This window comes from Salvia splendens, chromosome 2, assembly GCF_004379255.2.
Source record: "Salvia splendens isolate huo1 chromosome 2, SspV2, whole genome shotgun sequence".
Classification (NCBI taxonomy): Eukaryota; Viridiplantae; Streptophyta; class Magnoliopsida; order Lamiales; family Lamiaceae; genus Salvia; species Salvia splendens.
In genome coordinates, this window is record NC_056033.1 from 30,722,903 (window position 1) to 30,862,426 (window position 139,524).

At 37.8% G+C, this 139,524-nt stretch overlaps 15 protein-coding genes, 2 long non-coding RNA genes and 1 pseudogene across 21 annotated transcripts; 11 read left to right on the forward strand and 7 right to left on the reverse strand.

The window, feature by feature from the left end:
• Positions 1-866: 866 nt before the first annotated feature.
• LOC121770199 lies at positions 867-2,548 on the reverse strand. The gene is made up of 5 exons (XR_006043752.1): positions 2,427-2,548; positions 2,131-2,256; positions 1,594-2,002; positions 1,412-1,510; positions 867-1,322 (listed from the first exon to the last, which is right to left on the reverse strand). It is a non-coding gene; the product is annotated as an uncharacterized LOC121770199 (long non-coding RNA).
• A 17,513-nt stretch (positions 2,549-20,061) lies between these two features.
• Positions 20,062-20,789, reverse strand: LOC121771893 (auxin-responsive protein SAUR50-like). Its single transcript, XM_042168793.1, has one exon. It carries the CDS (start codon positions 20,760-20,762, stop codon positions 20,292-20,294), a length of 471 nt encoding a protein of 156 aa, XP_042024727.1. The 5' UTR covers positions 20,763-20,789; the 3' UTR covers positions 20,062-20,291.
• Positions 20,790-25,304: 4,515 nt separating this feature from the next.
• LOC121764395 (probable small nuclear ribonucleoprotein G) lies at positions 25,305-27,889 on the forward strand. Its single transcript, XM_042160427.1, has 4 exons — positions 25,305-25,426; positions 25,520-25,542; positions 27,333-27,454; positions 27,558-27,889. The coding sequence occupies exons 1-4, from the start codon at positions 25,392-25,394 to the stop codon at positions 27,618-27,620; spliced, it is 243 nt and encodes an 80-aa protein (XP_042016361.1). The 5' UTR covers positions 25,305-25,391; the 3' UTR covers positions 27,621-27,889.
• Positions 27,890-29,570: 1,681 nt separating this feature from the next.
• On the forward strand, positions 29,571-33,063 carry LOC121764405. The gene is made up of 6 exons (XR_006042561.1): positions 29,571-30,076; positions 30,523-30,574; positions 30,662-30,704; positions 31,646-31,965; positions 32,600-32,636; positions 32,722-33,063. It is a non-coding gene; the product is annotated as an uncharacterized LOC121764405 (long non-coding RNA).
• Positions 33,064-33,943: 880 nt separating this feature from the next.
• LOC121792165 (rho GTPase-activating protein 5-like) lies at positions 33,944-36,092 on the forward strand. The gene is made up of 4 exons (XM_042189999.1): positions 33,944-34,478; positions 34,851-35,091; positions 35,176-35,406; positions 35,482-36,092. Exons 1-4 carry the CDS (start codon positions 34,150-34,152, stop codon positions 35,902-35,904), a joined length of 1,224 nt encoding a protein of 407 aa, XP_042045933.1. The 5' UTR covers positions 33,944-34,149; the 3' UTR covers positions 35,905-36,092.
• Positions 36,093-36,106: 14 nt separating this feature from the next.
• On the reverse strand, positions 36,107-38,018 carry LOC121792164 (putative pentatricopeptide repeat-containing protein At3g11460, mitochondrial). Of its 2 annotated transcripts, XM_042189997.1 has the most exons (2): positions 37,670-38,014; positions 36,107-37,565 (listed from the first exon to the last, which is right to left on the reverse strand). In XM_042189997.1, exons 1-2 carry the CDS (start codon positions 37,871-37,873, stop codon positions 36,126-36,128), a joined length of 1,644 nt encoding a protein of 547 aa, XP_042045931.1. In that variant the 5' UTR covers positions 37,874-38,014; the 3' UTR covers positions 36,107-36,125. The 2 variants fall into 2 exon arrangements, with proteins under 2 accessions (XP_042045931.1, XP_042045930.1); XM_042189996.1 differs by having other exon boundaries at positions 36,107-38,018.
• Positions 38,019-40,272: 2,254 nt separating this feature from the next.
• Positions 40,273-44,343, forward strand: LOC121792166 (annotated as a pseudogene).
• A 1,019-nt stretch (positions 44,344-45,362) lies between these two features.
• LOC121770290 (replication protein A 14 kDa subunit B-like) lies at positions 45,363-46,534 on the forward strand. 2 transcript variants are annotated; one of them, XM_042167049.1, is made up of 3 exons: positions 45,363-45,398; positions 45,499-45,760; positions 46,254-46,534. In XM_042167049.1, the coding sequence occupies exons 2-3, from the start codon at positions 45,505-45,507 to the stop codon at positions 46,316-46,318; spliced, it is 321 nt and encodes a 106-aa protein (XP_042022983.1). In that variant the 5' UTR covers positions 45,363-45,398; positions 45,499-45,504; the 3' UTR covers positions 46,319-46,534. The 2 variants fall into 2 exon arrangements, with proteins under 2 accessions (XP_042022983.1, XP_042022977.1); XM_042167043.1 differs by lacking the exon at positions 45,363-45,398 and having other exon boundaries at positions 45,405-45,760.
• Positions 46,535-47,223: 689 nt separating this feature from the next.
• Positions 47,224-50,103, reverse strand: LOC121776282 (F-box/kelch-repeat protein At1g57790-like). The gene is made up of 2 exons (XM_042173453.1): positions 50,014-50,103; positions 47,224-48,250 (listed from the first exon to the last, which is right to left on the reverse strand). Exons 1-2 carry the CDS (start codon positions 50,043-50,045, stop codon positions 47,224-47,226), a joined length of 1,059 nt encoding a protein of 352 aa, XP_042029387.1. The 5' UTR covers positions 50,046-50,103.
• Positions 50,104-60,953: 10,850 nt separating this feature from the next.
• LOC121768748 lies at positions 60,954-62,200 on the forward strand. The gene has a single exon (XM_042165293.1). The coding sequence runs from the start codon at positions 61,128-61,130 to the stop codon at positions 61,872-61,874; it is 747 nt and encodes a 248-aa protein (XP_042021227.1). The 5' UTR covers positions 60,954-61,127; the 3' UTR covers positions 61,875-62,200.
• A 3,372-nt stretch (positions 62,201-65,572) lies between these two features.
• On the reverse strand, positions 65,573-67,354 carry LOC121792168 (alpha carbonic anhydrase 1, chloroplastic-like). 3 transcript variants are annotated; one of them, XM_042190003.1, is made up of 6 exons: positions 66,991-67,354; positions 66,693-66,910; positions 66,508-66,614; positions 66,172-66,274; positions 65,896-66,087; positions 65,573-65,819 (listed from the first exon to the last, which is right to left on the reverse strand). In XM_042190003.1, exons 1-6 carry the CDS (start codon positions 67,070-67,072, stop codon positions 65,697-65,699), a joined length of 825 nt encoding a protein of 274 aa, XP_042045937.1. In that variant the 5' UTR covers positions 67,073-67,354; the 3' UTR covers positions 65,573-65,696. The 3 variants fall into 3 exon arrangements, with proteins under 3 accessions (XP_042045937.1, XP_042045936.1, XP_042045935.1); XM_042190002.1 differs by having other exon boundaries at positions 66,988-67,354; XM_042190001.1 differs by having other exon boundaries at positions 66,985-67,354.
• A 143-nt stretch (positions 67,355-67,497) lies between these two features.
• On the reverse strand, positions 67,498-70,426 carry LOC121792167. The gene is made up of 12 exons (XM_042190000.1): positions 70,025-70,426; positions 69,852-69,916; positions 69,710-69,782; positions 69,595-69,613; positions 69,385-69,504; positions 68,908-68,977; positions 68,668-68,711; positions 68,532-68,573; positions 68,192-68,251; positions 67,941-68,008; positions 67,776-67,833; positions 67,498-67,699 (listed from the first exon to the last, which is right to left on the reverse strand). Exons 1-12 carry the CDS (start codon positions 70,267-70,269, stop codon positions 67,610-67,612), a joined length of 954 nt encoding a protein of 317 aa, XP_042045934.1. The 5' UTR covers positions 70,270-70,426; the 3' UTR covers positions 67,498-67,609.
• Positions 70,427-78,177: 7,751 nt separating this feature from the next.
• LOC121778199 (metacaspase-4-like) lies at positions 78,178-81,824 on the forward strand. The gene is made up of 3 exons (XM_042175513.1): positions 78,178-78,299; positions 81,115-81,574; positions 81,813-81,824. Exons 1-3 carry the CDS (start codon positions 78,178-78,180, stop codon positions 81,822-81,824), a joined length of 594 nt encoding a protein of 197 aa, XP_042031447.1.
• Positions 81,825-97,101: 15,277 nt separating this feature from the next.
• On the forward strand, positions 97,102-103,258 carry LOC121792169 (uncharacterized protein At5g03900, chloroplastic-like). The gene is made up of 13 exons (XM_042190004.1): positions 97,102-97,652; positions 97,729-97,836; positions 97,905-98,005; positions 98,128-98,208; positions 100,500-100,572; positions 100,664-100,729; positions 101,153-101,239; positions 101,600-101,665; positions 101,997-102,139; positions 102,238-102,324; positions 102,419-102,482; positions 102,630-102,773; positions 102,858-103,258. Exons 1-13 carry the CDS (start codon positions 97,251-97,253, stop codon positions 102,999-103,001), a joined length of 1,566 nt encoding a protein of 521 aa, XP_042045938.1. The 5' UTR covers positions 97,102-97,250; the 3' UTR covers positions 103,002-103,258.
• Positions 103,259-110,052: 6,794 nt separating this feature from the next.
• On the forward strand, positions 110,053-110,550 carry LOC121780805 (2S albumin-like). Its single transcript, XM_042178440.1, has one exon. It carries the CDS (start codon positions 110,053-110,055, stop codon positions 110,548-110,550), a length of 498 nt encoding a protein of 165 aa, XP_042034374.1.
• Positions 110,551-113,313: 2,763 nt separating this feature from the next.
• On the forward strand, positions 113,314-114,010 carry LOC121778217 (2S albumin seed storage protein-like). Its single transcript, XM_042175531.1, has 2 exons — positions 113,314-113,441; positions 113,581-114,010. The coding sequence occupies exons 1-2, from the start codon at positions 113,314-113,316 to the stop codon at positions 114,008-114,010; spliced, it is 558 nt and encodes a 185-aa protein (XP_042031465.1).
• On the reverse strand, positions 113,997-115,115 carry LOC121768853 (glucosamine 6-phosphate N-acetyltransferase-like). Its single transcript, XM_042165439.1, has 2 exons — positions 114,975-115,115; positions 113,997-114,607 (listed from the first exon to the last, which is right to left on the reverse strand). Exon 2 carries the CDS (start codon positions 114,585-114,587, stop codon positions 114,117-114,119), a length of 471 nt encoding a protein of 156 aa, XP_042021373.1. The 5' UTR covers positions 114,588-114,607; positions 114,975-115,115; the 3' UTR covers positions 113,997-114,116.
• Positions 115,116-117,903: 2,788 nt separating this feature from the next.
• LOC121780796 (2S seed storage protein-like) lies at positions 117,904-118,414 on the forward strand. Its single transcript, XM_042178428.1, has one exon. The coding sequence runs from the start codon at positions 117,929-117,931 to the stop codon at positions 118,364-118,366; it is 438 nt and encodes a 145-aa protein (XP_042034362.1). The 5' UTR covers positions 117,904-117,928; the 3' UTR covers positions 118,367-118,414.
• The last annotated feature ends 21,110 nt before the right edge of the window (positions 118,415-139,524 follow it).

The window sequence follows — 139,524 nt, forward strand, 5'->3', positions numbered from 1 at the left end:
GCAAAAATGTGGTTGGAAAAGAACTTTTTCTAGCAAAAATGCTATCAAATTTGCTACAAGCGCTATAGCTAGCAGAGTTAGTGCTCGAAATCTGCTAGCAAAACTGACTGTTGCGAGCACTTTAATACAGTTTTGCTAGCACCATTGTGCTCGCAAACGGCCGCTTTTTTTTGTAGTGAGCTATACCACATGACAATTTGATTTGGTATATCTCATCAATATTATTTTGGTAAGTAAAAATATACTCCCTTCGTCTTATAATAGATGTCACACTTTTCCTTTTTAGTTTTCACACAAAAAATGTCACATTTCTTTTTTTTTCGAAAAAACTCTCTCTAACATTAATACTAATATACTATTTTTCTTTCTACCTAATATACAAAACAACATCTCTTAAAATCACGTGTCATTTCTCAAGTATGTCATCCATTTTGGTTCCTAACAAAATCAAAATTGAAAGGTCGACTAACAATAACTAACATTATAAGTAAATCAATTATACGAAAAAAATACTAATTATTCGATATATTTATTTGTAATATATCGAAATTAAAAAATAGAATAATGATAAATATTATAAATAAAAAATAATTAATCAGTAATGTGTAAATGTGATTTTTTTTTGCATGACATGAGGTATTATTTTTAAAGGTAGCAATATTTGAAAACACATATATTTTTAGTTTGGTATATTGTACTAGTAGTTGTTTTTATGCGCCTCTAGGTAGCAATATTTCAATTTATTAACGTTGCGGTCCATTGACATAAATAGTGACTTCAAACATCGCATGTCAATAATTTATTTTGTTCCTATCCATATTTTATTTATATAGTTGTGGTCGCCTAGTCACGAGCGCTATATCAACCAAAAATCTTGAAAAATGAATAAATATTTACAAAGTTGCTAATACATTCAATAAATTGACGACATTAGAATGGAGGAAATGATGGTCTATCTTTACAGAATAGTAGTAGTATTTAATAACTTAGGTTGAAAAAAAAAATATATATAAAAAATTAAAGTATGATAAAAAAAAACATAAGAGGCTTCCATGAAATATTATCTTTATTTAGCAGATTCCGATGGGATTGCATTTTGATCATTTGAGTTGCTCTTCCAATCTGACGCTCAATGTTTGGTCAACCCAGTTGACGATGTCAAGATTTTCCGGCAGCTCGCCGTACGACAACGAGTGCCACATTCCCGGATACAGCTTGATCGTCTTGTCCGTTGCGCGTGCAGTTTCATGTAGTGTTTTGCTCACTGATGGATCCGTCACCTTATCCTCTTCCCCGTGCAGAACAATAAACGACAACGAAACCTACCATTTTATTTTATCAGAATTCATTAATTCTGAATTATACTAATGGCTGAAAAAGACAAATTAAATAGTTAGAGACAAGGCCAAACCTCTTGAAGCCTTTGTTCCAAATCCATGCTGGCTGCGTAGAGTTGGTAGCCTGTTTGTAGTCGCGGTCGGCCTCTATATGTGTAAGGGTTGGACCTAACCTGTGAGCATTAATACAAGGTTGGTTTTAATTAATCGGCAATTTAATTTAAAACAAAATGTCAATTAGTATAATTAATACTACCTCGTCTAACTTGTGGATCCCTTTTTATCTGGAGTAGGAGTAAGTCGCCACGTAGGGATGATGCGAGCCAAAGCGATCAAAATAGTGATAACTATCGGGCTTGGTTTCATCTCGTCAACAATTTGCGGTTGTTCGATTTGCAAGATTATATATCAGAATTAAATATGTATAATGTTTGGAAACAATCTCACAATTCAATTATGATTATATCTCATGATAACAAATCGAACAGCAACTAAGTATATGATGACTTGATGGATTTTGTTATGATAGAAGAGAATAAATTTGACCTTACACATAGGAGCAACGAGGATGGCACCATCCCAAAAGGCATGCATTTTTCTATGCAAGTGTAGGACCATCGCCCCTCCCATTGATATCCTCAGCTTATTCCTATTCTCTTTCCTCTCTGCATAATCATCACATTCAAATCAGATCAACCGGTACTTCTCTGTTTTCACTTTTCACAAATGGTTTGAATAAATAAAACTAATTCGACGACAGTTGATGCTATAATAACAAGTCAGAAAATCTGACCGGAAATATTGGTGAAGTGATCGTCAAAGCTGGTGACAAGTCCGAGCTGGCCGGAGGATTTCCCATGGCCTTCGCAGTCGATCCCGTGCACTTCATAGCCCGCCTTCACTAGTCGAGCGGCGCAGCCTGTTCCAATCAATCAATTAAACAAAACCAATACAAATCCATAGGTTTCCATCCCAAAACCAATTGATCATAAGAGCGTGAACATTAGACTTATATAATGGTATCCTGCAAAAAAAAGAGGTTTTAGTAATGATATGTGATTTGATAAATGTGTGGAAATGTATAGGTACCATTTGAAGGCAAGCAAAAAAGCAGCAGAAAATTGATAGAATTAGCGGTGTGGGGATATTGTATTTGGATGAATATTTATGGAGCGGAAACGATGCGTCTCAACTCTAAATCGACTGCTAAGTCTTCTCTATCCTGTTAGTTTGACTATAAGTTACATATCCTTTTCAATTATAATAATCCCACTGTTTTTATTTATATTTAATGTGATGTGTTATAATTAAATTTTGAAAAATATGTATCATAACAGAATTTTAGGTTCCATAATTTGGATATATACAGTATTTATTAAATATAGGAATTCATTGATGGTTTTCGCTATTTACTCACTTTCTTTTCTGGAAAAATAATTCAAGATTTCTCAGTGCGTCGTTACCTTCTTTTTTTATTGGCATTTTTAGAAAGAAAGAACAATTAGAATGTTTGCATTTTAAAAAATTCAATCATAAGCTACACAAAGTATCTTATAATATCAGAAGCGTGAATTGTATTTTGCATAAATTATTATACGTGTTCTTTCTCGAGGTTGGGTGATGACGACGTATAAATATTAGTATTTATTTTTTATTAAAAAAAATTCATGAAAGATTTAGGATTTTTTTAAGTTGATGAGCGACGACGACGACGTATAAATATAGTACTACTAGCTAGAATTTAATTAAATTACATTCCATTTTATGAGAGGAGAATGAATAAACGGAAATATAACATTTTAATTGATAAATACAAAGAAACTAAACAAAAAATATGTAATAATAGTCGAGTTGATGACGTCTCTTTTCGTAAGATGAGATATGCCCTGACAGTGCTTTTGGTTAGGAGAATTGTGTCCAAAGATAAATCAGGTTCGTCTCGTTTATTGCATCATTGAGACGGTACGAGCTCCGATGAACTAGAAGTGACATGGACAAAGCTTTAACAATGGCAATATAGTGAACGCAGATAAATTTTCGTATACTTTATGTTATGCAAAAATATGAATATATATGAAATAAATATTCTATTTATAGATGTAGTCTAGTGCAGAAGGACTATAGAAATCAATTTTGCATGATTGTTGTCAGTAACGCCCCACTTTTTGAACCCTAATTTTCGAACCCTAAAGTACATGTATTTAATGCTTTTGATATTGCGAGGTCCCCGAATTAATTATCGAGTAAAATTGTTGGATACCTTTCGTGACCTAATTTTGAGTTGGAATTTTGACTGGGTCAACAATGTTGAATATGTGACGTGGCTGCTCGAATAATTGAATATGGGGATAAATTAAAGGTTTTTGGATAATCGATTAATTGTTATGAGAGCTAGAAATTATGAAATAAATTACATCGCGAATTTAAATAATTTCCTTTCCGTGAGGAATATTTATTGGACTCAATTCCATGTTGGATCCGATAAATTAAATAAATAATATGAAAGTCCAGTCCGTAATAAATAAATTGTGTACTGCACAATTTAAAATAAAATACAATGGGCTATGAATTAAACTAAACTAATTAAAATAAAACATCTTTGATTCCAATTTTAATTAAAGATTCTGCGCAGATTTTCCTACTCCGTGAAAAGATATTCCTCTCCGTAATCTGCAAATAAAATACCAAAAACAAATATAATTTCAGCTAAATCGCGTTTAACAAAAAAAAGGGAGAATTTGAAATTAAATTCCCTAATCCCACGTTGAAACCGCTCCCATCTATCCCACAAATCTCTCCCGTATCTCAACCTCCTTTCCCCTATATTAAATCTTCAACCATTACTTCTTTTCCTCACCTATCGTCTCCGTAAGCAAGAATCATCCTTCAACTTCTACTCAAGGTAAACTAATTCCTATCAATTTGTATCTAAATTGCTCCTACTTTGGAATCTAACACCAGATCACTATCAACAGAAATTGAAATCCTTTCGGCATCAAGACCCTGTCTTTTTAGCTTTGTGAACTTCACAACCCAAACTCATTCACAGAGGTAATCTCCTACCCAGATTGGAAACATGAATTATTGCATTCTGCATTCATATATCACATACTCCGCATCAATCTCCCAAACAAAGAACTAATCAACGATCAAATCACACAATCAAAACCAATCGAACCTTTTTGAGAATCAAAATCAAACTAAGAACGAAAAGAAACATACTTTGAATGAGAACTTATCTTTCGGAGTTAGTCGGGGCTGCGCAGTTTTTGTTCGGGTCGTTTCGGGGCTGTTCGGAGTTGTTTGGGGTTGGTTAGGTGATGGACGATGGATGAATTGGACGACGGCAGCAGCGGCTTGGCTGAATTGGACGACGGCAGCGGCGGCAGAGTACCTCCACTCCGACGGTGACGACGGTGTGCGAATCATCGCTGGGACCGACCGGTGGCGGCACCCTTCGCGGCGGAGGTTGAACCGCACAGCAGCGATGGCGTGCGTCGGTTCAGCGAGCGACGGCGCGGTCGGTGCAGCGGCTGACAGCGGAGGTGGAAGGCGACGCCAGATCGGAGAAGAACGACGGGAAATTTGGGGAGTTCCTTTTTCAAACGAGAGAGAGAGAAAGAGAAATAGGGGGAGAGAATGCGAGAATGAGAGAAGGCATGGAGATAGTAGGAGGGAAATTGGGCTTTGACCTCTTTTGTTTCATTTAAGAAAGATTTGGGCTACTAATTGGGCCTCCCCTTTGTTTTAGAAAGTGGGCTTTCCTTTAAATAAGGACAACGTCCTAAATATTTTATCGATGGAAATGAAACTGTATTTATCATGCCATGGTTTGATTTTTAGGTGCCTATCTGATGGGGCTTTATGCCATTATTATATAAATCGAATTCGGGTCCTTGTATGGCCGCAAACCCTACTTGGGCTAGTGTACACCTATGGTAGAACGTGTGCTAGCGTACAGGCTGGCCGGTCTAGTGGCTTGGTTTGTGGCCACATTCCAAGTCATGTATTGGCAGATATGGTAAATGTCTATGGGAAAATGACTGATCAGTCGATGTTTGAAATGGAAATGATTTTGAGTGCCTCGGACATTTCTAAAGCTAAGCCCCGATGGTTACTTGTGAATGGCATGATAAATTACTCTTTATTAAAAAATGTTTTCGGCATGAGCCACTGAGTATTCTTATAATACTCAGCCCTGCATGTGTTTTCCTTATGTGCAGGTTGAGCGGCGACGAGGATGTGGTGGTGTTGAGCAAGTGAATTTAAAATATTATGGTTGTTTTTGAACCTTGGGTGTCGTTGTGTCTTCACACATGACGTCACTCTTTCTCTTGGTCGTTTCCGCTGTGACTTTTCGTTTATTCATGTTTTATTTGGGTCGACAACTTTAATTGTTAGGATAATGGATATTCCGAACTTCTTGTTGGATAATATTAAACTCTTGGTTATTTAATTGGATATTAATAGTTGGTCCAACTTGTGTTGAAACCCTAATCTTTTTCGTCTGTTTATTAAATTCTTTTAATCACGATCGCCCGTATTTATTAACCCTAAAGGGCAGTCGTGACAGTTTGGTATCAGAGCCAGGTTTCTTTCCGCTCTGGACCCAAGATTCTTTTTGAGTCAAAAATCTATTCTTGTATTAATTGACTAAGGTATAAACATTGAAGGCTCAACACCACGACTCGTCACGCCCAACCGCGAAGAAAGAGGTAAAAGTATTTTGGTGACTATGGGATTGGATTATTGAATATTGAGAGTTTCAATGGAAAATTTTGATTTTGGTTATGGAAGTCAATACGTTAGTTTTGGAAAAAAATTATGCATATATAAAAAATATAGGATGACATATATGAGGATGTTATTTGACTGTGAAGCATGATTTTGCTAAGTACCATGAATACCGTCAAGCATGAGAAATTGTATATATCTAAATGAGGAAAATATGTGATTAAATGTTGAACTTTCACGAGTGTTGGAAGAATTTAACTCGTATCTTACCTATATGTGGTGGAATTCTATGTGGTTTTGAGAGTCATTAAACGCCAAGTACGAAATATTGATTTTGATAGATACTAAGATAGAGATACGAACTACAATGCCTATGACAATTAACTTCTTGCGTGTAACCATACGTACCTATAGAATACGTAATATATAATTTCGCGACAAAAATAAATGTGGAAGTACGAAATACGAGGCAAGTAGCCTATGTGAAATAAAAGTCGACATACTGTGACATGATGAAATGCGAAATCAAACAGAATGAGTGCACCATCCACTTTGAGCACCCAAGTTTATTCTTGTTATGATGCAATCATCATACCCTTATCTTGTATACACATCTATATGTACCCATTCCATACTCTCAACATCATTCAGAGCCATATATCTTCTTTGTTCTTTCCCATTTTGAGCTGATGTTGAGATTTTCCTTCTATGTAGATGGCTGGATCATATTTTGCCCAGATGCATAATAGATACGCCAAAAATAGAAATTTCCCCGTGGAGAGATATATGGATTATGAATGGGATGGAAGGACTGACCTCATGAGTTACGTCACTGAATTTTGGAATCTTTGGATGGACGCCTATGCGTTCGGGGGATCCACCCACCATGCTGGAATCACAAAGCTTATTCACACTCTACCGCTCCTCTGGAGTCAGTGGGTAGCTCAAGCGGCAGAATCGTTTACGTGGTATAGCCTGCCCGAATACACACCTCGTGGGGACTTGCCCGGTCTTGTGGAAGTACTACTTCCGGCCTTAATAAGGGCAGCTGACGGACCACCACGTTATCCACCACCACAGATTTATCCACCGGAGCAAGCACATGCAAGGAAGTTTTGATCTGATAGTGAGCCACATGTCTCACGTGTGCCCCGAAGAACAAGGCTCGGGATGCGCACTTCGGCCCCTTTAAGAATAGAGAGGGAGGTCGAGAAAATAATCACGACAGTTCCTTCCCCAGTTCGCATTGAAGTAGAAGACGAGGAGAAAGAGGAGGAACCCCTCGAGGAAGAAGAGGAACCTCTCGAGGAGGAAGAAAACTCGCATATGGAGACTGATGGTGAGGCCGAGGAGGAGGAGGAGTGGGAGGAAGGAGAAATTCGGGATTGATAGTCATGGTTTAGTTTGCTTCATTTTAGTTTCCCTTTTGTTTTGATACCGTTTTTTTTGCTAAGACTATTTATTGTTTTATCTCCACATTCTATTTTCCTACTTCGTTTGCTGTGATTGATACTAAGACCTCTTGGAGGCAACATTTTGACGGCTATGGAAACTTATATTTTTGCTACCTTGTTGGGCCATTGTCTTTTGACATCCTATTGTGCAATTGAGCTTGCTATTTGATTTTGAAATCGTCCTTTATTATTCTGTTGTGCAAACACCTATTACTAACCATGGAACAATTGACTTTCTCTATCCAATTGTGCGACTACCTTGTGCCAACTTATTATGCAAATGTCTTTTGTTAATCCATGGTACAATGGTCTTACTCTATCCATGATACAATTATATTTTGTCTTGTTGTACAATTGTCCATTGATCCCCACTTGTGACATATTACATGACCTTTTCAACTATACAACATGACTATTGATCGATTTGAATAAGTGCGATAATAACCCGTTTGATTAGTAATAAAGCAGAATGCCGCCAAGACGTAATGTAAGGAATGCGAACCGGGCGCCTACACCTCAGGCGACGGAAGTCGAGAGTGTGGCACAACCAACCCCACAACCTCCACCACCACCACCTTCACCTCAAGTGGACCGAGAAATTGTGAAGTTGTTTTTGAAACAGAAACCACCTGTCTTCGATGGAATGGCAGAGCCGGAAAAGGTTGAGAGTTGGATACGCGCATTTGAGCGCATTTTTACAAATCTGATGTGCAACGATGCCGAGCGAATGGCTTGTGTGACCTTTCAGTTGACTGGGTCAGCTGACTTCTGGTGGGATACCAAGATGAAGACCACGCCACGAGATCAAGTGAATAGAATGATCTGGGAGAACTTCAAGGAGGTGATATATAACAAGTACGTGCCAAAGAGCTATCGAAAGGCGAAGGCGGCTGAGTTTTACAACTTAACTCAAGGGCGCATGTCAGTGACTGAATATGATCGCGCACTCTGTGATATGACCCAGTATGCACCCGAACAAGTTGACACGGATGAGAAACTGGCAAAAAAATTCCGTGAGGGTTTAAGGCATGGGATAAAGATGGCTTTGGCTAGTCGTGGAAGACTTACATATGCGGAGGCATTGGCCCTCGCGCTAGATGTTGAGGCAGCTATGCCTAAGGAGAGGGTGACGGAGAACACTACACTGGCTTTAACTCCATCACATCATTCCTGGGAGAAGAGGAAGTGGGATGGGAACAGGACCCACTATGACAACAAGAGGTACCAACCTACTCAAAACCGACCACAGTATGGAGGCAGACAGAATTTCGCTAGCCAAAGGGGTGACTTCCGACCCAGACCACCCCAATGCAATGTGTGCTCCAAGTACCATTTCGGAGAGTGTAGGATGCAGAACACCACCAAGTGCTTCAACTGTGGTGGAAATGGTCACTTCTCTAGAGAGTGCCCGAGCAAGAACGTGGGGATGGGTTCAAGGCCGAACAACCAAGGATTTCATCCGCAAACGAGGGCACCACCGGCGGGACCAAGGATGAATCGTGATCAACCTCCACGACAACAACAACCTCACCGTCCGAGACTACCCTCCCAGGCTAGAGCATATGCGCTGAGTTATAGACAACCCAAGACTGAACAAGGGAATCACGAGAGTGGAAATTTGGCAGGTATGGGCGAACTCCTCGATACACCTATTGTTGTGTTGTTTGATACGGGTGCATCGCATTCTTTCATATCAGAACTATGTGTGGACACATTAAGTTTGCCTGCTTATAAATCTGAACATAAGATGATGGTGACCTCACCAGTGGGAGGGGTAATAGAGATTTCACGGACATGCTCGAACCTAGAAATTTCCATGGGAGAACTTAGGCTAGTCGCGCACAACTTACGAGTTATGGCCATGAAGGATGTCGACGTAATCTTAGGAATGGATTGGTTGACTGTGAATTTTGCTACAATCCGATGTAAGGAGAGGCAAATAACATTACAAGCCCCTGGAAAAGAACCAATCGTGTACCATGGGATCACGATGAACAGAAACACATCTATCATCTCCGCACTTAAAGCCGTTACGATGTTGAGGAAAGGGCGTCCTGCCTATCTGGTCTATCTACAAGGAGATGGGAAGGAAGAAAGAAAAGTGGAGGATGTCGCGGTGGTACGAGAATTTTCAGACGTCTTTTCTGAAGCTTTGCCTGGCCCACCGCCAGATCGACAATTGGAGTTCACGATCGACCTAGAGCCAGGGTCGGCACCAGTGTCTAAGGCTCCATATCGATTGGCACCTAAAGAGTTAGAGGAACTCAAGATACAACTGCAAGAGCTAATGGATTTAGGTTTCATTAGACCCAGTGTGTCACCGTGGGGCGCGTCTATGCTTTTTGTGAAGAAGAAAGATGGATCGATGAGAATGTGCATCGATTATAGAGAATTGAACAAGATGACTCTCAAGAACAAATATCCACTGCCGAGAATAGATGACTTATTCGATCAACTTCGGGGAGCTGGTGTGTTCTCAAAGATGGACTTAAGGTCCAGTTACCATCAATTGAGGGTCCAAAGAGAGGACATACCGAAGAGTGCTTTTCGCACAAGATATGGTCACTATGAGTTCGTGGTAATGCCATTTGGATTGACGAATGCACCTGTCGTATTCATGGATTTGATGAACCGAGTATTTCACCCATACTTGGATAAATTCGTTTTGGTATTCATAGATGATGTACTCGTTTACTCGAGGAATGAGAAGGAACACGAAGAGCACCTGCGAATTACCTTGGAGACATTGAGGAGTGAGAAATTGTACGCTAAATTCAGCAAGTGCGAATTTTGGCTTAAGGAAGTAAATTTCCTTGGTCACATCGTGACGGCAGAAGGAATTCGAGTGGATCCTGCTAAGGTTGAGGCGGTACAACGGTGGAAAGCACCTACAACACCAAACGCGATTCGGAGTTTCCTAGGCTTGGCAGGATACTACCGAAGGTTTATTGAGGGGTTCTCCAAGATAGCGAGACCCATGACTCAACAACTCAAGAAGAGGGTAAAAGTCAATTAGACCCCCGAGTGTGAGGCAAGTTTTCAACTATTGAAGGAGAAGCTAACTAGTGCACCGATTCTAGCTGTGCCAGAGCCTGGAGTGAACTACGTAGTGTACACGGATGCTTCAAAGGTGGGACTTGGATGTGTATTGATGCAAAACAACAAGGTGATTGCTTATGCATCCCGACAATTGAAGCCACACGAGTTGAACTATCCAACCCACGACTTGGAGTTAGCAGCGGTAGTTCACGCCTTAAAGATTTGGAGACATCATCTCTACGGAGTTCGATGTGAGATCTTTACAGACAACAAAAGCCTGAAGTATTTCTTCGAGCAGAAAGATTTGAATATGCGGCAAAGAAGATGGCTCGAGTTGGTGAAAGACTACGATTGTGGCATCAATTATCACCCCGGCAAAGCAAATGTAGTGGCGGATGCTTTGAGCCGGAAAGATCATTCCCAGCTGGCTACTTTTATCACCAAGGAAGAAAGCCTGATTCGCGAGTTCAGCAAGATGTGTTTGGAAGTGGTAAGAGCACCTGAAACAGTGGAAGCACGAATCGCCACTTTAGCCGTTGAACCGGATCTGAGGTCGAGAATTATTACAGCACAATGGACGGATGCAAAGTTGGAGGAGATTCGTGTAGAAGTGCGAACCGGTGAATCTGGGAATTTTAGTGAAGAAGGCGACAATGCCCTTACTTTTGAAGGAAGATTATGCATGTCGGATAGCGATGAGCTCAAAAACGAGGTTATGAGTGAAGCGCATGAAACTCCTTACACCGCCCACCCAGGAAGTACGAAAATGTATCAAGATTTGAAGAAATCCTTTTGGTGGAATGGTATGAAGAGGGACATAGCATCATTTGTCGAAAGATGCCTAGTCTGCCAGCAAGTGAAGATTCTACATCAACGACCGTATGGGAAGTTGCAACCACTAGAGATTCCTGAATGGAAATGGGAGCACATCGCCATGGATTTTGTGACGGGATTGCCAAGGACTCTGAGAGTGAACACCGCCATTTGGGTAATTATAGACCGACTCACTAAGAGCGCGCACTTCATTCCGATTCTTGTAAGCTATGGGTCCAACAAACTAGCCCAAGTCTACATAAGGGAGATAGTTCGATTGCATGGAGTCCCAGTGACTATCACATCCGACCGTGACCCAAAATTCACCTCAAGATTTTGGATGAGTCTACAGAAAGAGCTTGGAACCAAATTGAATTTCAGTACAGCGTTTCACCCGCAAACCGATGGACAATCCGAAAGAACGATCCAAACTCTCGAGGATATGTTGAGAGCCGTGGTACTCGACCGAGGAGGAAGTTGGGAGGCAGCACTACCACTGATCGAGTTCGCCTACAACAACAGTTTTCAGGCAACGATAAACATGGCACCGTACGAGGCATTGTATGGAAGAAAGTGTAGATCGTCGCTCTACTGGGATGAAGTTGGCGAGAGAAGAATACTCGGACCTGATGCAGTTGAAGAGATGGTGGGGATCGTTCGACAAATTCGTGAGAGGATAAAAGAAGCTCAAGACAGACAGAAATCATACGCGGATGTCTGACGAACCGACTTACAATTTCAAGCTGGCGATAAAGTTTTCTTGAAGGTATCTCCGTCAAAAGGGATAACACGATTTGGCGTCAAGGGAAAATTGAAGCCGCGATTTATCGGACCTTACGAAATTCTCGAAGGAGTGGGCCCCGTTGCATATCGATTGGCGCTACCACCAAACCTTGGAAATGTGCACAACGTTTTCCATGTGTCCCAGTTACGGAAATACATGTTCGACCCAAAGCACGTGATCCGTTTTGAGGAAGTCGCGTTGAATCCAGACTTGAGCTATGAGGAGTGACCCCAATCCATTTTAGACCGAAAGATCCAGAATGTGAGGAATAAACCTGTTGCTTGTGTGAAAGTGCTATGGGAAAATCATGGGCATAAAGAAGCCACGTGGGGGAATGAGGATAAAATGATGGAATTGTACCCACAACTCTTTACTTGAGGGTAGCAAATTTCGGGACGAAATTACTGTTAAGGGTGGTAGGATGTAACGCCCCACTTTTTGAACCCTAATTTTCGAACCCTAAAGTACATGTATTTAATGCTTTTGATATTGCGAGGTTCGCGAATTAATTATCGAGTAAAATTGTTGGATACCTTTCGTGACCTAATTTTGAGTTGAAATTTTGATTGGGTCAACAGTGTTGAATATGTGACGTGGCTGCTCGAATAATTGAATACGGGGATAAATTAAAGGTTTTTGGATAATCGATTAATTGTTATGAGAGCTAGAAATTATGAAATAAATTACATCGCGAATTTAAATAATTTCCTTTCCGTGAGGAATATTTATTGGACTCAATTCCATGTTGGATCCGATAAATTAAATAAATAATATGAAAGTCCAGTCCGTAATAAATAAATTGTGTACTGCACAATTTAAAATAAAATACAATGGGCTATGAATTAAACTAAACTAATTAAAATAAAACATCTTTGATTCCAATTTTAATTAAAGATTCTGCGCAGATTTTCCTACTCCGTGAAAAGATATTCCTCTCCGTAATCTGCAAATAAAATACCAAAAACAAATATAATTTCAGCTAAATCGCGTTTAACAAAAAAAAGGGAGAATTTGAAATTAAATTCCCTAATCCCACGTTGAAACCGCTCCCATCTATCCCACAAATCTCTCCCGTATCTCAACCTCCTTTCCCCTATATTAAATCTTCAACCATTACTTCTTTTCCTCACCTATCGTCTCCGTAAGCAAGAATCATCCTTCAACTTCTACTCAAGGTAAACTAATTCCTATCAATTTGTATCTAAATTGCTCCTACTTTGGAATCTAACACCAAATCACTATCAACAGAAATTGAAATCCTTTCGGCATCAAGACCCTGCCTTTTTTAGCTTTGTGAACTTCACAACCCAAACTCATTCACAGAGGTAATCTCCTACCCAGATTGGAAACATGAATTATTGCATTCTGCATTCATATATCACATACTCCGCATCAATCTCCCAAACAAAGAACTAATCAACGATCAAATCGCACAATCAAAACCAATCGAACCTTTTTGAGAATCAAAATCAAACTAAGAACGAAAAGAAACATACTTTGAATGAGAACTTATCTTTCAGAGTTAGTCGGGACTGCGCGGTTTTTGTTCGGGTCGTTTCGGGGCTGTTCGGAGTTGTTCGGGGTTAGTTCGGTGATGGACGATGGATGAATTGGACGACGGCAGCAGCGGCTCGGCTGAATTGGACGACGGCAGCGGCGGCAGAGTCCCTCCACTCCGACGGCGACGACGGTGTGCGAATCGTCGCTGGGACCGACCGGTGGCGGCACCCTTCGCGGCGGAGGTTGAACCGCACAGCAGCGACGGCGTGCGTCGGTTCAGCGGGCGACGGCGCGATCGGTGCAGCGACGGAGCAGCGGCTGACGGCGGAGGTGGAAGGCGACGCCAGATCGGAGAAGAACAGCGGGAAATTTGGGGAGTTCCTTTTTCAGACAAGAGAGAGAGAGAGAAAGAGAAATAGGGAGAGAGAATGAGAGAATGAGAGAAGGCGTGGAGATAGTAGGAGGGAAATTGGGCTTGGACCTCTTTTGTTTCATTTAAGAAAGATTTGGGCTACTAATTGGGCCTCCCCTTTGTTTTAGAAAGTGGGCTTTCTTTTAAATAAGGACCACGTCCTAAATATTTTATCGATGGAAATGATATTGTATTTATCATACCATGGTTTGATTTTTACGTGCCTATTTGATGGGGCTTTATGCCATTATTATATAAATCGAATTCGGGTCCTTGTAGGGCCGCAAACCCTACTTGGGCTAGTGTAAACCTATGGTAGATCGTGTGCTAGCGTACGGGCTGGCCGGTCTAATGGCTTGGTTTGTGGCCACATTCCAAGTCATGTATTGGCAGATATGGTAAACGTCTATGGGAAAATGACTAATCAGTCGATGTTTGAAATGGAAATGATTTTGGTGCCTTGGACATTTCTAAAGCTAAACCCCGATGGTTACTTGTGAATGGCATGATAAATTACTCTTTATTAAAAAATATTTTCGGCATGAGCCACTGAGTATTCTTATAATACTCAACCCTGCATGTGTTTTCCTTATGTGCAGGTTGAGCGGCGACGAGGATGTGATGGTGTTGAGCAAGTGAAATTAAGATATTATGGTTGTTTTTGAACCTTGGGTGTCGTTGTGTCTTCACACATGACGTCACTCTTTCTCTTGGTCGTTTCCGCTGTGACTTTTTGTTTATTCATGTTTTATTTGGGCCGACAACTTTAATTGTTAGGATAATGGATATTCCGAACTTCTTGTTGGATAATATTTGGGCCGACAACTTCTATTTGGGCCGACAACTTTAATTGTTAGGATAATGGATATTCCGAACTTCTTGTTGGATAATATTCAAGTAAATTACTCTTTCTCTTGTTTTATTTGGGCCGACAACTTCTATTTGGGCCGACAACTTTAATAGTTGGTCCAACTTGTGTTGAAACCCTAATCTTTTTCGTCTGTTTATTAAATTCTTTTAATCATGATCGTCCGTATTAACCCTAAAGGGCGGTCGTGACAGTTTGCTACCCTACGAGGACCCAAATTCGATTTAAATAATATTGTCCACAGCCACATCAGATAGGCACGTTAAAGCAAAACACGGCATGATAAACACATTTTCATTCTCATAAATAAAACATTTAGGACTTTTGTCCTTATTTAAAAAGGAAGCCCACCTCAATTGCTTAATTCTCTACACTTCCTTCCCTTTGGTATCTCGATTCCCTTGCGAAGTCTCACCTTTAGAATTTAAATAATACATATATCAACATACTTTCCAATTAGATAAAATAAAAAAAACATGCACCCTAGTTGAAGTCTTTTATCTTGTTCCCTCGATTTTTCACATATTTTCGATTATTCGGCGGCCGCTTGTGCCCATAATTCCTTCGTTTTTTTTTAAAATTAACTTCATATATTTATATCATATATATGAATAGGGATGTCAATTTAGCCCGCAACCCGTGGGCTGGCCCGAATAGCCCGCCAAATTTATAGGGTTAGGGCTGAAAATTTCTAGCCCGATAAAATTACAGCCCGATTAGCCCGCACCCGATTAACCCGCAACCCGTTAGGGCCAGACCCGAAAACCCGATGGGCTGGCCCGGAAACCCGATAAAATTTATATTGTTCTATTTGTTTGACTCTAATTCGACACTTCATTGATTATTTTATAATATAGATTACTGAAAAATAACTTTCCATTTTATATATTAAATATATAAATTATATGTTAAGTTTTTATTAATATAATAATAGATAAATGAATTAGAAACTTCAAATTCACTAAAAATATATTTAAATTTCTAAACATGCGTTAAAATTTCTTGTTTATGCTTTATTTTGCATAAATCTCAAATATTAGTATTTGATCATGTTTATGTTTGAGTTTAAGCATATATCTCAAATTTATAATAATTAAATATTTTACATTTTATAAATATAACTAATTTTCACCATTATTTATTGGATTGGTCGCATGTTAATTTTATCGATAGCAACCCGATTAACCCGATGGGCTAGCCCGAAACCCGAGCTTTTAGGGTTAGGGTTGAACTTTTATAACCCGGAAAAACAACAGCCCGATTAGCCCGCACCCGATTGACCCGCAACCCGAATAGGGTTGGCCCGAAACCCGGTGGGCTGGCCCGATTGACATCCCTATATATGAAGGAGGAAATTACAAATCAACTCCTATAACAAGGAGGAAAGACAAATTACGCCACCTAGGGTTCAAACTCGAGACCTCCAGGATGAATGCGGTATCCAGCACCCTTTACCGCTAGGCCAAGGGGCTTGGATGCCCATAATTCATCCGTTGGCTCCTCGTACTTTCCTCCAAAATATAGAAATTAATTCCCAATATTATTTAAGCTCGGAATTAAATCCCCGCAATTATTTCTCTTTGAATTAATTATTTCCGACATAAGATAAAGTTATTCACTATTTGAATTATTGTGGAAATTAATTAAATATTCTTCACCATTAAAGTTATTCATTGGTCCAAGTATTTAAATTAATTCACAGCCCCACTATTAGTCTTCAATTTAATTTGTGAGCCCAAGACAATTTAAATGGAACCCAACTTAAGTAAATCTTCCCTTTTAATTTAAAGGCCCACTTTCTAAAACAAAGGGGAGGCCCAATTAGTAGCCCAAATCTTTCTTAAATGAAACAAAAGAGGTCCAAGCCCAATTTCCCTCCTACTATCTCCACGCCTTCTCTCATTCTCTCATTCTCTCTCTCTCTCTCTCTCTCTCTCTCTCTCTCTCTCTCTCTCGTCTGAAAAAGGAACTCCCAAATTTCCCGACGTTCTTCTCCGATCTGGCGTCGCCTTCCACCTCCGCCGTCAGCTGCTGCTACGTCGCTGCACCGACCGCGCCGTCGCCCGCTGAACCGACGCACGCCGTCGCTGCTGTGCGGTTCAGCCTCCGCCGCGAAGGGTGCAGCCACCGGTCGGTCCCAACGACGATTCGCACACCGTCGTCGCCGTCGGAGTGGAGGGACTCTGCCGCCGCTGCCGTCGTCCAATTCAGCCGAGCCGCTGCTGCCGTCGTCCAATTCATCCATCGTCCATCACCGAACCAACCCCGAACAACTCCGAACAGCCCCGAAACGACCCGAACAAATACCGCGCAGCCCCGACTAACTCCGAAAGATAAGTTCGAAATCACATCAATGAATTCACAAGTTTGTTAAATGCAACCAACGTGAATTGAACTTTTTAGGAAAATCAGCTAGATCAAAAACGTTAAGGGAAAAGAGAACATGACAGCCTTAACTTGGTGTTACAGAAAGAAAAATCATTGCATGAAACATTATATGTCGTGAAACTGAGCTAAAAAGAATTTCACTTCTGCAAGAAAGAACTTGCCACATGCATAGTTACGAAATAAAAAGGTGTACAAAAGTTCCAAGAAGAATATTCCATCATTTGAAGAAACATGTATGGGAGATGTGATCATACTGAAGGTCATAACTGCAAACAACTTTAGGAATGAAGTTCAATGGAACTTAGACCCTGCTTTATTTTTCTTCAAACCAATTTTTGCAAGTTGGTGATGAGATCTAAAAGACTCGAGCTAGAAATGTTGTTCTTGTTTTCTTGATTAATTCTGCAGCCTTTCTGATTAAGATACTTTCAGCAGTGCTGCTACAATTTTGAAATCAGTTCTTATCCAAGTAAGACTGCTTGATCAATTTTCGAGCTCTGATACCACTCTGTCACGCCCGCATTTTCTAAGGATAGAAAACACGGTTGATCGCGACTAGGGGGGGATTAAAGAAGCGGGGGAGAAAGGGGAAAATCAACACAACTCGTCCATAGCTCGAAACAAACGGGAATAGCTCAAATAAAATCAGAGTATCATTTCAACAATCAACAACTCCAAATGAAAATATCTCAACAATACACGAACTCAAAAGAAACAATATTTAGCGGAAGCATTCGAGAGAAGAATAATATTATGTATGAAGACACAATATATTCAGAACATTTAAAAGCAAACACAATTCTTCACCAGCCCTACTCAACACCCATCGTGCTTGTCACAGCTCAACCTGCACATTTTTTAAAAAAAATGCAGGGCTGAGTACTTGATGCACTCAGTGGACTCATCCCGAAAACATTTTCATAAAAATATTTATCATGCCATTAACGAGTGACCTCGGGGTTTTAACTTTAAAAGGGCCCGAGTCACTAAAACATCTCACCAACATCATCATCATCATTAACCTCAATATCCTCACATCACCATACCATATCTGAACATACATGACAATGAATGTGGCAACATTCCAAGCTACTAGACCGGCCAACTCAATGAGATAGCGCACGATCTACGGGGTGTACACCAGCCTGAGTAGGGACTCACTCCCTAGTAAGACCCGAATTCGATTAACCATACATGGCAAAAGCCACTTCAGATAGGTCCCATAGCAACACAAAAAATATGGCATGACAAACATATTTCGCAAAAATAAATATACTTAGGACATAGTTCTTATTTAAAAGAAAGCCCACCTCGTTCTCTTAAATCCTTCACTTGTCAATCCTTTCCGTTCTCAAATAGCATGCAAAAATCACCCTTTTTTTTACTCATGGATATTCAAATATTGTACCGTGAGTTAATGGTTTGAAGTTTGAATGGTTTGCTTTTTCATATCTCCACATCATAATTGATGTAATAGTCAGAATTACGAACAGTGTAAACTGCAGACGCACTTAAAACATGTATTCACGTGATCACGTCGTTGGTCGTTTGAGGGTCATTAATGGACGACCCCATGTGCACCTATGAGCCCAACGGAGATGTAGGTCATATATAACTTGGTCCATTATTATAGTCCAAAAGAATTAAGTTGGCTTGAACTAAACCCAAACTGATCAGCCCCAATGGGTTAGGTCGAATTTGTGGTTAAGCTTAGAATACAACTCACTCATAATCACAACATGTAATGATAATATTTATGTTTCTGTGATTGTGAGATGCATAAAATTTCATATTTATGTCACTTTGTAATTCCCTGATTTAGGGGTGGTTTCGGTATCGTAGTATATTTGTCGGATTTTGAACAAGATTGGGGCTATCAAGTATTGGGCTTCATTTCGCAAGACTGGCTTATATATAAATATAATGATGGGCTTCATCTTGATCATCTAAAATATATTTAGAATTACTTTTACGATCGTAATCGAAGATCAATGTAATAATCACATCAATCAATTCGTTGGTTGTTCGTTGCCCTTTGGTACTAATTACAAGTGTGAGCGTGAATGCTATGAAAAGGCCCACATGTTGAAATAGAAGTGATTTTGATGGTATTTGCCAACTTGATTTAGTTGACATTTCAATAGAAGCTACAGCCATACATGAGAGGCTACATTCTCATATGTGAAAGCCAGAATCAAGTGATTTTATTTTGTCTTCAACTAGATTTCTACCATTGTTGGTAGCGATTAGGGTTTCCCGCTCCGTTTTATATATTAATATAATTGATTGTGTCTTGATGTAATACTCAGAGGGCATTTTAGATTAATTGATTCAAATTTAATTTTATTATTGAAACGGAAAAAGATTAAGTTACTTTTTCACGTAACTTATATTTTATAATAATCGTGTCTATTTGGACTTTGGAGGCTGGCCATCTAAGAAAGGGAAATCAGGTAGTATTATTTATTTTATCTTGCAAAGTGGTGTGGTTTTAAAGGTTTCGATATCTTGAGGCTGATGTTGAAGTTGAACCAAAGCAAGAAATCTTAAACTGAATACTTTTTTTACTCCCGCTTCCATATAAATAAATAAGAAAAGAAAAGGGGAAAATACTAAACCAAATTCTAAAGTTGTGAAGATTATATACTCCATTAATGTATACACAACACAAGGAACATCCTAATTCCTAACCCATATATATATATATATATGCATCTGTCTCAAATAAAGCTTTCAAACAAAAATAACACCAAATTAATCAAACATTCACTTTACACTTTTTTGAGTTGATGTTTTTGGTATATAACCTTTCTGCCAATTAATCAATTAGGTCTGATTAATCTGACTTGTTTGTACTTGTTCGATCTTGAAAAGGTTGATTGTATTTGCCATAAAATGACTGAATTAACTTTCTTATGAATATACTATATGTGACTAATGTACAACTAATCAAGGCCTTAGGCTAAATAAACTCCTGCACCAACTCACCAAAATCGAATTTGGGATTGCACCATTGAATTGCACTGATCACTTCTTCAAATGCGGCAACACTGCACGGTACAACCAGCACATCTCTTTGGTCGAATCCGAACTCATTATACGCCTTCTCCAACATGATCTTGAACAAAGGGTGCGAGAGATAGCCAGTTGGCACCACAAATCTCTGCCGGCACTTGCCCACGTACAGCGGGAAGGTTCCAACGGGAGTCGTGGCTTCGGAGAGGTCGTCCCCAAGCAAGTTGTCATCATATGATGCCTCGTTGCTTCCAATGGACTTAACCTTCTTGGCTAGTATCTTCATTTGTCCGAGTTTCTTAATTGAGCCGAGTTTCTTCATTGATCCGAGTTTCTTCCCCAACATTTTTGTGTAATGGATTGGATATATGTAGCAATTTTGTGGAAGAGGTAGTTTGTGGTTTATTGACTGTTGCATAGAGGGAAAGGGTGGATGGGAGATGGCTTTTTGTAGTGTTTTTTGGGGGAAATTGTCACTTCATTTGACTTTTTGAATCAAGAGACTTTGGATGATTGTGGTAGTTAATTGACGTGGAATTCTTTTCAATTTTTCGTTTAGTTTGTTCCAGTAACATTATATTAGGGTTAGTAAGTACTTTAATATGTATAGGTATATTCGAAGAAACATTTGGATGATCTTATTATTACTCCTACAATTTTTTTCCAATAAAATAAGGAAGGTTGTTTGTGGAAACTAGACTCGCACCACCAAGGCACCAATCATAATCTAAGGCGGTAAGAATTAATAAGAAATTTCATTTATTTCTCGTCTACCAAAATAAGTTTAGAAATGCAAAAAATCTATAATGTTAGTAAATTATACGAGTAGTAGCTTATAGTTATGTATAGGTAAATAAAATATGAGATATTACTGTCGAAATAAATTTTGGAAATACATTTATATGTGGAGCTAATATACTATTACTATATATACACCTTAAAGTTGGTAAAAAGGTAGTATTAGTATAAAAAAATTTATAGGTAAAAAGGTATAATTAATTACCAAGATACCAGTAAGGTGCGCCAGCAAGTTGTTAGACTAATTAGCTGAGTGATTAGTGGGGCTGTATCATTATTGATGGACGATGGTCCATGACCAAAAATGGACGTCTCTTGACTCATCACCAAGCTTTTGAAATGAGACTCTTTGATTAGGTTTCACTAGTATGATTAGATGCCAACTGTTATTGAGCTTTCAATTAGTATTAGTAGAGTTTATTAGTCCGTTGTATTTAATTAATTGATAATATTTAGATATTTTTCGATAGTTATTCTAGTTATACCCTCATAGGTAGCAGATGAACTATACCAATGTTTCACAACTAGAGACAATTACTTAGGGATAAATTAATAACATCCAACTATTATATGTTTAACATGATTTGTATATGCATATAGAGGAATAATATGCTACACACCTTATGTGAGCATCGCTCTCGTTTGAAATACATGTAGCGTTGTTCATTTCGATTTATATATTTAGTTTGATTCTAATACATTAAAAATGTTATTGAATTTTTTTTTTCACATATTTATAAAAATCAAAGCTTAATTTGTTCGTTTTCTCAATAATTTCAAAAAAATTAATAAAATAACAAATCATGCTTTGAGTTTTATGAATTTTGTGAAATTAAAATTTTCAATAACATTTTTTAATGTATTAGAACTAAATATATAAATCGAAACAAGCCATGCTACATGTGTTTCAAACGAGAGCGGTACTCATATAAGGAACTCACCTAAGATGCATAGCATATTATTCCTATATCTATATATAATGTTGTAGGCAAACAGATGATCATTTTTAAAGATAAAAAGTGATGTAGGCTGTATGTATACCAGTATATGGGCAATAAATTTTGTCAACTAGCAAATTTTAAATTTAATTAGCCAATCATGATCCGGAAAATAAGTAAACAAAGACGGCACTAAATATATGATTTTATATTTTTGCGTTTTGCCTTTTGTAGTTGATAAAGGAATGCTTGCCAACTTGGTACTCCTTGGTAGCAAAGAAATTGGAGTAAAATTCACACAAAAAATTAAAAGAAATATAGTACAATTATTTCTTTCTTTTTTTTACAAAAATAAGCATATTTCTTATCTCTTATCTTGCCCTCTTTTTTTCTATTTTTTTTATTTAACTTATTAAAAATAATTTTTCTTAAATTTTGTGAAAAAAAGCCTCTCTACTCTAGAGAGACAGGACTGAGGAGAGAGTATGAAATAAGTAATTGAAAAATGAAACACGATATCCAACTATATAGGATACAGTTGAAGTGGTGAGCTTACTTTCGAGGTCAACTCAACCTTCATCACTTTCTATGGTCCAAACTCCAAATTGCCTCCCATTTCCCACTGTATCTCCCCACCCCAAAAATTTATATTATCTACTATATAAGAGTATCTCCAATAGAAATAACCCAGTCATAGCCTTGTCACAAACTTCTTCTGCCACATCAGTAGCACTAAAAACTCCTCTTGTCATATCATCAGGACAAGCAATTGGACAAGCAATAGGTCAGTCATAGCCTAACCACAATAAACAAAATTATAAAAACAAATAATTCACAATCACACAAAATACGGAATTAAATTTACGACACAGATACGAGAAAACTCAATAATAATATTGAAATTTAAAAAAGTACATTAATTAAAAAAAGTACATTAATTATAAAAAATTACATTAATCTAAAAAAAACTCCTCCGCCACACACGAGCCCCCCGCCTCCGCCTCACTCCTCGCCGTCGTCGCTAGCCAGGACCCCCAAATCTGCGGAATCTGAGCCCGCGTCTGAGCCCCCCACCTGTGCCGCGGCGGGATACAAATCGGCCCGCATACTCACGAGCATTGCGTGAAGAAAACTCTTCTCCTCGGGGTCAGTTGTCGCCCTCCATTCAGCTAAGATCTTGTACATCTGAGCTCGCGTTTGTTGATGCGCGAAGAAGAGGAGCTCGACTGTCGACCCGCCAACAGGGGGGGATGCCAACTGGACCTCCTAGGAGGCCTGGCGAGCCCGTTGCGCCAGCCTTTGACCAACCGGGCGAGTGCGGCGAGCAAACGCGGGAGGAGACGGGAACTCCTGTACATCCTCGGGGAGGTCGTGGGAACCGCCGCTGCTGCCGCCGCTGTAATCACCGGTATAGTTCAGGCGCTGCTTCTTCAGCCAGGCAGCATCGACACCTGCCCGAAACTTCTCGGAGTCCATCAGCACCTCATAACAGTTCCAGTAGGTGAACTCCTTATAAAGCTCGGGCACGGGGAAGGCTTTCTCCGCTATCCTCCTGCAGTCGTCCTCAGCCCTTATAAAGCTCGGAGGGTGTTGGTGTACAAGCCCGAAAATCGGGAGACCCCAGCCCTGATTCGGTCCCACCCCTTACGGCACTCCTCCCCGCTGCGTGGCCTCCCCTCCGGGCAAAATGCCTTGTAGGCTGTTGCTATTTTAGCCCACAAGTTGACGATCCTATGATTGTTCGAGGCGAGGGGATCATCGCAAACACTCACCCACGCCTTGGACAACACGACGTTCTCTGCGTCCGTCCACTTCCTCCGTGCCGGGCTGTCGTCATCAGTCGGCTGCGACGACTCGCCGACCACCCTCTTGCCCTTCCCATTCTTTTTCTTTGGCACGCCCCGACCCCGCCCTACTCCCCCCCGTTTGAACGGGGGTGTCCGCATCCCCGAGATCTGTCCCCAACTCCTCTAAGGAGAAAATATCACACCCAGTGAACTGCGTCTCCGATGTGGTCGACGTTTGCGAAGAAGCTGTCACAAAATTAAAACTGGGGCGATAGACGTTGTCCCCCCTCCCGGCGTCCCCTGGCATCATCTGCATCCCCGGTACCCCCTGCCCGCCCGGCATCGCCGGTCCCCCCGGGATCCCCTGCCATCCCGGCATACCACCCCCGGATGCCATCCCGGGCATCATCTGCTGCCAAGGGTACATGTTGTAGTACCCGGCCATCGGACCCCATCCACCTCCCACGGGTACCGTGGGAGTTTGAGACCCGCTCGTCCCTGGAGTAGGCTCGTTGTTGTGATCCATTTCACGTTGTTGCTCTTGTACAGAAATTAAGATAGAAAGAATACTCGTTAAAACAAGTGGTGCAAATAAAATGACGTGCAAATCGCGTATATATAGTGTTTCGGAAATTAAATAAAAAAAATCCGCTGGCCGGTCGCTCGCCGATCGGGAGCCTACAATGGCGGTCAGTCGATCGGCGAGCGCATCAGCCAGCGCTCGGGAATCGACATGCGCTCGCCGTTTTTCTCGCCGATTTGGCGCTCGTCTGCTGCAATGGTTCGGCGAGCTGACCGGCGAACGCTAGGGATCGGCTAGCCGGTCCGCTCGCCGCCATTGTGGATGCTCTAATTCGATATAAATACGAATCTCTGGATTCTTATAATAGTCGAATATGTATTATAGTCATCGGTATATATATTTGATAAGATTACAGTGAAAACAAATTTTATGTTAAAATCAAGTTAAATATGGTAAATTAAATAAAAAAAAGTAGATGGTGGAGATTTAAGTTTCCACAAAATAAATCCGGCTGACAATTGTATTTTTCAGTTTCTTCTCGAGATCTGTAGCTATCCATAGTTGGTTATAATTGTTTTTAAGAAGGAAATCTTTGTGCATATGAAAATAAAACAAATCAAATCAAACCAAATAACTATAAAAATAAATCAAATGCTAAAAGCTATAAAAAATAAATCATATCTAAGTAATAATATGATGATTATCGGTTCAAGTAATTTTTTCGAAGAATATAATTGATAAGAAATGAATTGGGAGATGAAAACCCATCTAACGCAGAAGAAACAACCCTCAAATAGTACTCAAAACGTTATAAAAAAATTGTTACTCAAATGTCCATCACGAAATGACTTATTCAGGCCCACTTTTATTTACTAAGGCTATTGGGCCTAATATTTGCAATAGCCCATTTTTTCTGGCTTGTGAATGATTGCTCCTAAATTCTAGGGTTTTTGACGGAAGTTAAACCCTGACTGGAAATCCTCTCTCTCTAGGAATCAGCCATGAGCAGATCGGGACAGCCACCGGATCTCAAGAAGTAAGCCTTTCATTGCTTTATCAGTAAATCGTCGTTTATTGCAAGAATTAAACCAAATGATCTTAACCTTTTTTTTTGTTCTCATATCGGCAGGTACATGGACAAGAAGCTTCAGAGTGAGTTATCATTTTTCCTGTGAAAATAATGATGGTTTAGTTGCTCAATTCTATTGCGTTTATTTTGTTCTTTCACATGTGTAGGTATATTTCTGCTGAGGTGCTTGGTTATCAGTAATATATGTTCTATTTATATTGTCATTTAGTTCTACGATCAAGCTTGAATCTAAGTCAGCCTAGCTATATTTTTGTTTCTTCAAAAAAGTAAAATGGAAATAAGATGCAGTTAATTAAAATCTATGCTTCTTAAGCAAGAATGGCAATCTTTGTAGTTCTTTTAGCCTATAAAATTAGAGTTATAAACCTTAGCAACCTGTAGAATATTGGTGTATGAATTTGAATATTTCCATCAGCATTCTTTAAAAGTTGTTGACACTATCCATGCCTTCTAATCAAAATTTACACACAGACAATATCATGGAAGCATATTTGCATTAGATTTTAATTTGGTATTAACAGTTTTGTTAAGCTAGCCATTTAAGCATATAATGCATCTGAAACTGTTATATATGTTTGTTTAATATGGTATTGACTGCATATCTAAGCAGTATTTCTTTGTTTATGAATACAATGATTCTTAAGTCTTTAATAATAAATCAGTTGCTTTATTCTGACTGGGGAAAACTATTGCACCACTGCTGCTTTAAGCAAACTCGATCTAGAATCCTCCCTTCATGTTAATTGCTTAATAAAAATCCTCCCCTCATTTTCTCCCTTGTCCCTATCCGAAAATAATGATGCTTTAGTTATTCAGTTCTTTTGCGTCTATTTTGTTTTTTCACATGTATATGTATATTCCTGCTGAGGTCCTTGGTTATAGTAATTTATTTTCTGTTTATATTGTCATTTAGTTCTATGATCAAGCTTGAATCTAAGTCAGACGAGCATTTTTTTTTATTTCTTATAAAAGTAAAATGGAAATAAAAATGCAGTTAATTACTAATTGGTTCTACGTTGTTTGATGCTGTGAGCGTTGTTATAACCTGCCTATGTTAGATGTTCAAACATGGTGGTTACAAGTTCAAGCCACGACCTATAGTTCTGTTGTACTGATCTTTTTATTTTCTCCTATTTAGGGACATGTATTACCCTATCTGATATTCTCTATTCTAATTACATAATTTGGTATTCTATGTACTAACAGCTATGACATGGGAATCATTTGTTCTCTTAACTACATGATATGCTTTGAGTGCAATTATTAGGCAAGGATAGGCTGTACTGCAACCATAAGTATATATACCATGGGTTACAAAAACCTTTATCTTTAAAATCTGTGCTTCCTAAGCAAGAATGGCGGTCTTTCTTTGTAGTTCTTGTAGCCTATTAATTAGAGCTATCAACCTTAGCACCCTGTAGAGTATTGGTGTACAGCATGTGTTAAAGCTATTGCACTATCCATGCCTTCTAATTGAAATATACACACAGAAAATACCATGGAAACACATTTGCACTAGATTAACAATTTTGTTATGCTAGCCATATAACGCATCTAAAACTATTATATATAGTATGTAACATGGTATTGATTAGATATGTAAGCATTATTTCTGGGTTTATGAATCTTAAGTCTTTAATAATATTAATAAATCAGTCGCTTTATGCTGACTGATGAAAACTATTGCACCACTCAGATGCTTTAGGCAACTTGATGTAGAATCATCCCCTCATGTTAATTGCTTAATGGAATTTGCCTTGATATCATTGGATGTTCTCTGTAGTTTCTTTTCTCCTCTCTATATATAGATGCATATATCCACACTAAAATTGTCTGATACTGTACTTTCCAGTAAAGCTTAATGCCAACCGCATGGTGGTTGGAACACTGCGTGGTTTCGATCAGTTCATGAACCTGGTGGTGGACAATACTGTGGAGGTGAATGGAAATGAGAAAACTGACATAGGCATGGTGGTGAGTCGTTTTCGAACCTGTGGTGGTTGAGAATTTTTGTATGCTTCACAACATCATGATGGTCAATCAACCTTACAAATGTTGTTGCTTGCTTATTTGGCAGGTAATTAGGGGTAACAGCGTGGTTACTGTGGAAGCTCTTGAGCCGGTTAGTAGAGCACAATAATTGTACATTGTTTGTGTATGCATCCAATCTAATATGTAGTGGCAGCTCATATTGGATACTGCAGCTGTAGTGATTTTAACATTATACGACTTATGTCTGACGTCCAAACTAAATAGCTTACCTATTGTTCCTCATTTCTATGCCTGTAAATGTTGGAGCCTTTCTGTTCATCAGTAGTATAAAAATGCTGTGACTTGTAAAGAATGATTATCTGTATTCGCGGTTGGAATTCTCCTTTTTGAATGATACGCGATTATTGTAATTCGAAAGTAGGGAGCGAGCGTCCAAGAATATGGAAGTATTTTTCTTAGCTTCACAAAGTGGTAACTTTATTTATTTTTTTTTTTGTATAAAAAATAAGGAGCGTCACTTATCTTGGAGCTTTTGTGCCATAAAGTTTAAAATAAAATTGTGGCTTTTGCCTTCGTGTTTTCTTGCTTTATTAGTGCAGACCGTTGCGGATAGAACAATGAGTGAAAGAATCTCATTCTTCGTCTCGTATGATATGATATCTTTGTTCGGGGGAGTTTTATATTACTAACTCAATACTTAATTGTTAATTATAATTTAATAATAGCCCTTAGATATACAAATTAAGGGCCTAGATCATCAATCTCGAAATGTCAATACAATTAATAAAAAACGTCAATAAGGATATTAAGGTCAATTTACAACAAATTAGTTGTAACTAACTTTTCTAAAATATCACATAACTTTAAAACCATATAACTTTCTAGATTTAAATTATTTTTTCGCATAACATATATCAAATTAAAGATAATTTCATAAGGATTCTAACGAGGTCTCACTTGCATATGTTCCGATGTCAAAATTTGAAATTTTTTTGAAAAATTCCAATTTTTTCGTACATCAACAAATGTCAACATAGTATATAAAATATGTCAATATAATACATGTAGAATGTCATTCTCAAAGACATTCTGAAAGCATTGTGTTGATATTTTCAAAACACTATATTAACATTTTCATCCAAAACTCTAATTAAGTAGTTTTTTTTATATATTTCAATTTAATTAATAAAAATAAAAATTATACGTGACAGATTTTAGACCACTAGATTTCTAAAATCTTATAGTCTTAAATTAGTTGTAGTTAGCAATTAGAGATTGAGTTAGCAATTGATCACTCTCCTCCTTGTTAGTATTTATATTTTATTTTCATACAGAGATAGTTGAAATAATTTTGGTCCATTATAAGCTACCCCAATCATGTTCATCAACTGTCTCATTTAACTACGTACGGAGTAGTATCGTTTTTTGATGAAATGTGTCCACCACAGGTATGCACAAATCAAATTTCATCTTCTATCCTAGGGCTAAAGCTTGTAGAATTTTGAATTTTCATGATGACAAAACATTTATTTCTCGCATTGATAACATCATCAAGACAAAAACACACTATTTACCTATATGTCTCCGTTTATGAGTTGTACGGTAAATGCAGTTGAATCACTATTACATAGGAGTACAATTATTTTTATTGCACTCCACCAAATTTCTAAAGAATAAAGTCTAAAATTGGTTCTTTTTATATGGTTAAAAAAAATTCGATCCTTCATATCAAATGATAATTATGGTGTTAGACATTATGTTTTGATTTATAGGAGTATTTAACAATTCTATAACTTAACCTCATTAAGTTAATATTTAGAAAAACACATTTTAACAGAAAAATATAATAAACAATATCATTTTGCCGCTTCTCACTATATTAGCTTAATTAGGTTAAAATGATTTTTAAAATGCTACTCCGTATTTAGTTAATTAATCCGGTCAAAACGTGGTTGATCTTTAATTTTTGTTGGAACTTAATGTGTAGATTCTAAATATTTTTAGATAAATGTACGAGACCAATTTAGGATATTAGTCATTTCTTAATAAAAATAGTTAGAAGGCTTTCAAATTTGGTGAAATGTGATAATTAACTTTTTTTATGCTCCCTCGGCCCCAAAGTGGTTTGTCAGTTTTGTGAAACCCTTTATCATATCAAAATACGCCAGGAATCAAATGCTATACCGAGGGATTACCGACGGACAGGAATCCCTTGGTGATTAACGACAGCATACCGAGGGATTCTCCGTCGGTATTATTTCCCCCCTTTTGTTCCATACGGTGTTTTTATTTAAGCTTTTAATCTTAAATTCTTTACCGACGGAATTAGATCCGTCGGTAGTAATCAGTAGCATAATATCGTTTCCCCCCGCCCCAAAAAACTAATCTCGAAAAACATTCGTCCTTGAACAACCACCATCGTCCGCCGAGCTACATACAGCCTCCATCGTCCGCCGAGCTACAGCCACTGCCGTCGCCGAGCTACAGCCACTACCGTCACCGAGCTACTTCCACATCTGTCGCCGATTGTGTCGCCTTCACCGTTGCCCCTTCGCCGAAGAATTTTTGAATATTGAATTCAAGCTCCAATATTTGAGAATTAAGGTGAGAATCTTGTTTCTACCCTCCTATTACACATTTAGGCATGGATTGAAGTATATTGCTTAGGTTTGAATTGGATTCAGTTAAATTTGGGGCAATCTCTCGTCGCAGCCGTGCCCTAGCACGAAAACAGTTGGATAAAACAAAAACAGGCGAATATTTGAGCCTTAATTTTTGTTTAAAAACCTTTTAATGCCTTAATTAATAATGTAAATATTACTATTATGTTTAGGCCTAATATACTGAAACAGGCTGTTTTATTGATGCAAATGCACTGATTCAGTGATGAAATTGAGGTAATTTGGCGGATGATATGGTGAGTAGGGGGATTTGTAATGTGTGGAATTGAATTCTGATAGATTTTAAATCTAATGAGCATTTTGCAATCTTAGCTACATTAAGCTACCTGCACCAAAACCATAAACGACATTAAACTTTCAAACTTGCAGAAATCATTAATGTTGACACGAAGAAGCCTTGAAGATTGCTCAAGGAGTAGAGGTATTGATCATATTCTTCAATCTTTTCATTTGATTTTTTTAACATTTAGGCCTCTTTTAATGTTGAATTTCACTTCTTGAGCTGTAGATTTTAGAGAACGTGTATATGGTAGCTCAAGAGAAGATCAAAGGTACTTATAAATAAATTTTGCATTAGAATGTTATTTCTGATATCAACAAAATATTCCAAAACTTGATCCCAACTTTTTCTTGCCTTTTTTTCAATCAATTAGCAGCAAGAGGGTTTAGTTTGATATGGATCCATCAATTCATCTAGTTCAGGTAAAAACTACTCAGCATTCTTGCAAAAGAATCCAACTCTCTATATTCTTCCCCACCCTCAATCGGTCAACTCACTAGGGAGAAAGAAAATTTGCCTTCTCTCTTTCTCCGTTCACACCCTACCTTCTCACCATCTTCCTCCTTATCTTAAATGGAAACAGCCTAAGGCGTAAGCTCCTTCCTCATATGAATTGCATGTTAGAATCCATCTCTTCAGATAAAGATAATGTGACGAGGAATTATGCTCATAGTAATACTAAACCTTTGTGTGACTTAAGAATTGGACTTTATTGGGGATTAATTGGTCGAGGCTTTTTTTTTAATTTAACAGGAGTTAGTTTAAGATGTTAGTTTAACAGGATTAATTGGTTGAGCCTTTTAAAAAAATAAAAATTAGTTTGCCTTGAAATTTTAACAGGAGTTAGTTTAAGATGTTAGGTAACTTGTGTAAAAGTTTCAGATTTAACGAAGTATGTATGATTTATAGTGATATTTTCAAAATGACTTTTTTTTCTTATGCCTCTGTTCTGATTGTCTGTACTAAAGAGCATGTATCTCTTTAATGGCTGCGAATTAGACACTGAATTTTTAACCCTGTAGAATAGGCTTGTGTATCATTTAGTGTTCACTGGTTTCACTGAATTCTGACTCCGTAGGAGCTTGCAACAAGTTTTCAAAGTAGTACCAAAATTCTGAAAATCTTGACAAGTTTAAGCTGAGCACTTTAGTTTAACTACAATTATTTTCACTTTTGCTTGTAATACAATTAGTAACACATTTTTTGATGCAGATTTGGAATAAGATGAAGAAGGGTCTAAGATAGCATTTGTGGCATCTGCAACTGCCTTTGAGAAGTGGACCACACGATCTGGATACGCCGGACAACCCAAACGCCTTTGAACTTCAACACATTCCCATTCTTCAATGCTTCTAATTTTATTATTTTAATTGTATCTCACTCAATTTATTTTTTATGCAACATAAATGTTGTGTTTAACTAATACTCCACTAATAGCCGAGATCTCTTATTTTATGCATGTACAGTGATGAATCTATTGCTGCATATGAACCGAGCTCTCGAAGTGTTTGTCGCTTAGTAATATTATCCAGGTAAGGTTTGTTTAGTTAACTACACCCAAAACTCATACTGTTTATGAAATGTATAGAACAACTTTGGATATCAAAATTATCATGCTAAGAATATGATGTCAATGCATTGAAAAACTTTATATTGTCTTTATATTTGATTATTACAGGGGCTATATGTAATTTATATACCTGCGTACAGTTTGTTCCTTAGCTAGCAACCTAATATTTGCCAAAACTTCATCACTTTGGCCAAGAAGTATGCTAAAACATTTTTTCATTGAAAAACAAGTCTTATGGTCTCTGCATTTGCTTCTCTCTCACCATCTACCTGCTGCAATTTTATTCCTATTGTAACTTGTGAGCTACAAGTTAGATATTAGTAGAGTTTGATTACAGAATGATGCTACTAGCTAATTCAATTCATCTGCCAACTATGATTCTTTGTTAATGAAATCTAAATAAATTTATGTCGTCCAAGAACCTTTCGCAAAGTTGATGACAATTTCCATAGGCTTGTACCCTTATAAGATAAATGTTCTTGGTGAATTTCAATCGATATATTGTTGTTGTGAACTATATATGGTTTCAAACTAAGTATAAAAGGGCCATGCTTAATGATTAATCACCATTAGTTTTATTTTTATTTTTTTTCCAGATGTCTCTTATTCATGGAGCAAAGCTAAGCTACAAGGGTAAGCCGCTTTCGTTTTATTTTTTCTCTTATTCATGGTCATGAGTACACTCATTTATTTAGGAGCATGCTTTGGGGTGTGTTAGAAATTGTTGTTGAGGACTGAGGCGAGCAGCGTTGTTAAAATCACGCTAGGGGCGTGCCTGTGGCCTTATATATAATTCCATTCGTATTTGATTATAGAACCAGGCAGGCAGAATGCCTTCCAAGACCAGTTCTGTGATGAGAGCGAGTCGTTCAGAGATGTTTTCGACGGGAGGAAACATTGAATTGGGCTTGAAATAGAAGAATAATAGCATTTGATTTTGTTTTAAATGGGCAGATCACCTTATTTTAAAATTGTTGTAAATTGTAGCTTTGTTTTCTGCGACTTGCAACCAAAACTTAAGATTCACTTTAAATAAATCGGTTACCTTTCATTTGCGTGATTTACTTGTATGGAAGAGTTGCATACATAAAAATATTGGCTATTGTTATGGATTTTATGGTATAATGGAAAATATGATATTGTGTTGTATGGCTGTAAAACCAGAAAATGAATCTACAAGAAATACATTAGAATTACCGACGGATTTCTTAATTAAAGATTTCCGTCGGTACAGATTTCCTCATTTATCTTACCGACGGCATATTCTGTCGGTGATGTCGTCGGAAATATTTACCGACGGAATGGAGTCTATCGATAAATATTACCGACAAGCATATTACAAACGGAAACGTTTCGTCGGTAATCCCGTCGGTTTCGTGTTTACCGACGGAAAAGTAGGAATTACCGACGGAATTGTCCGTCAGTAAAATAGTTATTTTTTGTAGTTCAATAATTCACGTGAACGAAGTGTGTCCAACTAAGATATTATTTGATATTCTACACATTAGAATTTAGAATTGTAGTACGTTCTAATTTTAAACAATTAATAATATCTCTTTTAATTTAGGAGTACATTTTAAAAAATGAGAGCGAATGCCAATTGTAATTAATGACTTTAACTTCAAAAAAGGAGAGCTCATTAATTACACTCATTTGATATACTGGAGTGCCAATACCTACTGGGGTTTAGATCGATTTCAAATTTCATTTTTATATCTATTTCCCTTTTCTTTCTTTTTGGTGCTTGTTGATGATATAGAGCCATCAACAAGCACCAAAAATATAACCCAAAGCATCATCACCTTTAATATCACAAAAATATACTACTACTACTACGTTATTGCAGATAAAATAAAGTCTAAATAAAGCATGAGGAAATGATATAAATGATGATGAACAAGTCCCACCATTCCACATAAACTTTACTTCTACTCAACAAAACAGTAGAATTTCTGTGTCTCAAAATTCTTGTCTTGTTCTAACACCATCAACCACCAACCCCATAATCATTAACCTGCAGTTTTTACACAAAAACAGGAGAATAATCCACCAAACAATTCCCCATTGAATATTTTTCCCTCCATCAAAACCCCACTCAAAATCTTGAAACACACACAAGCTTCTCAACTGTTTTAAAGGAGGAAATATGACAGAGATAGTACGTTCCCCATCTCAACAGCTGCCCTCCACCTCACAACAGAATGTTGTCGACGCTGATTTCTACAGCAGGGGTTGTGAAATAGGAGAAGAAGGGGATGATGAGCTGCCTGTTTTAGCTGTTTTCTTGAGTGTTTTTAGGAAATCATTGGCTGGTTGCAGAAGCAGGAGTGGAATTCAAGACCATGCCATAATGGAGATTGGTGGCCCTACCAATGTTAGACATGTTGCTCATGTCACCTTTGATAGGTTTAATGGCTTTCTTGGCCTCCCTGTTGAGTTTGAACCTCAGCTTCCTAGAAGGCCTCCTAGTGCCAGGTCAGCTCTCTGTGTTTCTTCAATTCTTTTTTTGCTTCTTGGAGGAATTCTTGTTTAAATTTTATCTCAATTTTGGGTGTAGGCATATTTAGTAGCATAACGGCTAAATTCTTTTGAATGTAAACTTATACTACCAAAAAGTCTTGAACTTTTGTGCAAAATGTTTTTGCATATCATTTCTTTTTCATGATATATTGCTTTCTTTGAAAAAGCTAGTCACATGGTCTTGATTGCATATGAAAGTTGATATCCAAAATAGATTAGTCAGTGAAGTTGTTCTTTATTCCTGACTATCATCTTAAACTTGCACAATCACCTCATGTCTTTATCCTGCACCTTGATGTTGAAAGTTTGATTGAGGATTTTCTGTAGTACTCGAGTGTTTGGAGTTTCAACAGAGTCGATGCAGCTATCTTTTGATGGAAAAGGCAACTGTGTGCCTACCATCCTGCTCATGATGCAACGACGCCTCTACTCGCAGAGAGGCCTAGAGTCTGAAGGAATCTTCCGAATCAATCCAGAAAATGGACAGGAAGAGTATGTGAGGGAACAGCTAAACAATGGATTGATCCCAGATGACATCGACGTTCACTGTTTAGCAGGTCTCATCAAGGTAGTTTTGTTTAGAATGGTAAAGAGTGAAGATAAGATGTGAAGTGATGAAAGTTGATTGATTGTATTTGTATTGTATGTATAGGCTTGGTTCAGAGAGCTTCCAAAAGGGGTGCTGGATTGTGTGGAGGCGGAGCAGGTGATGCAGGCGCAGTCGGAAGAAGAGTGTGCTCACCTTGTGAGCCTCCTTCCGCCCACAGAAGCAGCGCTGCTGGATTGGGTGATCAATCTGATGAGCGATGTTGCTGAGTTAGAGCATCTCAACAAGATGAATGCACGAAACATCGCCATGGTTTTTGCTCCAAATATGACTCAGGTAACTTAATACTGAAAAATCAAAACAAACAATAAGAATTACTCTCTACTAATGAGGCTGCTTTAACTGTTGCAGATGTCTGATCCTATGACAGCGTTGATGTTCGCTGTCCAAGTCATCAACTTCCTCAAGACTCTGATTGTCAAAACCCTGAGACAGAGGAGGGAGGACTCTGTGGTGGAATGTAGTTCAGTGATGCATCACAAGAACAAAGGCGAAAGCGAAATACAGGAAGAGGAAAATGAAAAGCCTCAAAATGAAGATGGAAAAGGAAAAGGCCATTGTGGTGATATGCTAAGCAGCAGCAGCAGCGGCGTTGAAGGTGAAGGCGGAAGAAATCAATCGAGGTTGCAGCCAAGAAGTTTGAAGAAAGGAGCAAAGAGAAACACTAGTCAATCAAAGATTTACCATGCTGCATGTGCAGGTGACAGAAACAAACAAGCGAACGTGATTAGGCGTGCAAATTCGTGCACAGGGCCGAGGGAAGCATGGCGATGAACCCTACTTCCATTCATCTTATTCTACTAATATCCTTCACTGCTTGCCTTTTTCACACTCTTCCTGATGGATTTCAAATTGTTGATGTAATTTATTTTCTCTTCCTCATTTGCATACCCTTTTCACATCACAGTTTCTTCTTTCTATCCATTGAATACTATTCAGTTAAATGACATTTTATAACCAAATCAAAGTGTATCCATGTTGTGAATAGCAGAACTTCACCAATAGTCTTTACAAGAGCAAGAGCCACCATGAAAATGGTGGAACCGCGTTGCATCTCTAATTATAAATCGGCAATCTACAAATTTGCTAACTGCTTTTACAAACCTGTGACAATCTCCACATATCCTCAAGTTCTTAATAACAAGAATTTCCTTTGTTGAACTCATGTTCAAAAGTGCAAACGCTATCGCTAGCCTCTCGCTATGCACACCCGAATTCTCCCCTTCATCGCCTTGCTTTGCTAGATTCTCCAACCTCTTCAACATATTGTAGATCTCTTTCGATTGTGGGTGACGTTTGTCACCCGCCACAAACAGATGATTCTCCCCTTTGTACTCAACATAGCTATAACCAGGATCCTTCTTCAGCCCTCTTTCTCTCATCATCACTCGAACCCTCGCCACGCCTTCCATGTCACCCGCTTCCGAGTAAATATTCGATTGCAAAACATAGTAACCGATATTCGTAGGCTCAAGCTCAACAACCTTGTTGAAGGCCAACTCCGCCAACTCAACATTCTTATGAATCTTGCAAGCACCAAGTAGGGCTCCCCATACCGGACCATCTGGCTGCAGTGGCATCGACTCAATGAGGTTTAGCGCTTCTCCCAACCGACCCGCTCGACCCAAAAGATCCACCACGCATGAGTAGTGCACTGAAAGAGGACTCAATCTGTAAACCTCCTGCATCGAGTAGAAATAACCCAACCCCTTCTCTGTCAGCCCAGCATGACTGCACGCGGTCAGAACGCAGACAAAGACGGTCTTATCTGGCCGATTGCCTTCCTTGATCATCTGATCAAAGAGCTCCACAGCAACCTCTCCTTGTCCATGCATTCCATACCCACCTATGATAGCCGTCCACGACACCAGAGTCTTATCAGCCATGGCGTCAAAATTCGTACGCGCCCTCACCAGATTACCGCACCTAGCATACATGCTGATCAACGAATTCCTCAGAAATGGATTAGATTCAAATCCACGAACTTTTATCATCTCTTCCACCTCAAGGCCAATTCTCTGCTCGCCAAGGTTGGCACAGGACGATAGTACGCCAACAAGAGTCACCTCATCGGGGGGGACCCCAGAGCACTGCATATCACGGAAAAGATCCAACACCTCGGCACAAAGTCCATTCTGCGAGTAACCGGATATCATGGCGTTCCAAGTGATCAAACTCCTCTCAGGAATTTCATCAAACAGCCTCCTTGAAGACTCGATCGACTCACAACGCGAGTACATAGACAAGAAGCAATTTGCAACATCGTGATGTGAGGTGAAACCTAATTTCATAACCAAGCAATGCAATGAGCTCCCGAGATTCAAGTGCGGAGGAATCGTGCAACCGGGGACAAGCCCCAAGATGGTGACAGTGTTCAACGGCACGCATTCAGCCCTCATCTCGAGGAGGAGAAGCAAAGCATGTGAGAGACTTTTCTGAATGAATCCAGACATTAAAGCATTGTAGCAAACAGTTAGTCTGGCTGAGTCAGGAATTTCGTCGAACACCTTGCGCGCATTATGAAGCAAGCGGAACTTACTGTACATGGAAATGAGAGCCGTTTGGACGAAGGGTTCAAGAAGGCAGCCGGATTTGACGACGTGGCAGTGGAGCTGTTTTCCGGTGAGATGGAAGGAGAGGGAAGCAGAGGACTTGAGGATGAAGGGGAAGGTGAAGGCGTTGGGGGTGGCACCGGAGCAGAGCATTTGGCGGTAGAGAAGCAGAGCATGTTTGTATTGCCCATTCTTAGAGAGTTGTCGCAGCTGCGTGTTCCATTTGGCCCCGCTCGCGGCGGCGGAGGAGGTTTCAGTGGGTTGCGGAAGACGCGCTGTCCTAAAACATAGCTGCAAGCTCTGCCTACTCATTGAATGGGGGAGGCATCCTCTGCTTTTTTGTTTAAAATAATTTTTTTTTCTATAACATTTGTAATTTTGTATCTTTAAATACTCAAAAGCTAATTATTTAGTCTAAGAATAATCTCTAATATCATAATTAGAATCTATAAAGTGTTTTAGTTTATTGATTTAATTGAAAATTATAATATTATTGATTTAACTGAAAATTATAATGTATTTTTGAGTATTTTCTAATAAAAATAATAATATTGTAAAAAATAAGAGAAAGTGATATAGCAAATTTGTGTATTACTTCAGTTTTAAAATCCATCTCAAATTTCGGCAGAGTTCCAAAGAGTGGAAAACAAGTTCATGCGATCAAATTTTGAGTTAGTGAAAAATACCAAATTTGGTCTATATTTAGAACAATAAGCCAGTATAAAAATGGGGTACATTATTAGAGTAGAATGACATGATAGAAAGCTACACAGAAGCTATTTTGTAGGGAAGTTGAACGGCAAAAAAAGAATGGAAAACAGTGTGCGATCCACATTTGGTGGGGTGGATTTGGTTACATTTGTTAATTGAAAAGAAGCCATACATGATCTGTTTTGAACTGAAAGCAAGAAATTAATAAGAATGACAAATTCGAGCGAACCTTTTCCGGCGGCCGACTTAGAGAAAGAGTTGCATCCGGGCAGCAACAAGGAATTTGAGGTTTCCTCCGCCGTCCACAAAAACAAGGTAGGTCACCATTATTATATTTATTCGTATTTTTGTTATTAATTACTCAAAGTTATTGTAAGGTAAGAATATGAATGAATGATGTGCAGCAAGAGCAAGAGCAAAAACCATTGGCTGAAAGGAAAGAGCAGGAGACTGAGGATGCGCTGCACAACTTTAAGAAGACGATCACCATTTCTGTGATCGTCCTTGCCTTCGCCGGTGCAGTCTTTGCCGTAACCAAGAAAATCAGAGAGAAATAGTATATACTTTTAACACTTTTTTCATCGTCATAAGGATTTAATGTAGTTTTCCAATTTTGCTACAAAACCGCTGATAATCACAAGTTTTAGCATATTTGAGTCTCTTTTTCTGAGTTTTTCGATGCAGATTTAGTTCTACCATAGTCCCATATACTAGTACTATAGATTTATGAATGATTGCATCACAACTTCTATAGTAGTATTAGGTTTAATTTGTACCACAAAATTGAGAGTGTGGGATTGAATCCTTTAATTCTAAATTTAATGATAGGTATCATAGAAAGTCTTGAAATGTATTTAACTTTAAAATAACATTAAGATCCAAAATTTTCATTTCTACAATTTAAATTTCATATGTGAAGTAAATATTTGAAATTCTAAATAGTTTTAAAATTAGATACTTTCACATATTGCATAACCACACATTTACACACATGGTGCCCTTACATTCAGACAACACATACATTTAAATGCACACATAACTCGGAGCGGATCTCCTACTTCACTCCTCCTACTCTACTCCTACTCCACACTCACAATAAAATAAAATAATCCACCATCACTTATTAAAATTGACCATGATTATAATATTATTTTATTTTGTTGTGAGTAGGTGGAGTAGAAGTGGAATAGAAGATCCTCTCCGCACATAACAGCACCCACTTCACAAACACATGACAACACACTACACACACCCGCTGACATGCACAAACACTATACACACACAACACACGTGCTAAACACATGTACATTGCACTCAAGCATAACATGCAAATAGTAGACACACGCATAACCACACACACATGACAAAATCCAATACGCATTTAATACAGATACACATACAAACTACAATCTCCCACTTTGATACTCAAAAACTTTCTTTGGTATTATAAATTTTTGATACTGTATCGCTATTGCATACTTGCAGTATACCGTACCGTATTTCGTTTATTTCGATATAACGAAATACGTTATACATATATTATAAAAAAACATGTTTTGTACCCAAAATATTTTAAATAGCAATTTAACTATTTAAATTGCGTCCAAAACAATAAAATTTCATCACAATCAAATCTTTTCATAACATTCGAATTAATAAAACTTCAATATTCAAACCTTTTTATGAAAATATTTCAATTTATGCATTAAACCGCATATATAGGTATACCGTGGTATATGAAAATTGATATCGTTACCGCACCAAAAGTTACGGTAAACAGAAAAATCGATATTTTCAGTATGATAAGTGTGGTAGTATTTTGGAATTTTTCTTCGCCCCTAATTTACATCATAACTTAGGTATTAGCACGAAGATGACAACATCGTGCAATGTAAGAAAAAGGAAAAGCAAAATATAAATTCAGTTATGACAGTTGATATTGATGTTCTTCTCGCTGCCTCAACAGACCTCAATTGCCCAAATTCTCCAATTTCCGCCGTCATACTACCCGTCGTCTTCCCCTTCCCTCTTCCACCGCAACCTCAATATCCTCGGTCGACATCGCAAAATAGCCATCCTAAATCATGGCCGAATCCGCTCCGCAATTGCGACGATGGCCGCTGCCTGCAGCTACCGCCCTCCGTCGATCAAATTCCCTTCCCTCGCTGACCTGTCTCCCTACCTCCAATCGGAATGGCGGCCGATCCTCACTGGCTGGCTATGCAGCGCCGTTTCGGTTTACTCGCTCTCCAAACTCGTTCCTCTGGCGGGGCAACTCTCTTCCTCGATCGCCGTCTCAAATTTGGCGAGCTTAAGAAACGGGGCTTTGGCGTTGGGGGCTCTCCTTTTGATCCGAATTGTGGCGAATTACTTGCAGCAGGCCTGTTTGTGGGATGCCGCGTTGAATTGTGCGTATAATATAAGGGTTCATGTTTTCGATAGGGTTTTGCAGAGGGATTTGGGGTTCTTCGAGGGCGGAAACGGGATTTTGCCTGGGGATGTGGCGTACCGGATCACAGCAGAGGCAGAGGATGTGGCTGACACAGGGCACTCTCTTTTGAATGTGAGCATTGCTATTTTGAACATTATACCTCCTTGAGTTAGGTTAAATGAACTTAAGACTTAAGCTATATCGAAGAAAAGGAACAAAAAGGAGAGATTTAGGTGTAAACTTTTGGAGTTGGGGATAACTTATGTGTCTAACTAGTAACATTTTCTGGTTTTGTAATGGTAAATCTTTGTGGTTAATTTTGATCTCTTCTGGTCTTGAGACTCATGTGTCGTATTTGATCTTTTAGGATTGACAATGGAGTATATTATTCTGATTCTGATGATTCTCATTTTTGCTCAACAGACGATAGTACCAAGCGTTTTGCAGTTATCAGCTATGGCTACTCAGATGTTGACCATAAGTCCTCAACTTTCTCTAATTTTCTGCATTTGTAAGGAAGTGGTGTATAAATATATATTTATATAGCTTGAATAGATTTGTTTATTAGAATTGATGAATCATTTTTCTTTCTTCTTCCTTTTAAGGTGATTCCAGCAATGGCTCTAACGGTTGGATGCCTAGGTGAAAAGCTTCGCATAATATCTAACGAGGCTAATCTTTGTACAGCCTCTCTAGCAGCCTACCTAAATGAGGTGTCATAGACTAACTCATTTAGAACATTTTACGAAACTATTCAGACTTTTTTCTTTGTTATGGTTACCCACATGCATATCACAAATTTTGATCTATTAATTTCTCGTCTGCACTTAATTTAAAGGACATGGACATGTACTCTCTTTGGATAGATAAGTTCCACGTTGCTCTTCTTTCTCTAGTTTCTGCTGAGGCTTGACAGCATATGCATTTTTTTTGTTCCAGGTCTTCCCTTCAATTCTTTTTGTGAAGGCAAACAATGTAGAATCCAATGAACGTATTAGATTCCTGTTGTTTGCATCTGCTGATCTATCTGCACGTTTGAAGAAGAAGCAAACGAAGGTTTTAATCCCTCACATAGTGCAGATAATGTTTTTTTGGGCTTTTATTCATTCTGGGTTCCACCTCAATCATAGTTTCAAGAGGTTCATTAAATTGCTCCGTCCTAGTTTCCTTCATAACATCGCTGGCTCTTTTGATTGATCCTATTCAGGTACTGAATTTCCCCTTTTGTAAATAGTTTCTTGATTTTATTTGTGTGATGATATTCTGCTGACTCAAAATGGATCATGTGGGGTTTTCAGTTTTCATGGTCAAGTATTTTGGGGTTTTGTAGTATTTTCTTGTTTACTTTCTTAAAAATTAATTTGAATCCATAATCTATGGCACGTGGAGACATTAACCCCAAAACTAAATTTAAGAGAGCGGTCTATGGTAATGGCATATATCAATATTGTTTTGTTAGCTTTTTGCTAAACGTTCAATCACTTCATAAAAAATCTAATAAAAAAATGCAAGTTTATTGGTTTTTCTTGTGTGCAACTGTCTTAAGAGCATAGCATCAATTTGAAAGTACAGGATTTTTCAGGATATCGGAAAAGCATACAATGAGTTAAAGCAAGGAGAACCAGCAATTGAGAGGTTGTTTAACTTAACCTTGTTCAAATCCCAGGTAGATTCATATGGACCAGTAGACTTTCTTATTGTTAGGTCTGTCATTACTAATCTAATACGGCTGATAAGACAATTTTCTATTTTTCCTGTAGGGGCTTTGGCTCTAACTCAAATAATTAGTATAACTGCTTCCAGGATTTATTTAATTCATTATTTCATATGTTTCTGAGAATTCGTTGATGCTTCAAAGTAAGATTCCTAGCATTTCCTGTTAAGTTGTGTCAGTTTTTACATAGCAATAGTGAACCTTTTAGATATGTGATTTCTACTTGCTAGAATTTTCATGTATAATTAAAAATAAAAAAGTAAACTCTTTGAAATAGATGAGCTATTCTTAGAATATATGGGTTATATGCTGCTAATGATGGCATCCGCAGCTAATAGAGAAATCAGATGCAGTTGACTTGGCCTCTGTTACGGGAGAAGTGAAGGTGTGCGGCCTCTATTTTTCTTACAGAGATGGTATGGCTCCTGTACTGAATGGGCTGGATCTTCATATTAAAGCTGGAGAGACAATTGCTCTTGTCGGGCCATCTGGAGGTGGCAAGACAACTCTTGTAAAACTTCTGCTTCGCCTATAAGAACCTCTCTCAGGTAAGTATTCGGAATCTTCGTAGAATAGAAGCTCATCACTGTCAGTTGTACGAATCTTTTACTTTGATGTAACTGTATTTTATAATTCTGCACCGGCAGGTTCAATATTGATAGATGGCTGCGACATTCAAAATATTCGGTTACAGAGCTTAAGAAGACATGTTGGTCTGGTGACTCAAGATGCGGTAAGTGGCTAAAGCAACCCATGTGCTCTTAAATTTGTGCTCTAAATTCAGGAGGGTCTAAACCGAATTCAGTGAAATTCAAGAGGACCAGAGATGATTCATTAGTTTTGCTTTGTACCACTTGTTATCATCAGATAGGTATTATAAGCAGCATGTGTCATGAAAGTGCAAAATAGGTTTGCTTATATGGTCATGTTTGCTATCTTGAAAGCTTTTGTGAACTCTCTCGATTTCAGGTACTCTTTGCTGGGACTATTGCTGAGAATATTGGGTACAAGGATCTGCTGAGTGGTGTTGACATGGAGAGAGTTAGATTTGCAGCTGAAACTGCAAATGCAGACGGATTCATTAAATGCCTACCCGATCAGTATCAAACCACTGTCGGTCCAAGGGGCTCAAATTTTAGTGGAGGGCAGAGGCAAAGGCAAGGGAATTTATTTGCTCATTAAGCTGATTTACTTCTTCGATGCTTGGTTTTTGACCATCCTCGTAATAATTCAAGCTTATAGTTTTCTCGGCAGTCTTAGTTTGCTGATGTTGTCCCTGAGGTGACCTGTTTGTTTCTGCCAGGTTAGCTATCGCGAGAGCACTCTATCAGAACCCCTCTATTCTTATTCTAGACGAAGCAACTTCCGCATTAGATAGTAGATCCGAGCTACTGGTAAGACAAGCTCTTCAACGTCTAATGCAAGATCGCACGGTAAGCTTATTAACTGCAGCTTTGTTATCGTAAGGACTATCTGAATGGATTCTAGGTAGTGGTTTTGTTATAGTAAGGACTATCTGAATGAAATGTTTGCAGGTGGAGGTGATTGCTCATCGTGTAGAAACAGTTTTGATGGCTGAAAGAATATTCCTATTAAGGGATGGAAAGCTGCAGCAGTTGAGTCATTCTGATCTTGGATCACTGGCATCAGGACTTGTAATTTAGAATTAGAAAACATGGGGAATTTTGGTGTTTTCTTCAAATTATCATTCCATAAGCTTCACGAGTAGTATTTTAGAGTGTAAATATTCGGATTTGTTTTTATATGAAAGCCTAATTTATATATATACAGCAACTTTGTATTCATTTGTATTAGTAGGTGGTTTACTAACTCGTTTCATTTGGTTTAACTCAAGATTTCAATTGGTTTAACTCAGAGAGGTTCATTTTTTATATTTAAAAATAAATTAATATCTTTTTGTTATAATATACAATCATTTTTTTTACTGTACTTTATCACACAAAAAATTTTGTGGCATACAAAAATGTGGTCATCTTGAATAGGGCAAAAGGTTTACGAATGATCTCATGCGATTTGAAAATACTCTTTGTCCCACTCTAAGTCCTACTCTAAGTGAACTATTTTTCTTTTTGGAATGTGTCACTCTAAACGACACATTTCTAAAAGTAGAAACATCACTCTATCTATTTTCTCCCTCTCTCTTATTTTATAATATCCACTTAACTCGCAAAACAACGCTATATAAAATCTCGTGCCATAATAGAAATGGTCCACTTAGAGTGGGACGGATCAAGTATATACCAAATGTTATGATATATCTCTTCTGCATTTCAAGTTAGTTTTTAAATTATTTTAGAAATGATGACTTAAAAATTACCTTCGTATTTTTTAGAATCAGATATTATAACATTCATGTTATCTAACATTGATTAGTTTTGGAGCATCTACAACAATTACGGACCAAATAATGGAAGCAATTTAAATAAAGCAAAAAATGTACTCTCTGAGTCTCGGTCCCTGAAAATTTGTTACTTATTTCATTTTTGTCCATTCGCAAAAATTTATCATAATTCACTTTTACCATTTTTTAGTAGACCTTATATTTCACTAACTCATTTTCATTAATATTTTATTATAAACTAATACATAAAAATAGAACTTGCATTCCACTAACTTTGTAAAACCAATTTCAATAACATTTTTTAAAACCCGTGTCGGTCAAATGATGAAAAATTATAAGGAACAAGCGGGGGAGTAACTAAGAAACAAGATGGATATAGAAAAATAGAAAATAGAAGGCGGGAATATTTGGCGCCATTTAAACCCTTCCAGTTTAATAAATGAATCCTTATTTCAATTCCTCGTCTTCCCAAAACACCTTTCCCCTTGAAATCGAAAGGTTAGACCTAAATCAGCCGCCCTAGCAATCCCATTCATAATTTCCGATAGCGTATTTTGTTTCTACTGATATCTACTTTGAATTTATTTATTTCTTCTAGAAGAAAATGGATACATCGAATCCGGCGGCTTTTGTCAACGCGGAGTTGCTGCGGATGTATGTAGGCCGTAGGGTTCGCGCAGTGATTCAGGTGCTCAGAAACGACGGCGGCTCAATTTTTGGAAAATCGACCAATGAGCAGGAATTGGTTATCAAGGGGCACCCCCCTAACCCCCCCACGACTTTTGTTGAGGTTATCGGCATCGCTGACAGCAATCGATCTATTCAGGCTGAGATTTGGACTAACTTTGGTGACAATTTCGGTATGTTCAGAGTTTGATTCTCATATTCGTTGCCGTTGAATTGCGTCTTTTGCTCTTTCAGTTTTCTATTCTGTTCCATTTCTAGTTTATTTAGCAACTAAACTCAGTACACAATTCGTTGTTTTGCCTCGCTTTCTCTTTGTTTTAAAGTTAATTAGAGTAAATTGCTGATTTTGAATTGGAAACGCGATATCTACAGTTCATTGTTGCTTCGTCCTTTATCTTGAAAATTGTAGTAGGTCTTAATCTGCAAAATCGTAGTTGCCCTGTGTTGGAATTCAATTTAGGTAATTTTGCCCTCATTTGGGAATCTTGTATCTCTAATTAGAAATGGCTATATGCTCTTTCAGTTGTTTATTGTGATTGGTATTTTGTTACCTTTACCTCTTTGTGATCGATCGACAAGTTGCTGCCTCTGCAACTAAGGGAATGAAACCACACTTGCATAACTGATCTCATCCTTAATCTTACCAACTCTGTTTTGTTTGTGCAGATGTCTCAAGCTACAATACTGTTTGTCAACTTGCAAATGGGGATTTCAAACACCTGTTCATCTAAGCTGTTATCTTGTCTGCAGCCGTAAAGATTGAATCTGCATTTACATCTCACAAGTAGGGCAGTTCTTGACTTCGTGACTGAATGTTGTGGTCTGTTTTTTTGATATCTACATAGAAGAATTCGAATCTTTTAAGCCTTCTTGTGTTGTTAGCTACTTTCTAACGCATGTTCTGTTTGAATGTTGCTTGATATATCAACCCAGAAATCTCATTAATATGAATTGTGAGGATGCTAATTATATCAAATTAAATTTCAATAACTACGCATACATTTTTCTAATGCTCATCTAGCTGATTTGGAATCTCACTACTTTCTTTAGAAGCATTGATAAAATTATACTAACAATTAGAATTTGAATAAAACTAATCTAAGGATTACAGCATATGAAATACAGAAAGTGGCGACTCTGCTAACTTCCATTCATATTGATGAAAATACTTGTTCCATCATATCAGAATATGGCAATATGACGCAGAGTGAATGGATATGCTTTGCTTCAGTATCTACAAGTTAGCAAGATTAATTTGTACAAAACTTAGTCAGAAAAACTCCAACTTCTGTTCTTGTCGAAAGCACATCAAAACCTAAAGCATAATAAAATAAAACAATTACCACATAGCATACAACACATTAACAATATCTCGATAATGGTGCAACAGAAAAAGCGGAACAATCTTTTAATGAAGAAAATATGGAGTAAGTCTCTAATGCCACAACTCACAATCATGTATTACAGCAATATTTCTAAGTCTAGCTATAGTCTACATACTAATTACATTATGGAATGAAATGAGAAAAATGAGGAGTATTAAGATAGGCAAGCTACATGAGCGATAACTATCGAGCATGGTCAATTTTTAACTAGCAAAGAAGTGAACTTACTTTGAACACTATAACTGAAACCATTAAAGAAATGTTGAGAGGTCTTCAGGTAGTTCGATCCAAACACTCTCAAAAGGATCTTGTTCCCCCCAATCATAACGTTGCTTCCGTGGATAGTACCTCCCATTGTTGAGTGAATATGAAACACACCGTTTTCCATAAAATCGAACCTTTGAAAAGTAGACATTGTTTGTCATTGTTCCAAGAAGATCTCTCCTAGCATGGGAAGACAAAAAGTTAGCAAATAGTGCCATGCCTCCCAAAGTTTGCATCTCAACCCATACTTTATTTGTCTGGTCCAACTTATATATCATTGGGTTTATTGCAGCGGAAGTGTATATGACAAAAACATCTCCATTATGCTCTGCCATAAATTTGCCTTTCCACCAATTCTTGACAGATAAATTCTCTAGGAATTTAGGAGGTGGCACAGTATGAACGGCCCAAGTGCTTTTTTCAGGGTCATAAACCCCAAGCCAGCCAGTTAGACTCAAACAGTAGAAAAGACCCTGGCAGTAAACTATCTTATTCCAAATGCTGCTAATAAATGGTAGACGGTTTTGGCAGTTCACAGTGGTCCATTCAGTTTTCCCAGGACGACAAGTGCTAACCGCGACAATGGTGGGGCTGACATGCTTAATTGTGAAAAGGATACAGCTAGGAGATGTTGGAGCGGCAGAGAAAGTAACTATCTGATGGATTAATTCTAGCTTAGGCAAATTGATAAATTCCCGCGTGTAAGGGCAACAGAAAAATATGGACTGCGTTCTAGGTTTGTATAGCAACAACCAACCATCCTTGGCACAGCAAATCCTAGAACCATCTAGCTCTGGCAACTCAAGCCAATATGTTTTGCGCTTATTGGCCATTCTGACAGAAACAGCAATAGTTAGCCATTCTCTGCAAACAGCAGAAGCACGAATATTGTCCCTCAAGCTTAACTTAGAAAAAATAACTTCCAAAATCTTCGTTGGGAGCTGCGATTGTGTTAGTTGCACATCTCTCTGCCCCTTTGAAACTTGTCTGTTGCCTCTTATTGTTTCAGACAGCCTACACCGAAGAAATTTTGTAACGTAAACACAAACCACTGTAAGTATTGTTAACTCACTACTAAGCTAGATAACAATGCAAAATTAGAAGATTGCGTCTGCAGTGTATGGTTCAAAAAGAAACTAGATAATTCTGAGTAGTGCAATGCGTTTGGAATGCTAAAATGACTGACGTAACAGTTCACATAAGTCTTAGAATTCTAAGATAATGAACGATGAGTTTGTTATGCTATAAAGTAAATCTTAACGGATGCGTATGGCGATTGAATGGTCAAGAATTTACAGTCACATACAAATTATCACAGCAGCAAATTCGAGAGTTAATACCCTGATTCCAACATGGCTATCACTTTCACCATTAGGATAGGCCAAGCTAATACCCTGATCATCAACAGCTAAGGATCCATCATCTTTTGACTGACTACTTATTTCTTAGTAGTAACAAAAACCTTGACTTTTTTTGGATACGCCTTCAAACGATGAGTAGATGGAAGAGATGACGAACCCTCATACGTAGAATTTCAGCAGTGATATACATTATGGCCATATCAACAAAGACCTATGACCATGGACATAATTTCCCTTGCATATTCAACGAAGCTCAAACTGGATGTGAAAAAACTAATCCATCCATCCAAGAAAATTAATTTTGTTTTTTCCTTTTGATCCGATAAGTCCCTAATTATCCACTAACAATATTTCAACCATGTTTTCTCTCTACCAAGATTAATTCTACCAAGATTAATATAGAAACATGGTTTTAGATATGGTTTTGGATTTAACACACAATACCATAAAAATGTGATAATATAAAGATGAAAACAGTATGATGGATCAGAGACAAAAAAATGGTCAATTAACAAATTACTCAATCTCATTCTTGATTCTCCTCAAACACTCAAATGTGATGGCACAATTATAGAAAATTCAATTATAGACACTCAAATGTGATGGCACAATCTCATTCAATGATGCATCCTTTTTCTGGTATCTGAGACGACACCACACGAAGAGCTCCAATCGATCACTACCTCCATGATTTGATGCAACTTAAACCAAAATCAAATACACAAATCAATAGAACGGATGAATAGGAACTGCATTGATGATGAGTATTATACAATGGAACTTCAAATGTAAATGGAAATAAAAGATACAATGATAAGATGAACACGATACATTCAACGGAGAATCACCGGATTCTCACGATGACCACAGCTCGCAAGCTCACACACTATTTTCATGAATATGTTGAAGAAGAGAGTCTCTGCATTTATACCCAATTTGTTTCCCTTCTACTTTCCTTCTCTCTCATTTTTTGTTTAGGCTGATGTGGCCCTCCAACCGGCATATCAATTAAGTCAATTGAGCTGAGCTTCTTTTCCCCTCTTTAATTTGTGACCGTAACAATCCATCCCCTTAAGATTCCTTGTCCGCAAGGAATCACGGAGACAAGCCTCTTGACCTTCTTTACCATTGGCCTAGTGAACCAAGCGAACAACCACTCCCCTGAAAGGTAATGACCTTGCACAACCAACAACCTCTTCAAGCACAAGACTCGTTCCCTCTCACCAGCTGCCTCGCTCGCTGATCTGATCTGTCCATTGCTCCTAACCGAAGCCTCCAGCAAACGAGCCACTGATCTCTCTCGTATCCACCTTAACACTATCATCAATACATCAAATGCTATTATCAGCAAGTATTTGTGTGTCAGTCTCAATGTAGATTCACCCGTCTCCAGCTCTTTAGCCAAGCTCTGCCAACTTCATCTTTCTTCTTCTTCTTCTTCCAGCCATAATTGGCGAAAACCAAATAGAATTTCACGGGAAAGTAATGTTCTCTTTGTTTTGGGTTTCAGTGTTGTGCGGGAAAAAGGTAAGGAGAAGAGGATTATGGAAGGGGGGATGACTGATTTCCATCCAAAATATTTAACAATACCGTTTAGTAACTAATTTACATGTACTTATATTGTTTTTGGAATTGATTTCAAAATATGTTAAAAGTAATCACTTTTATTTATTAATTGTAGTTTATACCTTTTCATTTATTTGATTATATCGATAAGGGCATTGGCAATGGGAGAGCGATCGGCTCCCCCATCGGCACCCAGCGGTCGCCATTGCGGAGGGAGGGCCGATTCTCCCTCCCCATCGCTTCCACCCCATGACTGATACATCGGCTGGGCAATCTTCTCCTTTTTATTTTTTTTATTCATTTTTTTATCCATATATATGCCCTATTCCCTACCAATTATTCACATTTATCCCACTTCATTTTATCTCACTCTACATTTTACTTCTCTTTAGTCACAATGTTTACAATATTTTTATCAATATTTTAGTTTGTTTTTTTCAATATTTTTTAAATATAGAATGTTTTCTTTTTAATGAATTTATTTTTTATTAATTTATCTTTATTTCTTGTTATTTTATCATTTTATTTAACGCAAACAATTAAAAGTGGAAATATAAAATAGTGATGACGTGGAAATGAGATAGACTCTGAAATAGGCTCTGAGATGGGCTCTCATTGCAGGGAGATAGGCTCTGGGATGAGCCTGCTGACGTGACATGAAAAAATGGAGACAGACTCTGATATGGGCTCCGGAGATATGCTCTTATTGTGAATGCCCTAATTAATCAAAATGATTTTAGTCCCATATGCTATTAACTGAAGTATGAGATTTGTCTATAAAATGATACGGTAATTTTTAATCACTTATAATAGTAATATACTTTCCGTCCTACTGCCAATGTTAATTTCCCTCTTTTAAGTAATGACAATAACTAGAGAATATATATGATCATTGTTGTTAAAAATAGCATCGACATTGTCATGAATAATTATGATATCAACTACTACTATGAATATATGATTTATTTATCAAAATAATCAAAATTTTGAAAATGATTTATTATGAATAATAATATTATTATTCTTAACTATTAGGAGATTTTTTTAATTGTAAAGTGTGTGAAAATAAAATAAAGTGTGTACACTTTAAAACTGATAGCTTATGCATTTGAAAAATGATAAGAATTGACAAAATTAAAAGTTGAAAAAATGGTAAGAATTGACAAAATTAAAAGTTGTGTCTATGAAAACAGAAAACTACATGAATTACCGCCATCAAGGGATTCGAACATGCATATCATAATAGGAAAGCAAAAAAAAACAACGGCCGCTTGCACTAACATGTATATAGTCAACATTTCGAATGCTGGGGTTCCATGAGACCACCAAAACCCCATGCAGGTCCGCCAATGCTTCTACTTTACTTTCTCTATTTAACTCAAGAATTATCATTTTCACTCACTACCCATATTTCTAACATTTTTCTACTGTCAATGTTGTAACTGCTCTCACTAACATTGACACCAAAAAATATCCCACAAATGGTAACACTAGTTTGAGCCATCATCATCAAAATCATGACCTCGCCACTATGTGCGTGCATTTTGCGTGTTGTATGTGATATTGTTTCTTACATATGGTGTGTATTGTTGGAATTGTGCTCGGTGGTTTTGACCAAGAATAAATATGACAAACCATTTAATATTATGAAATTAAATATGGAATTTGAATTAAATCCTTTAATTCCAAATCCAATGTTACGCACAAATTCTTTGAATTCAATTTTATATCAAGTATTTCATTTTATTAAACACAGAATTCCGATTAAATTATAATCTAATTCCATAAAATTCTTATTCCAATTTCATTTCAATTTCGTACACCAAACGGTCCTTTAAAGAATTTTGACTCTTAAATACTTTTGCTTCTTAAAATATTTTAGCTTGATTTTCTAGGAACAACAACTTATAGTAGATGAATCCACTTTCCAACCAAATCAATAAAACGGTACTCGTTGTACCTACTTATTTTTAGTCATAAACCAACGTCTCCTATGTTTCATCCTTTTTGTTGAGCTCCTTGTATATCACACCCCAACCAACCCTTTTGTAGTAGATTCTTATAGTTATATAGATATGAAATTTTTAATCAAATAACTGTAAAATTCATAAAACACCCATATAAGATAAACTCAACATTTATCTATTTTATATTTCAAAACATTTTGAACTGTATTGAGACTCTCTCACCACTCTATATGTTATACATTGGTCTATATGCAAAATGACGAGGAGTAGAAGGTTGCTATAATGCGTCAGCCCTCCAACCATGATAACACATGAAGTTTTTATAGCTCATACCAACCAAAACATCAACGATATCTTTGCCTGAAAATATTAGTTGTTTATATGAGCCACAACTCAGTTTATATAAACCTTACCTTTAATTCCACAGCCCAGAAATCCAACATTTTCTATAACCAATATATATACCAATGATCAACAAATATTAAAAATAATTCCACCTATATATGCATATGACACTCTATTCAGTTTATTATTCTGTGACAGTTCAAGCCTGGTATCTGCCCGTGATTTCCAATATACCAATATGATTTGACCCGTAGGTCCCACTATGATTTGACCCGTAAGTCCCAATATGATTGACCCGAAGGTCCCAATACGTCCATTGTGATTTCAGATCCAGGACAATACTATCATAGATCCTCTTTAATCAAATGATTCAGTTAATTCCAATACTATATGCAAAACACATCTATTGCACCAATCACATATCCATATCATATTCTACTAAATAATTCCAATATAATATATATTTATTGCACCAAGCATATATCTCCATCATCACCACTAAACGCATATCATATCAATATCACGTCATATAATCCAATTATTCACTTCAACTTAACACATAGCAATTAACCACATAACGCATGTAAAATTAAAAGTGTGATTTATACACATGAATACGATAGATTATCTAACTTGAGGTCTTGATTCCATCTACTAATTTACCCCATGGATCCTAAAAAATACTCCATCATATGGAAAAATTCAATTCAGAAAACTATATACATATATACTCGTGACTTGTGTGTGTGCATATTTGATAGATTAGAAAAATAAACTTAGAAAAATTACTTCAATCTATTTCCATTTGCTATAGCTCTCGTTCTCCTTTTTCTTTCAAAGAACTTTTGTTTCTGCCGCCATTCTAATACATCATTTATAAATATACAGCAATTTGCTCTTCTAACCGACTTAGTTCATGACTAAGCCAAAAGAAAAGAGTTTTACCTATACTCATCACATGTGTCTTCATGAGAATTTTACCGGTATTTCTTTACAAACTATTTGGATATATATGAGTAAATAATTTCACACTAATCCATGCACACACATAACAACAATTATATAGGGAAATAGTCTATGTATATTCATCGGTTATAATACAAATATATGTTACACGTACATAGTAACAAATAATTTAAAATAATACTAACTTTGCATTTATAAAGAAACAATTGTACATAACATCACAATAATATCAAGTTATTAAAATATATGACATATATGCATGTATCTAATGAATGCTAATTGACTGTACATATTTTTCGTACATATGTATACTACACATAACTATTTTTACTTATCATAAACAATTAAGTATTATATTATATGATATCCATTTAATATAATATCATGCAAATGAAAATAAAAATACGTAAATATGTAAAAATGTATATGTTGGGTCATGGATGTCACATTATACGAGATCACACGCACGAACTCTATTGTACTCAACTATATTCTTAGATTCATACATTATTAATGAATTATAATGTAAATATTATTAACTATATAAAATGTTCCAAAACTTGATACATGCCATTTAGCATGTTGAAATTCTACTTCTTTCTTTCATTTTATTAGTAGGACAGCAATTGACAATATTATTGATTGATCAATTATCATTGATTCGGAGCTTCTTTGTTTTTACCCAGAAAAATAGTACCGCTAGTAGAGTACCATATATTATTGTGTATATAGATAATGTGCGCAGAGATTTTGGACAACCATCACATGTTGTGATTGGATGTCAAGAGACAATAACACCTATGAATAATTTGCAACAAGTTTTCAGTAGAATCATTCATCTACGATATAAATTGATTAATGCTTACTAATTATTTGCATGGTTAATTATGCGTAGTAACAACAGTACTAGTACTACTTTTACAATTTGAAATTTAAGCTAAGAAATCTCTATTGATTCAACTTCTCCTCTTTCCGATCCCTAACTAAATATAGCGAATTAGAAAAGTGTAATTAAATACTAGTAAATTTTATCACATTAATTCAAATTCTATATTGTGGAGTATTTACTCCATAGTACAAGTCCAGTTAGGCCACCCGCAACGCGTCACGCGGGTGGCCCGTATTCTGTCACTAAGGGACGGGACGGCGGCGTGACGCGTTGCAGCGCCCTGTCTCGTCCCCAGCCCGTTCCGCGTTCCATCCCGCCGTGACGAATGACGAGACGTCTTGCCACGCGCCAAGGCGACGTGGCGCGCTCCGGCGCCATGCGTGACGCCCACTCGCCGGCCCGCGAGTGGGCACCGTCAAGCTGACGCAATAAATCATTTTTTTTAAAATTTGAATTAAATAAAAATAAAAAAAGAAAAACGGTAATATTACCGTTATATTACTGTTTTACTCTATAAATACTCCTAATTCATCCTCATTTCACACACAACTACACATCTATTCTTCCCAAATCATCTCCATTTCCTCTCCAATTTTCATCTAACCTCTCATCACAAAATGTCCGGCGACGGGAACTCTGGCGGTGGCGGCTCCGGCGGGTTCGACATCAACGCGTTCGGCGACTGGGGGGCATGTACAATGTCCTCGGTGGTGGTTCCAGTTCATCGACGCCGGGTACCCAGGGTTCGTCAACGCCGGGGGGTACCAACCAGCCCATTTTGATGTGGATGCATACGCCCGTCCCTTCGCCCCGAGGTATTCGCAAGGATTATCCCAGATTCAGGAGGATTATTCCGTTGAACCCACTCCGGAAGGAGGCCGAGGCGGTGGAAGCTCTTGGGCGGAGGCGGAGGCGGAGGCGGACGAGGAGGAGGATCTAGGCCGGCATCCGTACGGCCCCAAAGAAACGCTGGCGGTGCACAACGCCTGGATCAGCGTCTCGTACTATCCCATCGTCGGGAATACCACGAGATTAAGCCGAAGGGCTCCTGCCGCCGCACATGTAAGATGCTCCGCGCTCACTTTGACCGAGTCGACAGAGAGGTCAAAAAATTATTCGCCATCTACAAGAACGAAGCGGCTCATTACCAAAGCGGAGCCACGGGAGCCGACATTCTGAGGTCGGCTTTGCGAGTCTACTTCGACGACACCGGCAAACAATTCAAATATGTCGATGTTTGGGAGGTCATCAAAGACGAGGAAAGGTGGGCCGGCAGTGTGAGATCCAGCTCGGGCTAGACCTAGAAGTGCATGAAGCACACGACGGGTGGCCAATACTCATCTAGTGAGGGCGGTTCGGGTAGCGCCGCTGGCGAGTTTGCCTCGCAGGTGGTTGAGGGCACGTCAGACGATGTCGGGGGTCCTCCCGTGGGCGCCGTCGGCCGCAAGGGAGAAATGCGGCGAAGGCGGCTAGAGGGAGGAGGGGCTGAGCCGAATCAAGCCAGGCGGGCTCGGGCTCGGGGGGACCCTCGAACTCCCTTATGTCCATGTACATGACCACCACAATGGCGGACACTTCCCGCATGACATCTCCCCAATACCAAGCCTATCTTAACGAAATTGCGTTTATGGCAGCACAACTTGGCATTCCGCCTCCTCACGGCTTCAGTGCACCTCCACTGCCTTCGGGGGATGATTCGCCGGCGGAGTAGTTTTTTTTATTTTCTATAAAATTATATTTTAAATTATGTCATTTTTATTTTTTTAGGATTTTAATTATGTGTTTTTTTATTTTTTTGAATTTTAAGTAGTATTTTTATTTTACGTTGTAATTTTATTTTATTTTTAATGAAGTGTGTTTTTTTAATTGAATTTGGTTGTAAATAAAAATAAAAAATGAAATTGAATGAATAGTAATTTAAGGGACGGTTAAGGGACATAGGGTTGCAGGTTCCGTCTCTTAGTTAAGAGATGGAGTAAAAAAGTACAGTGGGGCCCATGAATAGTAATTTAAGGGACAGATAAGTGACAGCGTTGCAGATGACATTAGTGGTTAGTTAGTAAAAATGGAAAGTTATGTCATTTATCATTAGTTTATTCATGTTTTAGCCCCTTTTAGGACTTCCAGCCTAGGAAGAGGATCGGAGTCAGATTATAACTCCATTAGAGGTCCCCAAATCGAACCGAATCGGACGAACCGGCACAGAACCGTCACCGGCGGTTCTGAACTGGAATCGGAACCGTCGGCGGCGGTTCAAACCGTGACCAAAACCGCCGGTTCCGCCGGGCCGATTCAGGTTTCATTTTTGGACGAACCGTAACCGGCGGTTCAAAATCGCCGGTTTCACCGGAACCGCCGGTTCGGCGGTTCCCGACAGCTTTTCAGGCTACTTCCGACCTACCCCTAGCCTTTTCAGAAATCGGTTCAGAAACCGCCGGTTTTCGTCAGAAAAAAGTTGACGAAACCGGCGGTTTCCACCGAAAAACCGGCGTTTTCAACATAAAACCGGCGGTTCCGGCGGATTTTCAAAATTTTGAAATTTTGAATTTCTTTTAAAAATTTAATCACAATTTTCCCTATAAATACCCCCCTTCTCTTCATTTCTACTCACCTCATTCTTGTGTTAATAAGAATTTTTCTTCTCAATCTCAATTTCTCTATTCTCTATCCCCATTCTCTCAAGTTGTTTACTTTATTTGCACTCATAATTTACTCATGTTGTTCACGTTATCATATTCACACAATCACACTACTCTTTATTCTCCACTTTCAATTTCCATAAATATCATGTCTTCATCTCGTCGTGGTGGTGATCGGGGCAAGGGAATTTTCCAAAATCAAAGTGATACTCGTCGTCGACGTGCCCCTACTAGAGCACAAGTTGCGGAGGAGGTGGGAAGGCGAGCCGCTCTTCGAGCGCAAGTAAGTTCTAATATGTTTTTGGTTTTTGTTAATTCATTTTTATTAAATTCATAATTTCATTTTTTAAATCTATGTGTCTATGTATTTTATTTTTGTGTTAGTATTTTTACTTAGTTGTATAATTTTCGTAGGAGGAAAAAGATCGAAATGCGGCCTTGTTACTTGCCCTCGCCGACGACGACCAACAAGGGGGGCATTCACATTCGGCTTCGCGTTTCGAATACGATGTGAATCTATCGTCGGACGAAGGCGATGATGGATCGCATCAATTCCCCTTCTAGCGCCGGCCAAGTTGGCGAAAATGATGAGGAGGCCGATGCTCCTCCTGCTTCAGGACGACAAAAAAAGAAGATGCCACCAAAGTTGAAATCCGATATTTTCACCAAACATTACAAGAAGGTCCCGGTGGTAATTTCAAATCCTAATGATCCGACCACTACCGTGGAGACAAATGAGTTCAAAGCATATTGCAACTATTGCGATAAAGTATATCCATTTGGAACCAGTGGGGGATATGGTACTCTCCATCGCCATTTGAAGACAAAACACCCAGTGAAATATGGGCATACTAAGTCCCAAAGCCAAATAAACTTCCCTGCCGGCTCATCGTCTCAAACAGGTACGCCTCTATTTAAATATGATCCCAAAAATGTTACCGATGCTATGGTAAGATGGGCGGCAATGAAGCATTTGCCGTTTAATTTTTTTAATGACAAAAAATATGAAGTTACTATGCAAACCGCTTTTAATGTTGCTACAAAAAGAATTCCCCCTCAACTGCTCAAAGATCTAACAACCGGCAGTTTTTTGATAAAAAAAAAGAAGTTGGAAAATTTCTATCCAACTTGGGGCACAAAGTTAATATTTGCTCCGATGTGTGGACGGATTCTTTCCAAAGAAATTCTTACATGGGAATTTCATGTCATTTTATAGACAATAGTTGGTCTTTGAATAAACGTTTAATTGGTTTTAGACAATTTCCTTCCCCACACACCGCACAATCAATTGCATCTTTAATTATTCGAGTTTTGAATGATTATGAGTTATGCAATAAAATATTTTTGGTTGGTTTTGATAACGCAACCGCCAACACTGGAAGTATACCCGATTTAATTGCGGCTTGCTCCCCGGTGATAAGTGGTAAGTATTTTCATCAACGATGTATTTGTCATATTTTAAACATATGTGTACAAGATGCTTTGTCTTTATGGCAAAGACATATTCAACCTATTACAACAGTTGTATCATTGATCCACTGGAAGCCTCAAATTGGCAAGGCGTGGAAGAAGTATTGCCACTCGAAGAAAATAAGGTACACAACTTTTACTTTAGACGTGTGTACTAGATGGAACTCTACATATGATATGCTGCATTCTACATTAGAGCATATAGAATATTTGGTTGATTTTTGTAGAACTTTCCATGTTGATGATTTATATCTAATCTCTTCTTGTTGGGATCAAAGCATGAGTTTATTTAAATTATTCAAAGGTTTTAGAAATGCCACCGTTGAGTTATCGGGTGTGTATTATTGCACATCCGTTCGTGTTTTAGAACATTGCATGTACATATCACTTGGTTTTAAAACTGCAATGAAAAATTCTGCAAATAATCTTGAATTAATGTGTGTTTTATATTACATGGTTGAAAAATGGCTCAAGTATTTCAATGAGATCTCAATAGTTTTTTTGCTTGCAAAAGTTTTGGATCCAAAATGAAAACTAGTTGGTACTTTAAAAATTTTAGAATTTTATTACAACAATTTGGCTTCTATTGATCTTGAACCACTCCGAGCTTTGCAATCGAATGATGAGGACGACGACAACTACATAAACCTAGCCCAAACATTCCAAATAAACCTCTCCCACCTCCCAACCCTGCAAAGAAGTTTTGAGTTCGACTTGTGGGCTCTCTTTCACGATTACGAAGCCAAGTACAACAGTACCCACCAAGTGAGACCTAGACCCCCCCCGTCAAACACATAACTTTGGCTTCTTCCAAGTTGATGACCCCGACGCACAATCCCAATTGGCAGACCTATACAACTTCAGCAGCGGAGGAAGGATGGCAAATTCGGTAAGTGAGTTAGATTTATATTTTGACTCACACTTTTCATTCAATGAGGAAGAAGGAGGTCTCGTTCCCAACAAATTGACGTCCTAGATTGGTGGGGATCACACGAGAAAGATTTTCTCATTCTTGCATCAATGGCCAAGGAGATCTTTTCAGTTCCGGCTTCCACTGTCGCCGTCGAGTCCGCCTTTAGTGTTGGAGGCAACGTCTTGGACGACAGAAGAAGTAGACTCACCGGGCAAAACATGGAAGCCACCATGTTACTTGATGATTGGTGCTCCGCCGAAATTAGAGACCAAGAACCGGATTGGGACAATCAAGTAGTACAACCCGACCAAGACTACTTCCCCGACGAAGAAGAATAGGCCAATTCCTCCGATCAAGCCAAATAGGTAAGCAAGGTAAGAGAACTTCAGAGACTTTGATTCCAAAATGTAATTGAGCATTAAGGATACGTAGGCATCTCAACTTAATTTTTAAATTTAAGTTGAGCTCAAGTCCTTTTCCTTTATTTCTTTTTTCAACCCTCTGTTTCGAATATGTAATTTGTAAATTGTAATCAAGACTTTAAGTCTTTTGTAATTTATAATTTTTAAGTTGTAATTTGTAATTTTAAAGTTGTAATTTGTATTAATAAAATTGCATTTGTACATCGCTTTATTCTAATTTTATTTATGCAAGTATATTTACATTTTTTTACTTGAATTACAATGAAAAAAAAATAACGTGAACCGCCGAACCGGACGAACCGGCCCGGAACCGGATAGGAGCCGGCGGTTCCGGCGGTTTACGTGAACCGCCGGTTCACGGTTCAGGAACTGGTACCGCCGAACCTAGGACGGGCCAGTTCAGGTTCATGCTTTTCTTGAACCGGAACCGACGGTTCCCGAACCGTGGTGACGTCTAAACTCCATTACTAAATCCAAGTTTATCGATGCTTTGAGACAGTGAAATTTCGGCTTATTTTATCTAATATGAAAAATATCATAAAATAGTGTCTCTTTTTCTATTTTAAGATCAGAAAAAAAACTTTTTATAAATAGATGTGGATTAATTTTATGAGATGAACGAAAATGAAAAATACAATACCTCATCTGTCCCGTAAGAGTATGCACTTTTGGTTGGGCATGCGTTTTAATACGCATAAGAGAGATGATTGAAAAAAAGTAATTAAAATATTATTAGTGGAAAATGAGTGTGAGACAGACTTAAATGAAAAGAGTGCATACTAGACTGGTAAAGTATTTCAAAATTATCCAAGCCCCTTGGCCTAGCGGTAAAGGGAGCTGGATACCGCACCATCCTGGAGGTCACGAGTTCGACTCCTGGGAGGTACATCTTGGGATTAATTTCCCTTGGGGGTGACAGTTGACTAGCCGTGTACCAGTTCTGGGGTAGTCAAGTTGACTCGTTTGTACCCAAGGGGACCACGAAGCGCAGCTCGGTGGTAAGACGCTTCACCTCTAACCGTTAGGTCGGGGGTCCGAGTCATCTCGGGGGTAGATGAGGAACCATCGTTAATCCTCCTAAAAAACAAAGAAGTATTTCAAAATTTATCATAATTTTATTTTTGTAGGAACAAACGGGCCTTAGAAAAAAGATACTCTGCCTTAACTAAAATGAAACGCCATCGATGAAATGAGCGGTCAAGCCCAACCACCCAAAATGTCAATTAGTAAAACCGGTAATCACTAAATTCAATCTTATTTTTATTGCCCCTATAATTCTCTTATGCTTCCCGGTAATCATTATTCTTCCAATTCAACCATTTCCAAAACATCTTCCGTTAAAATATTCTTATAATGCCTCAAGTTGATCTCGAAACCCTAGTCGCGGCCTGCTCCGGCGGAGGAAACGACCGGAAAATAACCTGTGAAACCCTCGCCGACGACGACGCCGTCTTAGATCACGGCAAAGCCACGCCGCCGGAGTCGTTCTGGCTATCGAAAGACGCAGAATACGACTGGTTCGACCGGAACGCGTTTTACGAGCGAAAGGATTCAACCAGAGCCAATTCAATTCAATTTCAACCCACCACCTCCAATCCCCAGCGCAGCAGCGTCAAGTCCAAGGCCTCCATAATCGGCCTTCCCAAAACCCAAAAATCCGCCTTCGTCGACTCCAAACGCCGCGCCTGCAAACCGCCCAACATAAGGCTGTTCCCCAAGCGGTCCGGTTCGTCCGCAGGGAAGCCGACCGCTGAACCGGGTTCACCCAAGGTCTCCTGCATGGGGAGGGTCAGATCTAAGCGAGGCCGCCGCCCACGGTCCAATTCCCTCAGAAAAACAAATGATAAACCGGCCGAGAAGAAGAAAACCGGGCTCTACTCGAAGGTGATGAACTTGTTCCGGTCGAAGAAGAAGGCGTCCAGGTCAGGGAGCCGGAGATCGATGGAGAATATCGACGAACCGCCGCGGATAAGCGTGAGCGTGAAAGCACCGGTTTGTAGCGAACCGCCCGGTTTGGGTGGGATAACCCGGTTTGCATCGGGAAGGCGGTCTGGTTCGTTTTTGGCTGAGGAGTTAAATCCAGCTGTGAGGTTCGGGTAGTTGTTGGGTGACGTGGCACCTTGCATAACTGTTTCCAGATATGCCATTTTCTTAACGTCTTTCGTTTTCTTTTCTTTTCTTTTAAAAAAACAATGCTTGTTTATGGTTATGAGATTTTTGAGTTGGTAAACATAGGTAACGGTTATCAAATTATGACGGTGTATATAAATATAAGTCTTATTTCTCCTGCTTAATACTTTAATCTCTGCGTGATTAGAGTTGGTAAATATAGGTAAGGGTTATCAAATTATGACGGTGTAAATATACCTTTTTTTTGTGTTGAGTGTTATTTCTTCTGCTTAATACTTTAATCTCTGCGTGAATCATCATTCATGTGCAGTGCTTCAAATTACATAATTGCTGACACTTCATTTAAATAATAACCATTATATAAAAAGGGATCTTGCATGTTATATTATTTATTACTACTCTTAAAATTATATTTACAGTTTGTTAAAGGGGTAGTAGATTTTAGATAAAATGTTTTGACTGGCTAGAACGATCCAGGGTTTTTTCGCCCTATCAAACTATTTTGATTAGATATTGATTGATTACAATAAATTAGTCTCTCTTGATGTTAACTGCCTAAATTCAAACATATTTACAGACCATATGTGACTAATCAATACTCCCCCGAATTAAATGTTACACTTTGACTCAATATAGTTTTAAGAATATAGTACGAGTATATAAAAGAAAATAAGTGAAAATACGTGTATCATGATTTAATATAATAAAATAGTGACGTGTGGTTTTAATTTGTGTGTTAAGTAGAAAGAAAAAATAATATTTTTACTCTATATTAATTTGAGAGAAATTTTTCAAAAAAAAAATGAAATGTAATATTTTTTTTGGGAAAAACTAAAAAGAAGAGAGTGACATCTACCTTGGGACAACATGAGTATCGATTTAGTGAGCTAGTGGAATATACCGTCTATTTACCAAAAATAACACTCCCTTCATCCATCTGTAATTGAATCGCATTGCTTTATTATTTCTTCTACGTTATTTTCTCTTCATCTCTCTACTATATTCTACTTTCTACTTAACTCTTTTAACATAATTTTTTTAAATCATGTTATCACAAGAAATTTCTATATTACATAGAGATAAATGGAGTCGGAGTAACAAATTACTCCCTCCGTTGCATAGTAATAGAGTCATTTTGTCATTTTGGTACGTTCCATAGTAATAAAGTCATTTCTCTTTTTAGTAAAAATCAACACATTTTTCCACACCTACTTTACTCTCTCCTACTTTTTTCTCTCTACCTTTTTCATTTTCCACTTTATTCTCTATTTACTTAACTCGCCTAACACAATTTTTCTTAATCTACGTGCTGAAAAGAAACGTCTCATTTACTATGGAACGAAGGGAGTAATTAGTAGAGTATAGCGACCACGACGAAAGGAAAGAATAAAATAAAGCGGAGCTAAAATGAAATTAAATTAATTTAAAAATTGCGATGATCCAATTTTTAGCTGAAACTAGTAAAACTAGAAATGAATCAAAAACAAAAAAAAATACTACAGTAACTTTGATGGCACGCAGGAAAAAAAAAAGAAACTAATTATGAAATTGAGAAATAAATAATGGCATTAATAAAAGATTTCCTATAATAGAGATCGATAGGACGGCACACAGGAAATAAAATAAGGGCAAGGATACACAGATTTCTCCCACGTTATAATAACAAAAAAATAATCTTCAACTTGGACTATCTTTTTCTTGTTTTACATTTATAATGAAATTAAAAAAATTAGGAAAAGTTGTTGACTAGTTAACTTAGTTGATTAATCATATTTCATTTTCCTCTAAACTGTAGTAGTCTTCACGGTAGGTATAAGATTAATGCAGTAAACATGAGCTTATCTTCAAAATCAATATCGTAAATAAAGGGTAAATTGAATCGAGATTGAGTAAAGTTTCATGATCATCCGATTCAAGATTGACTGACGCTAGTGTGTATTTAAATTCGAGTGAACTTATTGATACTACAAATTTTAACTAAATTACATCTCAACAAATTAAAACAGAATCACCAAATAAAGTCTAAATACTAGGACTGAAACTCCTAAACTCGACTCATTAAATATAATTGGATAATCTTCAATTGCCAATTCTTTAGAGATTATATTATGAGAAAAATCAGCAGTCCTGCATACCAAATGGCAGTATTTCATTATTACCTTAAAAATCTTTCAGGTGAATACTATATTTATTGATGTTATTGAAGGTGTATAGTGTGGCGCTTTCAATCAATCAATACATTTTTCACAAAAATAATAAAACTAGACTAAGGAAAAATAACCAAAACATTATTGTTCTTGACTTTTGTCATGGAACGAGATAACGCATGATAGATTTGAATGAAAATACATTATACATTAAGGGCATGTTTATTTATTAGGATTTTATTTGGGAAAATAATTTGATTTTTTAAATTTTCAATTGATTTTTTATTAAATTAGAAAAATAATTAGAATTCTGAAACCAAAAAATATAGTAGTACAAGTTTTCAGATTCTGATTCCCTAGATTTTTTAGGTAATCTTTTTGCCATGTTTTTTTATTCTTGCATCTGGGAGATGGATGATGAAAGAATTTTTCTTAAAGTCAGAACAACAAAATTATATCAATTCGCAAATATAATGATATTAATTGTCAAATAAAACATACTCCCTTAGTCCACAAAAAATAGTTTCATTTGTGGACGACACGAGTTTTAATGAGAAATTAATAAAGTAAGAGTGAATGAGAAAAAATAGTTAAAGTAAGAGAGTATGGAGAAAAAGTAAATAATCCAAGCCCCTAGCTCAAGTGGTTGAGGAGCGAGGCAAGGATATCGCGCCATCCTAGAGGTCACGAGTTCGACCCCTGGGAGGCCCAACTTGGGGATTAATTTCCTCTGGGGAGTTCTTGAGTCCTGGCCTGGACCCAGGCGCTGAGGGAGATAGGTTAACTTGATACCCTTGATTGGGTTGATACAGTTAACTAGTGTGGACCCGTGCTTGGGGAAAGGTTGGCTGACTTGTTCCTTCCCATCCCGACAACGAAGCGCAGCTCAGTGGTAAGACGCTTCACCTCCGACCGTTAGGCCGGGGGTCCGAGTCACTTTGGGGGTAAATGGGGAACCATCGTCGATCCGTAAAGTATAAGAGGTAAACTTTCAATTTTTAAAAATGAGATATTTTTTATGGACATCTCAAAATAGCAAAAGAAGACTATTTTTATTCTGTGATTAAATTAAATATAAAATTCAAATTTTGATATTTTTAAAAGTACTAGTTAAACCTCATTCGTGAATAAATTATCAAATACTATATCGATAATTCGAGACTGGAATTTTAGCTTTTATTTGTACTACAACACTGGATATTGCCTTATTTATATTGTGACAATATTTTTATTATACTTTAATTGGTTATAGTCTTGAAAAGTTAAAACTGAATTCAGCCAATTTGGTTTCGCCCGTGAGGCCGTGGCAAGCCCAATTAAAACGAATTACATCCAATCAAGCACAAAGAATTCGTTTCTTTTTTGGGCTGCGGAACATTAACGATTACCTCCTCACTTGTATATACAGATTTAAATGAAATGTGAATCCGTGAGTGGAATGTGAGACTCTATTACCATTTATGGTAAAAGGAATCGAGACTCCTACTCACAGACGGACAAAAATGGAAAACGAAACTCGTATTCGCGGAAGGAGGGAGTATAACTCAATGAGTGCTTTTCTAAATACAGAGAAACAGAAATACTAGTAAAATTATTATTAGTAGCGACATGTTTGATTTAAGTAGAAAAAAAAGTTGAAGATGTATTAATCCTGGTAAAGGTGGACGTGTCGCGCATTGAGTGGCTGACAAGGCCTGGCGTTGTTCTTGCATCTGATGTCGAGTGGAGCCTTGAGAGCTTCTACTTGTTGTTTAGATATACATCTCGGCTATATATACACCAAACAAATGAAGATAATTAAAGGTATAATACATGAAAGAGTGAAGTTGAATGCATGATTTTACCTTAGCGATAACAAGATAGATGAGATGCTCGGTGCAAGGAGGAACACTCGAAGACCCGGTGTACTTGTAGTATTTCCTCAGACTTGTCCTTAATTCTGCCGGATGGAACACTCCTACTTGTATCGCCTCGCTGCTTCTGCTTCTGCTTCTGCTTCTGTACTCACTCCCCAGTTCATACAGTTTCTTGTCTATCTGCACCTCATTCATTATTCACTCTACTACAGATACAGGGACGAAGGGAGTACTATTGTGTAATGAGTTTCAAGTGTGACTGACCGTTTGAAGAACTGGATCAGGCCGTCCAACCTGGAAAAGGGTGCCTACTACTAACACTTTGCCATCGTCAGATACGTGCACCATGTGAAGCTCTGCCGCAAACCTATATATGCATGTACCAAAGGAAATTCATTCATTGCCTAAAACAAAAGAGCCAGAGAGAGAGAGAGGGAACTCATGATATAGGTTGACGTTTGTTCACATCAAATCTTGAAATCTAACGGTCCAGATCATAGTTTAGAGTTTGTACAATATATATATAGGGATGGGATTCATATCTTAACTCTAAATATATGCAAAACACAAAACGCTTGTCAGTCCATTGGATCAAGCTACCTGTTTCCGTTGATTCTGTGCTCAGATGGCGAATGCCAGTGCATTTGTTTCAGCCTATACAGCTTCTCATCTAGACTTATCTCTCCTGTGTCCTCAGGGTATTCAATCTGCATCACCACAAATCAATTTATATTACTCCCAATTAAGTGCAACTGATCTTTATCAAGCTCAACTTGAAATCATACCGCAACGGTGAACTTATTATCGACCAAAGTGACATTCACGGCTCGATAATTTCTAACTAGAGGCTTCCACTTGCTGTTTCGAACAGCTCTGGCAGAGACGATGTTAATGGGAGATTGAAGTTTCCCGGTTGCGCAGAGGGAGAAGTTGGGATTCAAACTCGCCCACTTGTCCGGCCCCGTTGCTCCTGAGTATGTGAATTGCAGCGTTTCCTCCACCTCTGATCAATCCAAACATCAAATTTTATATCTATAAACACGGATGTAAGTAAATAATAAGAAGAAGCAATCATACTACTACTTGTGCTTGTAGTAAAAGCATCTGAGCCAATAATAATCAGCAGACTAACTGTCAGAGTGAAGAATCCGAACCGAGTAGCCATGGAAATATCCAGAGATTTTGAAGTAGAAATGGTTTGTTATTGATCTAGTACATATCATATATATTGCAGAATTATTAGATGTCACCATTGAATAAAGATGTGTTTGTGACAAGCGACAACTTGCATATGTAGACCCACTTCCACTTGCTGAATCTTCTTCGCGCCCTCAACTTTTTTCGCGTGTCACCCTTTATGTCAACGACATCTGTTCCGAGACAATTCATCATCGATGAAAGAGACAGCGGACCTTACCTTATCAGATCCAAGGCTTTTTTTGGGGTTCAATTATTAGTCATAGTGTGGACAAATTTTCCTAAACCAGTGTGGACACGTCCACAACCACTCCTTAATTTACAATATAAGTATGAATTTTGAATTATTGAGTATGCTATCAAGATTCATGATTACTTCATCTCACGCACGAATTCTTCGGAGGAAAGCTGCTTTATACATAATGAGTCACAAAAAATATGAAAATTTGTTTATAGTTGCAATGATTTTCTATCAAGACAATGATGTGAAAATAATCCTATCCACTTAAAGAGCATAAGTTGCTTTTAGATAGTCAACGATTTCTGCACTCTCAAACATCCCCACTCCTGTGTTTGGATCTTCCAAATAAGGGACCTGCTTACACATAAACATATATAAAAAACTGATCAAGTTTTCCTAATACATTAAATATCGTCGAAACGCAAACTACCTGAAAATGTCCAACTCGCTCGAAAAGGATTTGACGTTTCGGGCTGCCTCTAGCACAACTGCAATGTGAAACAAGGAATATAATGGTTATATATGTAAAACAATTCTCCTCGGGTTTGTTTCATGCTTGATCCAGTTATGTCAAACAGGGCAAAATGGAGTTTACCTGTGAAGTATGTGAGGTAGCTCCAGCTCCACAAGTACTTCGCGTACGACTTTGCAAAATGGTGAAGCCTACATAGAAGAAAATAACGCCGTCAGGTGTAGGAAATAATGTGGTTCAACTAAATGGTTTTTTCAGTGCTATAAAAGAGGGATTGCATGTAACTAGAAATTACTGAAATTTTCAGAAACAGGAAGTGATAATATATGAAACTAGAAAAAAAATTGAAATCTTTACGATCGCCATAATCTGACCTCATACGCCCAAATCTCTAGAGGTTTAGGCGGTAGTTTTGATGGAGTGTACGAACTGCCCTGCATAGTTAAGTGCAAGTTTATGTAGAGGAAAAAACTGATGAAAGATATGAGATGGACATTAGTTTATTTCTGAACTTTATGCAACGTTATCCTAAAGAGTATTACATAACATATGATAAGAGGATATATCTGCTCAAAATTATAAGAAACTCCATCCTGCACCACCTGCTGTGTGTCTGTGATGTATGCTTGAAAAGACGTTCTAGTCTTGAAAAGAGAAGGGTATTTTTGTGCATTATGTATTCCATATGTATTAAAAGAGAACGAGAAAGTATACCTTCCCAATTCGACCAATCATAGCAAATCCTTCTGTTAAAGTCTACAAGAAAACATATGCAGGTAGGAAAAAACATCATAGAAAAATGCTCCTTAACATTAGAATGGAATTATATAAAAAAGATTGGTTTGCTCACAGTTAAGAGACCAAGAGAGAGCAGCAATGGGACATTACCATCACCTGAACCCAAAGCAGTGAATTAATAAAAGATGTTATAAATTTCTTTTTCGAAATTACATAGCATGTTCAGTAAATAAAACAGATTTTTTCTTAGTGTGTATGTCACAACATTCTAAGGTCATCTAATGGTGTAACATTTCATTGATGTTTTTCTTCAGTAAAACAGAAGTAAGCTAATCAGATTATAAAAAAGTACCATATTTTCCAACCAGATACTTGATTATGTCATCTGATTCATACATAGAAACTCCTGTGTTTGGGTCCACCTGCAGAAGAAAATATGAAGCTCACTTCCTCTAAAACTTAAAAGTTCAAGAAGTAGTCCACCACGACAGAGAGTGACCGGTTCAGATATGAATAGTGAATACCGACACTCAACTTCGGAACAATACCAGGTATAATGATACAGCTGTTCCAGTATACAAATGCTGATCACATGGCATTTTACACAACACCTGTGACTTGACTGCTAGCATAATACTATCTCACAAATTGTGCTTGTTAACCACTGGTGGAAGCCCTTTGAGTTATAATGACAGAAATCATAGCCAAATCAAATCTTTATTATGGACATTTTCCTCTAAATATTGGAGAAAGATTATATGATACGCAAGAATATCAAAGCATTAAGCAGTTGTATCTTCATATGATGTGAATGGTGTAATGGTCTAACCATGTATGGGAAAAGCTGTTTGCCACCCATTTGGGAAACCTTGGGACGAAAGTTTGGGCCATTTCTTGGACAAGGATAATACAAGACATCAAGATCCAAAACTGCAACAATTTCGCGAACCTATATTATGATCATATCAAGTGTGAGTTGCGTAGTTGGTGCTACAGAGATATACAAGTAGTGAGATACAGCACATTATTGTGAAGATACCTTGCGACAAAACGGGCAGCTGGAGGTATTTCCATCATAATCGACATGGCAACATACGCACTTAGTTTTCTTAAAAGCAGATGAATATAACAGAAAACGAAGTAAATTCGAGTACCTTTCATATTCATAAATCTCAATTGGCTTCTCGGGGCGAGGGCCTAACTTTGAAGTCTCCTTCAACTTAAAATCTGAATAAGAGTGGATCTTCAGAGAAATACTACTATTCATTTCAATAGTGAAGAATATAGGAAAGTTACCAGCAAATCCTAGAGCATACTGATCAGGTGGAATCTCCGACGCTGGCACGAGGTTCACAGAATACCTGTCAAAGAGAAGTCATAAATTGTTCGAAATTGAGCACAATGAAGTTTTGGATTACAAAGTGAAGGCATAGTAAAAAAGAAATGAAATGAAATAGGAGAGGAGATACCCGGAGACAAGCACACTAGTGGTGAGGCGAAAGAGCAAAGCGAGAGAAGCCCCCATAATGTCGAAAACCCTATCGGGGCGGATGGAGAAGGGTTTGGGCGGGGGCGCCTTGAAATTGGGGGGCGGAGATATCGAAGACAATGGCGTATTTGCTGATAACTTCACCCTGCAGTTGGTAGCTGTAGCTCTGCTTGAGGGCACAGGCCAGAATACAGGAGCCGCGGTGTAGGTCAACATTCCGGCCATGGTTGTGCTGGACTGATATTGCTTGTGGCCTCAAACACGACAGGTGATACACAGTTAATCACCAGGTTTCGGTTACCAAAATCCTTTTCAATTCGAAACCGGATATTTCTCAATATTTGTAGACGTGTTAGAATTTTAATGGAATAGCGGAGGTTTGTTTGTTGGGCTCTCATTTCATTTTTAGTGATTACTAAAATAACATGTGTTTTGGGTTCCAAATTTATAACATAATCAGTGTGCTAAAATGTACCCAAATGAGATGGGATTGTATTCTTGACTAGGGGAATAAGTACCCAAATGGGCTATTTATTATGTGACAAAATCAGAAATTACAGTAAAAAATTATGATGTTAAAATAGAACACATAATTGAAATTATAATAATAAGTTCAAAACAAAATAATGTAAAACAAGAAAAGTTAAATATATAAATTAAATGTTGTACATACCTTTAGAGCATTTTCGAAGTCCAGAGACATTCTATCATGTTTTTTCCAGATATTGTGGATGCGCAAACATCAAAGTTCATGGATATTTATTTAAAAGAGGTCGATTGAGTGTAAATTAATGAACGAAATCATCATCAAAATCCTTCCTTGAGCAAAACAAAAGCACAAATTATTCTATATAATGAGAAGAACCCAATTGGCTTTAACAAATCTTATATTTAAAAAAGGACGATCAACTTCCTTAGTAGTTAGTCCCCAATGTAGAAAGAATAAAAAGATCAGCAATAAGAAAAGAAAAAAGAAGTGAATTCCCACATATATCAGACAAAAAATGATGCTCCAGGAAGTCGGTGGGAAGCATGTCAGATTTTGATTAGAAGAAATCAAATAAGTGGAAAGATTGGATAATCAACAAAAATATATATATATATATATATATATATATATATATATATATATATGGATGTATTATTTCCTTTTCCCATAATTTTTCCTATTTTCTTCTTGATCTCAGTCGTTGATTTCCTACATCCTATGGCCTAAATTAGTGGTTTTAATCATTAAATTTAATTATATTAAAAACCAAAAGGGCAAATTTGGTAAACAATATTTTTGTTGGTTATGGCAACTTCCTTAATTTACTCCGTTGAAGATCTTCACGGTTATTCTTTCGTGCCACACGCTCCAGACGTGAATATCTCCCTACTCCCTCTCTGCAATTGAATTCATGTTCAATTCCTGGTATCTTGTCGACAACCAACAGAGAGAGGATTCAATTAATCAAGAATGAGGAGGTGTTCTTGCGACTACTGATACCTCTTCCTCGTCGTCGCCGTGCCGTTCATCTACATCCAGGTTTAACCATATTTACTTGAGCAAAATTATGGAATCTCATCGTTTTAGTGATTGACTTAGCTTATCATAACTGGATTTTCTTACTGATGGCTACTGCAGATGGAGTGAAGTTGTGATTTTGCTGTGCAACTATCTGAATTATGATATGAATTGCCATGAGCCATTTTCTTCCTTAGCACATACAATCTGAATGATCTTGTTAATTCTGTTTTTCTCCTTTTCATTTTTTCCGTTTTTCGTCGCACGGTTAATCTGAATATATATATTGTGTAGTGTAATGCGTAGTTTTAGTTTCTGTAATGCATTATTTGTGATATGTAATGAACATTTATCCTGCTCCGTTTAATTTTAGTTGTGCCGTGTTTCGATGTTTGGCGCACGTTTCTTGTTTTCCCTAAGGGTTTAACAAGCCCAGGGGCTAGGGTGTAGTATGTTCAAAGTCTAAAAAACGTTGTCCAAATACACGAGCTGGAGTAATTCGTCTGGGGTTGCACATGCATAGCGCGTAGGTATATTTTAAAACAGATATACATAATGTACATATTGTGTAGTATAATGCATATTTTCGTTTCTGTAATGCATTATTTGTGGTATGTAATGAACATTTATCCTTACCCGTTTAATTTAAGTCCGTGTTTCGATGTTTGGCGCACGTTTCTTGTTTTCCCTAGGGGTTCAACAACCCCAGGGGCTAGGGTGTAGTATGTTCTAAGTCTAAAAAACGTTGGCCAAATACACGAGCTGCAGTAATTCATCTCGGGTTGCACATGCATAGCGCGTAGGTATATTTTAAAACTGATATCCATAATTTACATATTCTGCAGTATAATGCGTAGTTTTAGTTTCTGTAATGCATTATTTGTGATATCTATTGAACATTTATCTTGCCCCGTTTAATTTAAGTTGTGCCGTGTTTCGATATTTGGCGCACGTTTCTTATTTTTCATAAGGGTTTAACAAGCCTAGGGGCTAGGGTGTAGTATGTTCTAAGTCTAAAAAACGTTGTCCAAATACGCGAGCTGGAGTAATTCGTCTGGGGTTGCACATGCATAGCGCGTAGGTATATTTTAAAACAGATACACATAATGTACATATTGTGTAGTGTAATGCGTATTTTCGTTTCTGTAATGCATTATTTGTGGTATGTAATAAACATTTATCCTTACCCGTTTAATTTAAGTCTGTGTTTCGATGTTTGACGCACGTTTCTTGTTTTCCCTAGGGGTTTAACAACCCCAGGGGCTAGGGTGTAGTATGTTCTAAGTCTAAAAAACGTTGGCCAAATACATGAGCTGCAGTAATTCATCTCGGGTTGCACATGCATAGCGCGTAGGTATTTTTTAAAACAGATATACATAATGTACATATTGTGTAGTATAATGTGTAGCTTGGTTTCTGTAATGCATTTTTTTGTGATATGTAATGAACATTTATCCTGCCCGTTTAATTTAAGTTGTGTCGTGTTTGGATGTTTGGCGCACGTTTCCTGTTTTCCCTAAGAGTTTAACAAGCCCAGGGGCTAGGGTCTAGTATGTTCTAAGTCTAAAAAATGTTGTCCAAATACACGAGCTGCAATAATTCATCTCGGGTTGCACATGCATAGCGGAGGTATTTTTTAAAACAGATATACATAATGTACATATTGTGTTGTATAATGTGTAGCTTAGTTTCTGTAATGCATTTATTGTGATAAGTAATGAACATGTATCCTGCCCCGTTTAATTTAAGTTGTGTCGTGTTTCGATGTTTGGCACACGTTTCTTGTTTTCTCTAAGGGTTTAACAAGCCCAGGGGCTAGGGTCTAGTATGTACACATTAATAACAACGTTAACAAAGACCACTAGTTTGAGTTATAAAACCAGTGTTTTGTTATAATCGCGGCTATGGACTAATTTTGACTGATTTACATAATGTACATATTATGTAAGAGACGATCACCCTTTCTTCCTCTAGGGTTCTTCGGCTCACCCTGATCTCCAGCCGTACTTGTGCCACCTCGGTCAATCTATCCCTGAATCTTTTCGCAAGTATCTTCGGAATTCCATCGTCGACCGCTTCGTCGATGTCGAGTCTTAGCTGCTTCTCTGATATGGAACAAACAACATAAAACATTAGAAAATTATCATTAAAATAGAATACATCATGATATGCGTACTTTGAATCTTCACTGAGTTGATTAACCAATATAAACAATACCTCTCATAATGCCTAATTTACTCCAAATAATGATAATTGCCTGCTACATAATGCACTGCCTAAACTAATTAATACGCATATGTAATCTTCACTGAGTTGAGTAACCCATATACAAAATACTTCTCATAATACATAATATCCTCCAAATAATGAAAATTACATGCTACATAATGTCTAAACCAAATACTGCACATATGTAATCTTCACTGAGTTGATTACCCAAAATACAAAATACCTCTCATAATGCATAATATACTCCAAATAATGACAATTACATACTACATAATGCACTGCCTAAACCAAATACTGTACATATGCAATCTTCACCTAGTTGATTAACCCATATACACAATACCTCTAATAATGCATAATATACTGCAGATAATGACAACTAACAGATACATAATGCACTGCCTAAACCAAATAATGCACATATGTAATCTTCACTCAGTTGATGAACCCATATACACAATACCTCTAATAATTCATAATATACTGCAGATAATGACAATTAACAGAGTCATAACGCACTGCCTAAACCAAATAATGCACATATGTAATCTTCACTGTGTTGATTAACCCATATACACAATACCTCTAATAATGCATAATATACTGCAGATAATGACAATTAACAACTATATAATGCACTGCCTATACCAAATAATGCACATACGTATCTTCCAATAACACAAATTCCCACAACTGCAAAAGTACCGGTTACATAATGCAAAATATTAAACAAATAATGCATCCCAATACATCAATAATGTAAATTTTAGATTATCTAATGCGCACAAAACAGTCATGCAATTACCCTTCCGACCATTAACCAGATAGGAAGATGAATGCACACTGCAAGCCTAACTGATGTCGAACAACTGAAGCATTTATACACTCATTTTATACACTCAATCAACTGGCGCAATTATACACGGAGTTATACTTGTAGCTTGTGTAGGTTCAATGCGCGACGGACGACCTCGTTTAGTCATTGTGAATCTGTCACAACAAAAAAAGAATAAGATACCTGAATCCATCATTTTAAACCCAACACAATGTCTGAGTTTATTAACTAAGAGCATCCACAACCGTGCTCTTGCCAACGAACACGGTTGTGGGTCCGACCCCACTTTTTTCTGCATGCTCTTAGGCAAGAGCACAACACCCACAGCCGTGCTCTTCCGCAAGGACGAGCACCCCACCATTCTATTATTCAATTTGAATAAAAACATTTCCACAAAATTAAAATGCATTAAAAATATCCAGAATAATATTACAAATTACAAATAAAATAAAAATCACATAATTAAAATCCTAAAAATTAAAAATAACATAATTAAAATCCTAAAATTTAAAAAGTACGTAATTAAAATCCTAAAAATTAAAAATTACATAATTAAATTCATAAGTGACCGAATTTCGTCCAAATGGATGATGAATGTGTGTATTTATAGATGGTTTTGGGATTAATTTTTTTTTAAAATTTTCAAAAAAAATTTAAAAAACGGTAATAAAACGGCTATATTTTTGGGAATCTGAAAATATTTTTTTTTAATTTTTGGTATTATTTTTTATTTAAAAAAAAAAGAAAAAGAAAATGCCAACGACCAATAGAAACACGCCACCTCGCCCTGCTCGCTGGCACGGACGTGCTCTTAGCTAAGAGCACGTCCGTGCCAGCGGCATAAGAGCACGTCTGTGCCAGCGGCAAGAGCGCAGCGGCGGACAAGCGTGTCCTTGCCAGCGGCATGGACGGACGGAGAGCTTGTGCTCACCGTTGCAGATGCTCTAATTCACACAATACCCTACATAATGCCTAATATACTGCAAATAATGACAAATTATGAATACATAATGCACTGCTCAAACCAAATAATGTGTATATGTAATCTTAACCGAGATGCGTAAACAATATACACAATACCTAAAAAAGCATAATATACTGCAGATTATGACATTAAAAACCTACATGATGCACTACCTAAACCAAATAATTCACATATGTATCTTTCAATAACCACTTTTCGCACAACAACTAAAGAACCTGGTACATTAATCAAATTTTTAATTTTTGTATCTACAAAATCATGAATACGACTTCCAGAAAGCTCTTTCCGCACATACCTGGGCGAATTGATGGATATAACAGGACAGTTCTTGCCGGTTTGGCTACGATGTTAGCAACGTTGGAGGGTGGGTGACGGGATCTTCGACGATTAATGGCAAGATTTTCGCGGTCTCCCTCTAAGAGAAAACGGCGGACGAAACTAGGGTTTCGAGAGGGTAGAGAGTGGAGAGGAAATACAAAGAATTGAATGTGTGAGAATGAACCGTCTCAATGTTTCAAATCTCCAAATCACACTAATTTCAGACCTACCAAATTTCTGACGGTTCATTATTCGTTGTTTGTCCATAATACCTTCATAATGCATTAAGACAACCCTTATAATGCAACGCGGATATAAAAATGAAGCGTCAATCTGGACCGTTGGTTAAGACGATCTAACGACTCATATTAAGAAGAACAAAGGATCTTAGGGATGAATAGGAGAATAATGCCACACACACACACACACACACACACACACACACATATATATATATATATATATATATATAGGGTCATGATAATATACAAACTCCCTAAGATACAAACTATGCAAACTATAATCTCATCCATTAAGTATATTTAATCAACGATTGTAATTTATTGTCTCTACACATGTCAACACAGCTTATAAAATCGGTCACCAAGGGTTACTTTTGGGACAAAAATTATAAGCTGAAATCACAAAATCCGTTTAGATTAAGCAATCCCAATAATATCGGCTATTCATCGCACCTCTCATTTATCACGTCTTCCTCTCTCTCTTCCATTCCATCAATTAAGCCTGTTCAACGCCCCACCCATTAAACACGTCTCACCTCTCCAATTTCCTCCATTCCACCATATAGAATCTGTACTCCACGCAATCGCCGTTCTTCAAGGATCGCGTTGACATGAGTTCTGCGAGGCGAGCAGGTCAAGCGGCTGGAGCGTCAGCCGGAGGTGAGGTTTCCGTTGAAATCCCCAATTTTCAAGAGCGGTGACATTTTGTATTAATTGGGTTTTTGTAGATTTATTCAGTCAATTGCATGCGCCGTTCTTTTGTTTAGATTAAAAGTCGATACATTGAACTCTGTTGACATCCTGTAACCATGGGTTGTATGAATAGTGTGTGAATGTCACTATTAGACCTTTAAGTCTATTTTATTTTAGTGCAATTAACCACTTTTCCCCCCTTGTAATTGACATGTAGGGTTTATTTAAGTTCGTTCTATTGAGAAACCTTAAAGCCCACACGGATTTTCACTTTATAGTTTATTTTTTTTGTTTGTTTTGTTGAGAATTCGGCATGAATCACCTAGCCAACCCCCGCCCTATTATTTTTTCTTGTGTTCTAGGGTTGGTTTTGAAATCACATTGTTGTGTAATTTTTTCTTCATTTTTTTGAAATAATATGGCGTTGACATTGAAATTATATGTTGTTGACATTGAAATTATATTGTGTTGACATTGAAGTAATATGTTTTTGACATTGAAATAATATGTTGTTGTCAATTAAATTATATGGTGTTGACCTTGAAATAATCTGTTGTTGACATTTTTATTTCAATGTTGTTGACATTGAAATAATATGCTGGTGACATTGAAATTATATGTTGTTGACATAGAAATTATATGGTGTTGACATTGAAATTATATGGCGTTGACATTGAAATCATATGTACAATATGATGTTAGATGGCGTTGACATTGAAATAATATGAAATTATATGGTGTTGACATTGAAATTATATGTAAAATATGATGTAAGATGGCATTGGCATTGAAATAATATGAATTAAATCGTCCATTTTGACCTTGAAATAATATGCTCTTGACCTTGAAATAATCTGTTGTTGACATTTTTATTTCAATGTTGTTGACATTAAAATAATATGCTGTTGACATTAAAATAATATGCTGTTGACATTGAAATTATATGTTGTTGACATTGAAATTATATGGTGTTGACATTGAAATCATATGTACAATATGATGTTAGATGGCGTTGACATTGAAATAATATGAAATAAATCTTCTATTTTGTGCTATAAATTGACAGTACTCGTTGACATTTCTGTGGGTGCTCGCATTAATCCTTTGTGGGTGCTCTCGTAGATATTTTTTGACATTTCAAGTTGCATATTCACAATAACATTTCTAGTTTTGTTGTATGTGTTTTCATGCCGAGTGAAAGTTTGCCTATGAGCGGCAGAATGTGTTATGGACATTATTTTTTTTTTTTTTGGTCATTGACTTAACTTATTGATGGTTGCAACTTGATCAGCGAGACGTCTAGCAAAAGGAAAAGCTGTAGCCGATGGTGAATCAAGTGGGAAGCGGAAATCTGTGGGGGCGTCCCTGCACAAACCAAGAGACCTCAGTTAAGGATCAAGAGAACTACTCATTTTTTTTGCGCATTCTGAAGTCTCTGAACGAAAGGTAGAAAAATGTTGTAAGGCTGCTCGGCTTCGGAGGACTTCTCGATTTTGACGTTACCTCTGTTCCAGGAACCTTAGCGTATTGGCTTTTGGAGCATTTTGACCACCTACGGTGCAGTCTTATGCTGCCTAATGATGTTGAGTTAGAGGTTGACACGAAAGACGTCGAGCTTGTTTTTGGTTTCCCAAATGGGGGGATTAAAACACATTGGCAGAATATCATTGCACACTATATCGGACAAAACACATTGCTGACAGATTATGTATACACCATCAGAACAAGCATAAAAAATTAGATAATCTTACACAAAGTCTACATTTCGAAAACACATTCATCAACCATTTCGGAATATAACCTAATGCCTATGCATAATATACTCTACGTACTATGTCATCTTCAGTCAAGCACAACAACTTCTATACTATATATTCAACAATTTTTAACAAAAAAATGACAGAAAATTCAGCATAGGGACATAACCATTTCGAAATCTAACTACAACTGTACACACGATAGAGAAGCATCATCCAAGAATGTCATCACGGAATGTCAGCGGCCAAATTGGCAGAATACTGTACACACGATAGAGAATCTACCTTGAGCTTCGTAAGACATTTCCATTTCCACACAAACGAGGACGTTGACCTTATGCCGGAGAAGAACACTAAAAAGCACGCCGGAGAAGATTTGGGATATGACTTTCAACAAGAGATCGAAGTTTATATTGCAATATTGAATAATTAAGATATGTTATGTTTTGTGGCTGAATGAGTAATGTAATCACTTTCCAAAAAATGATACTAATGGTAGTTTGGGAGAATGGAGATAAATTAGGGAGTCATCATGGTGTGATCACGCCTACGAACGCTTAGCTATTTTTACATGTTTTAAACAAAAAGTAATTAATAAGGGTATTTTTGGAAACTAAATTCAACTTCAACCGGCTCCTTCAAATTTCCAATTCCAATTTCAAAAATGGGGCTTCTATTCACACTCCTTTTCCTCTACCTCTCTTCCTCCTCTTCCCAGCCTCCGCCGCCGAGCTCAAACGCTGTTAATTGGAGCAGATTCATCATCAGTATCATCGTTGCTCTCACTTAATGGATCTGGAGCATCTACGGGCAGAGCTCGCTTGCTCTTCTTGTCATCGTCGTCGTCCATCCCTCCGCTCCCGCTCGTCGCCGCCGCCACAGACATGGTGAAGATCAGACGCTTAAGCTGGCAATTAATTACTTCTCTTCTCTCTCTATTTCTTTCTCTCTCTAGCTAACAATTAGTATTTCTCGATCGCAAGCAGAAAGGAAGAAGGAGAGTCCTATTTGTTGATATGAAATAGGTGAGAAATGCAGTTTGGAAGGAAGATTGCAGCTTCAAATTGCGTTATGTACACATTGTGATGATGAATGTGATGGAATCTACAGATTCATTTTTTTAAGAAGAAAATATATGTGATTTTGGCTAGGATTGTGGAGGTGGAATATGAAATATGTAGTGTCAAATGATTTAAATAGCCAAAAAATATACCATTATTTTTAATAAAGTTCAACTCTTGAAAGTAGCAATGACTTTAAAGACTAGATTTCTACTACAAAAGTATTGAAAATAGCAGACATTTTTAACGGGCTTTAGATTTTAGTGGAATTTCTTAAAACATTAATTATGATTTTACTTCACTCTTGTTAACAAAACACATCCCTATTAGCATAATTTTACTTCACTCTTGTTTACAAAGCACATTACTCTTATTATGATTTTACTTCACTCTTGTTTACAAAGCATATCACTCTTATTATGATTTTACTTCACTCTTGTTTACAAACCACATCACTCTTATTATGATTTTACTTCACTCTTGTTCACAAACCACATCACTCTTATTATGATTTTACTTCACTCTTGTTAACAAACCACATCACTCTTATTATGATTTTACTTCACTCTTGTCAACAAAACACATCACCCTTAGCATGATTTTACTTCACTCTTGTTAACAAAACACATCACTAGTATTATGATTTTACTTCACCCTTGTCAACAAAACACATCACTCTTAGCATGATTTTACTTCACTCTTGTTAACAAAACGCATCACTCTTAGCATGATTTTACTTCACTCTTGTTTACAAAACACATTACTCTTATCATGATTTTACTTCACTCTTGTTAACAAAACACATCACTCTTAGCATGATTTTACTTCACTCTTGTTCACAAAACACATCACTCTTATCATGATTTTACTTCACTCTTATTTACAAAAGACATCACTCTTATTATGATTTTACTTCACTCTTGTTTACAAAACACATCACTCTTAGTATGATTTTACTTCACTCTTGTTCACAAAACACATCACTCTTATTATGATTTTACTTCACTCTTGTTCACAAAACACATCACTCTTATTATGATTTTACTTCACTCTTGTTCACAAAGCACATCACTCTTATTATGATTTTACTTCACTCTTGTTTACAAACCACATCACTCTTATTATGATTTTACTCCACTCTTGTTTACAAACAACATCACTCTTATTATGATTTACTTCACTCTTGTTCACAAACCACATCACTCTTATTATGATTTTACTTCACTCTTGTTCACAAAACACATCACTCTTATTATGATTTTACTTCACTCTTGTTCACAAAACACATCACTCTTATTATGATTTTACTTCACTCTTGTTCACAAAACACATCACTCTTATTATGATTTTACTTCACTATTGTTCACAAAACACATCACTCTTATTATGATTTTACTTCACTCTTGTTCACAAAACACATCACAAAACACATGATGATTTCAGAGATTTGGTCGACAAAGTGCCGAGCGGTTGCCAGATCACGATCGTGTCGGGTTCGTGCCACAGCGGAGGGCTGATTGATGAATCAAAGGAGCAGATCGGAGAGAGTCATAGGAAGAGTGGGGATGATGATGATGAAGATGAGAAGGAATCTGGAGGTTTCAGAAACTACCTGCGCATGAAAGTTGGACTTGGCCAAAGCAAAGACAACGAGGAAGAGGAAGAAGTAGAAGGTGTGAAGAACAAATCTCTGCCGATCTCAACGTTGATCGAGTTGCTGCAGCAGAAAACTGGCAAGGAAGATATCGATGTGGGGAAGCTGCGGCCGACGCTCTTCGACGTGTTCGGGGAAGATGCAAGCGCCAAGGTGAAGAAGTTCATGAATTTCACATTTGGAAAAATCAAAGGTGGCAATGGTGAAGAAGTCCAGCGGGTCGTCGAACTTCACCTTCTCCGCCAGCCTGTTGCTCCCGATCAGCACCACCGCCGCCACGAACCCGCACACCACCGCCGCCCACGGCTCCACCACCGAGCACCCAACATTTTTATTATAAATTATGATATGTACTTTTGACCATAATACCCCCTGCATTTTTATTATAGAGTAAATTTATGATTAATGGAACTAAAATCTCCTTAAATTCGAAAATTAATACTAGCCCTTGATTTTTTTGATCTTGTGGCTATGATTTGTTCTCTAGTTATTTGGTTAAGGTGTATTTGTCATAGATCACTACTCTATATATATATATAATATTAATGATAACCATATTTATGGTGATAACCTAATAACCTATCATTTTATGGGTCAAAAATATCATTTTTATTAAAAATGATATTTATACACTATAAAATGATATTTTTTCCGCATGCATAAAATGATACTTTTAATCCATAAAATGATATTCTGTTCTATAAAATGATACTTTTCGTCCATAAAATGAGGGTTATTAGGTTATCACGAAAATTATGGGTTATTATATGATCACAACTATATATATATATATATATATATATAGGGGAGCGTTATTCTCCTTTTCACATCTTAGATCCTTTTTCCTTCTTAATATTACGCGTTAGATCTAAGGCATCAACGGATCAGATTGATTCTATAAAACTGGTTCCGTGTTGCATTATAGAAGGTGGTTGTATGCATTACAGGGTTATTATTGACATTTGACGGAAAAGTAACTGCCACATTTTGATATCTGCGAATAATGCACCACATGGTCACGAGTAATGCATATAATTGACTATATAATGCATAATATGTGAACTGCAATGCATACGAATAAGATGTACCATGTTATGATGTTTGGACACACGTTTCTTGTTCCCCCTAAGGGTTTAATAAGCTTAGGGGCTATGGTATAGTACGTAGACACGTATGTAATCTTCACATGGTAACGAGTAATGGATATAATTGACTATATAATGCACAATTTGTGAACTGCAATGCATACGAACAAGATGTGCTGTGTTATGATGTTTGACACACGTTTCTTGTTTCCCCTAAGGGTTTAATAAGCTTAGGGGCTAGGGTATAGTACGTACGCATTAATAACAAATTATAAAACGATACGAATAATTCACCAAATTGTCACGAGTAATGGATGTTATTAACTATATAATGCACAATATGTGAACTGCAATGCATACGAATAAGATGTACCATGTTATGATATTTGACACACGTTTCTTGTTTCCCCTAAGGGTTTAATAAGCTTAGGGGCTAGGGTATAGTACGTAGACATTACTAACAAATTGTTGTTATTGGAATATACGTATGTGCATTATTTGGTTTAGGTAGTGCATTATGTAGCTGTTAATTGTCATTATCTCAGTATATTATGCATTATTAGAGGTATTGTGTATATGGGTTAATCAACGGATTGAAGATTACATACGTGCATTTAGGAATGTCTACGTACTATACCCTAGCCCCTAAGCTTATTAAACCCTTAGGGGAAACAAGAAACGTGTGTCAAACATCATAACATGGTACATCTTATTCGTATGCATTGCAGTTCACATATTGTGCATTATATAGTTAATAGCATCCATTACTCGTGACAATTTGGTGAATTATTCGTATCGTTTTATAATTTGTTATTAATGCGTACGTACTATACCCTAGCCCCTAAGCTTATTAAACCCTTAGGGGAAACAAGAAACGTGTGTCAAACATCATAACACAGCACATCTTGTTCGTATGCATTGCAGTTCACAAATTGTGCATTATATAGTCAATTATATCCATTACTCGTTACCATGTGAAGATTACATACATGTCTACGTACTATACCCTAGCCCCTAAGCTTATTAAACCCTTGGGGGAAACAAGAAACGTGTGTCAAACATCATAACACAGCACATCTTGTTCGTATGCATTGCAGTTCACATATTGTGCATTATATAGGCAATTATATGCATTACTCGTGACCATGTGGTGCATTATTCGTAGCGGTTTCCAGCCATTATTAGATTACTATTGTACCCTCATAATGCACAAAATAGGACAAATAATGCAACACGGGATTAATTACCCAATGTTGATCTTGACCGTCCATTTCTCTAATCTAATGGCTGATATTAAGAAGGAAAAAGGAGGAAATATAGGAAAAGAAAATGAATACATCCAATATATATATATATATATATACTTTCACATTTCAAATAAAATCACATAACAAGTTTATTGATTGTGGATTATATTTTATCAGAGTATGCATAATAGCGAGCTTGCAACTCGCAAACCCAAAGCTCGAAAACATCAATGTAAACCATCGGGCCATAGAAATGAGTCGTATGCATGGTTGTGTGGCTCATCGGCCAATAATTATCGCGCCATTCGCGAATCATGCCCAAGCAGAGCGCATATGCACGACACGCGCTATGTGCGTTAATTTTTGTATACTCTACAAATTTACTAACATTTATTGAAATCATTATTCAATTTTGAATTTATCGATCCTTATTTTTACCAAAGACTCTTTTTTTGAATTACATTTTTATTTGATTTTATATATTTATAATTTTAATAAAATTCTTATTTTTATTATATAATTTTTTTTATCAATATTTATGATTATAAATTCTTATGAATTAAAAAATAAGAGATCGAAACTTTGAATAATGATAATGAAAAGACAAAAGCAATCTCAATAGATTCAAGGTTACATACATCAAGTCAAATAAAATAACATCACTATGAAAACTTTTCACATGCAAAAGCCAAATTGAAGTGCACAGCTCCGAATTAGTCCTAATCACTCCTATTCCCATACAGCAAAGGTCAACATTAAATCATAATCAAAATTAATCACCACTTGATCAAAATCATTTAGTGGGGTCTAAAAAGTGTACATGGTTTCCTCCCCACTTTCCAGTTTCCCCATGTATATATACCACCAACACATGTACCTTTATCAAATTTCAACTTGCATTCCTCATTCTCAGGCAAAAACAAACAAACATGGGAAACTGCTTGGTTCTTGAGCAAAAATCTGTGAGTCTAATGAAAACAGATGGAAAGATCATTGAATACAAATCTCCCATTAGAGTCCATCCACCAAATTCTATGTGATCATTCACCATGCCATATCTGATAAACTCCCAGCAGTAAAACACCTGCATCCCAACACCGTGTTGGAAATAATGAGTTGGGGTCTCAAGGAGTGTTGGAAATAATAAAGTTGGAGTATCAAGACTATTGGAAAGAGACATCTTACAAGTTCAAGGAATATAACATTAATTTTGTTATAATTCCAAGTGTATAGTACCTAGGAGTATTTATTTCTCTAGCATTATAAATAGGACGATCAAGTGTATTACAAATCATCTCAATGCAATAAAATTCTTAGTTTTTTCATGGTATCAAGAGCAGAAACGGTTCTGTGGTTCAATCGAACTCATAATTAAAATTCATCATTGTTCAAACCCTTCCCAAACCTTTCGACTAAGATCCGGCAGAAATCCAAAAACAACCAATCCCGAACCTTGGCTACAGATCCAGCAGAAATCTCTCAAACCTACACCCAAAAACAGCCAAAATCAAGTGAGTATCAATCAACATGACAAACACCTTTGAAAACATCTCAACTGGATTCAAGTTCGATGGGAGAAACTTCCCTGTTTGGGCAAGAATAATGCGAGTCAACGTTGGCAGTCGAGGAAAACTCCATCATCTTGAAGGAGATGAAGATCCTCCAAAAGCCGACGACCCAAAGTTCAAAACATGGCAGGAGGCCGATTTCACAGTGTTCTCATGGTTGATCCAGAATATGGATCAAAAATTGGTGATTCAATTCGCTCAACACCAGACAGCGAAGGAGATGTGGAAAAGCCTCAACACTACATTTGGAGTCAGGGCTGACCCTGTGCCGGTGTACGACCTCGAGATCAAGACAAACAAATTAGTTCAAGGAAATGAATCCCTCGAAAGCTACTGGAGCAATTTACAAAATCTGTGGGTGAACACGGATGCTCGAAAACCTTGCCCGTATGATTGTTGCGACAAAGGTATCAACATTTACAGAAAGGCACAAGAAATTAAACGGCTTTACCAATTTCTTGCCGGATTGGATGACAAATATGACAACCTCAGAAGAGAAATATTGAAGGATGAACCAAATGCTGAAACTGCCTTCGACCTCATCAAACAAGAAGAAGCTCGGGCCGGAGTCTGGAAACCATCAGAGAGGACCACCAACGTCAACGCCGACATAGGCGCCGACTTCGGTGCTCGTCAGGGAGCCCCACCGCCCCAGTTTGGTGGTCAGAACAGAGCACCACTGCCACCGCTGCCCCATCGAGGACCACCTCCACCATCACAATCACGCAACAATTCCTCAAGTCGGAGAGGAATCGACAAAACAAAATTGTATTGTACCCATTGTGGGATGACAAAGCATACCAAAGAAACATGCTTCAAATTGGTGGGATTTCCAGAATGGTGGGAGGATGGACACAAACTGAACCGGAATTCCACCGGCAATGGAAGAATGGCGGTGGGGAGAGAAGAAGGTGCCGGCTTTGTCACTCGCAGCCAAGGGGCTACCCACGCCGGAAACAACGGCAGCGAACCAATGGAAATCTCGATCGGCGGCGGATGGTGGGGTGTGAACGGAGGAGGAATTAACCGCGAAGCGGAGGTGGCGGGAGGCTCGGCCTCATTCACAAAAGCAATTGAAGGTAAAGGGTTTGAGGGTTTGACTTTGCCCTCAAACCCTTCCAGTTTTCTTTTTTATAAACCTGCCCCCACCCTCTTACATGACAACCCCCATATTTATCAAAAATCTCATGTTGACCCCAACACTAGCATTAAATACCATAGTAGCACAATCTCAATCCAAAATCATTTTTCCGTATTAAGAGATACCCCAGAAATTTCCATTGCATGTCAAGTCACAAAAATAGATGGAAAAAATGAAAAAGGGTGGATTTTTTATTGTGGGGCAACAGACACAATGTCATATGATAGGTCTGACTTTGGAGAGTTGACTAAATTGAAAAGTACTTATATTGAAACAGGCAGCGGGGAATTTGTATCTGTTGAGGGGTCGGGAACCATTCAAATATCACCATCATTGAGAATCCCTACTTGTCTCTTTGTGCCAGCTTTGTCTCAGAAATTGTTATCTGTCAGTCATGTTACACAAGAACTCAATTGCACCATTCTAATAAATCTAAAATTTTGTTGTCTACAGGATATCCGGACGGGGAGGACTATTGGGCGTGGCACTGAGCATCATGGGTTATACTATGTGTATGAAACGGTTCAAACTGGCAAAGGAATGTTGGCTCATGCAAATTCAGAACGGGAAGCTTGGTTATGGCATAGGCGGTTAGGGCATCCGTCTACTAGTTATTTAAGTATTATTTTTCCGCATCTAGATTTGAGTTCTGTTTTGCACTGTCAAACTTGTGTTTTGGCTAAAAACCATCGAAAAACTTTCAGACCCAAAAACACTAGAGTTGATAATGTTTTTTCCTTAATTCATTCTGATGTGTGGGGCCCATCTCCAGTTGTGGGGGGAAATGATTTTCGATATTTTGTTTTATTTATTGATGATTGCACTCGCATGACATGGGTGTATTTTCTAAAAAATAAATCAGATATTTTTTCCAAATTTTCAGACTTTTATACCATGATCCTTACCTAATTTCGAACAAAAATTAGAATCCTTAGGTCTGACAATGGGGGGAATATGTTAATACTCAGATGAAAGAATTTTGCACCAATAATGGCCTCATCCATCAAACCTCATGTGCCTACACCCCCGAACAGAATGGAGTTGTCGAAAGGAGAAACCGTATAATCCTTGAAATGACCCGAGCCATCATCCTAGATTCAAAAGTACCAAATTTTTTCTGGCCTGAAGCCGTGGCTACATCAGTTTACACCCTCAATCGTCTCCCCACCAAAGCCCTTGGCCTTAAAAATCCTATCAAGATGTTATCCAACATGACTACAATTCCTCCTACCTTATCCCTCAAACCTCATATTTTTGGGTGTTCGGTGTTTGTTCATATTCCAAAACATGAGCGAACAAAACTATCCCCGTGTGCAACCAAATGTGTTTTTATTGGCTATGGTGTCAATCAGAAGGGGTACAGGTGTTATGATCTAAAAACTCATCAAGTGATTACCACAATGATCTGCACCTTCTTAGAATCTAAGTTTTTCTACAATACCCAACTTACCAGTCAGGGGGAGAGGGAAATTACTAGTGTTGACTCGATAAGTTGGCTACTTATGCCGAATAACCATAATCCCACTGAAGGTCCACCAGAGCCAAATAATACTGCCGACGAACCTGTCTTAAACACATCTCAACCTGTGGTTCATGGTGGCGCTCCAATACCGCCCCCTCCGATATCTGAGGTAAACAATCATGTTGAAAACTTTGTTACTACTACTGCTGACCCTGTCATTACAGAAGAAAGAATGGAGGAAGTCATAGACGAAGATACAGGGCAGTATATCTTACCACCCCGAAGTAACTGTGGTGTTCCTCCCAAACGATACTCACCGGAGAGACCAAGTAAACAAGCAAAATATCCAGTAGGGAGTGTGGCAAAGGAAAATATGACAAGACTGGCAAGAGCTTTTGAGGCAGCCCTATATGGAGAAGAAGAAATCTTACAAACTGTGAAAGAAGCCTTGAAGATCAAACACTGCAGAGAAGCAATGATGGTAGAGTTGAGAGCTCTAGAAAGAAATAAGACATGGAAAAAATGTCGGCTACCAAAAGGGAAGCAAATTGTGGGGTGCAGATAGGTCTTCACCATCAAATGAAGATCCGATGGAACCATCGAGAGGTACAAGGCTCGGATCGTGGCTAAAGGCTACACTCAAACCTATGGAGTTGATTACTCCGAAACTTTCTCGCCAGTGGCAAAGATGAATATTGTTTGAGTTTTGCTTTCTATAGCAGCAAACAAGGATTGGCCCCTGTACCAGTTCGATGTTACTAATGCATTCGTACATGGTGAATTAAAAAAAAGTTTACATGGAAGCTCCGCCTGGTTTTGAAGATGGAGAGGTTTGCCAATTGAAGAAAACCTTATATGGGTTGAAACAGTCTCCAAGAGCTTGGTTCGGGAGATTTACAGAAGCCATGAAGAAGTACGATTACCTACAGAGTAATGCAGATCACACTCTATTCATGAAGAAGAGAGGAGATAAAATCACGTGCCTGATAATCTACGTTGATGATATGATCATCATAGGAGACGATTGTGAAGAGATAGAGCAACTTAAGAAGAATTTGGCAAGAGAGTTTGAAATGAAGGATTTGGGAGCACTCAAGTATTTTCTGGGAGTCGAAGTCCTAAGATCAAAGGAGGGGATCTTCATAAATCAAAAGAAGTATACATAAGATCTCCTAGCAGAAACTGGTATGATGGAATGCAAGCCGGCAGACACACCAATCGCTGTCAACCATGGACTTAAAATCACAGAATGAGCTAATTTGGCAGATAAGGAAAGGTATCAAAGACTGGTTGGAAAACTGATTCACCTACCAGACCTGATATAGCTTATGCTGTTAGCGTGATAAGCCAGTTCATGCACCGACCTCAAGATGATCACCTTGAAGCAGCGTTGAGGGTTGTCAGATATCTCAAATGGACTTTTGATCATGGGATAATGTTTAGACGTGGCAACCATCTTGAAATCCACGGCTATACCGACGCTGACTGGGCAGGAAATCCGATTGACAGAAAATCAACTTAAGGGTACTTCACATTTGTTGGGGGGAATCTAGTCACCTGGAAAAGTAAGAAGCAAAAGGTCGTGGCATTGTCAAGTGCAGAAGCTGAATTTAGAGGAATCATGAATGGATTAACTGAAATCTTATGGCTCAGAAGATTGATGGATGAGCTTGGTCTTTTGTCACAGAAGACCTGTCAGATTTTTTGTGACAATAAACCTGCAATCAGTATCGCAGAGAATCCAGTTCAACATGACCGAACAAAACACGTTGAGGTAGATAGACACTTCATCAAGGAGAATATTGAAGATGGAATTGTTGAGTTCCCATTTGTTAGGTCAAAAGAACAACTTGCAGATATTCTGACAAAAGCTGTTGGAGCAAAAGGATTTTTCAGAAGCTCTTAGCAAGTTAAGTATCAGAAACTCCGTTACTTAACTTGAGGGGGAGTGTTGGAAATAATGAGTTGGGGTCTCAAGGAGTGTTGGAAATAATAAAGTTGGAGTATCAAGACTATTGGAAAGAGACATCTTACAAGTTCAACGAATATAACATTAATTCTGTTATAATTCCAAGTGTATAGTACCTAGGAGTATTTATTTCTCTAGCATTATAAATAGGACGATCAAGTGTATTACAAATCATCTCAATGCAATACAATTCCTAGTTTTATCACACCGAGCTTCTTCGAGGCCGCGTGTACTATCTTCTCCCCAGCCAGCCAAGAAGAAGAAGAGGGTCCGCTTCTCAGATGAGGTTGTGGAGGAAGAGAGACGACGGGCCACGAGAGTTTCGGTTGCAGGTAATGCTTGCCAAAGAGGGAGTTTCGGTTGAAAAGATGATCTCACAGGTACAGAAAGATCCCCTCGAAATCGCCGTCTTGGATAGTATCCATGAGCTAGATGACTAGTACATGGATATTTCCATTTTATGTGGACAAAAACAAGAAAAAAAGGAATGTATCTATTATGTATGTTACTTCATAAACTTTAATCGATGTATACAATCCAAATCAAGCTAAGAAGACTTTGGGTTTCTCAAGTTAACTTCTAAATCCAACTTTGATGTAAACACACATCATTATACTATTTCATGCAATAACGGAGAGAGAAGACTGACAAACATAGATTTTGCATATTTTTAAGGACTAGATTTGACTTGTTTTAAATGTCAATCATGCAAATTATGTTCTTAAATTGCATATGTTATACATTTTGTATTTTTGACGTGTTTGTTGATAAATGATAGAAAAAGATAGAAAATGTGGAAAAAAGGCCAAAGTGCAGCAGCCTCTGTTCGAGCTCATTCTGCCAGCGATTTTGAAGTCCAGTCAGTGCTTACTACATGCGATTCTCTTCTTCTTCGAAAGAGCTTCGCGTGGATATCGTTCATGTCTCAATCGGAGTTCTGTAGAGAAAGTTATGACAATTCTACGAACGTTGCGCAGTGCAGTCAAAGCTGATGGGAATTTATGCGGAAATTCACGGAAGAAAAGAAATTATTATATTGTGAAGCCAAATCTCTCCTATTTCTTGTAGGGCACGAAATTTATCAAAAATAAACCTTTTCCAGCCTATAAATACCTCTAGACCTAATTCATAATCTTTATCTCAGAGTCTCCAATCCTTCTCCCTCTCTACACTTCTTCCATTCTATATTCCACCCTTAAATTCATCCATCTTTCATTGGAGCGGAGTTATGCAGATCCAGGCAAGAGAAGACTGAAGATTGGAGATTCAACCTTGGGTTTTATCAATTTCTTTCATGTCTCGTACTTTATTTGTAGTTTTTACTTGTCTACGAGTTAAACATCAATTGTGGAATTTTTGGTGAAGATATTCGATTGATTTTCCTTGCTAGCTCTTGTAGTTATTTGATTTATCCTTGCGCTTTCTATATTTAATTGATTAGCTACCTCTTGAATACTGTTAGAGTTGATTAGAGTACTCGGGAGACGAAATAGTTGACTTGGAAAATGGATAATTCACACTTTAATTCAATAGAACCCGGGAGAGTTGAGGTTTCACGTGAGGTCATTGGTCTTAACGATCTTTTAGGAGTTAGATGTTAGAGATTTAAAGGGGACTTTGATTTCAACACCTAATCTACGGATTTCTCACCTCGGGAGAGGGTTTAATTCAGTTAAGTGACCGACTTAATAACTCTAGAGACCGTAATTCAAGGAAGTCGATTGTGTTTTGGATCCTAATATTCTACATTCCTATGCTTGCTTTGTATCATTGTTTATATGCTTTCTTTTTTATTTGTTTATTTATTTTTCAGTCTAGTTTAATAAAATCAAACAAAAAAAACATCCGTGTCTTTAAATAGTATATGACACTTAGTATATGATAGCCAGTTGCAATCTTATTCCCTGTGTTCGATATCCCGGTACTGACCTTTAGCTATACTAGATCTACCCTGTAAACCTACAGGTATTTTTAGTGCTAATAAATAGTGCATCAAGTTTTTGGCACCGTTGCCGGGGAATATTATTGCTTTAAGCTGATATTGTAAAATGGTTGATAATATTAATTTAGAGTGTAATATTTTGTATAGTTTTATTTTAATTTTTTTAATTTGTTTTGCAAGGAGCACGAAGCATAACAATGGATTACTCCAGTACAAGATAGAATTATCTGCTACAACACTTGATATGCTCCGTAGAGCGTGGGTAAGATATATACATTTGATTGCTCCCTTGTTTTTATGAGTTTTCTTTTTTAGTTTTCTCCTCCGTAGAGCTGATGTTTCTCCGTATAGTTGAAGTTTAAAAGAAAATTTATAAAAAAATCCTTTCTTTTAACTTTTCTTTCTCGTTATTTATTTTATTTTATTTTTTTTGCTTTTTATTCTTTTACTTCTGATTTTCTTTTTTTTTCCTAAAAAAACTTTAAAAAAAAACTCCTTCCCCTCTTTATATTTTATTTTCTCCACACAATTCACACACCCATACTCCAAATTCACGCCACTTAATCACATTTTTTGGATTCCACTCATTCTTATGCTCAACTGTCAACCAACCAAGGTATGTTCTTCTTTTAATTTCTGAGCTTTGATTTTGAATTTTTTTTCCTTGAATGGCCTTGTTGTTGATTTATATATTGGAAGTTTGGATTGGAGTGTGATGGAGGATGATGAATTTGTGAGTCTTGGATTTTTGGAATTAATTATTGTTGGGTGTGCTTGAGTATATTGATCTTGTTGGATGAAAATTGAATATCACTTTGGTTTGATTGTTGATACACATAGTTCATGTTCATAGCATTGCGAGGCTATTTTATCTTGCATGAATTGTGTATATTTCTAGAGCTTAATTTTTTTTTGCTTGATCTTAGTCTATTGTTGAAAATTTTTGCAATTAATTGGGGGATAGAGAAGATTACAGAGGATGAAAAATGATCATGTTAAGGTAGATAATTTGATTTGCATATTTTATGCCTTGATATGATTAAAGTTTAGGGGATTGCCACATGTTATGCATTGTACTCTACTATAATTTTCTTCATTTTATGCTCATATTGCGAAATTGTAGGTACATAAGGCATCCCAAAGAAAATCCCGAGAATGGGGGATATTTTATGAGCCTCAAAGAACGTTAAGCTAAAGACGTTAACCAAGCGCTTGTTGGGAGGCAACCCAACATTGGTATCTTTTTTATTTAGTTTGATTTGTTTTCTTAGTTTACTCACATCTCCACCGACTTTTCAAACTTATTCTTAACGTAGTTTTGAATAAGTTTGGGGATGAAGTGGTGGACCGTGAGTTTAGTTGTTTTTGTTTGTTTTTATTTGTTTTTTTTAAATAAACCCGAGGTGAATTTTGTCATGAGCATAACATAGAAAATTTAGAAATATTCATGTTTAGGAACATCAGACCGAGTTGCCTATGATAAAAATTTCGTTTATGTGTTGGTTAAGTTGACTTGACGCATTGATTTGAAGGTTTAGTGAAAAGGTGCATAAATAATGAATTGCTTGTTTGTCTTGAATCATGCTCATACCTTGTAAGACTTGAGCCATAAATTTATTCCGTGTGTGATTTATTTGCATTCATGTATTTGTTTCTATAACTTGCTCCTAGTCTGCCTAAGTTTACATAGTGTTTAAATAATAAAAGAGGACGTTAGACCATCCTTTTTAGCTACTTTATATATCCAAATTTATGACCTTATTCAAAATATTTTTCCCTAGCTAGCCACTTTGAGCCTTTAAAACCTTTTTCTTTGAAAGCTAAATAAAATGGAATATCCATACACTCTTGGTGAATTTTAGTTTATATTTTGTGAAAAGAGTTGGAGAGATAAGGTAGAAAGAAAAGTAGTGTGCTTAGTTGTGAAAAGTGCATAGACATCTGTGGTTTGAATGAGATAATTGGTTGTGCATAGAAAGAAAAAAAAAGAAAAGATGTATAAAAGAAAAAAAAATCAAAGGAATTTGGGAAGTGAGAAGAAATTTAGATAAAGTGTAGAATTTACTGAGATTCGAATTGTTGGTGTGGTGCTATGTTTGATGTAGTAGAAATTGATCACTTTTGCTATGTTTGTGATTAGTCACTTTTTAGCCATATTTTCTGACCTTACCAAAGAGCCTACATTATAACCGAAAATAAAGACCTTTCGGATTTTTTTATTTTAATCACATAAAGTAGATGAGGGATTAGACATCGAGCAAGCCTATGGTAAACTTTGCATGTTGCATGATCTGAGAGCATATATTCTTTACCTTATACACTTTGAGAGTGAGTGTAAACACACTTCTAAACACTTGTGAGCGCATGTACTTCAAGGTGATCAACGAGCTAGTAATGAAAATTCACTAATAAGCTTTGCTTGATTTGATTTGTATTCTTGTCAAACTCATTATTTCTTGTTACAATTTTTGAGGCAACTATGAAGTCTAGTTCTTAGCATCCGTGTTTCTTTAGTAGTTTTTGTCTTGTTTTGTTTGAAGACAAACAAATAATTAAGTTTGGGGGAGTTGACAAACACAGATTTTGCATGTTTTTAAGGACTAGATTTGACTTGTTTTAAATGTCAATCATGCAAATTATGTTCTTAAATTGCATATGTTATACATTTGGTATTTTTGACGTGTTTGTTGATAAATGATAGAAAAAGGTGGAAAAAAGGCCAAAGTGCAGCAGCCTCTGTTCGAGCCCATTCTGCCAGCGATTTTGAAGTCCAGTCAGTGCTTACTACATGCCATTCTCTTCGTCTTCGAAAGATCTTCGCGTGGATATCTTTCATGTCTCAATCGGAGTTCTGTGGAGAAAGTTATGACAATTCTACGAATGTTACGCAGTGTAGTCAAAGCTAGCGGGAATTTATGCGGAAATTCACGGAAGAAAAGAAATTATTATATTGTGAAGCCAAATCTCTCCTATTTCTTGTAGGGCACGAAATTTATCAAAAATAAACCTTTTCCAGCCTATAAATACCTCTAGACCTAATTCATAATCTTTATCTCAGAGTCTCCAATCCTTCTCCCTCTCTACACTTCTTCCATTCTATATTCCACCCTTAAATTCATCCATCTTTCATTGGAGCGGAGTTATGCAGATCCAGGCAAGAGAAGACTGAAGATTGGAGATTCAACCTTGGGTTTTATCAATTTCTTTCATGTCTCGTACTTTATTTGTAGTTTTTACTTGTCTACGAGTTAAACATCAATTGTGGAATTTTTGGTGAAGATATTCGATTGATTTTCCTTGCTAGCTCTTGTAGTTATTTGATTTATCCTTGCGCTTTCTATATTTAATTGATTAGCTACCTCTTGAATACTGTTAGAGTTGATTAGAGTACTCGGGAGACGAAATAGTTGACTTGGAAAATGGATAATTCACACTTTAATTCAATAGAACCCGGGAGAGTTGAGGTTTCACGTGAGGTCATTGGTCTTAACGATCTTTTAGGAGTTAGATGTTAGAGATTTAAAGGGGACTTTGATTTCAACACCTAATCTACGGATTTCTCACCTCGGGAGAGGGTTTAATTCAGTTAAGTGACCGACTTAATAACTCTAGAGACCGTAATTCAAGGAAGTCGATTGTGTTTTGGATCCTAATATTCTACATTCCTATGCTTGCTTTGTATCATTGTTTATATGCTTTCTTTTTTATTTGTTTATTTATTTTTCAGTCTAGTTTAATAAAATCAAATAAAAAAAAACATCCATGTCTTTAAATAGTATATGACACTTAGTATATGATAGTTAGTTTGTGTTTGATATCCCGGTACTGACCTTTAGCTATACTAGATCTACCATGTAAACTTACAGGTGTATTTAGTGCTAATAAATAGTGCATCAAAGACATTTTATGTACAGAAATTGTCAAAAACTCACATTCAAATCAATTCATCTAGTAACGTATTCGATTCCGAAAATTTCTACTGGTGCGATTTTAAATAACCGAAGCTTCAGCGGCCTATTTAGTTCTCAACAGTATATCGTACAACTGTTCGCGGTTACATAATGATCACGATCGAATGCCAATAATTTGTAAAGGCAGGTTAACTTTAAACAGCCAACGACTCTTGCTGAGAATGCCAGGTGACTACATCCTTGTAAGGTAAATATCTTTAAAGCACTTCCAACGGTGACATCTACACGGCCCTTCCCTGCTGTTTTTATCTTCTCTAAATCAGCCATAGTCGTCACTCCACCAGCATAGGTCACCGGAATCTAACAAACAGATAAGAAACAATTTAAATTGCAGAAGCTTAAGAGATAATGAAAAGGCGAAACTCAACACACAGCCTTTTCCATGGCAAAAGGACCAAAACCTGTATTTCTGTAATAAAACACAACCGTTGAAGAACAGTACTGGAATAAACCGAAATATAAAACAAAAAATAGTTTAGTTTGATTTTGAAACAAGCAAGTAGATTGTGTAACATCCGTAAGGAAAACAAACATCAAACAATATATCTAAGCAAACGTACTGGTGAATGCTCGCCAAGCAATTCCACGAGCTCTTCATCAATTCCCAACCTGCAACATTGAAGCAGGAAGATAAATTGGGATGTTAAGTTGCAGCACAAACTTCATGAATTTACACCAACAAAAGCAAAATGATCCAGATTAGTAGCCAGGTTAGTTATGAAAAACACTTCAGGAAGATAAAAGGAGCTAATTAGCTTCAAGATGTACTTTTTGCCTTCAACGTCTACTCCATGGACAAGAAATTCATCAGCATGCCCCGCAAGAAAATTTACAAAGCTTTTACTTATGTGTGATTTACAAATAAAACTGAAAAGGTATAGAAGTTAAACAAAAAGATAAATAATACGGAAAATGTAATTTGATGTTTTCTGTTTAATGTAAATAAAATTTGTCACGGCTTTAGTCAATAATAATTACTCACATTACTTATTCGATTTGAGCTCCACTTGTCTAGTTGCTGGAGCTCACTAATTACCTAGTTCGAGTTCTAACTCTTGTGAGAATTTTCGGATTCGAGTTTAGCTAGAGTTATCTAATATGTATGCATATATGACTTTCAAGCTCAACTCATGAAATGCTCGAAAGATATTCAAAATTTTATCTTGATCAACCTACTTTTCGAGTTTGGTTAAACTAAAGGGTTTGTGAACAATTGTTAAATTCGGATTTTGCTGGTTTTATTATATTTTGAGTTTGTTTTAAGTTTTAAATATGATCTGTTTATATTTCCAATCAATTGGTTAGCAAAACAGGCCTAAAAATGTCAAATGACAGAAAACACGGGGTCGAATCAAATCAAACAGTGAATCAATTAATCTATTTGACTTCAAAAAAAAAAGTAGCGTCATCCACACCAGGAAAAATAACGATCTTCATCCACACTCTCCAAAAATAAAAAATCTTAAAATCTTTCATCCATGGCCGAAAATCCAAACCCCAACCATTGACAGGCGCTCAAATACATTACTCATTTTCATTTATGGCTTCTATGTCCGCCTCCTTCTTCTCTTTAACTCCAAAAACTCGCTCCTTCGCCCTCACTCACAAGCCATTCAAGCCTTCCGAATTCCTCTATGTCACTCCCCTGCCTCTCACCCGCACCGCCGAATTCCGCTGCGGCAGAGCCTCGGGTCTCGTAATTAGGGCAAGCAGCAGCAACAGCGCCGGCGTCGATGTCTCCGCGGCGTCAGGGATTAGGCCCGGCGGCGCCGTCGAGAGCGATAAGCTGCCGTCCGACGTGCGGAAGCGGGCCATGGACGCCATTGATTCCAGCGGGAGGAGAGTCACCGTTGGCGACGTGGCGAGCAAAGCCGGCCTCAAGTTGAATGAAGCTCAGCGAGCTCTTCAGGCTCTTGCCGCCGACACTGATGGATTTTTAGAGGTCATTTTTGTTTATTTTGTTATTCTGTAGGTGTTTTTGATTTGGACGATGTTGATCGATAGTTGTGCTGCTTCAGGTGTCGGATGAGGGCGATGTGTTGTATGGTTTCCCCAAGGATTATCGGTCTAAGCTCGCTGCGAAGTCGCTTAAGATAAAATTCGAACCTTTGGTGGAGAAGGGGAAGGTATACTGACTTTGTTTGAAGTGGATTTATGATTGTGTTTTGATTGGGATTGCAATTTTGGGTGACAGATGGCAGCTGAGTATGTAGTGAGGGTTTCCTTTGGGACTGCTTTGATTGCGTCCATTGTGATTGTTTATACTACGATCATCACTATAGCTTCAAGTAGTCGGTACATTTCTCAATCTATGCATCTGCTCTGCTGAGTCTACGAATGTAACTGCTTGCTTATGCAGCCACTGTAACTTGAAGTATTTTCTAATTCCAGTTTATGCTTTTCATGGGTATGAACAGTGAATCAGATGACCGTGGCAGGCGAGGAAGGTCTTATGGTGGCGGAGTCAATTTATTTTTCAGTCCGACTGATTTATTTTGGTAACATCTCTAACTAATGATGTATACCAAAATATATAGTGAAAATAGGGTTTAATTTAATCCATTTAAGTGAGGTTTTGGAAGCTACTTTATATGGTTGTACTTCTTGTTTAATAGTATCTGGGATTTGTTTGTGCTTGGGGAAAAGCTTTGGTTGAAGTAAGGGGTTTCTGGTTATAGTTACATCATCAAAATTTTCTTTCTAGCACTTAACATTTATCATAAAAGAAGTTTGAAGAGATTGGTAATTTTGTTATTGGACATTATATGGGCTCTCAGGAACCTTTTTGTCCATGAAACGTTATATGTTATCTTCGGCATTGAGGTTTTCATTCAGTAGGGACTGTTTGTATAAATTAAAACTGGGGACTGATGGAGTTCAATGTTCAAAGATTTGCTAAAATTCCTAGAAACGAAGAGTTAGGCTTCTATGTCTAACACCGTATTTCATCGTAAGTGTTAGAAGAGGCATTCTGCCATTCTGATATGGAGTGAAAGGCGGAAGTAAAACAAGAACTGAGATTCAATAAATATAAAAGAAGAACAATCCTCCAAAGAGGCCAAGATAATCCTCCGAAGAGGCCTACGGTTGATACCGTCCTAATACACTTTATTTTTCGAGATATCTAGCTCTTCTAAAGAGGAGCTATTTATAAGGATCAACCTATAGATAAACAAAGAAACAAATCCTCAACATTTAAAGTAACCTTTCAACAATCTCCACAATAATGAAAATAATCTCAAGAGATAATGGAGATCATTAGCTTGATCTCTATCAATTGTAATCTTCAACAATCTCCATAATAATGAAAATAATCTCAAGAGATAATGGAGATCATTAGCTTGATCTCTATCAATTGCCTCGCTGTCAAAACAGCCTTGCCCACAAGGCTGAAGTTGAAACATAAACACATTGATGTGATCAGTGGAGGCTCGTACTCGTGCTTTCGAAGAGAATCCAGATTGCCAAACAATAGAGAACGACCAACAACATTAATGCATTGCTTGGATATCCTTGTTGTTGGGCTTGCAAGTAGCCATTCATACTCAAGATGTTTGGTTGTCATACGCCTACAACTAGCTTCACTGAATGCACATGTGGAATTGGGAGAGGAAAACATGAGTGAAGAGAGATGGCCTGCCCCAACTGGACGTACAGTGAGGGGTGGAGAGAGTGCAAGCAGTTTTGATTGTGAAATGGATGGTGAAAATGCAAAATTAGGTTGGGTGATGGGCAACTTATGGAGATGCTGATTTGCAGGGATGGATGGTGCATCCAAATGTGGGAGAGTCACGGGTTGCTGAACTGGTTGTATCTCCTGCACAAGGGGGCTGGTTGGGGGCGGATTAGGTGCAAGAGGAAGTAGGGGCGGCGGTGGCTCAGTGTTGAAGTTGTGGGACTTGGTATTGTTGGTGTGAGATAAAGGTTTATCATCTAAAGTGAATGCGATCTGTTGCATGCGCTCCCGAATGAAGCCACGAGACTGCAGATCCTGCAAGAATGGTGCCAAGGCATCATTGATACAGTTAGAGATCCGGGCTTCGAATGTGCTCATTTGCACTTTGATGTTCGCGACCGCCTTCTCCAATCTGTCAAGACGTTCTTCAGTGCTCTGAGTATTCACCATGATGCGATCCACGTTCACCGCACCAAATTGATATGGAGTGAAAGGCGGAAGTAAAACAAGAACTGAGATTCAATAAATATAAAAGAAGAACAATCCTCCAAAGAGGCCAAGATAATCCTCCGAAGCGGCCTACGGTTGATACCGTCCTAATACACTTTATTTTCCGAGATATCTAGCTCTTCTAAAGAGGAGCTATTTATAAGGATCAACCTATAGATAAACAAAGAAACAAATCCTCAACATTTAAAGTAACCTTTCAACAATCTCCACAATAATGAAAATAATCTCAAGAGATGATGGAGATCATTAGCTTGATCTCTATCTATTGTAATCTTCAACAATCTCCATAATAATGAAAATAATCTCAAGAGATAATGGAGATCATTAGCTTGATCTCTATCACATTCTCACACTTAAATGTTATCTTCCCATTGGGTTTCGTTATGCAGATGAACATGTTAACTGTGTACAGGGTGAAGGTTGACTAACTCTAATCATATTTTTCTTCTTTTGCTGGATTATATTGCATTCTTTTGTTCTAGCATAGCCTACCTGGCTTGGCTGTGGAATAACTGTGCCAGCACATCTTGGGAAGTTGTGTCTGAATTGCAGATTCTTGGAGGCAAATGTATGCAGATAATTCATCTCAGTTCCTCTTTCCAGGTACTGGGATCCTAATTATTATAGGAGACGAAGATCAAGAGAAAGTGATGGTGGAATGAACTTCATTGAATCTGTAAGGAAAAGTACTTTCTGATTGTATATTGTATGGTTCTGATGTCTTCATATAATTTATAGACAAACTGTTGGTTTTCTTACTTTTTCAGGTTTTTTCTGTTGTATTTGGGGATGGTGATCCCAATCAGGGGATTGAAGAAGAGAGGTGGAAGTTGGTAATAATTGAGCACTGGTTTCAGTGGTCCGTTACTTTGGGTTTTTATTGCATCATGTTGATTTTCGGTTTATTGCATCATGATGATGTTGAGCTATGTTTAAAGTTTATAACTGATAATTATAAGGGCAATGGTGTAGATGACAATTTTGACATGGGATGTGGGTCTCTACCTGGAACAGAAAGCATTTTATCCTTTTCAGCTCTAAAATCTAAAACCTAGATGTCACATGCCTTAAAGAGGAAATTAGTTTAATCAAAGCCTATCCTAGTGGTTAAAAATTGGCAATTGGTTACCTGTTTTGGACTACAAACACCAAAATCATGTAACTAGAATAGAGTTTGAGCTGTTGAATTGCTAGCGAGTTTGATTCTCTGCTGTCAGTTCAACTCTTGTGATAATTTTGTTTGCTAATCCACGCAGATCGGTCAATACATAGCTTCTAATGGTGGTGTTGTGACAGCTGAAGAACTTGCGCCATATCTTGATGTGGAGTCTACTGAAAAAACGGTATTGTTTGTACTTAACTTGTACAATGAGATAAAAGCTGGTAGTATTGTTTGTCTGTTTCACCCTAGTAGCCTGTCAGAATTTCAATTTTTACCTTCCCAATTGTGAGTTGATAGGTTCTGGGGATGTAAACGAAACTCGATGCATGTCATTCCTTTAACATTGACGATTTGAATGGCTAATATTCCCAGAAGAATCGGCTCTACTTTCATACATATACATGTTTGTGTGTGTTTAGTTATCTAAGTTAGTTCTGGTGTTATTTGTGCATGTAGGTATATGCCCAAGCACTTTTGTTTCTATTCCTCTTGAGGTTGCTTTCTTGCTTGATTTTTATTCTGTTATTTTTAATTGCTCCAGGATGATGACTCATATATACTGCCGGTTCTACTGCGCTTTGATGGTCAGCCAGAAGTAGATGAAGAGGTCAGCCTGATTTCTGTTTTCCTCCGTTTGCGTGTTTTGATAGATGCATGTTCAGTGAAATCATCCTAGTCATGTAGTTATAACTGTAGGAGGTTGGTTATATCTAATATGAACTAGTGCAAGCTTTCTCTTCTTCAACAATACTACTTGCAGTGGCGAGTAAAAAACACAACCGTTTGGATAATTTTTCAGAGGATCAAAGCTATCTTCTGCTAGGCCAACTCTGTAACTGTACTAGTTAGGGGAGTCGCATTAAAGCAGATGCTGATCATCCTAAATCAATAGCAAATCTTTTTCCTAGGGAAATAAATTTTTATTATCCATATTGCAGGGAAATATTTTATACCGTTTCCCATCACTACAACGCACTGCTGCTCGACAAAGGAGTGGGCGGAAGGAATACGTTGGGAAAAAATGGGCTGATTGGGTTGGAGAAGTAGGCAAATTTTTTAAGGAAAATAAATGGAAATTCAGGTACTATTCATGTTCATACTGTTTTAGTCAGTTAATATCATGCATTCTCCTGATATTGATATTGATATTGATATTGATATTGATATTATGTGCCACAGCAAAACTAGTCCTTCAGAGAGGGCAATGGTGATTGGTCTTGGTGGACTCAATCTATTTGGGGTTATTATTCTTGGTACCATGTTGAAGTAAGATTCTTCGAGGATTGCTTTCGTTATGAATAATTCAATGTTTTTTTGTGATATTTTTCTGATCTACTTCATCTGGTTGTTTGACTTGAAGGAATACAAATATCAGCACCAGTGGATTCATTTCATTTGTGTCTGAGATATTTCCCCTTCTTCAGGTATGCTGTTGTTCAGTTCAGCCGCTATTTTGTGTTGGTAAAACAAAAACGAGCCATGCTTTTCGAAATGAATGCATGATTTTGATGCGTCTCTTTCTGCAACTGAAGTGGTTTGTTGCTCAAATTCCTTGATAACCAACCTTGCAGATATACGCCGGATCCTTTTTCGTAATTCCACTAATCCGATGGTTTTTGGTTCAAAACAAAAATGCCAAAATTGCTAAAAGAAATCAAGCAAGGGAACAACGCGCCAGGGCACTCGAATCACCCGATCTTTCTTTGAGACGGAAGGTACACATTTGCAAGGTTCTCTATAATAATTAGTCGAGAAAATCCATTTTATAGTAATCCGAAGCATTGTAATTTGAATGTCAGCTTTTAAGCGCGCGAGACATGGCACAGAGGACGTTCATCGGGCAGGACAGGATCGTGTATAGCACGGAGAGGGATTTGAATGAACAGGATTATGACTCCCAGGAATGGGATCGAAGATTTAAGGAGCTGGAAAAGTCTGACTAACACAACAAGTGGTGGAGTTGGAGTTTGTAGGATGTGGGGATGGTGCAAAGTGGCAACTTTAGTTTTGTTTATTGCAGTGTAATACTAATCCTTCACGTACAGAGATAACATTGCACGCCCAAATGCACTTGCACCATTTCTTTCGCTCCTTCATTTTTATTCCTACAAGGGGATTCAGAGAGAGAGAGATGAGAGATATGTATTGTACATTAATGGTTCATTCATAAATCATAATAGAAATTCACAACTAGTATAAATAGGTGAAATTGAATTCCACTGCTTCGATTTTCAAGTTTATTAGAGACAAAATTCAATGTTATTTTCATGGTCGTAAAATTCAATACTTTTCTCGTGTGGAATCCTAAAGTTTTCTGTCTGTCCCCCACTCTCCAGAAAATAAGAGCTATGTAAATTATGAGCCTAAGAGGTCTTCTAATATATGTGGAGAATGCCGACATCTCATAATATTTGAATCTAGGAAGTATATCTACAGTTAGAGAGATAGATTAGAGGTGCCCACGGTTTCCGGTTCCGGTTCCGGTTCCGGTTCCGGCGGTTAACCGCCGAACCGGAACCGTGACAATTTTTACTAACCGGAACCGTCGTATTTAGAACTGCGGGCCGGTTCCGATTCAAGATTTTACGAACCGAAACCATCAATGAACCGCCGGTTCCGGACGGTTCCGAACTGCCGGTTAACCGACGGTTTCACGGTTCCGGCGAGGTATCCGAGGCGTCAGCCGTTGGCAGCTTTTTCAGGCGGTTTTTTTGACTGGAACTGGCGGTTTTTTTAACCGAAACCGGCAAAAACCGGCGGTTCCGCCGATTTCGGCCGATTTTTAATTTTTTTTAATTCAGATTTTGAATTCAAATTGATCCATTTCCCCCCATTTTTTAGATCTCAGGCGATCGGATCTACTAGCTTTTTGAATTGAGTGTCGCCTTTGGGTGGTTGCGCCGCCCGCAGCCTCTTGCATTTTCTCTTCTCACTTCCTACACTGGACATAGCTAAGATTGAGCAAATAAAAGAAGGATTGTGAAGGGAATGGTGGTTTGAAAAAGTGAAGAAGGTGAGTGTAGTTCAGAATCGGTTGAATTTAAGTAATGAAACGACTGTATTTATGGTGAGAGAGATGAGAGGGGAATCGGTAATGTACCTTTTTAAAATGACTGTTGATAAAAAAAAATCAATTTAACCTGCGGTTATAACTGGAACCGGCGGTTTGGATTTGACTATTTAATTTGGATTTATGAGACAAGACAACACTGGTAAAACGTAAAAGCAACCTTACGTATCTATTCATGGGAACTGATCGGCTATCGAGAGTTTCTGATACTCTCGATAATGGCTAAGGAGATTTTTGCCGTTCCCGCTTCCACCGTCGCCGTTGAGCAAGCTTTTAGTGTCGGCGGTTGTGTCTTAGACGACAAAATGAGCAATCTCTCCGCCAAAAACATGGAAGTCACTATGTTACTTGATGATTGGGCAAAGGCGGACATGAGAGCACAAGAGCCGGATTTTGACTTCCGTGTAGAGAGTGATGGTGAAGACTTTTCCACCCATGGCGAGGTCGGAAGCGAGAGCTCTCAACAATATCAATGACGGGGGGAGGGGGCGGTGAATGGCGAGCACGGCCGACCAAAAAGGTAAGCAAGGTAAGAGAACTACGTGGGCTTTGATTCCTCAATAAAATTGTGGATACGTAGACAACTCAACTTAAATTTGAAAAGTTTAACTTTGAAAGTTTAAGTTGAGCTCAAGCCCTTTTCAATTTTTTCCTTTTCCCCCCATTTCATGTTTTTTTTATTTATGTTCCGACAACACTTGTAAATTATATCACATTGTTGTATACTTGTATATGTATTGTAAATTGTAATGTATCGTTGTCCGTTACAACTCAAATTCAATAAAATTGATATGATTTTCACCTTATTCGTCTTATTTGAATTTAAATTATCCATTGTCTTGTTCCAATTTATTGTATAAGTCCAAATTTCAAATTACATAGCAAAAAAAATTGCCAAAACCGAACCGGAACTGTGAGAACTGTCCGAAAACCGGCGGTTCGGAACCGGAACCACCGGTTTACGAACCGTGGGCACATCTAAGATAGATCCAGTAAAACTGCATATTTTCGCACCTTTCACACGGACCGCGGCCTGCATTTAACAGCCCGCTGCTTTCGGGTAGTGTTTTATAAAACTAAGTAAGCGGGCACATAATTTTTGATCCTAGACGCCATCTTCTGTTCATTTTGCATTGCTCCAAATTAATACTCCCTTCATCCCATGCTAAGAGAGGCGCTTCTTTTCGGCATAAAATTTGAGAAAATGAGATTTTGTTAGTAAAGCGTATAAAGAATAAAGTAAGAGGGGGAAATGCCTAAAAATAAAACTACTCACTTATGACTTATCTTCGGACATTCTAAAAAAGAATACGAATCACACCGACAAGGACAGGACAATACTAAAATGAGTTTATAAAACATTTTATATAATACTCCTTCCGTCTGCCATTAGGAGTCCTGTTGACTTTTCTGCACTCATTTTGTAAAAATGATACTAAATAGTTAAAAATGAGTTTTTAACTTTATTCGTTTGGATTTATATATTTAGTTTGATTGTAATGCATTAAAAAATGTTATTGGAATTTTTAATTTCACAAAATTCATATAAATCAAAGCTCGATTTGTTAGTTTATTATTTTATTTGAATCTATAGAGAAAACGAGCAAATCGTGCTTTGATTTATATGAATTTTGTGAAATTAAAAATTCCAATAACATTTTTTAATGTATTAGAATCGAACTAAGTATATAAATCGAAACGAACAACGTTAAAAATGCATTAAACGAGAGTGATGCTCACATAAGGTGCTCACTTAAGGTACGTAGCATATCATTTACATATGCTAATATATAAAACCCCTTATTATATTTTAAATCCACAAAGAAACTAAACTTCAACCTTGATATTTAAATATCCCATTAAATTTAATCTCTATACCTAGCTTCCATCGTGTATTAATAATAGGATTTCTATTCTTTTTATAATTATAATCTATAAAATATTATATAAATTTTTCATTCCCTCATAATTCCATAGCTTTTGTCTTCTTGTTAGCATTAATCTATAAGTTCAATTTTCTTTTTCATTAATTTTTCAATTTAATTATAAAAAAAGTAGTTTTTTATAATCCGTTATATTGACTTTAGAATGAAAATATGGATAAACAAACACGTTATGCATTGAACTTTTTATTTGATTTATATAGGATTTTGTGATTTTCTATAAAAAATTAATTTTATCTATTTGATTAAATTCGTTTAAGAGATTGAGGTTTAGACCATTTTTTATAACTTTTAGTTTGAGTGTTGCTAAAGTTGAATATTTTGAATTTGATTTAAGTACTGTTCACATTATTTTATAGATATTATGGCAATATTTTAATTTATATACACTCTTCATTTCATTTTAACTGAGACATTTATTTCTCGCATGGATTAAGAAATGAGTGTCTAAAAATTAAGTGGTATGAGAAAAAATAGATTAAAGTAGGGCAGAAAAAAAAGAGTGAAAACGGAAAGTGAATAAAGTAGGAGTGTCAAAATATTATACTATTGTGTTGGATAATAACACTATGAAATTAAGTTTATATACGTGTAGACATGTAGTCATTTTTATATCTTCGAATTTTAATAGTAATTATTTCATACTGATAAAATAATATGATGCGAACGACTATTATCCTATCATTAGATGATAAAAGTAGAAGTTAAGTATATACACGTTCATATTCATACTAGTTTTTTACAATCTATAATTTTAAAGATTATTTAATAACAAAATAATTGGATGCGAATGGATACTACTACTCCCTCCGTCCCACAAGAATATGCACACTTTCCTTTTTAGTCCGTCCTACAAGAATATACACTTTCTAATTTTAGAAACAATTTTCTCTCTAATGAGGTGAGATCTATTCTCCACAAACTATACTTTATTTACTTTTTCTCTCTACCTCTCTCTTACTTTATCAATTTTGTATTAAAACTCGTGCTGAACCCAAAGTGCATATTCTTTGGAAACAGAGAGAGTATTACGTTGGATGATAACACTAAGAAATTAAGTATATATATATATATATATATATAGAGAGAGAGAGAGAGAGTCGTGATCATATGATAACCCCTAAATATCGTAATAACCCTATAACCAAATTTGGACCACACATATTTCTAATCATGCGGTTGAGATTCAAACTTAGATTTACTTCATAAAAAAAAGCTAAAATGATAAAATGATAAAAAGATATGTTTATTGCATAGAATGATAGTTTTGCCGGATAGAATGATACTCTGAGTTGATAAAATGATACTTTTGACTGACTGATAAAATGATAGGTTTATTGCATAGAATGATAGTTTTGCCGGATAGAATGATACTCTGAGTTGATAAAATGATACTTTTGACTGACTGATAAAATGATAAAAAGATAGGTTTATTGCATAGAATGATAGTTTTACCGGATAGAATGATACTCTGAGTTGATAAAATGATACTTTTGACTGACTGATAAAATGATATATGTTAGGTTTATTGCATAGAATGATAGTTTTTCCGGATAGAATGATACTCTGAGTTGATAAAATGATACTTTTAGCTTATAAATGTTAGGTTTACTGCATAAAATGATAGTTTTGCCGGATAGAATGATACTTTCAGCCGATAGAATGATAGTTTACCGGGTAGAATGATACTTTCAGCCGGTAGAATGATAGGTAATTTTGGTGTATAAAATGACATTTTTGTTTAATAAAATGATACTCTGAGTTGATAAAATGATACGTTTACTGCTTTGTAGGTTTGTATATTATGTATTGTGCCGATTATATTAGGTTTATTGCATAGAAAGATAGTTTTGCCGGATAGAATGATACTCTGAGTTGATAAAATGATACTTTTGACTGACTGATAAAATGATATATGTTAGGTTTATTGCATAGAATGATACTCTGAGTTGATAAAATGATACTGTTGACTGACTGATAAAATGATAAAATGATAAAAATGATAGGTTTATTGCATAGAATGATAGTTTTGCAGGATATAATGATACTCTGAGTTGATAAAATGATACTTTTGACTGACTGATAAAATGATAAAATGATAAAACCATATATGTTAGGTTTATTGCATAGAATGATAGTTTTGCCGGATAGAATGATACTCTGAGTTGATAAAATGATACTTTTGACTGACTGATAAAATGATATATGTTAGGTTTATTGCATAGAATGATAGTTTTGCCGGATAGAATGATACTCTGAGTTGATAAAATGATACTTTTGACTGACTGATAAAATGATAAAATGAGTGAAATTCATAAATTAAATGAGCGAAATTTGGATACGTAAATTTTATCATGAGCGAAATGACATATTTACCCCCGCGCTTTTTTTTATGAAGTAAATCTAAGTTTGAATCTAGACCACGTGATTTTAAAAATGTGTGGTCCAGATTTAGTTATAGGGTTATTACGGAAATTGAGGTTATCATTATAATGCACCCCTATATATATATATATATATATATAGGGGTGCAAAACTATCATTTTATTAAACAAAAATTTTATTTTATACACCAAAAATACCTATCATTCTATCGGCTGAAAGTATCATTCTACCCGGCAAAACTATCATTCTATCGGCTGAAAGTATCATTCTATCCGGCAAAACTATCATTTTATCAGTTTTATGTCATTTTGTCACGTTAAAGTATCATTTTATCAGCTTATATGCAATTTCTTCAGCTAAACTATCATTTTTATAAGCTAACTGTCATTTTATCCGCTTAGATTATCATTTTATCAGGTAAAAATATCATTTTATTAAACAAAAATGTCATTTTATACACCAAAAATACATATCATTCTATCGGCTGAAAGTATCATTCTACCCGGCAAAACTATCATTTTATCGGCTGAAAGTATCATTCTATCCGGCAAAACTAAATATAGAATGATACTTGAATATAAGTAGTAGTACAATATATTACTACTAGTATTTATTTGTTAAAAAAATATATTATATTTATATATATTTAATTCCCCTTTCTAAAATGATACTACATGATAGAAACTAAATATAGATGCTATGATCATTATTAGTAGCGCATCACTGTCGATGTCGATACTCCATAATAAAATTCAATGTAGATAACAAAAAAATGAATTAAAGAATCGATTTAAAAAAATAAAAAGAATATAATTTTAAAATTAAATTTAGTTGCTATAATTTATGACTTTTTAACACATTTAAATTTATGATGATTATAAATTGCATAATATTTCAAAACATCAAAAACTTTCGATTTATGATGCTTATAAATTGCATAATATTTCAAAACAAAAGAAAAAGAGGAAGTGAGAAAAAAGAGCTTGGAAGAGAGAGAGAGAGAGAGATGAGACTTGAGAGAGAGAATCACACGATTAATATCTATGTTGACTATGCTGGAGAGAGAGAGGTGAGAGATATCAATGGACGTACATGTAATATACTATAGTACTCTTATATCCTCAAACTTAGGTAGTACATAAAAACTGTCCTCAAAACTCAAATTAAGTTTTTTTCTACTAACGAAGAATTTAACACAGATGAGTTTGGAATGAACTATAAATTTTACCACCCACCACAAACAAAAAGTAGAATAAGTCGGGATAGAGGCAACTCAAGATATATAGCTTAGGCAACTAAATCTATCAGACCCCTCTAGTAGAAGTAAAAAAAAAGAAAAAAACTGAGCCTCCTAAATAAATTAATTGGTTGATGCATATACATGTCCACACGTGTAGTTTTGGAAGCATATGCATGCAAATTGATGTGGAAGGACGAAGACGCAAATACCTCTACCGCTTCCCACCTCCTCTTCCATCAATCTACACGTAAACGCCATGCCACCCTTCCTACACACTTTAAATACCCCTCATTCCTCCTCCACCACCACCACCACCAACAACAACAACAAAAAAGAAGCAACTCTTCATAATCCCAATGGCGACCAAGGCGGCACTCACAGCAGCTCTCGTGATGGCTCTGCTGGCCTTAGCCAGCGCCACGACCTTCACCACGACGGTGACGACCACCTCGTTCGAGGAAGAGGGGAACCCGAGGCAGCAGCAGTGCAGGCAGCAGCTGCAGGGGAGGGAGTTCCGCTCGTGCCAACGCTACTTCTCGCAGAGGAGCAGCAGCCCCTACGAGGAGGAGGAGGAGGAGGAAGAAGTCCTGGAGATGAGCACCGGATCAAGGCAGACCAGGCACAGGCAGCCACAGCTGAACGAGTGCTGCGAGCAGCTCAGGGAGATGGACAGACACCAGTGCGGATGCGAGGCCATCAAGCACGCCGTGCAGCAGGCACAGCAGCAGGGAGGAAGGTCGCGCTACCAGACCGGGCAGAGCGAGAGCGAGCAGATCTACCAGAAGGCGCGCTCCCTTCCCAGCATGTGCGGACTGCGCGAGCAGCAATGCCAGTTCCGCGTTGTGCTTGTCTAGACACCAGCCTAACCAAGAGGCCTATCGGCCATCTGAGTTGATAAACTTTTGTATGTTTCCGACAAATAAGTATCAATCATCAATAAAATTACAGCTCTTTTAAATTACTTTTTCAAATACTCACATCTTGTCTTGATTAAATTGGTAAACTAGTATCAGAGCGAACCGTTGACGGTGGATCAAATTTAATTGATTCAATAGTATATCTTTGCTAAAACACTGATCCATAAGTATATCTGGACTTCAAATTTGAGTCAGTGGTCTAATTAATCAGGAAAAAAATTGGGCCAGTGGTCCAACTGATAAAAAAAAATCTAAATCCCTTCAAGCTTCACATCAAAGGAGGGTTTGAGAGAGGATGTTGGCAATTGAAATTAAAAGACATAATACAACTATCTTATATCGGCATATAAAGAGATTTGGAATTACTATATAAGTCTCATAGGCCCCTCATTTTATCACTATTTGGTTTTAGAATAGAACTCATGGATTTCTATGAAGATATATATCGGGCGGTTGGGACGCTGCCATGGGGCAACTGACTGAATCAAATATATGTCCATGTGTATCACATCCCTTAGATAAATTTGCATCTTCGGTATAATTACACTTTCAGCCTCTTCCTAATGCCTCAAAAACACCTAGAAGTGCAATTCGCTGATAATCGTCAGGAAGTCGAATCAATTTCGATTTCTCGGCCTCCCTCAGGAATTCACAAGAGAGAGTGGATGTAAATGCTGAGTAGATGACCGGTTTTTGTTTATATATTTATCCCACCCAAAATCTAGGATATTTTTTAACGCCCAGAAAGGGGTTTCAAAAGGCCAGAAAGCAATTATGGTAGCTAAAAATAGAAGCAGTTTGTACTGTTTGCAAGCAGAGGTTGTTGTGGGGACTTCTTGTACTCTCAAGAATCATGACTCTTAACACATGACACAACACAAGAGGCTAGGCCATGCAGGATAAAATTACTTTACAAACACACACAGTAATTCTTTTGAACGTGCATAGACCTTTCAATATACTCCCCAATCTTAAATATTGAGTCCAGCAATATCCGTTCCTTATATAAAGATATTCTATTCCTTAATAAATAAAAATATTGTCTATTACAATTCTAACTTGTGTATACCATAAAAACTAACGCAAGTGACACAACACACAAGCCTCAAGAATACATCTCACATCTGGACAATCTTGCGGATGCTAAAGTAGCTATAGGGGCATGCTCAAACCAAGTAACAAATTTATTTTGTCAAAGTAATACTTCCTACATCCATAAAATTAGAGACTTTTGGGGGTAATACAAATTTTTAAATTGATAAAGTAAAGAAATAAAAAAAATAAAAAATTAATTTGAATATTATTACGAGAATGAGACCCACTCATAAGAAAGAAAAACTTGCCAAAAATGAAAGCTTGCTATTTTTGTGGGACGGCCCAAATGATAAAAAAAGACTATTTTTAGCTAATTATTTTGAAGGGAAAATATATAATCCATCCATCCGAAGGTAGTTAAGTTATATTCTTTTTTGGTTATTTCCAAGATAGTTGAGTCATTTCATTTTTTTTTTGCAAAAGTTCTAACTTCTCTCGTATACTTTACTCTCTCTTCCTCCCTCCTACTTTATTCTCTATTTTATATTACTCTCTCTTCATTAACCTAAGAGCTCAATTTTTTTAATTTCTGTATCCAAAAAAAATACCTCAACTACCTTGGGACGGAGGGAGTAATTGAGACCATGAATTAGAACACCCCTCGTTGAACATTTGAGATCGAATGAACTCTAAATTTGGGTCGAACAAATGAAAATGAGATCGATTTTGTCAACATTTGCATGTCAATCGATGTGGAAGCTACCTCAACTCTCCCCCAATATCAATCATACGCCTATTTCATTCTCCCACATCAATCAACACGTCAAACCCCATGCAATCCCTCAACTCTATATAAACCCCCGCCCACGCATCACCAACACCACACCACACCACACCACACCACCAACAAACTCACCTTCTCTCTCCCACATCCCAATAGCAACTAGGGCTGGCAAATCGTGCGGATTGGGTCGCTATCGGGTCAACCCAATATCGACCCAACCTTATCGGGCACCAACCCAACCCGAAATCATCGTGTTCTTATCGGGTACAACCCAACAGATTCGTGTCGGATTCGTGCGGATTTCGTGTCATCCATAAAAATATCTGTCATCTTTTAATGATAGTAAGTTACTACACAATATAGTTTAATGTTATACGATAACGACCGACATATGATATCATATAATTAAATTTTGATATTACACGATAAAATAAGATATTATAAAATTAAAATAATTAAATTAAATAATTTTTAAATCCAAATAATAAAATTAAATTATATTAAAATTAAATCTAAATAATAAAGTTAAAATAATTAAAATAATTATTATTTAATTAAATTTAAGTATGCAGTAATATTTTTTTATCATAAAAATAATTAATAATAGTATTAATCATATTTTTACTAATAAAATTAAAATATAATATTTTTTAATTAATAAAAATAAATAAAATTAAAATTTAATATATTATTTTAATTAATAAAAATAATCAAAATAAGTATTTTTTCTTAACGGATAACCCAACCCAACCCAAAATTTTCGAGTTCTTACTGGGTCGACCCTATAAGGACCCAAATCCTAAACATGCGTGTTCGTGTCGGGTTAACTTCGTGCGGATTCGTGTCGGATTATCGTGTTGGATCAAAAATTGTCAGCCCTAATGGCAACCAAGGCGGCACTCGCAGCAGCTCTCCTCGTGCCCATGGTGGCCCTCGCCGCCGCCACCGCCACCACCTTCACCACCTCCTTCGACGAAGACCAGGAGCGTAGCCAGAAAATCATGCCACAGTGAGGCAAAATTATATCCAGGGTAGTTTTATGAATTTTAATAAAGGGCCATTTAGTGAAGAAGTTGATACATATTTGGAAATTTGTACCAAAATATAAAAGGATGAGTGGGGTGAGGAGGGGCAATTGCCCCATCTAGACATAGGCTAGCTACGCCCCTGACGAAGAGGCGCGAAAACTACCAGCAATGCAGGCAGCAGGTGCAGGGGCGTCGCTTCCACTCCTACCAGCGCTTCTTGCAGCAGAGGAGCACGAACGAGGATGAGGAGGTCCTCGACTCCTACCAGCCCTCGTCGTCCCTCCAAGCCTGCTGCCAGGAGCTGAAGCAAATGGACAGCCAGCAATGCGGCTGGGAGGCCATCAGGCAGGCCGTCAAGCAGGCGCAGCAGAGCACCCGCCGCTACCAAACCGGCCAATCCGAGCAGGTCTACGAGCAGGCACGCGCCCTCCCGCGTGATGCGGCCTCCGCGAGCAACAATGCCACTTCCGCCTCCTCTTGGTTTGAGGAAATAGACACTGTCAATTACCCCTGTTTATTCCCCTTCCAAATAAAAGTGATGCAAGGATAAAATTTCCGTATTTTCATTTCCCCCATCAATCAATATAAATAAAAACAAACAAACAATCCAAAATCCATCAAACAATCCTAATGCTTTAACTTTAACTTTTCAAGAACTAAAAATACTTCACCATCTGCATTTCCTTCTGCTTGAAACCACACCTATTATAAAACGGCATGTTGTCACTGCTGCAATCGAGAATCACCTTGTAACACCCCGTCGACCGGGCGTGATCAGATAGGAATTCGATTATCTTCTTCCCTAAACGCTTTCCTCGAACATTGGAATCCACAACCACATCTTCGATGTGACCAACTTTGCCACAATTCCTTATGAATTTCTTCTCTATGAAGACGCTCCCGGTTGCAATGATCCTGCCTGAACCTTTATCTTCTATCACGCATATAAGATGGTCGTTGCCATACTTAGCCACCTCCCTAAACCGTTCATTGAATGCTTCGTCGGAGATGGAGTCGCATACAGTCAGCTGCTGAAGCAGCTCCACAAACCCCTTCTTTTTATCCGAGATTTCTAACTTCCTTACTTCAAATGCCTCATCTTCCATGGAAGACTTTGTTTTTTCCATCGAAAATTCTATCCAAATTTCTGAAAACGACAAAGGATCAAGTGATATATATTAAATTAAATAGTGGATTTCAACATCGTCATAGCTACGACGAAAAGTTATCTACAAATTCAGGTGATCTCTTCTATAATTCACAACCGCGTGGGGATCGACGGTATAATAAAACTATAATTAATGAAAATTTTGCGCAGTAATACAAAATCTCAAATTGCCTGTAATTCTACATGTTCTACTATAAATTAATTCTAGAGATATTCCACAAAACAAAAAAAAAAGCGAGAAAGAACAGAGCCACATATATCAAAATTCAGTAGCGGCCAACACAACGAATTAAACTAATAATTTATCTGCATAAACTCACGGATAGATCTTAGAAACGGATCGAACCTTTTCGTACAAAGGGAAACTGCCCCGATTCAACAATTAACTCGGATCCAGATTAATAATGTGGATGAATGTTTGACTGTAGGGAACTAACTGAAAAGTGGATTTGCTGAAATGGGGATCACCGTGCAGGCAGCATATTCTTCTTCTAGGGCTTGTCTATTAGCTGAATATAGGTTTATTATCTAATTTAGGCCCAGTTTCTGATGTAAGCCCAATTATGATTATTGTGATTTTTTTTCCTAATTTTAGGAGTAATTACTAAAATTATGAACTTTCCTGAAATTTAATATTTCGCGTAATTTTTAAATATGGTCATAAAAATCATTATATTTTTGCCACGACAAAGTTTTTTGAGCTATAATTTAAATCCATATAACATATTTAATACATGCACTTGGGTGGCATTGAGACTGGTGTAATTGGGCAGCGTGGATAAAAAACAAATTCACTATTTTTTGCAAATCATTTTAATTCTCCAACAATACACAATTTACACCATTCGCATTAATTATCGTCAGATAAACAGTTCCTAATTTTTCTTGATTGAACATAAATAGTCATGTACTTTCAAAATAGGGCATGAGGTTGAGGTCCCTCAAATATTAGGGATATTCACTTTTTTAACTATTTAGATAATTTTTTGGTCCAAAATACTCTGAACATATGAGGACATTTTTTATCATTCAAAAAATTAGACTGATTTTGGATATAGAGAATGATATTATAACGATGCACCCAAGCATGAAATATGATATTTTAGTCATGTTTGGATACCTAAAACAATATTTCTAATATATCCTAAAAATTCCTTAAAAATTTCTTTAGTAAATAAATAAGATTAACATAGCCATTCGATTGTACTTATTATTAACATATATGTATAATATTGTAATAATTACAAGTATGATTTTGATGCATCCATATTAATATATTATATTAACATAGACGATAATATTATTCTAGATATAAAAAAACTATCCAAATTTTTGAATGACCAAAGCCCCCCCCCCCCCCCCCCCCCCCCCCCCCCCCACACACACACACACACACACATATCTTGAGATATTGTGATCCTAAAATTAGTAAAAAAGTACCGAAAATGCTACTAGTATTTTTAATGTGTAGAGTCTATTCTTGTTCATTTCCTGAAAATCAGGATTGTTTATGTAATTCACTCTTCCATTAAAAATACAATGCACCTTGAAACCAGCAGTCGACCTATATCACCATTCTTGCAAGAAATACGCAAGTAACAATTTACAATGTAAAGACAAAATCCGTAAATGTACTAACAAAAAATAGTTATAATAATTATACTACAAAATTTGTATAGCTAACATAACATGTTCAGACCATCAGCAGTGAGGCGCCCTAAGGCGCGCCTTATGGCGCGCCACGACAGCATTTTTATCCTCCTCCTTCTCCACCTGCAGTGGGGCGCCCTAAGGCGCGCCCTATGACGCGCTACATCATCATTTTGTTGTTTTGTTTAATTAATTTAACTGTTTTCAAATAACACGTAACGAGTAAAAAAACGACTAAATAACAAGCGGCGAAGTTTTAATAAAAAAAAATTACACCATTCAACTAAAAAAAGAAACAAACTAAGTCGGGTCAATTCCCAACTTCCTACGACCATCGTCCGCGGCCTTCACAATGGGGCGGACGATGTCGCTGACGATGGCCATCGTCCGCGACCATCGTCCGCGGTTTAAGTCGCGCCCGAAGCATAGGCCGCGACTATCGTCCGCGGCCTATGCCACACACCCACAGTGGGGGCGGACGATGCGCGCCATCGGGCGTGCCATCGTTCGCCCATTGCGGATGGTCTCAGTCTTATGTATACAATGAATTTATATGAAATGTGTGTGAATTGGCCTAGTTATAGAGTGAGTAATATATGGATCCATAGTCTTATGTGTACAATGAATTTATATGAAATGTGTGTAAATTGGCCTAGTTATAGATGGAGTAATATATGGATCCATAGATCTCTGATTTGAGTCCAATGTGACGTATCATCTAACTTTTTGTTAATTTACTAATTAAAAAAATTAAATATACTTGACCATATAAATGAATAAAAAAAATCGTTAGTTTATATTATTCCCTCCGTCCGTCAATAAATGTCTCATTTCACTTTTATTATATTTAGTAAGTGGATCTTACTTTCCACTAACTCATTCCACTCACATTTTATTACAAAATCAATATATAAAAGTAGACTCACATTCTACTAACTTTTCTACTCACTTTACTACATAAAGTGAAATAATTTTTTAAAGCCCGTGCCAGTCAAATATGAGACATTTAATTATGGACGGAGGGATTATCTGTACGTTTATTTGTCACTTGTCAAGTAAAAGTAGGAATAGTAATTAATGTATAACTATTTACCAAATTTCAATTATTAGATAAAAAAAATAGAAGAATGGTAAAAGTAGGAATACTAATTAATGTATTACTAGATACCAAGTTTCAATTATTAGATAAAAAAATAGAAGAATGATATTTGATGGATTTTAAAAACAAGGAAAATATTTTGAAGGCGTTTTAATTCATTGTGAACTAATAAAACACTCTTATAATAAATTTTATATTTTCAAATATGAAAATTTAAAACTCAATCTCAATGTGTCATTTTTTAATTCAGTGATTGAGATTTGATATATTATATAAATGGATATGCTTGATCATATAAGAATATAATAGCTAGAGCATGCATAGGAGTAAAATATAAATCAGGCGTTTGGCAAGATTTGCATGCGAAATCGACGTGGAAGATGGGAGAGGCAAAACGTGATCACCCCACCAACTATTAATCCCCTTCATCCAACACGTAACAGCCATGCAACCCCTTCACTCCCACTATAAAACCAAGAGCCCCTCCCCTTCCCTAAAGCATCACCTCACCACACACCACTTCAAAACCAAAAACACTCTCATCTCTTCAAATGGCGATCAAGGCGGCAGTAGCAGCAGCTCTCCTGATGGCCCTAGTGGCCGTGGCCAGCGCCACCACCTACACCACCACTGTCACGACCACGTCCTATGACGAGAGGGGCAGCCGGAAGTACCAGCAGTGCAGCCAGAAGGTGCAGGGCCGAGAGTTCCGGTCGTGCCAGAGCTTCCTGAAGCAGAGGAGCTACCTCGAGATGGACTCCGGCAGAAGCAAGCAGGAGTACGTCGAGGAGTGCTGCGAGCAGCTCAGGGACATGGACCGATACCAATGCGGCTGCGAAGCCATCAAGCACGCCGTCCAGAAGGCGCAGCAGGGAGGCTCCTCCTACCAGACCGGCCAGAGCGAGAAGATCTACGAGAGGGCGCGCGCTCTGCCCCGCCTTTGCAGATTGAGCGAGCAGCAATGCAGCTTCAACCTTGTCTTTGTCTGAACTATGGGAGGCCTATCGGCCTTGCCTTTGTCCTGACTCTGTCTCCAAATAAATAAAGAACGATTTGGGATTTCTTTTTCTATCTTTAATTTTTAATCAATCACACCTCTATATTACTCGAAGTTGGGTTATCTAATTCTAATTACAAAGTTTGTGGAATTTCTAAGTCATTTTTTGGCATGATGGAATGGAATGAGGAGGAAATGGAGATGGAACGGAATTGGGAGGGAATGGAACTTGGATTCATTCCATTTTTGTTCTTGTGCTTGGTGAACGTAAGGTTTACAAATGGAACGTGAGGTTTACAAATGCTTACAAATGCTTGGTGAACGTAACGTAAGGTTTACAAATGTTTACAAATGTAACGTATGGAATTATTATTCTCTGATTGATTTCACTTGGTTTTATTATTTTTTGATTGGTGAATGTAAGGTGGAATGGAATTATTATTCTCTGATTGATTTCACTTGGTTTTATTATATTTCACTTGGTTTGATTATTTTTTGATTGGTGAATGTAAGGTGGAATGGAATTATTATTCTCTGATTGATTTCACTTGGTTTTATTATTTTTCACTTGGTTTTATTATTTTTTGATTGGTGAATGTAAGGTGGAATGGAATTATTATTCTCTGATTGATTTCACTTGATTTTATTATTTTTTGATTGGTGAATGCAAGGTGGAATGGAATTATTATTCTCTGATTGATTTCACTTGGTTTTATTATTTTTCACTTGGTTTTATTATTTTTTGATTGGTGAATGTAAGGTGGAATGGAATTATTATTCTCTGATTGATTTCACTTGGTTTTATTATATTTCACTTGGTTTGATTATTTTTGATTGGTGAATGTAAGGTGGAATGGAATTATTATTCTCTGATTGATTTCACTTGGTTTTATTATTTTTCACTTGGTTTTATTATTTTTTGATTGGTGAATGTAAGGTGGAATGGAATTATTATTCTCTGATTGATTTCACTTGATTTTATTATTTTTTGATTGGTGAATGCAAGGTGGTATGGAATTATTATTCTCTGATTGATTTCACTTGGTTTTATTATTTTTCACTTGGTTTTATTATTTTTTGATTGGTGAATGTAAGGTGGAATGGAATTATTATTCTCTGATTGATTTCACTTGGTTTTATTATTTTTCACTTGGTTTTATTATTTTTTGATTGGTGAATGTAAGGTGGAATGGAATTATTATTCTCTGATTGATTTCACTTGGTTTTATTATTTTTTGATTGGTCACTTGGTTTTATTATTTTTTGATTGGTGAATGTAAGGTTTAGAATGAAATTATTATTCCCTGATTGATTATCTGAAATTATTATTTCAATAATTCCCTGATTGATTATTTGTTTAAATTATTATTTCAATAATTCCCTGATTGATTATTTGTTTACAAATGGAATGAAATTATTATTCCTTGATTGATTTCATTTTTATACTTTCTATACTACATATAATATAAAAATATAATAGATACTACATATAATATAGAAATATAATATAGGTCACTACATATAATATAAAAATATAATAGATACTACATATAATATAGAAATATAATATAGACCTAATAGAATGGAATGAAATATAATAGACATATAATAGAATGGAATGAAATATATTGTATGGAATGAAATATGAATACTTAATAGGTTGATTCTATAAAAAAATATTTATTTAAAAATAATTTTGTCAAATATTTTAGATCATATTAATTTTTACTACTATGTAAATGAGAACCACATATGTGGTGTATGTATTGTTGAGTGTGTGTATATATGTGCTGGTGTGTGTATATGTTTGTGTTGCTATGTGCGTGTATGTTTCTGTGTGTGTGCGTGTGTGTTGCTATGTGTGTGTTGTGTGGGTGTGGCCGTGTGGGGTGGGGTTGGGGGGTTGTGTGTATGAAATGGAATGGCCATTCCTTAGCTAAATATAAGGAATGACTATTGTAATACCCCGACTTTTTCTACCTTTTTATTTGTTCTTGAAAGGACATCGTTGGTGCATCCGAAATTTTTTTTGTCAATTGTTTCTTTTATCGAGAGAAGGATTTTACTTTTGGGTCTATAACCATTATTCTTTTCCTACCCAATTTATTTAATTTTTCAAGCCCAATTCATTTTATTTGAAGCTACTTTTTGAAGCCCAAATTTTGGAGAAGATCAAGTCAATCTTTCTCTCAACACAAAACTGTTACCGTAAATCACTCCCTACAAAATCTCAACAATTAGAGATTCACCGTTTTTTATATACGTGTAGGCCTTCCTCAATCCCACGATAACACATAAATGCAATTTCAGAGAAACCGTGATTTCTCCCATGATCTGCAGGTACAAGCGAAACTCTCATTTACACCATGTTCCAAACGACAGTTTCATAATCCATTCTATACTTCCTAATCTGCTCCATATTTCACAATTGAGAGGAAGCACCCGAGTGAAAGCAGAGAGTTCGGCGAGTCGAAATTCAGCAAGGAGGATTCTGTTCGAACTCAATTTCAAACCCAGCACGTTCAGGAAATCTGAACTGGTGTTGACCGAGATGATGCGGTGCTGGACGGCGACGCCTCTTTGCCCGATCAGCAGCCTCGCAACCGGCGGCCAGCAGCAGCGTACTGATGAAACTTCGAGAGGGCAGCGGCGGCGAACGATTTCAGAAGATATACAGCAGCAGCAGCGGCTGCTCATGACGGACAACATCAACGGGCTGATGAAACCCCACCGGCAGCGACGACGTCGGCAGCGCTTTGACAGCAGTGGCGCGGAGGAGACGGCACGACGGCGGAGAGAAAAGATGGAGAGACGGAAGGCGAAAGCAGCGGCGATGCGACGTTGACTGCACTGTGACAGCAACGACGCTGCGTTCTGATCGAAGGAGAGCTGTAGAAGAGTGAGAGAGATGAAAGACGGAGGGATAGATTGAGAAGAAGAAGGGGAATTCAAATCTCATTCTAGGAGTTCACTATTCACGTAAGTGAGAAAAGTTTGAAGTTTTGGGCCCTTTTTCTTATTTAAATGTTTGGCCCATGTGAATTAATCTTAAGTGTTGGGCCTTTTGTTTTAATTAAGGAGATGAATGGGTGACTTGACACACGATTTTCGAGAATAGAATGGAGCACAAGTAAAGACTTTTAACGAACGAGGTGGGTTTTCGAACTAAAGTATTTTCAAGAGCTTTCGATTTAATATATTGATTTGAGCATCATTTTATTTGATGAAATGTTTGTGATTGGGATTATTACATGATTATGTGATTTATGTGCTTAAAGTGAAAGTGATTGTCACGTGTTGCGCTGTATAGCTTTTTGAGTGGTTGTGAATTGCTCGACTTGTTGATGTGATGTGAGATGATGCTCGACCTATGCAGAAAAATTATTTATGTTTCAAATACGTTTTTGAGGAAAATAAAGTTTGCAAAGGGAATATCATGCCATGTTTTGGTTTTGAGAAATGCCTATCTGTTTGTTTAGCAAGGGAGTTATCCTTACTAGACCTATTGAAATCGAATTCGGGTCTGACTAGGGAGTGAGTCCCTACTCAGGCTAGTGTACACCAATGGGGATCGTGAGCCGTCTTTTGGGTCGGCCGGTCTAGTGATCGAGTTTGCGGCCACATTCCCGTTCGCAGGATGTTGATGTTGATGAGATTGATGTTGATGTTGATGAGATTGATGTTGATGTTGATGATTGCTTAGTGGGGAGTGAGTCCCTACTAGGAGTTTAAACGAATTCGGGTCCTAGCAAGGGTGCGTCCCTACTCGGACTAGTGTACACGATGAGGACCGTGAGTCATCGAACGGGTTGGCCGGTTTTCGTGCTCGTGGAAAGTGGCCCCCTTACACGGCACCCTAGAGAACAGATATGGCGGTTCTAAAATAAATCAAGGAGAAATGATTGTGTTTTGAAATGATGAGGAAAAAGGATTTGAGGATGAGTTGAAAGTTTGTGTTTGAGATATTTTTAGTGTCTCGGGCCTTTTCAAGATTAAAACCCCGAGGTCACTCAATGGTGGCATGATATAATTTATTTTTATAAAATTGTTTTGGCATTTGTTCACTGAGTACATCAAGTACTCAGCCCTGCATGTGTTTTCCCTATGTGCAGGTTGAACGGTGACGAGCGCGATGGATGTTGAGCATAAAAGTGAAGAATGTCTATCAAATCTCTAGAATATGTTGTGTCTTCATACATAGCATTATTCTACTCTCGAAATGCTTCCGCTAAATATTATTTCTTTTGAGTTTGTATATTGTTGAGATATTTTCATTTGGAGTTGTTGATCGTTGAGATACTCTGATTTTATTTGAGCTATTCTCATTTGTTTCGAGCTATGGTCGATTTGTGTTGTTTACCCCTTTCTTCCCCGCTTCTTTAATCCTCTGTCACGCCCGCATTTTCTAAGGATAGTTGTGTGTTATACTTGGTTATCTTTATGTGTGAATGATGATGAAGTATGTTGCGAACATAGAGTGCTTATGTTGTAGGCTAGATTGAATACGCGCGAACCATAGTTTTAAGTTGAAATAATCTATCACTTTCCCGAGTGATAAAAACGAACGAGAATCTGAAAGTTTGGGGTGAACTCCTAATTTGTCAAGTAACGACGAGGCAAGGAGATCGAGAGTGCGAATGGAGGCCGGTGAACCATGAAACTTTTTCTATTCTTGGAATGGCGCGAAACGTTGGAGCAAGCTTGATGTGTGAACTACTTTTTTATTTTCTACGTTTTCCCTGAACGACAAGAACAAAAAGAATACGAGGAAGATTTCAAGAACATGAGGATAGAGAAGACGAAATGAAGCTTCAAACACGAAAAAGGTGCGAGATAAGAAGAGCTGATGCTAAGTGATGTAGCTATACAATGACAAGAGATCATACTCGCGATGCAAATTAATATAACATTATCTCGCATAATTTTGCTAAAAGTGGCGACACGATGGAGACGATCTTTATAGCAGACAGAAGAAGCACGAGGATTAAAATGTTTTATGAGAAACGCGCTTACAACATGCCAAGAATATTATTAAAATACAACTTGCAACTACAATTATTAATTTTAACAAGATGAGGAAGCTGCTTGGAAATTAGAAGACAAGATGATGGAATTCTACATTCGAAGGATGTAAGCAAATTTCGGGACGAAAATTTTGTTAAGATGGGTAGATTGTAATACCCCGACTTTTTCTACCTTTTTATTTGTTCTTGAAAGGACATCGTTGGTGCATCCGAAATTTTTTTCGTCAATTGTTTCTTTTATCGAGAGAATGATTTTACTTTTGGGTCTATAACCATTATTCTTTTCCTACCCAATTTATTTAATTTTTCAAGCCCAATTCATTTTATTTGAAGCTACTTTTTGAAGCCCAAATTTTGGAGAAGATCAAGTCAGTCTTTCTCTCAACACAAAACTGTTACCGTAAATCACTCCCTACAAAATCTCAACAATTAGAGATTCACCGTTTTTTTATATACGTGTAGGCCTTCCACAATCCCACGATAACACATAAATGCTATTTCAGAGAAACCGTGATTTCTCCCATGATCTGCAGGTACAAGCGAAACTCTCATTTACACCATGTTCCAAATGACAGTTTCATAATCCATTCTATACTTCCTAATCTGCTCCATATTTCACAATTGAGAGGAAGCACCCGAGTGAAAGCAGAGAGTTCAGCGAGTCGAAATTCAGCAAGGAGGATTCTGTTCGAACTCAATTTCAAACCCAGCACGTTCAGGAAATCTGAACTGGTGTTGACCGAGATGATACGGTGCTGGACGGCGACGCCTCTTTGCCCGATCAGCAGCCTCGCAACCGGCGGCCAGCAGCACCGTACTGATGAAACTTCGAGAGGGCAGCGGCGGCGAACGATTTCAGGAGATATACAGCAGCAGCGGCTGCTCATGACGGACAACATCAACGGGCTGATGAAACTCCACCGGCAGCGCTTTGACAGCAGTAGCGCGGAGGAGACGGCACGACGGCGGAGAGAAAAGATGGAGAGACGGAAGGCGAAAGCAGCGGCGATGCGACGTTGACTGCACTGTGACAGCAACGACGCTGCGTTCTGATCGAAGGAGAGCTGTAGAAAAGTGAGAGAGATGAAAGACGGAGGGATAGATCGAGAAGAAGAAGGGGAATTCAAATCTCATTCTAGGAGTTCACTATTCACGTAAGTGAGAAAAGTTGGAAGTTTTGGGCCCTTTTTCTTATTTAATTGTTTGGCCCATGTGAATTAATCTTAAGTGTTGGGCCTTTTGTTTTAATTAAGGAGATGAATGGGTGACTTGACACACGATTTTCGAGAATAGAATGGAGCACAAGTAAAGACTTTTAACGAACGAGGTGGGCTTTCGAACTAAAGTATTTTCAAGAGCTTTCGATTTAATATATTGGTTTGAGCATCATTTTATGTGACGAAATGTTTGTGATTGGGATTATTACATGATTATGTGATTTATGTGCTTAAAGTGAAAGTGATTGTCACGTGTTGCGCTGTATAGCTTTTTGAGTGGTTGTGAATTGCTCGACTTGTTGATGTGATGTGAGATGATGCTCGACCTATGCAGAAAAATTATTTGTTTCAAATACGTTTTTGAGGAAAATAAAGTTTGCAAAGAGAATATCATGCCATGTTTTGGTTTTGAGAAATGCATATCTGTTTGTTTAGCAAAGGAGTTGTCCTTACTAGACCTATTGAAATCGAATTCGGGTCTGACTAGGGAGTGAGTCCCTACTCAGGCTAGTGTACACCAATGGGGATCGTGAGCCGTCTTTTGGGTCGGCCGGTCTAGTGATCGAGTTTGCGACCACATTCCCGTTCGCAGGATGTTGATGTTGATGAGATTGATGTTGATGTTGATGATTGCTTAGTGGGGAGTGAGTCCCTACTAGGAGTTTAAACGAATTCGGGTCCCAGCAAGGGTGCGTCCCTACCCGGACTAGTGTACACGATGAGGACCGTGAGTCATCGAACGGGTTGGCCGGTTTTCGTGCTCGTGGAAAGTGGCCCCCTTACACGGCACCCTAGAGAACAGATATGGCAGTTCTTAAATAAATCAAGGAGAAATGATTGTGTTTTGAAATGATGAGGAAAAAGGATTTGAGGATGAGTTGAAAGTTTGTGTTTGAGATATTTTTAGTGTCTCGGGCCTTTTCAAGATTAAAACCCCGAGGTCACTCAATGGTGGCATGATATAATTTATTTTTATAAAATTGTTTTGGCATTTGTTCACTGAGTACATCAAGTACTCAGCCCTGCATGTGTTTTCCCTATGTGCAGGTTGAACGGTGACGAGCGCGATGGATGTTGAGCATAAAAGTGAAGAATGTCTATCAAATGTCTAGAATATGTTGTGTCTTCATACATAGCATTATTCTACTCTCGAAATGCTTCCGCTAAATATTGTTTCTTTTGAGTTTGTGTATTGTTGAGATATTTTCATTTGGAGTTGTTGATCGTTGAGATACTCTGATTTTATTTGAGCTATTCTCATTTGTTTCGAGCTATAGTCGATTTGCGTTGTTTATCCCTTTCTTCCCCGCTTCTTTAATCCTCCCCTAGTCGCGATCAACCGTATTTTCTATCCTTAGAAAATGCGGGCGTGACAACTATTCTCATGTGGAATGGAATGGTGATTCCTAGGGAATAAAAATACCAAGTAAAGAAATGAAATGGAGGCAGGAATCCATTCCATTCCACCATACCAAGTAGCCCCTAAGGAATTGAATAATTACACTAAACCAACACACTTCCAAGACACTTTAGTATTATTACAAAAAAAAAACACTTGACTGAAGAATGTTTTCATTCTTCGCTTTGTAGCGCAATTTTTTGCTTCAAATCTTTGGGTTACTCTGGCTCTGCGCAATTTTTGGCTTCAAATCTTTGTAGCGCAATTTTTGGCTTCAAATCTTTGTAGCGCAATTTTTGGCTTCAAATCTTTGGGATACTCTGGCTCTGCACAATTTTTGGCTTCAAATCTTTGGGACACTCTGGTACGTAGATCACTGTTGTACAAAAAAAATAATCTTATACTTCATTATATGTGTATGAAATATTCACATCACTATAAGTGACAAATCACTGCTGTATAAAAAAACAATGATATACTTCACTGTTTGTTACAATACCTCACTCTATGAAAATTCAAATCGCTATAAGCTATAAATCATTGATGTATGAAAAAGTAATGTTATAATTCAGTATTCATTACATATATTTTAACTATATGAAATCTGTACACTATATGAAATATTTACATAGTAAGCAATAAACTAATGTTGTTAAAAAAAATAATGTTATACTTCACTATATGAAATATGTACAGTATTCATTACATATATTTAACTATATGAAGTCTGTACACTATATGAAATATTTACATATTAAGCAATAAACTAATGTTGTTAAAAAAAATAATGTTATACTTCACTATATGAAATATGTACACTAGAGACTGAACTAAAGACCAAATTAGGGTTATTAGATCTAGTTTTTTGATGAGATGTGCTGCTGTGTAAATTTTTTTCGGTCTTCATTACAAGCCTATTTTACTTCATTGTATTAGGTTTATTACTGCATTCCGTACGTAATACCTTGAAACTACAACATGTTTTTACTTACTTCCAGTAGGTTTTGAAACGATTCAACGTATGCTTAATTTTTTTTTTTACACACACACATCGGAGTTCGAGATACATTGGCAAGCGAACCAGCCTCTTCCAGCCCCTCGTGGTCACGTCCGAACTAGCCTCCTCCTGCCCCTCGTGGCCCACGAACTAGCCGCTTAACCACCCTCAGACGGGTCCAGACCAAGCACCAGCCTCTCCCTTTCCCTCGTGGCCCACGAACTAGCTGCTTAACCACCCTCAGACGGGTCTCGGCTCGTAAGTTGACCACCCTCAGACTGGTCCAGGCCCGTATGCTTGCAAAGTCCCAAGGCAACAAGCCTTGGGCCCACAGGGAAATTAATCCCAAGTTGCGCCATCCAGGATTCGAACTCAGGACCTCCTGGATGGCGCCATATCCTTGCCTCCCTTCTCAACCAGTTGAGCTAGGAGGCTTGGATTTCAACATATGCTTAATTTGAATTCATTGACTTGAGTTTTTACTTTATTTACTTTAAAAAATGCAATTTATTCAAGTGGATTTATTACTTTATTCAGAAATGTTATTACTTCATTGGATAAGGTTTTTACTTTATTCTAGTAGGACTTCAAATGCTTCTACATATACTTCATTCAAATAATTTATTACATCATTCCATTTGATTATTACACCATATCAGCGCCGTGGCGGTGGTGATGGACATTGTAGAGAGAAAGAACGGTATGCGGCGATGAAACCACATTTACGTACTAGAATGAAGTAATAATCCTATTGGATGAAGTAAAAGCCTACTAGAATGAAGTAATATATTCTGGAATGAAGTTAAATCTTCGTAATATGTTAGTATGACTTATTTGCCTTCGGATGAATTAAAATAGGCTCGTGATGAAGGCGAAAATAATTTATAAAATTTTGCATTTCATCCATAAAAAACTAGATCTAAAAGCCCTAATTTGATATGGTTTTGTGGTTTGGCAATAAGGAGTGAATTTGCATAGGACTCATATAAGTAATTTTATAGCTAATCACATTGAGCAATTCACATAACGCGCACACTTCAATTTAAAGTCTATAGACATCACTTTAACTGCTAAATAAATACCTCATTCTAATATCTCTTTCACATCATACACACTCTAATCATGTTGAAAACAACGCATAGACTTCATCCTTTTCACTTTAACTGATAATAATTGATAATTAACTTTAGATTCGGTCCTTGTTTACTCTCCCGACGAAGAGATTTCGGAATCAAAATCATCTTTTGACGATGATATCGGATTTGAATCCATGTGATCAGGAATCCAGGCGATTCACGATGAACGGCGATTTAATGACTGGAAAAAATCCGGACGATTAGGAATCTGGAACAAATCGTGATGAACAAATCAAGAATCACACTGATCAATCTCTTGATAAATGAATTAGGAATCACATTGGACAATTCACAATGAACTAATCCGGATGATCAGAAATCTGGAACAAATCGTGAATCGCGCTAATCAATCTCTTGATGAACGAATCAAGAATCGCGTTGGATGATTCACGATGAAGAAGAAATCGTGAATCTCATATTCTTGGGAGAAATCCTAAGCTGAATTTTGGTTCATATTTTTATACAAATCGGAGCTACACCGTTCACGTTAATCATATGAGATATTGAATTCCAAATATCTCGTTGGGCTATTATATTTTAGAAAAATATAAAAGATTATTTCAGCCTTAGGATTAGTTTGAAATAATAATATATGTGACTAAGATCTATTCTATAATTATAGGTTTAAAATTAGTTAAACATTGATCACTTCTATCTGAGAAATTTCAAAATAAGGGATTAAATTCGCTGACCTTTCGTAATTAGGGATTCAATTCGCTAAACTTTTGTAATTTGGGATCGAGGCATGCGTATTCTTCAGAATAAGGGATTTATGATATTTCATCTTATTTATGTTCTTTTTAAATATTATTTCCCTCTAACCATTTATCAATTACCTAAATTACCTCCTTCAAATTTTTAACTAAAGAGGCAGCGACAGCCTTTGCAATCACTCAATTCCTATCTCAACAAGAAGATAGCTATGACTAATTCATAAGTGCTAGTAAGCAAAGTAGTAGGTAAAAATTGTGAACTAGAAGCAAAATAAGATAGCTGGAGAACGAGATAGTAAGACCTAATTGTGCACTCAATCAACTTTAAAGTCTTTATCAGGAATCCAAAGCAGTAAATCAGTTAAATATTGTTGGAATCGTGCTTGGTCAAATGATTTTTGACTAATAATAAATGTTACAAGACATTTAATTTTGTGAAATTAAATGCAATAACGTCGATCTACATTCCGAGTAGATGACCGCAGTATATTCATTTTCTCAAATCCGATTCCCGGTGAGTGGGAAAATAATATATTAAAGTTGGTCACAATAAAGCTAGAAATGAGCTATGTGAAAAGACTAAGGGATTAATTAACTAAGTGTTAATTATCCCACATCGGGGATGATAAACTTCTTTGATGAAGTATTTAATCAGATGAATTATTATGTGTAATAATTATCGTGGAATAAGACGGGTAACAGAGCCCACACGCGCGCTCCGCCACCCGCCAGCGAGCCGTGAGCCGCGCACCACGCACCGTGACCCGTGCCCCGGGTGCCTGGTGCCTTGGACCTTGGTTCTTGGTTCTTGGCAATTGGTCTTTGGGTGGTCTTTGGGCTGTTCTTTGGAGCTAGTAGTTGAGCGTGGTTCGTGCCCCGCTTGTTCTTTTTAGACCAACCCAAACTCCACGCTATCCCCGACGGGTCCTAGTCCACGTCATGGTCCCGCTGGACCCGACGCACAACGGGAGACAAAAGGTTCCCGCTGGAACCCGACGCACAACGGGAGACAAAAGGTCCCCGCTGGACCCCGAATCACAACGGGAGTCAAAAGGTTCCCGCTGGACCCCGACGAATAACGGGAGACAAAAGGTCCCCGATGGACCCCGTCGGTCCATGGTGTATCCCGTCGTGTAGCATGTCCAGGTGCGTCGTGTCTCTTCAGCTCCCACTGGCTAGTGCACCAGTCAATAATCCCAGGCGGTTACAGTCAAGCCATCATGACACACATAATGGTTGTTGACTCCATCAATGCCCTGCAGGTGGACTTGGCCTATAAATAGGCATGCATCCATTGCATTCTTAACACAACATACTCAAGCATTTTGTATACACGCTCTCTCCCTCTCTGCATAAACTTCCCGCCGGAGCTCTGTTGCTAGCGGTGCTGCTACTTCAGAGACGAAGCCGTTTTATCTTTGGGGACGACACGCCTAACCGTGAGCACTACCGGAGCGTATCTCGTCTTGCGGAAAGAGGACTCCTCGACTCGGCTTACCACTTTCCACAATCCTTTACGTGTAATTTGTTCAGTTATTTCCGTGTAATTTTCCTTGTTTTTATTTTCAATTGTAATTTCGCCTGGCAAGACTTGTATCTCAATTCCACAACAATCGCAAGACGAGATATTCTTGCCACTAAAGGAGTTTACACACCAACTGAACTTAAATCAACACCTTTGCTTGGAGATGTCGACTGACCGGTCTACCGCCGCTGCCACCGTTCCATCCACGGTGTCCCTCGTTGTACCCGTCAACACGTCGTCAGACATAACGATGATTCCGACTCCTGGCTTCACAACTTCTTCATCAACAACCCTTGGGTGTTTGACAACACCTTTGGGACGATTTATGGATTCACCTCGAGTGGGTCGGTCGGTTCCACTTTCAGTGGTTCCATTGGATCCTTCAGTGGGTCGAGTGTTGGGGCCTTCGGGCACGGCACGAGTGTTGGATCCTTCGAGGTCAACACGGGTGCTAGCTCCTTCGGGGGCAGCACGGGTGTTGGCTCCTTCGGGGTCGACACGGGTGCTGGATCCATCGGGGTCGGCACGGGTGCTGGATCCTTCGGGGTCGGCACAAATGCGGGGGCCTCCATACTCCACGCAACTGTGGGGGGCGCTGTGTCCCACCCAATTGTTAGCTCCTACGGGGCAACGGACTTGGTCCCTTTCATGGGACAATCTCGGCACCAATGGCACCAAGGATGATGCCACCCGCTGAGAAGCCATCGAAGTTCACGGGAACGGATTTCAAGAGATGGCAACAGAAAATATTGTTCTACCTAACAACGTTGGGCGTCGTGAACTTCCTCAAGGAGAACGAGCTAACCCCGCCAATCAAGGACGAGGCACGTGTCGAGATGTACGTCGAGTATGACGTTTGGCGCAAAGGAGACTATTTTTGTAAAAACTTTATTTTAAGTGCTTTAGATGATAGTCTCTATAACGTGTATTGTACTATTCTCACATCAAAACAAGTGTCGGAAATGCTAGATAAGAAGTACCGTAGTGATGATGCGGGTACTAAGAAATTTGTAATAGCCATGTCACGCCCGCATTTTCTAAGGATAGAAAACACGGTTGATCGCGACTAGGGGAGGATTAAAGAAGCGGGGAAGAAAGGGGAAAACAACACAACTCGACCAAAGCTCGAAACAAATGGGAATAGCTTGAATAAAATCAGAGTATCTCAACAATCAACAACTCAAAAATGAATATTATTTTAGCGATACAAGAACTCAAAAGAAGGACAACTACTTAGCGGAAGCATTTGGGAGAATGAATATGCCACGTGTGAAGACATGACACATTCTACACACTTAAATTTCTTCAACGGTCTTGCTCAACACCCACCGCACCCGTCACGCTCAACCTGCACATTTTTAAAAAGAAATGCAGGGCTGAGTACTTGATGCACTCAGTGGACTCATGTCGAAAACATTTTATAAAAAGTATTTATCATGCCACCATTGAGTGACCTCGGGTTTTAACTTTGACAATGTCTGAGGCACTAAAATCATTTCCATTGTAAAATTCGACTAATCAGTCATTTTCCCATAGATGTCTACCATATCTGATCCATTGATGACAAGGAATGTAGCCACATTCCAAGTCACTAAACCGGCCGACCCAAAAGACGGCTCACGATCTCCATAGGTGTACACTAGCCTGAATAGGGACTCACTCCCTAGACAAACCCAAATTCGATTATCCATTGATGGCAAAAGCCACATCAGATAGGTTCCATAGAATAAAACAAAACACGGCATGACAAATATTCATATCATTTTCACATAAAAATATACTTAGGGCATAGCCCTTATTTAAAAAGAAAGTCCACCTTGTTCGCTTAAGTCCTTAATTCGAAATTATTTCCCTTCCCTTGATATCACGTCTCACTTGCAAGGAATCACCTTTAGCATTTAAATAACACATAAATCAACACAATGAATCAAGTAAATAAATAAGATGCATGCACCCTAATTAAAAATCGTTTATCTCGTTTCTCGGTTTTTTATCTTTCGGCGGCCGCCCAAAGTTCCTCTGTTGGCTCATCGTATTTCAACCACGATGTCGGAATAAATTCCCAAAAAATTATACAAGCGCATAACTAAATTATCACAACTATTTCCCTTCGCAATTATATTTATTTCGTACTTTGCATTATTCCGAGAATTAAATAAATAATTCCCCACAATTAAATTATCGGCCCAATAATTTAATTAATTTGATCCAAGTTAATTGTTATCTAAACCCTCCTTATTTCTCCCATTTATTTAGAAGGGCCTAAAAGGATTAGCCCAAATTACTATATATATATCCCCATTTTATTTGATAAGGCCCCATTTTTTTAAAACAAAAGGGCCCAAAAAGAAAAAGTCCAACTTACTCCCATCCTTTACGTCTCTTTCTCTCTATCTCTCCCTCTCTCTCTTCTCTATCTCTTCGACTAAATCGAGCAAATTCTCCAAATTTCCGTCGCCTTATCCAATTCGCTCCACGCCGCTGTACCGTCGGGCTCCTCCGCCGCAACCGTCGCCCCGACGCCGTTGCTACACCGTCGAAGGTCGCACAGAGCCGTCGCCAGCCGTCAGCCACTGCCCGTCGCTGATGCTGTCTGCCGAGACCGCGCCTGCTCCGGCAGCCCCGATTTCACCCCGAAATAGTCCTGTTTTCCAATTAAAGGTTCGATTGAATTATGTTTGGTTGTTGATTTGGTTTCGAACATTTTTTCTTTCAGAAAAAGATTGAAGCTTTGACTATTGATGTGTTACTAAAAAATCTCAGCAGTGTTCTACGAAATCCATCCATGATTGAACTATATGATTATGAACAAGAATTTCATGGAGAAAAAGAAACGTGGGACATGAGTATACCTTTAGTTTGAAGGAATAAATTTGTGGCGCAAAATCTGGCAACTCACTGCTACTCACGGCTGCCTGACTCCTTTTGCTATCTCAGAATTTGGAGGAAAGGTAAAAATTTGTGGAATGGTTTGGGTGTATATATTCACATATAAATTGTAGATTTGAAACTGATATGGAGTAGATGAGATATATAATAATTCTGTGGAGATTTGGTTTGTTGGGGAGATTTTAGGGAGTAGGGATATGGGGAAATCGTTTGGTGATGGGGTTTGGAGAAATATATTTGACCAAGTAGTTGACTGTAAATTTGGAATAAATAATTGATTTTTGGGCTTCTCAAAATTGGGCTCAAAAGAAAGAAATAAAATGTGTTTTGGGCTCATAACAATTGAGTTTCGAATTGGGCAAGGAAAGAATAATTGTTTGGCTAAAAAAATGAAATGCTTCTCTCGACAAATAAATAAAGGCGAAAATTTTTTCAGAGGCGTAAACGACGTTCTTTCGAGAACAAAAAGGTAAAAAAAGTCGGGGTGTTACAAGCCAAGTACTTGGACTACAAAATGGTCGACTCCCGACCGATCATGGACCAAGTGCAAGAGTTCCAGCTGATCATCCACGACCTCGCCGCCGAGGGAATGGCCCTGCCTGAAGCCTTCACGGTGGGCACGGTCATTGAAAAACTTTCACCCAGCTGGAAGGACTTCAAGAGCTACCTTAAGCACAAGCGAAAGGAGATGAAGCTTGAAGACTTGATCGTGAAGCTGCGCATCGAGTCAGACGTGCGCAAACGCGATGGTTTGGCTAAGGGCCATGGCCCACCTGTTGCTAAGGCCAATCTGTTGGAGCAGGGCGGTCCCTCCAACAAACGCTCCCGTCCAATTGCAAAGGACAAGGGCAAGAAGAAGCAGCCTGCGAGGAAGGTTGAAGGCAACTGCTACAACTGTGGCAAACCTGGCCATTTTTCCAAGGACTGCCGCAAGCCGAAGAAGAAGCCGGCTGCCCACGTTGTTGAAAAAGAGTTCAAGGACTGGGATGAAAGTGACCTTGTTGCTGTGGTCACGGAAGAAGTCAACCTTGTTGATAACAAAGGTGGCTGGTATATCGACACTGGAGCTACTGCCCAAGTCTGTGCCGATAAGAGCAAGTTCGCCTCCTACACCACTGTTGAAGGGAGAAAAATCAACATGGGGAATCAAGCCTTGTCTCAAGTCCTCGGCATTGGAGACGTGATTCTCATGATGACGTCAGACGTCACCATCACTTTGAAGGATGTGCTGCACGTCCCGGATATCTGCAAGAAGCTAGTGTCAGGAACAATACTAGTGAATAAGATATTTAAACTTGTATTTGAATCTGATAGATTTTCTTTGTACAAGTTTGGAAAGTCACTCGGAAAAGGCTTTGTAACCGACGGACTTTTCAAGCTTAGTGTAGTTGTACGCCATGTCCCTAAGCCGTTGGCTAATAATAAGAATGCATCTACTTCTTCTTATTTGATTGAGTGTTCTAACTTGTGGCACAATAGATTGAGACCTGTAAATCAAAATGTCATTAAAAGATTAGTAAGTTTAGATTTACTAAAGGCAAATGAAGTAGAAACTCAAAACAAATGTGAAACTTGTCTTGAGGTGAAAATGACTAAGTTACCGTTTCATTCGGTTGAACGGAACACGAAACCCCTTGAATTAATTCACACGGACGTATGTGACATAAAATTGGTGCAAACGAGAGGTCGTAAAAAATACTTTATCTCATTCATAGATGATTGCACACGATATTGTTATTTCTATCTTTTAAGAAGTAAAGACGAAGCAATAGAAGCCTTCAAAAATTATAAGAACGAAGTCGAGAATCAAATTGGATGTAAAATCAAAATGATTCGAAGTGATAGAGGGGGTGAATACGTAGCCCCGTTTGAGGAATTATGCAACGCAAGTGGTATAATTCACCAAACGACTGCACCATATTCACCACAATCTAATGGTGTTGCAGAACGCAAGAATCGAACTCTCAAAGAGATGATGAGTGCGTTACTAATCAATTCGGGGATGCCCCAGAACATGTGGGGGGAAGCTGTTTTGACAGTCAACTACATCCTAAACAAAATCCCACGCAAAGGTAAGGACGTTACTCCTTATGAGCCGTGGAAGGGAAGGAAGCCATCCTACAAATACCTCAAAGTGTGGGGGTGTTTGACAAAGGTAATGGTTCCTCCTCCCAATGAAGTTACAATCGGTCCTAAAACGGATGATTGTATCTTTATTGGGTATGCACTTAATAGTAGTGCATATCGATTTGTTGTCTACAAGTCTGAAATACCGACTGTGACCGTGGGAACAACAATCGAGTCAAGAAATATTGTATTTCTTGAAAATATATTTCCTCGCAAAGAAAAGGAAAATATTGCACCCAATTCTGAGACGAGAATTGAGGATGAAACCACTAGTTCTAAATCAGTGGATGAAGAGCCAGAATCGCGCAAGCGAACAAGGCCTGATCCAAACGATGCGGTACCAAGACATGGTAGCAGGGTCAGAACACCAAAGACATTTGGTCCTGACTATATTGCATTTATGTTGGATGAAGAGCCAACATCAATAAAAGTAGCCTTTGCTGGCCCAGAAGGGTTGCATTGGAAAGAAGCTGTTCAAAGCGAAATTGATTCAATTTTGCTAAACCACACGTGGGTGTTGGTTGATCTACCTGAAGGTGCTAAACCTTTAGGATGCAAATGGGTCCTTAAAAGAAAGTTTAAGGCCGATGGAACAGTGGACAAATATAAAGCTAGACTGGTAGTCAAAGGCTTTAAGCAAAAGGAAAGGTACGATTTCTTCGATACCTACTCACCTGTAACGAGGATTACATCAATTCGAGTGCTTCTCGCGACTGCTGCTGTACACAATCTTGAGATTCATCAAATGGATGTTAAGACTGCGTTTCTAAATGGTGACCTTGAAGATGAAATCTATATGGAACAACCTGAAGGTTTTGTAGTACCTGGACAAGAGAAAAAAGTATGCAAGCTGGTTAAATCTCTCTATGGATTGAAACAAGCGTTGTTGGAGTGGCACTTGAAATTTGATAACGTGATGTTATCAAATGGATTTAAAATCAACAAATGTGACAAATGTGTCTACATTAAGAACACTGATAATGGATACGTTATAGTGTGTCTCTACGTTGATGATATGTTAATCATGGGTAGTAACACCCAAGTGATTAACGACACGAAAGTCATGTTGAAGAGAAACTTCGACATGAAGGATATGAGTCTAGCCGATATAATTCTTGGAATGAAAATTCTAAGAACATCCGAAGGAATCACATTAACACAGTCTCATTATGTTGAGAAAGTATTAAAGAGGTTCAATGCCTATGATGGCATCCCGGCTAAGACGCCTATAGAGCTCAATGTTCACTTGAGCAAGAACCGGGGTGAGCCCGTTGCACAAGAAGATTATGCACGGGTCATTGGATGCATTATGTATCTTACTAATTGGACTCGACCTGATATTGCTTGCGCCGTGAACAAGCTGAGTCGTTATACGAGCAATCCAAGCAAAGAGCATTGGAAAGCTCTTGTAAGAGTTTTGAGGTATCTCAAGTATACTCAAAATCATGGGCTACACTTTTCGAGATACCCCCCGGTACTTGAAGGGTACTGCGATGCAAATTGGATATCCGATAACAAAGACTCATTTTCAACAAGTGGATATGTCTTTACTATTGGGGGTGGTGCTGTCTCGTGGAAATCCACGAAACAGACATGTATAGCCCGATCCACTATGAAATCTGAATTCATAGCTTTAGATAAAGCCACAGAGGAAGCCGAATGGCTTAAAAACTTCCTTGAAGATATTCCATGTTAGTCAAAGCCCGTGCCTCCAGTGTTAATTCACTGTGATAGTCAAGCCGCTATTGGGAGAGCAAACAGTGGCTTGTACAATGGTAAGTCTCGACACATTCGTCGACGACATAATACCGTGAGACATTTGATCACAACAGGGGTGATTACAATTGACTACGTAAAGTCATTGGATAATCTAGCGGATCCGCTAACCAAAAGGTTAAATCGTGATCAAATGAATAAATTGCTAGAGGGAATGGGTTTGAAATCCACAAACTAAAGAATTGTCATAGTGGAAACCCAACCATGATGACTGGAGATCCCAAGAACTTGGTTCAATGGGAAAACTAAGCTATGAGAGTTTGTGTGAAACACTCACCTATATCTATTCCCTAGAGCGCAATAGAGTGTTGGAAAACTTGCCTAGTGGTGAGGTTAAGTCTATGACTTTTAATGATCCTTAAAGAATCTCGTTGAGAAGAAGTTCTCAAGGAGACTAAGTATGGCAAGATACTTAACGAGGAATCACATATGTAAGTGTGAAGTGAGGCCGCTTCAAACAATACAATTATGAATCCAAAGTGGTGTCCAAGGCCTGAAATGGACACAAAACGTGAGAACGGATGAGGTTGAGGTGTTTAAGTGTTAACATCATTGTCTCGATGCACGCCGTGAAGGAATAGTTCAAAGCTCGCGCTACTAGTCCGCCTGTGTATCTGATGGTGTTGACTATGGATGGTTCAAAGCCAAAAACTACCTATCCTTATGCTTACATACCTCTTGAGGGTTGAGCTTGTGTCTGCATACATATGCATTTGGCAATTTCCACTCATGTGGGGGATTGTTGGAATCGTGTTTGGTCAAATGATTTTTGATTAATAATAAATGTTACAAGACATTTAATTTTGTGAAATTAAATGCAATAACGTCGATCTACGTTACGAGTAGATGACCGTAGTATATTCATCCGATTCCCGGTGAGTGAGAAATAATATATTAAAGTTGGTCACAATAAACCTAAAAATGAGCTATGTGAAAAGACTAAGGGATTAATTAATTAAGTGTTAATTATCCTATATCGGGGATGATAAACTTCTTTGATGAAGTATTTAATCAGATGAATTATTATGTGTAATAATTATCGTGGAATAAGACGGGTGACAGAGCCCACACGCGCGAGCCATTGCCCGCCCGCGCACTGCGCACCGTGACCCGTGTCCCGTGCCCCGTGCACCGGGTGCCTGGTGCCTTGGACCTTGGTTATTGGTTCTTGGCAATTGGTCTTTGGGTGGTCTTTGGGCTGTTCTTTGGAGCTAGTCATTGAGCGTGGTTCGTGCCCCGCTTGTTCTTTTTAGACCAACTCAAACTCCACGCTATCCCCGACGGGTCCTAGTCCACGTCATGGTCCCGCTGGACCCGACGCACAACGGGAGACAAAAGGTTCCCGCTGGACCCCGACGCACAACGGGAGACCAAAGGTCCCGCTGGACCCCGACTCACAACGGGAGTCAAAAGGTTCCCGCTGGACCCCGACGAATAACGGGAGACAAAAGGTCCCCGATGGATCCCGTCGGTCCATGGTGTATCCCGTCGTGTAGCATATCCAGGTGCGTCGTGTCTCTTCAGCTCCCACTGGCTAGTGCACCAGTCAATAACCCCCGGCGGTTACAGTCAAGCCATCATGACACACATAATGGCTGTTGACTCCATCAATGCCATGCAGGTGGACTTTGCCTATAAATAGGCATGCATCCATTGCATTCTTAACACAACATACTCAAGCATTTTGCATACACGCTCTCTCCCTCTCTGCATAAACTTCCCGTCTAAGCTCTACCCCCGCCTCACTCCCGTTCGTCGGAGCTCTGCTGCTAGCGGTGCTGCTACTTCAGAGACGAAGCCGTTCTATCTTTGGGGACGACATGCCAAACCGTGAGCACTACCGGAGCGTATCTCGTCTTGCGGAAAGAGGACTCCTCGACTCGGCTTACCACTTTCCACAATCCTTTACGTGTAATTTGTTCAGTTATTTCCGTGTAATTTTCCTTATTTTTATTTTCAATTGTAATTTCGCCCGGCGAGACTTTTATCTCAATTCCACAACAAATATACTAGTACAATCCGAATCCAGTAAACAATGATCTCTGCATCGCATGCAATGGCTTTGTTAATTATCCTAAAATACAAATCCAGATACCTTTAGGAATACATACCTAAAGACCGATTAAACTATAGAAAATTTAAACACAAAACTACTTCGTTATATGGCATCCCAAGTTAAAGCATCATATAGAATTTATGTTCTTGCACTGGCACAGGCACTACATACACAAAATCGAGCAACTCCACTGTAAAATCAAAGAGAAGAATATACGGAAAATTCATTTGGAGGTGCCGTGTAGGGGAGAGGAGAAGGGTGGAGGCAGGTTTGGAATAAAAAAGGCGGGTG

Bases quoted from the DNA above. Each gene is read 5' to 3' on its own strand.
- LOC121771893 (XM_042168793.1), bottom strand. From the start codon at position 20,762: ATGCAACAGTCAATAAACCACAAACTACCTCTTCCACAAAATTGCTAC.
- LOC121764395 (XM_042160427.1), top strand. From the start codon at position 25,392: ATGAGCAGATCGGGACAGCCACCGGATCTCAAGAA. The intron at 25,543-27,332 runs GTGAGTTATCAT...TGTACTTTCCAG, and splicing joins CATGGACAAGAAGCTTCAGA to TAAAGCTTAATGCCAACCGC. The intron at 27,455-27,557 runs GTGAGTCGTTTT...CTTATTTGGCAG, and splicing joins AAACTGACATAGGCATGGTG to GTAATTAGGGGTAACAGCGT.
- LOC121792165 (XM_042189999.1), top strand. From the start codon at position 34,150: ATGACAGAGATAGTACGTTCCCCATCTCAACAGCTGCCCTCCACCTCA. The intron at 34,479-34,850 runs GTCAGCTCTCTG...GATTTTCTGTAG, and splicing joins AGAAGGCCTCCTAGTGCCAG to TACTCGAGTGTTTGGAGTTT. The intron at 35,092-35,175 runs GTAGTTTTGTTT...TTGTATGTATAG, and splicing joins GTTTAGCAGGTCTCATCAAG to GCTTGGTTCAGAGAGCTTCC.
- LOC121792164 (XM_042189996.1), bottom strand. From the start codon at position 37,994: ATGAGTAGGCAGAGCTTGCAGCTATGTTTTAGGACAGCGCGTCTTCCG.
- LOC121770290 (XM_042167049.1), top strand. From the start codon at position 45,505: ATGGATACATCGAATCCGGCGGCTTTTGTCAACGCGGAGTTGCTGCGG. The intron at 45,761-46,253 runs GTATGTTCAGAG...TTGTTTGTGCAG, and splicing joins TAACTTTGGTGACAATTTCG to ATGTCTCAAGCTACAATACT.
- LOC121776282 (XM_042173453.1), bottom strand. From the start codon at position 50,045: ATGGCTGGAAGAAGAAGAAGAAGAAAGATGAA. The intron at 48,251-50,013 runs GTTGGCAGAGCT...TCTTCGGTGTAG, and splicing joins AGAAGAAGAAGAAAGATGAA to GCTGTCTGAAACAATAAGAG.
- LOC121768748 (XM_042165293.1), top strand. From the start codon at position 61,128: ATGCCTCAAGTTGATCTCGAAACCCTAGTCGCGGCCTGCTCCGGCGGA.
- LOC121792168 (XM_042190001.1), bottom strand. From the start codon at position 67,072: ATGGCTACTCGGTTCGGATTCTTCACTCTGACAGTTAGTCTGCTGATT. The intron at 66,088-66,171 runs GTCAGTCACACT...AATGAGGTGCAG, and splicing joins CTGATCCAGTTCTTCAAACG to ATAGACAAGAAACTGTATGA. The intron at 65,820-65,895 runs GTAAAATCATGC...GTGTATATATAG, and splicing joins TCTATCTTGTTATCGCTAAG to CCGAGATGTATATCTAAACA.
- LOC121792167 (XM_042190000.1), bottom strand. From the start codon at position 70,269: ATGGCCGGAATGTTGACCTACACCGCGGCTCCTGTATTCTGGCCTGTG. The intron at 68,009-68,191 runs GTCAGATTATGG...TCTTCTATGTAG, and splicing joins TAGAGATTTGGGCGTATGAG to GCTTCACCATTTTGCAAAGT. The intron at 67,700-67,775 runs GTAGTTTGCGTT...ATGTGTAAGCAG, and splicing joins AGCGAGTTGGACATTTTCAG to GTCCCTTATTTGGAAGATCC.
- LOC121778199 (XM_042175513.1), top strand. From the start codon at position 78,178: ATGGTGAATCAAGTGGGAAGCGGAAATCTGTGGGGGCGTCCCTGCACA. The intron at 78,300-81,114 runs GTAGAAAAATGT...TGATGATTTCAG, and splicing joins CTGAAGTCTCTGAACGAAAG to AGATTTGGTCGACAAAGTGC.
- LOC121792169 (XM_042190004.1), top strand. From the start codon at position 97,251: ATGGCTTCTATGTCCGCCTCCTTCTTCTCTTTAACTCCAAAAACTCGC. The intron at 101,666-101,996 runs GTCAGCCTGATT...TCCATATTGCAG, and splicing joins AGCCAGAAGTAGATGAAGAG to GGAAATATTTTATACCGTTT. The intron at 102,483-102,629 runs GTATGCTGTTGT...CCAACCTTGCAG, and splicing joins AGATATTTCCCCTTCTTCAG to ATATACGCCGGATCCTTTTT.
- LOC121780805 (XM_042178440.1), top strand. From the start codon at position 110,053: ATGGCGACCAAGGCGGCACTCACAGCAGCTCTCGTGATGGCTCTGCTG.
- LOC121778217 (XM_042175531.1), top strand. From the start codon at position 113,314: ATGGCAACCAAGGCGGCACTCGCAGCAGCTCTCCTCGTGCCCATGGTG. The intron at 113,442-113,580 runs GTGAGGCAAAAT...TGCCCCATCTAG, and splicing joins AGCCAGAAAATCATGCCACA to ACATAGGCTAGCTACGCCCC.
- LOC121768853 (XM_042165439.1), bottom strand. From the start codon at position 114,587: ATGGAAAAAACAAAGTCTTCCATGGAAGATGAGGCATTTGAAGTAAGG.
- LOC121780796 (XM_042178428.1), top strand. From the start codon at position 117,929: ATGGCGATCAAGGCGGCAGTAGCAGCAGCTCTCCTGATGGCCCTAGTG.